General features: G+C 39.7%; 3 protein-coding genes across 21 annotated transcripts in view; 2 read left to right on the top strand and 1 right to left on the bottom strand.

The window, feature by feature from the left end:
* Nucleotides 1-1153, top strand: part of LOC105481639 (SEL1L2 adaptor subunit of SYVN1 ubiquitin ligase) — a 137690-nt gene extending 136537 nt beyond the window's left edge. For 6 of the 8 annotated variants that reach the window (XM_071079691.1, XM_071079693.1, XM_071079689.1 and 3 more), the window contains 2 exons: nt 217-345; nt 947-1153. In XM_071079691.1, coding sequence (XP_070935792.1) covers nt 217-345; nt 947-1069 — 252 coding nt within the window. In that variant the 3' untranslated portion in view covers nt 1070-1153. Of the gene's footprint in view, nt 1-216; nt 346-946 lie in introns of those variants that run through there. The other 2 variants (XM_071079690.1, XR_011613536.1) reach the window with 2 other exon arrangements.
* A 32942-nt stretch (nt 1154-34095) lies between these two features.
* On the bottom strand, nt 34096-69710 carry LOC105481497 (NADH:ubiquinone oxidoreductase complex assembly factor 5). Of its 9 annotated transcripts, none has more exons than XM_011741113.3 (11): nt 69435-69704; nt 67095-67135; nt 65819-65882; nt 61555-61602; nt 59860-59963; nt 55989-56028; nt 52817-53014; nt 42409-42469; nt 34773-34856; nt 34363-34445; nt 34096-34206 (listed from the first exon to the last, which is right to left on the bottom strand). In XM_011741113.3, the coding sequence occupies exons 1-11, from the start codon at nt 69654-69656 to the stop codon at nt 34114-34116; spliced, it is 1038 nt and encodes a 345-aa protein (XP_011739415.2). In that variant the 5' UTR covers nt 69657-69704; the 3' UTR covers nt 34096-34113. The 9 variants fall into 9 exon arrangements, 6 of the variants coding, with proteins under 6 accessions (XP_011739415.2, XP_024648589.1, XP_070935789.1 ...); XR_986970.3 differs by lacking the exon at nt 34096-34206 and adding an exon at nt 36793-36890 and having other exon boundaries at nt 34393-34445; nt 69435-69705; XR_003017999.2 differs by lacking the exon at nt 34096-34206 and having other exon boundaries at nt 34381-34445; nt 34773-34867; nt 69435-69706.
* A 10-nt stretch (nt 69711-69720) lies between these two features.
* On the top strand, nt 69721-139211 carry LOC105481496 (ESF1 nucleolar pre-rRNA processing protein homolog). 4 transcript variants are annotated; one of them, XM_011741111.3, is made up of 14 exons: nt 69721-69848; nt 71491-72173; nt 78276-78664; nt 79262-79375; nt 81566-81666; nt 82676-82828; nt 84120-84234; nt 87141-87288; nt 93174-93335; nt 120487-120608; nt 125573-125660; nt 134493-134569; nt 136032-136178; nt 138362-139211. In XM_011741111.3, the coding sequence occupies exons 2-14, from the start codon at nt 71534-71536 to the stop codon at nt 138653-138655; spliced, it is 2550 nt and encodes an 849-aa protein (XP_011739413.2). In that variant the 5' UTR covers nt 69721-69848; nt 71491-71533; the 3' UTR covers nt 138656-139211. The 4 variants fall into 4 exon arrangements, with proteins under 4 accessions (XP_011739413.2, XP_070935786.1, XP_011739414.2 ...); XM_071079685.1 differs by lacking the exon at nt 69721-69848 and adding an exon at nt 69877-69892; XM_011741112.3 differs by lacking the exon at nt 69721-69848 and adding an exon at nt 69950-70037.
* Nucleotides 139212-144179: the final 4968 nt, after the last annotated feature.

Genomic DNA, 144179 nt, shown 5'->3' with positions numbered 1-144179 from the left:
GTCGCCCTCCACCACATCTGTCTTGCTTCCACCCCCAGCCCAGAGATAACTCTGTTTAAATGTTCACTTGATTATCTGAGGTCCACCTGGATAATCCATGATAATCTCCCTATCTTAAGTCCTGTACCCTTAATTACATTTGATATTTTGAACAGTGGTGTCTGTTTACTTACTCCTAGAGAATCTGACGGGTATGGGCTATTCTTCTCCTTCTAGGACATTCACTTGGCCAGAAGATTATACGACATGGCTGCTCAAACGAGTCCAGATGCCTACATACCTGTGTTCTTTGCCCTCATGAAACTGGAAACTATGCATTTGCTCCGGGATATTCTGTTTTTTAATGTAAGTTTGTCTTGAACAAGTCCTGAATTTCTGAAAGTCTCCAATGCTCTGAAAGTCTCCAATGAGCAACTCCTAGGGATAACGTGACAAGGCCCATCGGGGAGCTTCTTGTGGACTGGCTTTCCTTTGAGAAGTCAAATCCAAAGTCTTACACTTGCCATGCAGAGTAATTTTATGTGTTCTACTGAGTATGTGTTGACACTTCACAGTATAAGCAATTAATTCATTCAGCAGATGTTCTTTTCCAGCACACATTACATTCAAAGCCTTAAGCACAGTGGCATGTGCTATATATACTTCTTCAAAACAGTTCTTACCATCAATAGCCGAGACTGGTAGGCAGATGGCAGGTGGCAAGGGGTACCACAAAGAGCTACCGTTTGAAAAAACGTAAAGTGTCTAAATCTTTGGGGTTATTCTAAAGGTGCTATTTACACCCCTTGTGGAAGTTGTAAGCAAGCAAAGATTGTGTTTTCCAAGACTGAAGGAAGCAAAGGGAATGGGTGGGAGGAGGGTTGGTGGCAGTGGGTTTGGGAAGAGTAGGTGGCTCTGAGTGGAGGTGGGAAGCTTGGATTGTTTTTGACAGAATGTCTCTTGCCAGCAGTTCACAATGAGATGGAACTGGCTGAAACCGGACAACACCGTTGGACCACACTGGGACTTATTTGTGATTGGCCTCATTGTTGCTGGGCTGATTTTGTTGCTTAGAAATCACCGTGGGTAGGATGAGGATCATGGGAAAACCTGCTAACGGGAACCAGTTCACTCCAAGGTATCCCCGCTAAATAAAGTTTCCCATCCAAATCAAGAGTCCGCTACAGTTTTCCGTTCAGGGCTGTGATGGAAAATGGACAAGACTTGGGGACTATCCTGGAGAAACAACTTCAGACTTCCTGCTTAGTTGAGAAAACCCTTTGGGGGATGCTGGGAACTGGTCACCTAAGATGTTGTTACCAATCTGTCATCTTGGTGACCTGGTCCTACGTTACAAATAAAGACCACCCCTTTTCATGTTGTTAGAACAACCTCTTCTCTGTCAAGAGGACACATTGGGTTTCCTGACTCCTACGGACAAACTAAGGTGAAGAGAAGGCGGAGTTTGGGGAAGGCAGAAATCCAGATCCCTCAGAATATGATAAAGATACAAACGTACAAATAGACCTTGTACAATTTTGAGGCACAGTTTCCCTCTGTCCCCCAGGTTGGAGTGCAGTGGCAAGATCTCAGCTCACTGGAACCTCTGCCTCCCAGATTCAAGTGATTCTCCTGCCTAAGTCTCCCGAATAGCTGGGATTATAGGCGCCCACCACCACACCTGGCTAATTTTTGTATTTTCAGTAGAGATGGGGTTTCGCCATGTTGGCCAGGCTGGTCTCGAACTCCTGACCTCAAGTGATCCTCCAAAAGTTCTGGGATTATAGGCATGAGCCACCACACCCAGCCAATATTTGACTTCTTGAGCCTTAGTTTCCCGGTGTGCAAAAAGGGAAGGATAATGCCTATGTTAGACAACTGATATGAAGATGAAGTGGGATAATGGATGTAATGAGAGTGGCACAGGGCCTGGCACCTAGAATGAGTTCCATAATTGGGAACTTTTAATATCCTTTAAAAAACTCATGGCAAATCCATTGGAATGGATGGGGAGACAGCTGAGTTGGTAACAATCTGTGTGGCTTCAGCACTTTGCAGTTAGTTCTCCAGCTAATGTGCTAGGTGCTTAGGTAGGAAGAGATCTTGCTTGCTTACTTAAAAATCCAATTTAGGGACATGAAAATTTAATTTCTAATGTCAATCATAATCAAAAGGTAGGATGAAATGGTGGGCATGCACTGAGTTTGGGATCAAACAACTTGGATTTGAAGTCCAACTCTGTCCCTTAGTAGCTGTGTAACTTTGGGCATAACTTTTCCAAACCTCAGCTTTTCCTCCATAAAATGGGATTATTTCTTACCTCACTGAAGAATCGTGAAGCTTAAATAAACCTAACATCAAAAGTGCTTTCTAAACATGGCATACACACACATACTGGCCACAGTCATTTATTTGACCAGGAACGAATCCAGGCCTGTCTGAGGTCCAAGTGTTTTAGAGTTTGGGGGTCATGTCCCTGCCTTATTAGGGAGTTCCAGTTCCCAGGGATGCAGCCTAATTTATACAAATGTGCAGGAAGGGGCAGCATCTAAACCGCAGGTCAGGGCGTAATGGAGAGGGCAGCCGTGCTATGACATCTCACAGGTGTCAGGAATGTGAGCACATTAAGGACCCGGATGAGAACAGACAGGGGAGTGCAGAAGGCAGCATTGGTGAGCCCTGCCTCAAAGTCTGGATGAAAATGAGCTCCTTAGAGGTAAACTTGTGGGAATGACTGCAGGCAGGAAAGAAAGGGAGACCTGTTCGGGAATTTGCTGTGTAGAGTAGAGCACTGCCTGAAATATAGGAGGGAAGGCAGCCTGAGTTGATGTTTCCCATTTCAGCTCATTGTTCCATGTCAATGTGAGACATGGAGCAAGCTTTGAAAGCAGGAGTGGTTTAGGGGGTTTCAATCATTCAAATGTCCATTTCTGGGCCTCTTCTCCTGGAGCCGCCACGGTAGCAGTTCTCATCACCTCTGTGCATGGTTGGGCACCTTGCAGCCTCTGGGCGCCTCTGAGATGACTGACAGAGGGAGGGAGAGAGCCTCCTGCCTGAAAACCACTGATGCTTCTTGGTTATAGCAAAATCCCACCCGCTCTATGGGCACACAGAGCCCTTCTTCATTTTCTTGCTTCTGATACCTTAAATAAAAATGGATAGCCTATGGACCACAAGGTATCTAGTTTTTTTGTTTGTTTTGTTTTTGTTTTTTTGAGATGGGGTCTTTCTCTTTCACCCAGGCTGGAGTACAGTGTCACGATCTTGGCTCACTACAACCCCTGCCTCCCAGGTTTAAGTGATTCTGCTGCTTCAGCCTCCCAAGTGTATACCATCACACCCAGCTAATTTTTGTATTTTATTTTTATTTATTTATTTATTTTGAGATGGAGTCTCACCTGTCACCAGGCTGGAGTGCAGCAGGCCTGGTCTTGGCTCACTGCAACCTCCACCTCCCAAGTTCAAGTGATTCTCCTGCCTCAGCCTCCCAAGTAACTGGGACTATAGGTGTGCACCACCACATCCAGCTTTTTTTTTTTTTTTTTTTTTGTATTTTTAGTAAAGACAGGGTTTCACCATGTTGCCCAGGGTGGTCTCGAACTCCTGACCTCCAATGATCTGCCCGCCTTGGCCTCCCAAAGTGCTGGGATTACAGACATGAGCCACTGCGCTTGGTCCAAGGTATCTGTTTTTTAAAAATCTAATTGTTGGCCGGATGTGGTGGCTCACACCTGTAATCTCAGCACTTTGGGAGGCTGAGGTGGGTGGATCACGAGGTCAAGAGATTGAGACCATCCTGGCCAACATAGTGAAACTCGTATCTACTAAAAATACAAAAATTAACTGGGCATGGTGGCAGGCACCTATAATCCCAGCTACTCTGGAGGCTGAGGCAGGAGAATCACTTGAACCCAGGAGGCGGAGGTTGCAGTGAGCTGAGATTGCACCACTGCACTCTAGCCTGGTGACAGAGCCAGACTTGGTCTCAAAAAAAAAAAGAAAAAAAAAATCTAATTCTCTTTTGTAACTGCCTTAATTTCCTCCCCTAATTATTCATTAAATTGGAGTAGCTCTTCAAGTAAATCCATTTTTTAAAAGTCAAGTCAGGAAAATAATTTTGTCTTTCTGGAGCAGGGGGGTTCAGAGTCATTTTCTCAGTAACATTCCCTTGGAATTCTTTTCTCCAAAATCTTGAGTGGTGGGGGTGCTGTAGTTTGCTGCATTCCCCTCACTGGGCATCCCAGAAAACCCTAGAGAAGAGGGCGTGGTGAGGCTGAGAGGAGAGGAAAGAAACATTTTGAAGCAGCTGCTATGAGCCAGGCTCTGTTTTCCATCTGTTTTCTCATTTCATCTTCATGATGAGGCTAGGAGGTAGCTAGAATGACCTCTATTTAACACAGGAGGAAACTGAGGCCAGAAGAAGCTAGAAAAGATCACACAGTTGATAAATAATGGAGCTGGGATTTGAGTCCAGATCTAACACCACAGATGTTCTTTCCTGTATGTTACGGTTCCAGTTATTGCCTGCTTCTTAACAAACTTCTCCAAAATTAGTGCCTTAAAACAACAATCATTTCATTTTATCTCACGATTTTGTGGGTCAGGAATTTGGGCAGGGTGTGGTCAGGTGATTCTTCTGGTCACTTAGTGGATGGGCTGTTCTAGAATCCAAGACAGGTTTACTCACATCCCTGGCACTTTTGCTGATCTCAGCTGTTACTGTTGACCAGTATACCCACATGCCAGATGTGGCCTCTTGGCATGGTGGACAGAGCATTTGGGCCTTTTACACTGTAGCTCACCATTCCCACAGAGAATGTTCACAGAGACACAGGCAAAAGCCACAGGTTTGCTAAGACTAAGCCTCAGAAGTTCTAGAACATCTCTTCCACCACGTTCCATCAGTCAAGTGTTACACTCCGTCTTTCAGTGGGAGTAGCAAAGAGTTTGCAGCCGTATTTAACCTACTATAAAGATACTGTTTAAAAATCTACCAATGGTCACATAAATTCCAGTACAAAAATTGGCAGAAGAAAAATGCAGCCCAAGCCTGAGCTGCCTATCTTGGAAAACAAGGATTAGACAGCCCAGTCAGACGCGTGCCTGGCCCTCTTCATCTTCCCACCTTTCAGACTGAAGAAATACAGATGTGTGATGGTAAGTGAAGGGTGGAAGAGATATCCTCCTCTGTTACTTAGCTAAACACACACACCCCATCACATTGGCCACTACACACACACACACTTAAATAATGCTCAGCTCTTTGCTTTGGCTCAAGTGACACGAGCCAAGAGATGCAGAGTCCCAGGATGGTTGGGACTCTCTGCCTGGGGCACCCTAGATGCAGGCTCCACTCCTGTGTCTCAAGACTCATTCCTGACGTGCAGTGGATGGGAGACACACCCCAGACCCCCTCCACCACCTCCCATCCTCATTCAGTTTCCCTTCCTGAATCCACAGTCCCCATAAGCCCAGCTCCTCTGCCTCAACTCCTGGCTAAGGTCCTCCTGCGGGGATATGACCTTCAGCATGGGCTGCTATCAGCCATCCTCTGCCCTAGGGTTCTGCTGCTGGATAGAGGGACACAGGAAATTGTACATCCTTGGACTGGAGAGAGAAAGCAGCAGCCCTCACTACGGACCAGCCTCTAGATGGGAATGTATCAAATAAATAAATTGAACTTCTCTTGCACTATGATAGTCGATCGTATGCTCATGTATTCCCTAAGCCTTATTATGCACAAAGAGCATCTACTTCTTGCCAGTTTTTTGTTTTTTTTTTTTTTTTCTTTAGAGATGGGGTCTCACTATGTGGCCCAGGCTGGACTGGAATTCCTGTGTTCAAGTGACTCTCCTGCCTCAGCCTCCTGAGTAGCTGGAACTACAGGCACACACCAGTGTGTCCAGCTCTCTGCTTTGGGTTTTAATATCAAAGCTGCCCTCTTAACAGTTTAGCATTGGGTGGCACTGGGCTCGGTATTAAAGTGTGGGAAAAACCCTTCCAAACCATCCTGCTAGTCAGGTAGTTACTGACTGGAGACTCATGGTCTAGAAAATTCATAGTTTTTAATTTTCAAATTTTAATTTTACATTGCATTTTATCCTCTCTTAGAATAAATGATTAGAAAACCCAGAACTCCCACTGTTAAAAATAAACCTTCACAAATTGTCTGACCATGAATGCCATTTTGACATTGTTTAATTTTCAGCAACTTCAATGAGCTTTACCTGAAAATTTCTCCAAGTTCTTCCAGGCTCTCCCACCATCTTGTACTGTTCCCCACATCATTTATCAACAAGAACACATTGACCCGTGGCTGGGGACGGTGGCTCACACCTGTAATTCTAGCACTTGGGAGGCCGAGGCGGGTGGATCACCTGAGGTCAGGAGTTCGAGACCAGCCTGGCCAACACGGTGAAAACCCCATCTCTACTAAAACTACAAAAATTAGCTGGGCATGGTGGCAGATGCCTGAAATCCCAGCTACTTGGGAGGCTGAGGCAGGAGAATTGCTTGAACCAGGGAGGTGGAGGTTGCAGTGAGCCAAGATCATGCCATTGCAGTCCAGCCTGGGTGACGAGAGAAACTCTGTCTCAAAAGAAAACACACACACACACACACACACACACACACACACACACACACACACACACACACTGACCCACAGCAGATGCACTGGGAGGGAGTCTCCAAAAAGATTCACTCCTATTAAGAGAACCAAGGAGAAAGGTAACAATACTCAGCCACTGTCTTCACAATAGCAGGCAAATCAGATCAGGACAAGGACTCCTCAGCAACATGAAGACTTGTATCCCTACAACAGCTGTGAGGCCACCTTGGGGCCTGGCCCCAGCAAACTGGGGAAGTAGATATCTGCCCCAGCCAGGACAGAGCAGCTGCAAACTGGCATGTGTACAGGCCTGGAATGAATCTGAAGTAGTCCAAGTATTTACACTGAAGGAAACCAAAATATTTCTCCCTAAAATATTGAGGATTGGTGAGCTAACGACAACTGAGATGTACAGAGACTCTCTGCCTCTCCTTTGTTTGCCTAAAGGCAGAACATAAATCCTGTCTTACTGGAGACAGCCACTTATCAGCCTAGAGACGGCACTAGCAGACACCAGAGAAACCTGTGAGCAGACCTTACTTCATTAGTATCTTCCCACAGCTTTCCCCCTTTGAGAGACTGGAACTGTTCTCTCCTTTGTCTTGTCACTGCACTAAAATTCATTGCTTTTTGTTAAAATGCTATTTAAGCAAAGCTCAAAGCCTCATGTTTCCAGCCAGTGCTTTGAGAGTTACTTTGCAGAGAGAGTTACTTTTCTCCCCCATGAGGAACATGACATAGGTTATTAAGCTTACTTGTTTTTCCCTTATTGATTTGTCTTTTGTTTCAGGAGGGTGCCTTAGTTATGAACTTATGAGAGTTGCAAAAAGATTGTATCATTTTCTCCCCTTCCACACATTATACAGAAATCGGAAACCAAGCAGGAAGAAGAATCAATGCTATAGAAAGAAAAGGGCTTCCCTTAAGAAAGCCTCATAAACATTTCAAATTTCAGCCTTGTGGTTGTCTTCATTTAGGTTCCCCCAGAAGCTGACCATGAGACAAGGATTTTTGCATGCAAATAGTTTATTTGGTATGTTATATTGAAGAAATATAAATCAGGAAGGAAGCCAGTACAGAGAGTTACCAAAAAAATTGCCAGTCTGGGCGCGGTGGCTCACACCTGTAATCTCAGCAATTTGGGAAGCTGAGGCAGGAGGATCACTTGAGCTCAGGAGTTTGAGACCCACCTGGGCAACATAGAAAGACCTTGTCTCTAAAAAAATAAAAATAAAAAACTAGCCAAGCGTGGTGTTGCAGGCCTGTAGTCCCAGCTACTTGGGAGGCTGAGGTGGGAGGATCACTTGAGTTAAGGAAGTTGAGGCTACAGTGAGATGAGATCACGTCACTGCACTCCAGCCTGGGTGACAGAGTGAGACCCTAGTGTCACAAAAAAAGGTACCACTGTGAGTCACCAGAGCTCAGTCCCACTGGGGAACTCTGGTATAGAGCACGCACCTCATGGTTATCCCACCCAAGGGACATGAGGACAGGCTATTTATTCACAACTGCTCACAGTCATTGGTTGAGGGGTGCTTTAAGTGGAACACTAATTTTCCGTAGTTCCAATCCCCCATGTAGGAAGGTGGAGCCAACCGGGAAAACCCCTGGGCAAATGGATGCAGGTGCTTGCAGTTAGCGGCTTTGCCTGCCAGCAATGAGGAGCCCCGAGGGGACGGGGCCAGGACATTGGCAGCATCTGGGGCAATGATTAAGAGCTGCTTTCCTGACCCTCACACCCTTTCCTTCAATAAACAATTCCCTGAGCACTTATAGTGTCCCAAGCACTCTGCCAAAGACCCGGGAACTAAGAGCTGCCCACAGGAAGCTTGCAGTGTGTGCTATAGAAGAGAGAAGACCCCATTATTAGGGCATCCACTCTGTGCCAGGCACTTTCCTGGAGCTAGCTCACTGCATCCACCCATTCTGTGAGGTAAGATTCCTCTTCTCGTTTTATAGACATGCCATAAAATGATTACTTCTTCAGAACAGTGTAACCGTCAGCAGAGGGTATTTAAAAGCAGGATCGTAGTATTGATGCTAGCTGATGAACAGTTTCCGCCTCTAGAAGAAACGCAGATGCGAGCAGAGTAAACGGGCTGACGAATGCATGCCGTGTGTTGAAAGAACTGAATGCAGTAAGTAGGCTGCATCCGGGGCCTGCTTCAGCCTGGAACCCTGAGTGATGGGGGACAGGAGTGTGGGACATGGTCAGTTCTGCCCTGTTTCCTCCCCTCTTCCCACCCTACCTGCCTCTGCCTCCTCCATGGTTGAAGGGAGTGGGGGTTGAAGGGAGAGGGTGGTTTAAGGAATAGGAAAGATTTCACTAAGCCAGCACAAAAGTTATCCAACCAAGGTGCCCGCTGAGCATGGAAGTTCACCGTGTTGACTCCCATGAAGCATTTTTGCCGCGTTCTTGGGGATTCCCTGCTGGGAAGCTTATATCCTTGTTTGGGATCTACGAAAAGCACAGCCTGAAACAAGAATTTGGGTATAGGTAGCTCATTTGGGAAGTGATCGCAGGACTCAGAATTGAGGGAGAGAGAAGGATGAAAATCCATTTAAAAAAAAAAAAAAAAGCATGCGTTTTTAAAGTTACCGCTGTAGGCAGTGAGGGTCCTATTCTACCAGGATCTGGAAGGTTTGCGGAATACCTCCCAGAATTGTCTGCCTCAAAGACAGGAGGCTGGGTCCCTTACCCACCGGCTCCCTTCCCTGTTATTTAAGGATTGCTCCCAGGGTGCATTAACTGCCCCCTCATCCTTTCTCAGCTACTTCTCAGAGGCTTTGGGGATGTCTCTGAGGCAGAACCCGCGCCTTCCCTTAGTGTTAGGCACAGTTAGCAGGAGTCTGGGCTTGCACAGAAAGGTCCTCTGCAGCTACAGCGAAAATCACTGGGCAGTCAAAGCATCTGCTTCGTGAGTGAGGTGTCCTGAGCCTTGAGGTCACCCACTGGTCCATGAACAGACTCTCTTGGATGGGACTCTACCTGCAGTAGGCTGAATAATGGCCTCAAAAGACATCCACGTCCTAATCCCTGAAACTATGAATGTTCCATGTCAGAAAGGGACTCTGCAGAAGTGATTAAGGATCTTGAGAGGGGAGATTATCCTGGATTATCCAGGCTAGCTTTAAATGCAAATCACAGGTGTCCTCATGAGAGGGAGGCAGAGAGAGATTTGACACACACAGAAGGGGGGAGATTATCCTGGATTATCCAGGCAGGCTTTAAATGCAATCACAGGTGTCCTTATAAGAGGGAGGCAGAGAGATTTGACACAGACAGAAGAGGAGGAAGCAATGTCACTATGGAGGCAGAGAGAGAAGTGATGTGGCCACAGCCCAGGAATGCCAGCAGCACCAGAAGAGGCAAGGGATGGATTCCACCCTAGAGCCCCTGGAGGGAGCATCTCAGGCCTTCTGGCCTCCAGAACTATGAGGCAATAAATGCCTGTGGTTTTAAGCCACAAATTTTGTGGCAATTGTTTTTATAGCGGCCATAGGAAATGAATACACCACACGCCGGCTCCTCTATGTTCCTTTTCTGGTTCCTGAGGAACACACACTCTTGCCGCTGCTGGTGGCGGAGGGCAGTTAGCTCCAAGGGCAACTGGGTTTGTCTTGCTGGCTTACTTCTAGTCTCACTCTCTCCTCAGGCAAGGAGCCTCAGCCCCTCCCCATTTGGCATGTGTCACACCCCGTTCCACTCCGTCCCCCACATTCTAGGACCACAGAGGAGGCTCTCCCAGTGGCTCTCTTATAGCCCCTCTCCTTTGACCAAAGTTAGGGGCAGAGCTCTCTCTCCCCCTCCCCAATGGGAAATGCAACAGCAATCAGAAAACTCCAGGAAAATTTGGCCTCTGCCCTCCTACTTCCACCTTCAAATGTCCTGCCCCTCACTTCCACCCATTTGCAAGTTCCAGCTCGGAACATCCAGCACCTCAGTTTATAAAATTGGGGCCGCTTGGCTCTTTCTTAACTCTCAGCCTTTGGACTTCAACCCAAACCAAGCCTCAAAGGGTCCCATTTGATCACCCAGAAAGCCCGAACAATTTCACAGTTGAGACCTATGCCCTGGGCCGGGACGCAGCAAATGGCTTAGCCCCAGATGCTCCAGGAATAATGCTGTGGCCCTGGTCACATTACCTCTCCAGCTTCTGGTCGAGTCTACAATTCCAAAGCCACAAAACTGTCAACAGTGTGCACACCTACAGCTTCTGAACTAAGACAGGCCTCCCTGCCTGTGGGAGGTTAGACAGAAAAGTCTCCCAAAGCCCAAAGAAATGATGTTTGTGGCCAGGCTAAAGTCCTGTACTGTAAGTTTGTAATGGCTTCCTAAAAATAGTGTTTGCTCACTCTATTCCACAGCCACAAACCACCTGAGACATCAGATAGGGAATTTAATTGTTTTTTAATTTAGAAGAAATCATTACCAACAAACGAAAGAAAGAAAAGAAAAGGAAGGTGGAGAAGGGTGAAGAGACAAGCCTTGGATTCCACATGAGATTCTGTTCCATGTGGGGCTATAAGTTTTCCCATATCTGTCTTCCCATCATTCCTCACTCTGCCAGAATGAATTCTGTCTCCCAGAGGCTTTTTTTGTTTTTGTTTTTGTTTTGTTTTTTTTTTTTGAGACGGAGTCTTGCTCTGTCACCCAGGCTGGAGTGCAGTGGCGCAATCTCAGCTCACTGCAACCTCCGCCTCCTGGGTTCAAGTTATTCTCCTGCCTCAGTCTCCCAAATAACTGGGATTACAGGTGTGTGCCACCACGTCTGGCTAATTTTTGCATTTTTAGTAGAGACAGGATTTCGCCATGTTGGCCAGGCTGGTCTCAAACTCCTGACCTCAAGTGATCTGCCAGCCTCACCCTCCCAAAGTGCTGGGATTACAGGTATGAGCCACCATGCCTGGCCAAGAGTATTTTGTTTGTATATAATTAATATGGAAAAACTACTCACCTCCTTTAAGATACATTCTTTTTATAAGAAAAAGTAGCAACCCATAGCAACAATAAATATGCCATTCTAACAATAGCTTGTTATTAATAAGAAAAATCATAAAACTAAAAATAGTGATTTCACTAGAGGGAACTTGAGTGAGGGATAGTCCTGGGCTGATAACACATTTCCAGAGGCAATCCTTTAAAGTTTTCAAACTCCTGGGCGTTGAACAGCCTCTCTTTTCAGGGTCAGCTTCTGGGGAATGAGAACTAAAACAACCTGATGAAGAGAGCATTGTTACACTTTCCAGATAAGAACACCCTGGCTCAAATCAGTAACTTGCCTCAGGTCACGCTGCTAGTTACTGGAGAAACTGGGGATTCAAACTCAGGATCCACCCCAAAGCCAGTGCGCCTTCTTCCATGCTACCTCCCCGCCATATTGTCTGATTATCTTATTGTCAAACATAGCTTTCACTGTAATATCTATCATTTTTCACTTTTCCCATTAAAAATATCAAAGTGGACAAAAAAAATCTACAACCTTATTTTGAAAAATCTTTTTTTTTCTTTTTCTTTTTTTCTGTGAGATGGAGTCTCACTCTGTTGCCCAGGCTGGAGTGCAGTGGCGTGATCTGGGCTCACTGCAATCTCCATGTCCCAGGTTCAAGCGATTCTCCTGCCTTAGCCTCCTGAGTTGCTGGGATTACAGGTGCCCGCCACCACGCCCGGCTAATTTTTGTACTTCTTAGCTGAGACACTGTTTCACCATATCAGCCAGGTTGGTCTCGAACTCCTGACCTTGTGATCCACCTGCCTCGGCCTCCCAAAGTGCTGGGATTACAGGCATGAGCCACCGAGCCCGGCTGAAAAATCTTTTTTTAAAAATTCATGTTTCAGGCTGGGCACAGTGGCTCACACCTGTAATTCCAGCACTTTGGGAGGCCAAGGCAGGCGGATCATGAGGTCAGGAGATCAAGACCATCCTGGCTAACACAGTGAAACCCTGTCTCTACTAAAAATACAAAAAAAATTAGCCGGGCGTGGTGGTGGGCGCCTGTAGTCCCAGCTACTCAGGAGGCTGAGGCAGGAGAATGGTGTGAACCTGGGAGGCAGAGCTTGCAGTGAAGCCCAGAAAGACATCATCAATTTTGCTACGTGATTTATTAACAACTCAGAATGGAATGTTGATTGTGATCAATCAATACTATTGACCAATTGATTGTGATTGTTTTCTGAGCTACACTAATTTTCCAGTCTGATTTCCTCTCCCATTACGGTCCCTTCCCACTCTATGTAAATATGCTTTCCAAAGATAACTCCCTTTCCTCTGGAGTAGATACCCTAGTGCCCTACCCATGTTCCCTCAGCCCAGTTCTGAGACCACTGGCATCTTCCATGGGCAGGCCCCTTGCCATCTTTGTTTTTCTACCTCAGACATTTGCCCCCGAGGAGGTTCTCTGGCTGCAGGAGCACTGTTGGCCAAGGAAAGGTAAACCAGAAGTGCCCGGGAGTTAATGCTCCCAGCATCCCTCCACCAATGACAGGCAGGAACAGTTTCCCTGACCCTTGGTGGACTGATGCGCAGAGTACATTCTGTAAAGTTTCTCAGAAGGTGTCCAGCAGGATTGAGCCCCAGTTGTTCACCGCAGAAATCTGCTCATTAACGCATTGTTATTGGTTTTCTTCCCTCCCACTTTTCCACTCCCTCGTCTTCCCACTCCTTGCCAAATAAACTACTGTACTCAAGTCCTTGTCTCAGAGTATGGTTTTTAGGGAACCTATAGCAAAAAGAAAAACTCTAAGGAAAGATCATGTTAAGCATTCCAGAAGACACAGAGATAAATACCGGGTTGGGAATAAAATCAGTATTTGTTAATATAGCCAGTACATTGTACACTCTGTGGAAGCAGGGGCCGCTGTAAAATCTGCTCGCCATTGTGTTTTCAGCACCTCGCATTGTGCCTACACAATAAATGAATAATGAATGAATGAATACGTTAGTGAACAAATAGATGAGGATTCCTAGCTCTCTCCTAAGGTTAAAGTGACAAGTTATTCTAATTCATGCCAAAGAAAGGACTGGGGTTATAAAAAAGAAATATGAAATAAATAAAACAGACTTTGTTTTCCTCTATTCTCATGGAACACTTCTGACATCAAATATGTGGGAGGTTTTCCAGCAACTAATTCTCTAACTCTCTGGACACCAACTGAGTGTCTTACATTTCAATTCAATTCTGACACTACTTGGATTTAGCTTTAGATCCCACAAATCAGAGGGCTCAGTCCCACAAGACTGACTGCCCGTTCAGATGCCAATCACTACTAGTGGATTTCCAGGCTACCCACACTTCTGTCTGCCCTGGCTACACATTGGAGGTTGCCACAAGCCCCTCCTCAGGTTTGATAATTTGCTATAATGGTTCACAAAACTCAGGGAAACATTTACTTACATTTACCGATTTATTAAAGAATATTGTAAAGGAGAGAAATAATTAGCCAGATGAAGAGGACATAGAGTGAGTTCTGGAAGGGCCCTGAGGAGTGAAGGAGTTTCTCCCTCTATGGAGTTGGGGTGTGCTGTCGTCCCCCAGCACATGGATGTGTTCACCAACCCGGAAGATCTCTGACGCTGCCTTTGGTGGATTTTTATGGAGATTTCATCACATAAGTACGATCAATTATTAACTCAATCTCCAGCCCCTCTCCCCTTCCTGAAAGATGTACAGTGGGGCGAAAAGTTCCAAGGTTCCAAGCTCCTGATCAGGCCTTGGTCTTTCTGAAGCTAGCCAGGAGCCCATCAAGAGTCACCTGATTAGAACAAAAGATGCACCCATCACCCAGGAAATTCCAAGGGATTTAGGAGCTCTTTGTCAGGAACCAGAACGGGGGTCAATGACCAAATATTGGAGTAAAAGACACCCAGCACCCCAATCACTTAGAAAAGTACAAGAATTTTAGAAGCTCTGTGCCAGGAACCAGGGATAAAAACCAAATATATGCCTTTTATTGTATAATACCACATGAAATGATGTAATAATTTAAACAATCATCTATAAAATTTGAATAAATGGAAACATACTATTGTGTTCAAACAGGACAGTGCCAAAATATAGAGGTTAATTTTCCCAAAATGAATCTTTAAATATAATATTCTTGACCGGGCATGGTGGCTCACGCCTGTAATCCCAGCACTTTGGGAGGCTGAGGTGGGTGAATCACCTGAGGTCAGGAGTTCAAGACCAGCCTGGCTAACATGGTGAAACCTCATTTCTACTAAAAATACAAAAAATTAGCTGGGTGTGGTGGTGCGCACCTGTAATCCCAGCTACTCAGGAGGCTGAGACAGAAGAATCGCTTGAACCCGGGAGGTGGAGGTTGCAGTGGGTCAAGATTGCGCCGTTGCACTCCAGCATTGGCAAGAAAAGTGAAACTCCGTCTCAAAAATAATAATGATAATACATTCTTAATAAAAATACCAACAAAGTGCTTTTTAAACTAGGTCAGTTGCTTCCAAAGTTTATAAGGAAAAATAAACGTAAATGAATGGCAAGGACAATTCTGGAAAAGGAGAGTAATGAGAAAGAAATAGCTAAACAAGCCAATAAAATATAAAGCTATGATAATTAATCCATTTGAATAAGACAGCATAGAGCATCCAGAAATGACCCAAATACATAAAGTGGCATTTCAAATCGATGGAGAAGGGAGGGTGTGGTAGCTCGTGCCTGTAATCCCAACACTGAGGCAGAGGTGGGAAAATTGCTTGAGGTCAGGAGTTTGAAACCTGTCTCTCCAAAAATTTAAAAAATTAGCTAGGCATGATGTCACATGCCTGCAGTCCTACCTATTAATACTTGGGAGGCTGAGGTGGGAGAATTACTTGAGCCCAGGAGCTTGAGGGTATAGTGAGCTATGATCACACCACTGCACTCCAGCCTGGGTGATAGAGTGAGATCCTGACTCTAAAAAATAAAAAGGAGCAATGGTAGGTTATCCAGAAATGTACTGTAGTATAGGGTAACCCACTGGAAAAAATAAATTCAAATCCCTATCTCACAAGTTTTATTGAAAGAAATTTCACACAAGCAAAGATTTAAATCTAATAAATAAATGAACCTATAAAACTATTACAAGAAAAGTGGACTTCATTTGATTTTACAATCTAGAATGGGGAAGTCCTATTTTGACCTGGGTTTAGACAAATACAACTGATCTAGGCACAAATTTTGTAGTTTTAAGAGCAGCCTGTGGCCAAGCCATCTTTCCAATATGTTCTATATCAGGACACATCAAGGAAACAGAGTGCTGAGAACTTCAGCACTCGTTAGGGAACTAGAGTCCTTGAAAAATGAAAGAAGCAAATGCAAAAGCTTTCTGCACTTAGGCCTATAATAATTAGCCCAGGGCTGATGTTTCCTGGGACAGTTATTAACATAAGGTCTTCTGAAGTTCCTCAAAAGAGCACTGACAACCTTCTGGTTCTGTTTTTAGTTTCTCCCTGTACTGGCCTGTTCATAATTTTAGTCCATAATAGGATGCCATTAAATTAAAACTTCATCAAGTTGACTAAGAAAGCAGGAGACTACATTATTGAGCTACTGGGAACTAACCATTGAGGCAAATATTCCCCCTAAGTCCAGACTGCATTTTACATCTGTGTTATTTTTAAGTGATCTGATTAAAAAAAAAAAAAAAGACTGAAGTGTGGGAAAACTGACACTCTGGCATGCCGAGTCTAGAGTGGGTGGTTTGGGAGTTTATATCAATTCCACCTCTTGACATTTATAGTAAATCATAACCAAATACATGCATAAAATTAACTATGACATGCTGTTTCCCTGGTGTTACTTATAATGACAAAAAATTGGAAATCACCTAAATAATACACTAGATAAATAAATTGTCATACATCTAGTCAAGACAACATAGAGCAATTTAAAATGATGCCATTTATTAATATTTACTGACTTGGAAATACCATGTTTTATTGTGATGTGGAAAAAAACATAAAAACATATCTCAAAACAGTTTATAAAATTTGGTCACAGTTTGTAAAAAAAAAGAAAGAGTTGTACCTACGTATGTAATATATTAGAAAACTCTGCAAAGGCACACATGAAAATGGATGTTTCATCACAGTGATTATCTCTGCTGGAATTGGCAGAATTAATTTTCTAGAAAGCATGATCTAACCATCTGCCATCTACAAGAAACATACTCTAGATTCAAAGACATGAATAGGTTTAAAGTAAAAGATTGAAAGAAGGTATACCATGCAAACTGTGACCAAAAGAGCAAAAGTGGCTATGCTAGTATTAAACAAAATAAATTTGAAGACCAAAAAAAATGGTATTAGAGGGAAAAGGGACATTTTATAATGAAAAACGGGAGATTCATTAGAAGATATAACAATTATAAATATATATGCATATAATAATAGAACTCCAAAATCATGAAGCAAAAACTGACAGAATTAAAGAAGTAAAAAATTCAACATTTGTTTAATATCCCATGTTTAATAATGGATAGGCTAACTAGGCAGAAGATCATAAAGAACTAGAACACCTGAACAACACTACAAACCAACTAGACCTAATAGTTACCTATAGAACAACAGCAGAATGCATTATGCAGAAGGCAGTCTGGCAGTTTCTCAGAAAATTAAGCATAGAGTTACTATATAAGCCAGCAATTCTGCTGCTTAGTATACACCTAAGAGAACTGAAAACATGTTTACGTAAAAACTGGTACACAAATATTCATAGCCGCATTATCCACAATAGTCAAAAAGTGGAAACAACCTAAATATCCATCAACAGATGGACACACACAATGGAATATTATTCAGCAATAAAAAGTAATGAAGTATTGATGCATGTAACAACATGGATGAACCTTAAAAATATTATGCTAGGTGAAAGGAGCCAGGCCACATATTGTATGATTCCATTTATATGAAATATCCAGAACGGGAACATTCCCAGAGACGGAAGATATTTCGATTAGTCTTAGCCAGGGCCCAGGGGTTGGTGCAGAGTGGAAAATGACTGCTAATGGGCATGACGTTTCTTGTGGAGGTGATGAAAAATGTCTTAATATTAAATATTGGTAATGGTTGGACAACTCTGTGAATATACTAAAAACCACTGAATTGTTCACTGTAAAAGGGCAAATTTTGTGGTATACAAATAACGTCTCAAAGCTGTGATAAAAAATAAATGGTGACAAATATAACAAAATCTTGACAGTTGTTAAGTTAGGGTTTGGGGGGATATGAATGCTATTTTATTCCTTAAACTTCACTGTAACTTTTAACAATCTCTAACTTAGAAGAAAAGGGATCCTGGGATAATTTTGGGAAAAAATAGATTATTCCCTCACCCCCTCTTACAGAGACAGTGGGCGCCCATTAATCAACATTCCACATGCTCCCCGAAATTCCCCAGCCTCCTGGTGACTATGTTGGGCCCAGGTCACTAGTTCTGATCAATGAACTGTGAGTACAAGTGGAATTTGTCACTTCTAGAAAGCCAAAGCAATTGAAAGCTGCTGTGCTTCCTCCACCCTTCTTTTTTCCTGCTAAGAACTTAGAAACCACCGGATGAGAGGGCGCTAGCAGCAGATGGAGGGCGTGTGGATCTCCCAGTCACTACATGGTGATCCCCTCCCCAACTTACATAGACTAGGCCTGGATGAGAAATCAACTTTTGTTGTGTGACGCCATTTCAGAGTTTATTTGTAGCTGCTGCCTAATCTAGGCTAGTCTAATTAATATATGCCCCACCATAGACAAAAATAAACAATAGATTAAACCATTTTGTGCAGGACCGTTTAAAAAAGGCTAGAAAAAATTTAAACCAACCTAAAAAAATAATGTTTAAGATCTTAGTGTGGGGAAATAATTTTTAAGCACCAAAGCAATGAAAGTCACCACAAAGGAAAAACTGCACAGATTAGGGTAGAAATAAAATATAATTTTGGAACATTAAGAAAACCACCATATACAAAATGACAGAAATGAGGGTAAATGTCGTAATAAATGTGTCAGTGAGTTAAGGACTGTAATACTTAAACTATGAACTAGAAAAAAAAATGGGCAAAGGATGTGACAATATAAAAAATCAATTTAACACATACCCAACATTTATTTGTGCCACTATTTACAGACACTGTGAGTAGTCTACGCATATATCATTCTTCACCACAGTGATTCTGTAAGGGATATACTACTATCATGTCCATTTAAAAAAGAGTAGCGAAGCAAGACTCAAAATCACACAGCTAATAAGTGTATTTGAACTTGGTTCTCATCAAATTCCAAAGTTAGCCACTGTCCTTCCACAGGAAAGCATGTGAGCTGATACTTAATAATCCTAGCAATGAAAACAGTAATATAATGTTAAAGATCTAATACATAATTATAACCAGTGTAGTGAGGGTATGGTGAGATATTCATTCACTTGCTCTCTGTTCATTCATAATTTTTGAGCATTCAGTAGTTATCGAAAATCTATTAGGGTCCAGGAACTTTCTAGGTCCTGGGGATATCAATACAGACCCAAACCCCTGCCCTCCTGGAGCTGACCTACCCAGTTAGTACGAGATGTACAGAGGCATAATTATTCTGGGATAATAAATATATCAAGAGCCCTAAATATGTTCACGTACTTTAGTTCAGCAATTCTAGTCCTAGTAATTTATTCTACTCATCAAGTAGCTATCTATAATGGAAAAAAAGGTTGGAAAAAACATAGTCCTAAAAATAGAGATCATCAAATAATGTGTGGTACATTCACACAATGAAATTCGTAGCCATTAAAAGTCATACTTTTTAAAAAAGAAAGACAGAAAAATGCCCACCGCATAGTATTATGTGAAGAAGGCAGGACACAATACAGTATACAGGATGGTTTGATTTTGATTTTTATTATCTAGGTAGCTAGCTGTTAGTAAAATCTGGAGAGAGATACACTGAGATTTTAACAGTGATTGATGGTACTACAGGTTTAAAAATTTCCCAAAGTTTTCACAATGAACATGTATAACTTTTATAACGATGGTGGGGGTAATTAGAAAAAGATGCTTTCTACCTACCTGTTTTCTTTGTTTGTCTGTTTGCTTTTGTTTTTAAAGAAGCAGAGTCTTGCTGTCACCCAGGCTGGAGTGCAGTGGTGTGATCATATCCCATTGCAGCCTTAAACTCCTGGGCTCAAATAATCCTCCCATCTCAGCCTCCCAATTAGCTGGGATTATAAGAGGATGCTGCTGCGCCCAGCTAAGAAAAAAACGTTTTCTAAAAAGTCTTCACCATCTTTCAAGAGCCAGCTCAAATGGGAAGAAAGAACCCTCCTTGTGTGCTGTTTTCTCCTCAGTCTGTACATTCTCCCAGGGCAGTTTCATCCAGCACTCCCCATCCTTCCCCCACCTCCAAGCAATCAATCAATCATGAAGTCCTATTGATTTCCCTCCTCCCTTTCAATCCTCATCCATAGTCTTCACTCCTGCACAGTCTGCCTCCACCTCTCCCCCTGGGCTCTTGTTACTCTAAATGTTCTATCTCCTTGATTCCATTCTCCATCCTGTATCCAGAGAGATCAGAGAGATCAGAGAGATCATATATATATATATATATATATATATTTTTTTTTTTTTTTTTTTTTTTTTTTTTTGAGACGGAGTCTCACTCTGTCACCCAGGCTGGAGTGCAGTGGCCGGATCTCAGCTCACTGCAAGCTCCGCCTCCCGGGTTCACGCCATTCTCCTGCCTCAGCCTCCTGAGTAGCTGGGACTACAGGCGCCTGCCACCTCGCCCGGCTAAGTTTTTGTATTTTTAGTAGAGACGGGGTTTCACTGTGTTACCCAGGATGGTCTCGATCTCCTGACCTCGTGATCCGCCCGTCTCAGCCTCCCAAAGTGCTGGGATTACAGGCTTGAGCCACCGCGCCCGGCCTTTTTTTTTTTTTTTTTTTGAGATGGAGTCTCACCCTGTCTCCCAAGCTGGAGGATAGTGATATAATCTCTGCTCACTGCAAACTCTGCCTCCTGGGTTCAAGTGATTCTCCTGCCTCAACCTCCCAAGTGCCTGGGATTACAGGCACCTGCCACCACTCCTGGCTAATTTTTGTATTTTTAGTAAATACAGGGTTTTGCCATGTTGGCCAGGCTGGTCTCGAACTCCTGACCTCAGGTGATCTGCCCACCTCGGCCTCCCAAAGTGCTGACATTACAGGTGTGAGCCACTGTGCCCAGCCCAGAAAGATCTTTTTAAAAAAGAAATTGCTTGCCACTCCCTCAATTAAAACTCTTCAGTATTAGCCAGGTAGGGTGACTTGCACCTGCAGTCTCTCTCAGGCACTCAGGAGGCCGAGGCAGGGGAATCCCTTTTGAGCTGAGGAGTACCAGGCTGCAGTGAGCTATGATTGTGCTCCTGCACTCCAGCCTGGGCTGCAGAGAAAGGCCCCATCTCTAGAACAAAAAGCCAAAAAGTCTTCAGTGATTGTACATTGCCTTCAGGATAAGGTCAAACTCCCTGTACTAGTTCCAGTTCTCCCAGAAGCCGACCCCAGAATAAGAACTTGGGTGCTAGTGATTTACTTGGCTGGGAAGTACAGTGAGGGAGGGATGGGAGAAAGACAAAGCAGTTTGAGTAGGTTTTGCATCCTCAAACCCCAGTCCCTATTTAGGTCTCATTAGTATGTGTGGCAAATATGCCTCCTTATTTCAGAGGCCGAGACAAAACTAATGATTCTTAAAATCTAGTGTACATAAGAATCATCCAGAGAGCTGTTTTTAAAGTAGGATTTTTGGGTCCCTTGACAAGAATTCCAATTATTTGCAGACCTTCTCACCAAACTTTAAATGCAATTAATGGATCCTGTTTTCCTCAGGAACTCACTATTTGCAGTGGCAACCTCCTTTAAAATGAAGTTAGCCCTCTGTGTAATGATTTAAGAGTAATAGTTGTTTTCTTTTTCTTTTTTTTTTTTTTTTTGAGATAGATTCTTGCTTTGTCACCAGGCTGGAGTGCAGTGGCATGATCTCACCTCTGCCTCCCGGGTTCAAGCGATTCTCCTGCCTCCACCTTCCGAGTAGTCGGGACTACAGGCGTAAGCCAACACACCCAGCTAATTTTTGTATTTTTAGTAGAGGTGGGGTTTCACTGTGTTGGACAGGATGGTCTCGATCTCTTGACCTCATCATCTGCCCGCTTTGGCCTCCCAAAGTGTTGAGATTACAGGTGCGAGCCACGGCGCCCGGACTGTTTTCGCTCTCTCACCCAGGCTGGAGTGCAGTGGCATGATCTCTGCTCACTGCAACCACCACCTCCCCCGCCTCCTGGGTTCAAACAATTCTCCTACCTCAGCCTCCCGAGTAGCTGGGATTACAGGTGACTGCCACCACACCCAGCTAATTTTTGTATTTTAGTAGAGACAGTGTTTCACCATGTTGGCCAGGCTGGTCTCAAAGTTCTGACCTCAGGTGATCTGCCTACCTGGGTCTCCCAAAGTGCTGGGATTACAGGTGTAAGCCACTGTGCCTTGCCTGTGAGTAACAGTTTTTTAATTCTTTGTATCTCCCTTCTCCCTCAGAACACACACACACACACACACACGCACCCCACTGCTTCGTTTTTTTTTTTTTTTTTGAGACGGAGTCTCGCTCTGTCGCCCAGGCTGGAGTGCAGTGGCCGGATCTCAGCTCACTGCAAGCTCCGCCTCCCGGGTTTACGCCATTCTCCTGCCTCAGCCTCCCGAGTAACTGGGACTACAGGCGCCCGCCACATCACCCGGCTAGTTTTTTTGTATTTTTTTAGTAGAGACGGGGTTTCACCGTGTTAGACAGGATGGTCTCGATCTCCTGACCTCGTGATCCACCCGTCTCGGCCTCCCAAAGTGCTGGGATTACAGGCTTGAGCCACCGCGCCTGGCCAACCCACTGCTTCTTTGGACTTGTTAGAAATAAGGAATGGGATCATTACCGAGCTATCTATATCTATCTCTTAGTGGTTTCCTTGACAACACTAAAGTTTGGAAATTACCATTTGTAAGGATCTAAATTCTTAGACCAGGAACTGCCTTCTCCAGATGGTCTAAGGATGGAAGACAAAGGGTTTATTCAGGGTTTATTCTTCTAGTGTTTATTCATTCACTTCTTCATTTATTCACTGTGTTTCCCAAAAGCCACTTGTCACTGCATGTAATTGCCTTTTATTAGATAAGTAAAAAGTGATACATATAAGCACTTATCACTGCATGTAATTGCCTTTTATTAGATAAGTAAAAAGTGATACATATAAGCACTTAGGACAGTGCCTGGTCAATAGTAAGCATCTGAGTTATCTATTACTCCTTTATTCCATTAATTCTAAAATACATCTTTTTCCAAATTTTAACATCTCCAAAATCAGGATGCAATTTGCAGTCGAAGGCACTTAGAATTGAAGAGATACTGTATTGTTTATTGTTGTTTTCCTCCACTTGGCTGGAGGCCTCCTAATGGCTGGGATTTCTTCTCCTTATACCCCAGCTCCCGGCATGGTGTGGTTTGGGTGGAATGAACGAAAACATGGATGAAGGCTTTCCTGACACCACCCGCTCCACCACACAAACAGCACTCACTTTCCTTGGAACTGGTAAGGCTCATGGTTAGACATCTTTTCTGGCACTTCTTATATTCTACCTTGAACTATGGTTGAGTGCCCATGTCACCTTATACCAGTGTAACGAAGGCAGGGACCCTGTTCTATTTATCCAGGTATGAGCATTGCACAGTGCCTTCCACATCGGTGCCTCAATCAAAGTACTTTTGGTCCCAAGAAAAGGCACAATGTCAGCCTCCCCGTGGTCTCTAGTCGGCTGGGCTGTGAGCTCTGGGAGGGCAGTGATCAGGTTCCTCTCATCTCTTGGTGTCCAGAGCTTTGTGTATAGTAGGTGCTCAGTAAGTACTGAATGAAGAACTTGTCCACACCCACCCTGCTTCACTCCCAGCCCAGTCTGACACAACTTCCCTCTCTAATGTAAGTCCATCATGAAGTGTGCAATGACACACGTGTTTCCAGAACCAACACAACAGCAGCAGCACTTCTTCAAAATTCCTGACTGCAACAGAGTGGTGGGGAGGTAAAAAGGGGTCTGTGATTCATGGAGAAGTTTTCTCTGCTCAGAAAACTCTTGCTCTGGAGCAGGGACTATAGCTCTTAAAACTCCCAATGCCAAATTTAATCAGAATCCCTGGCAGTGAGACCCAGGGAACAGTATTTTTTGTTTTTATTCTCAACACACAGCCCATGTTGAGGTCTATTGTAACCCGCAACACAGAAATTTGCTCTAAACAAATTCAATGTGGAGTGACTCTGGATTTTGTGAAGGACTCCTCACTGGAGGTCCTTGGAATGCAGAGCTCCCCAAGGGACCATGAGAACGTTCACACCTTTCTCTACACCTCCTGAGGAGGGCAGGTGCACTGTCTGGGACTGGGACTGAGCTGGGGTTGCGTAACTGTCAAGCCTGCCATGGATTTCTGGGCAAGACACTGGAACACCTATGTCCTCTCTCTCCACTCCTAGCTATGACCTCAAGCAAGTCAGTCCCTCTCTGTGGGACTCAATTTCCTTATTTGCACAAAAAGATTGCTCTAATGTCCTACAGCTCAAAAGTTTTATAATTCACTCTAGCCTCTCAGGTGTTAAGAGGTGTTGTTATAGTTGTCTATACCAAAATTTTTTAAAAATCTTTTCATGTATGGCAAGAATAAAATTATTTTTTAGGCTGCGAGATTTGAATTCTTAGCTGTTTTTTGGCCACCTAATTAATTTCATCCAGCATTTGTACCTGTATCAATACAGAAACATTTACTTCCTGTTTTTTGAGGTGTGTGCTGGTGTGAAATGAATTATCCTAACTCGCATTTTCATTAATCAGAAAATAATTCCAGGTAAAGAGGAAGTGCCTCTAAAAGAAAATATGTTCGACCTTCACCTAATAAAGCATTAAAATGAATTTCTTATATTTGAATTCTATTTAGATTTTGCCATAGAAGCAAAATAGCTGTCTGAGTCAAGTGGTTTATTCTTTTTTAAAAAGGGACAGTGACTTTAAGCAGTACCTGTTTATTAATGTCTTCCAAGTGAGCAAGAGGCAATTGAATGTAGAACAAATGGTAAGCTAGCACTACAACAGCAGTCAATAATTTATCCTTAAAAGCTTCCCTGAAATTCATTCTGTCTAGAATAATAATAGGTAACATATCATGCTTATTATGTGCCAGGCACTGTTCTAACTGAATGTATTATTAGCTCATTTGATCTTCACAACTGCCTTCCTGGGAGAATACTGTATCATCATCCCTCCTTTTTTTTTTTTTTTTTTTGAGACAGAGTCTCGCTCTGTTGCCCAGGCTAGAGTGCAGTGGCGTGATTTCAGCTCACTGCAACCTCCGCCTCCTGGGTTCAAGAGATTCTCCTGCTTTAGCCTCCTGAGTAGCTGCAATTACAGGTGTGTGCCACCATCTCAGACTTCCAGAGTCCTGGGATTACAAGCATGAGCCACTGCGCCAGGCCCATCATCCCTCTGTTACAGAAGAGGAAGCTGAGGTAAAGTAACTTGTCCAAGACCATACAGCCAGTACTTAACCATTGCACTGACTGCCTTGAGAAAGTTTATAAACAATTTTGTAGGTGAACAGATTCTGATAACTGAATGTAGATTTTTCGAGAATTATTCAAATTATTTAACAAGCCTGTACAATGCCTAGCATTGTGCTGGGACTGAGTAATCCCAGCACTCTGAGGGGCTGAGGTGGGCGGATCACGAGGTCAGTGTCAGGCCTCTGAGCCCAAGCTAACATCCCCTGTGACTTGCACGTATACGCCCAGATGGCCTGAAGTAACTGAAGAATCACAAAAGAAGTGAAAATGCCCTGTCCCGCCTTAACCGATGACATTCCACCATAAAAGAAGTGAAAATGGCCGGTCCTTGCCTTAAGTGATGACATTACCTTGTGAAAGTTCTTTTCCTGGCTCAAAGAGCTCTCCCACTGAGCACCTTGTGACCCCCACTCCTGCCCACCAGAGAACAACCCCCCTTTGACTGTAATTTTCCTTTACCTACTCAAATCCTATAAAATGGCCCCACCCTTATCTCCCTTCGCTGACTCTCTTTTCGGACTCAGCCCGCCTGCCCCCAGGTGATTAAAAAGCTTTATTGCTCGCACAAAGCCTGTTTGGTGGGCTCTTCACATGGACGCGCATGACAGTCAGGAGATCGAGACCACGGTGAAACCCCACCTCTACTAAAAATGCAAAAAATTGAGGGGGATGCGGTGGTGGGCGCCTGTGGTCCCAGCTACTCAGGAGGCTGAGGCAGGAGAATGGCTTGAACCCAGGAGGTGGAGCTTGCAGTGAGCCAAGATCACACCACTGCACTCCAGCCCGGGCGACAGAGCGAGAATGTCTCAAAAAAAAAAAAAAAAAAAAAGGTCCTGCATGATCCTCCTTGATCAAAGGGTTACTGGACCATTAAGTCTGGACGATGTCCTAAAGTTTACCCTGCTTTGGGAGATTCAGAATTACTTTAAAGGTTCCGAGAAGCCTTACAGGAAAGACATCCACGTGCTTACCTCAGCCTCACTAACCACATTTACCTCTGGAAATTCTCCTCTCCATCTCCTCTGCTCCACCTCTACTTCCTTTTGTAACACCTATAAATATAAGAGTTATTGTACCAAGCACTTAAGGCATCTAATGAGCTTGGCTTCCTAAGCCGAAGAAGTGTGATTCTTATTATCTGCTAAGTGTTATACTGATGCTTTGAAGAACGGTTCTCATCTCACAGCAGCTGAGTAACTTAACAAAGGTATGTTAGTTACTGCTAGAAAGGGGATCCATTGAAGGGTGTGACTTCAGAACTCATGCTAATCCTAGCCACTACTCCACTGGGCCACCCTATATCTAACAACAGCTGAACATCTTGCCTGGATGGGAATCTACCCTGCCCCATAACATAATGCCGTCAGCTGTGCTGCAGGCCCTGCTTTGGCCTCACATCATGGTTCTAGTCTTGCTCTCTAAAGCCACGCCCTTCCCTGTCTCCCAGTCCCAGCAATTGTATTTCTGCCCCATCATTCACATGCATGTCTCTTTTTCCTTGGTACCCAGATCCCTGAGATAGGAGTCTAGCTTTGAATCTCAGTTGAGTGGTTGATCCTTAGAAGCTGCAGCTGAATGTGCCTGATGCTAACTGCCTGTCCTTCCCGTCTCCTGCTGTGCCGTGCTCACAGGGGTCATAGTGACTCTATCTGGGCTTTCCCTATGGCTGTTGGAACCCTGGTTATTGTAGTGTCAATGCTCGAGGAAGCTAAACAGTTAGCTGAAGAGGCAGAATTCATGAACAGGAAACAATGTACAAAGTGCTAAAGGAAATGGAACTAACAAAAGTTCAAGATGGCCTGGGACAAAAAAGGAAAAATAAACTTGAGCTGGATATGAAGGATGACTGATCTTCCAGTAGAAGGGACCCAGAAGAGTTTGGAGTGCAGGCAGTTCTGCGGGGACAAGGATTCAAGAAAAGGGCTGAGCATGTGTTGGAGACAGTGGGTGGAATCACCAGACTGGTTCTAATATGCTGGCTGGAGTGTACAAGGGTATGGTGGAACGGAGGATATGAAGAAAGGCTGGGAGCCCACAGAAGGTTTCTACTTCCAAAGAAGGCAGCATACTACATTAATTAATTGTACTGTTTCCTTCATATACAAGACTGAAGTCAAAACTGGCTCTGTCACTTATGTGACCTTGGAGAAGTCACAACCTAAGCGTGTTTCCTCAAGTGACAAATGGGGACAATAGTACTAATATCTATCTCTTAGGGAACTGAGGATGCAATGTGAATTGAGAATGGATATCTAAGGCTTAGCACATTGCCTGGTGAGAGCATAGTACAGGGAGCCTTCGAGAGGGCTTTACCAATCCGTAACAACTGCGTGCAGGTTAAAAGAAGCTTCCTTTGTGGAGAACCATGAGTGTCCAGTTGGCTCCTCAGGAAATTACACGGACAACCTGACTTGGTTAGACTGCAGTACTTTCGTACCTGTTTCTTTACTTGGTCCTCCAGAGTGCTGCCACCTGAAGCCTGAGCATTTCCTGTTCTGCAGCCAGGACTTGTCACCTAGACAAGTAACTGGGAACTTTGTGCAAAACGAAGGGACACTTCCCAAATGCTGAATGCTTGGTGCCTGTGAGAAAATGTCATCTTCTATGGAAAATATAGAAGGCTATCCATGCTGGATATATAAGGGTCTGGGGCCCTCCTTTGTGACCCAGAAACTTAAAATGAAAATGCATTCTTTGGCAGGGCACAGTGGCTCACGCCTGTAATCCCAGCACTTTGGGAGGCCGAGGCCTGCAGATCACCTGAGGTCAGGAATTCGAAACCAGCCTGGCCAACGTGGTGAAACGCTGTATCTACTAAAAATACAAAAATTAGCTGGGTGTGGTGGTGCAGGCCTGTAATTCCAGCTACTTGGGAGGCTGAGGCGGGAGAATCACTTGAACCCAGGAGGCGGAGGTTGCAGTGAGCCGAGATGGCACCACTGCACTCCAGCCTGGGCGAGAGAGCCAGACTCCATCTCAAACAACAACAAAATGCATTATTGAGCTGGGCATCGTGGCACATGCCTGTAAGCCTAGCTCCTTGGGAGGCTGAGGCAGAATTGCTTAAGCCCAGGAGTAAAAACAAAAAAACCCCAGCATTCTCACTCACTTTTTAAAGATTAGGGGACCCAAGGTAAACCATACTGTGCTTCCTGCTTAAGTCTTATCCTCAGGTGAAGTCAAAGTTTACTTTGAAGGGAAAAGAAGTTCCCAAAGGTCAACAGAGAGTCTGAGAAACTGTAAAGATGGGAGGGCTTCCTGTCCACTTTGCCTTGGGACCCAGGTTCTGGGGTCAAGCTGAAAAGCTCCTCTGAGATCATCCTGTCCAATGGCTCACAACTGTTTCCCACCTCTGACATGAGCTCCCTGTGGCTGTGACTCAACTACGGAGAGAAAGGTGGAAGTGTTGTTTGAAAAAGCCCTTCAGGAACGTGAAAGGCAGGCTTGTATCCTCCTTTGAGACTCACCAATTAGCAAACCTGTAATTTTACAGCTGAAGATGTTGAGGTCCGAGAGATGGAGTCTGCCCCAGCATTAGGAACAAACAGGGCCAGCACTAAACTCAGACCACCTGACTCCCAGCCCCTGACCTTTCTTCGACTTTCATAGTCTTTTAAGGCAAAGACTGGCAATTCTTCCTTTGGAATTCTCTCCCCAATCTCCCACTCACAATATGAGCACAAACACTCCTAATAGTACACCTGGTAAGTGCTCCTGATATTCTACCACCAGACCTGTTCTCACAGAACTAGCAACGGGCATCCTGGCTGCACACATGAGATTCCTGAATGAAGAGTCTAGACACTGGCTGGGTTACAATGGCCACTTTCAAAGTGCAAGCAATTTACTTTTGCCTGGTTTTAGCAGTGGCTAACAATGCAGGATCAAGTCTGGCTTTAGAGAGCCCTTGCTATTTCCACATCCTTGTACTCATTTGTGAGCCTGATAACAAGTATGCAGTGTCAACAGTCCATCCTAATGAGCTGTTGCAACTCAACAGCTAGGGCAGAAGAGGACTGGCTGAGGAATCTGTGTGCAGTTGTGTAGCTCACTGAATTCTCATGGTCTTCCCAAATTCTCAGGTTTCATTTGAAAATTAACCCATTGAGGCTTCCAAAAATTTATCCTAATATTCCCAGGAAATAAAATTTGAGGCCTACTAAACTTAACTTGGGAAGTTAGTTCAATATATCATGGAATCAAATCTCCAGGCAAGAGCATTTCAGGTCTGGTGTTCTCTGAGAACAAAAGTAATAGTTTACATTAACTTTACTTAATTGTAAATAAGCGGCCCATGTTTTATACTTAACAGTAACAACCCAGAATACCTTGCCCACCCTAATACACCTCCTGAAGAGAGTATATAGCATATCAGTTATCTATTGCTGTGTAACAAATTACTCATAAACACAGTTGCTTAAACCACAAACATTGATCATCTCAGTTTCTGTAGGTAAGATATCTGAGTGGGTTAGCTAGGTGGTTCTGGATCAGGGCCTCTCATGAGGTTGTGCTCAAAGCATTGGCTGGGACCACAGTCATCTTAAGTTTGACTGGGCCTGGAGAATTGCTTCCAGATGGCTCCTTCACATGGCTTTTGGCTGGAGGCCTCTGCTTCTCACTTCTAGGTCTTCTCCATGGAGTTGAGTGGCCTTACAATACGGCTGCTGGCTTTCCCCAGAGTGAATGATCCAGCAGAGTAAGGAGGATGCAATGCCTTTTATTATCTAGTCTCAGAAGCGACATACCATCCATTTGTTGGAAGGGAATCACTAAACTCAGCCTGTACTTAGAGGGATTGAAGTGTCCTGTCTTAAAGAGAAGCATGTCAAAAATTTGTGGATAGGTTTTAAAACCACCACAGATGGCAAAGCATTATTTCCTTATTTGTTAACAATAACTTACCTGTGCTCACTCTACCTTCTAATATTTTCAGATTAATGCTTTTTAAACCAGCATGGTAAAGTATCTGTCATGTATTCAGATAGAGAATTAAAATATACCAATATCTGAAAAGGCAAGTCTGCTCATGATAAATTTCCTGAAGATTAATTTCACATCATTAACCACAACCCCTCCCCCAAAAAGCTCAAAATATTTCTTAAGCAAGAGAGGCCAATGGTAACTTACAAAGGAACAGAATAATCATAACTGTATTAACTTTCTTTCTTTTTGCCAAATATCTACTAATATTCACTTCTTTCCTTCACAGAAGCCAATCCATGGTAAAATACTTTTATTCCATTCCTACTTAAGGAATACATAATCAATATAAAAATTGTACTTTTTTTTTTTTTTTTTTTTTTGAGACGAGGGTCTTGCTGTTGCCCAGGCTAGAGTGCAGTGGTGCGACAGCTTGTTGCAGCCTTGACCTCCTGGGCTCAAGCAATACTCCCACCTCAGCCTTCTGAGTAGCTGGGACCACAGTCATGTGCCACCATGCCTGGCTAATTTTTTTTTTATTTGTAGAGACAGGGTTTCATCACGTTGCCCAAGCTGGTCTCAAACTCCTGGGCTCACGCAATCCTCCCGCTTCAGTTTTCCAAAGTGCTGAGATCACAGGCGTGAGCCACTGTGCCTGGCCAAAAAACTGTACATGTCTTTAATGTGGGTCATACTGTACTGTAATTGTTTCCACCTAGTGGATGAAAATGGTACTAAAAGAGTTTGAAAAATATATAAAACTTCCCTCACAGGTACTTCATGACTTACTTCTGTAATTTCTTACAATCACATCACATACTTGATGTATATAGGTAGCTTATCTCAATAAATCCTACAAATTCTTCCTGTAAAGCAAAAACTCTTTGTTTTATAGATGTAAGTTTTCATATTTACTGCCACCTTTGGAATTCTCCAGGCCAACAACCTGGAATATTGCTAAAAACCAGGAAATAAGCCAGTCTCCTGGCAGCCAACAGGTGTCACAGTGTGCACACACTCGAGCCCTGTCAGACTGACAACTATAAAAGCAGAGAATAGTTGGATGCCTGGCACATGAAACTCAATGAAGATCTGTTAAAGGAACCAATAAAGCTCATGCATTTTATTCCAAAGGAGTCCTTCTCTCAGAACCTAGTTCCTCTTCCCTACCTTAATACACAAGTCCTAGAAATCTTTCAGTATGAATTCTAATCTTATAGTAAAACAGAAGAAATGACTCAAGAAAGTTCATTTTGGTCAAGGTGTTGAAATTGACAACTGACAGCAAATAAGAAAAGTGCTGGAAAATACACAAAACCAACCACAGCATTCTTGGGGCTAGTCTGGGAACAAGCAATACAGTACAATTTGAGTTTATGATAATAACTGTGGGGTTATCAAGAAATGATTATTGGTCGGGCATGGTGGCTCACGCCCGTAATCCCAGCACTTTGGGAGGCCGAGGTGGGTGGATCACAAGGTCAAGAGATCGAGACCATGCTGGCCAACATGGTGAAACCCCGTCTCTACTAAAAATACAAAAATTAGCTGGCGTGGTGGCGCGCACCTGTAATCCCAGCTACTTGGGAAGCTGAGGCAGCAGAATCACTTGAACCCGGCAGACATAGAGGTTGTAGTGAGCCAAGATTGTGCCACTGTACTCCAGTCTGGAAACAGAGTGAGACTCCATCTCAAAAAAAAAAGAAATGATTATCATATACCATTTAAGAATGTAACATATTTTTGAAAAAATTTTAATAAAGACTTTTTAAGTTTCATTGCTTAAAAGGATGGGCTCTTAATCATTTGGAAAATGTGGTTATTCAGAACAATCAGTTTCCTGACGGCTCGGAACAATAAAAGCTTAATAGCATACTTTGAGCAGATTTCAACTAAAAAAATAATTTCACTAGTGTTATACACACTAAAATAAATGTTTTCAGTACAGTCACTCACATTAAACAATAAGGGTCCTCAATTAGCTGTGTTTTCTTTCCTTAATTTTTTTAAACAAATGAAGTTTTTTATGGGATAGCCAGGGTAGAGTAATCCTTAGCTCCACCCCACCATCCACATATAACACCGTTGACATTAAATAAGCAAAAGTAGTATTCTTGCTTGGAAAATTCAAAATTTACAGGAAGTTTAAAAAGTGAAATGTACAAGTCTCCCTCCTAGTTTCTATACCCCCGACAGACATTCAAACAGAACGACACAGACACACCCGGTCCCTCAGTCTCCTTCCTCAGCAACAGCCACTTAACGCTTTGAGATGTGTTCTTCAAAAACAAGTATTAATGCACATAAACACATGTCCTTTTGGAAATACAGAGTCCCGGAATTTACCCATTCCTCCATCATCAGTTTGCACTTTAAAACAGGGTTTTTGGTGGATTTTTCTTAAGATGAGGTCTCCTCTTTTGCACAGGCTGGAGTGCCATGGCACAGATAGCTCACTGCAGCCTTGAACTCCTAGGCTCAAGTGATCCTCCTGCTTCAGTTTCCCAAGCAGTTGGGACTACAGGCATGCACCATTGCACCTGGCTAGCACAGAGTGTTTTGTTTTTTTTTGTTGTTCTCTGTCTTCAAATTCTGAAAATTAAGCTAAAAAAAAAAAAAACCAAAAAACAAAACACCAAATTCTACTTCACAGGTTTACTTTGTGTTAAAATAAAACAAAAAAGCTACCAAGCGTATCCCAGTTTCAAATATCGATGATTTTTCCAACTGAAGAGAATAATTTCTTTTTCTCCTACAAATCTTGGTTTTTAACTATAACTTAATCTTTCAAAGGGCAAGTCTGTCATATAATATTAGTTCAAAATTTAACTGAATATCTACTATGAACAAAGCACCATGTGCTATGTACAGGCTAAGACACAGCCCCGACACATGGAGAGCTTGCTGCTAATACCATAAAGGAGGGAAGGAAGGCAGAAGAGAGAGAGACTGAGAGGAGACAGAAGGAAATGCTATCATAGATCACTGAAGGCTGAAGATGAGGCTGGGGCAGCACCCAGGTTAAATGGAAAAGACAGCAAACAGCTAATTGGAAACAACACACCTAGCGCTCACTCCTGCTTGCTTCTCAGCCTTCTCCCTGCTTCCTGTACATTCTTCCCACCTATCTTAAGCTGTCTGAGCTTGATTATCTCCACATGATTTTGAACCCTCCTCGACAACAACAGGACTGTGAACTTAGATTAAGACAATAGTGCTTAAGCCCAGAAAATACAAAGGAAAGCCTAACAATAAACTGATGACTGTGCAGAGACTTTTACATGTGATTCTGCTTCTGTAATTCTTTAAAATGTTTTCTTCTTCCCTAAGGTAGGGTGGGGTGTAAAACCATGGTGGTCCCACCCACACCATGGAGGTAAAAAAGAAATAAGGTTAAATTCAGATGCTTTAAAAAGAGTTGAGGAGGGATTTAATAAAGATACATGCTCTTCTAAATTCTAAAACCACATAACTCTGGAGAAGGTGCATATTCATCTGTTCCTCTTCAAGGCAAAGAAAACAGTATGACAAATACAACTTTGGCTTAAGTACCCTACAATAGTGATTATAAAAAGTCTATGTTTTTCAATCTAAATGAGCCAGAACTCTAAAGAACCGACCAACTTGTTCCTCCTCTCATCTCCATGGCTGTGGTCCTTTCGCAGAAGTAACAAAAGATCAAAGCAGGAGAAAAAGGTACAAAAGGTCAGCATGAGTAATATTTTCCCAGGCATTTACATATGTGAACATTATTTGCAAATATTTTAGGGAAATATTTTCTTTGCTTTTAGGCTCAATCTGCAAAGACACTCAGCAGTATCCTTATGGAAACAGAAACAATATGAAACTGAAAAGGTTACTATAGATGTGATATCAGGTTTTCCTAATTATATGAAAAGTCTATTAGTAAATAGCTTAGAGTGCTTCTTGCTTCAAAATGTAATAATTTTAGATGTGAAAACTATCCATTTCTGATGAAAATTCTGGACAACATTAACATTGAATAAATATTTATTGTGATTTTTTCCCCTGTGGCATAAGGTTGTTTATTTTTCCTAGTTCTCCAAATGACACAGTTGCAGAACCTCTTTCAGCTGGTCTTGCCTGAAAATAATAAAGATTAAAGACATCAGAAATAGATAATACACAGTCCCAATTAAAGCCATTAATGCTGTCTTATATTACCCCTTCCCCCCAGTTAGTAAACAATAATCTGAACATGAACCCACTAAGAAAAGTGATCCACCTTAATAATGTTACCTGTGACTCATGATATTTCCATCCTATCATGTAATAGATCTGATACGTGGCAGGTACTGAACCATCCTCATTTCTGTACATTTCTAAAAAGACAATAATGGTTAAAGTCTGAAAAAATGCAAGTAGGAAAAAATTTCTCCTCAATAAAGGTCATGTTCTTCAAAAAGAAATGGGTATAGGATATTCGTAAGATTCTGAGAACAACTTACATGAAAAATTATTAATACTGAGGGTAAGGAAATCGTAAAGGCTGTCTGGAAAAAGCCACAGGATCTGTGTTTTGAGAGGAAGGACATGAAGTCTGAGGGAGCCTTAATGGGAATGGAAAATACATTGGCAATGTGAAAGGAATCAACATGATACAGCACAAGTGCCATGGTGAGGCAGGTGAAAGAGTGGTCATCCCTTACCTCTGTACACGGCTGCAGCTGCCAGCATTGTGTCTCGATGCAGCAGGGCTTTTCTATTCCAAGAACAGTTACTCTCACCCATACCTAAAAATACACTACAGGTAGTTTGAGATAATACAGCAAATGCCCTGAACAGCTCAACACCACAGACTTAATCCCATCTCATCTACCTGTCCTCATTCTCTAAGGGTCATGTAAACCTAAATCTCATTTCACTTTCAGATTATAGCTAGGCTTCTTAGTGACTCCAAAGCGAAACTACTTGAAACTTTTTGAATATTAAGACAGGCAAGTGACATTTCAGGAGGCAGCCCCACAATGCTTCACTTGCCAGCAATGGTGTAAAGTAAGCCCGCTGGGCAAAACCCAGGTGACTGCCACCCCAGGTGAGTTGTCAGTAGTTGGTGAGAACTTTACCAAGCATGTCATATCTCATGCTCCTTTCAGCCGCTCTTTGGAGGAAGACAGGTCAGTGCCACAATGCCTCACTCCTAAGCCATAATGTAAGTATGATTGTGAAACTTGGAAGATGGCTTTGAAACTCATTAGATAGTTACCAAAGCTACTATGTGTTCTCAGATTTACAGTATTTTACTAATTTTTACTAATCTCACATTAGGAAATAATTATGTGCATTCTTTTAGAGGCACTTCTCTTAATGTTTTAAAATTTTTAGACTTCTTTCCTTCAAGTTGATGGTGAAAAACTAGGTTAAGCATTATTCTATTGTTCATTTAAGATTAATGTTGTATATTTGATTTTTCTTTATACAAATACTTAAATTTACTCTGAGCACATTTTAAGCCATTCTACAAAATTAAAAGAATTTCAGAAATAAAAATCCTTCAAGTGTTCTCTATATTAAACTTTACTACATGATCAAATGTTATCTTAGTTTTGTTTTTCTACTTTCACTAATCATGAAATGAATAAACTTACCAATATCAGTATTCTTTCAGTTTAAAAATAGTAATCTACCACATTTTCAATAGTCTTATTAAAAACAATCAACAAATTAGCTGCACCTAAACCTTTTTCTTCTCTTCAATCTCAAACGATTTCTACTATTTCCTAAAATAATGAATCCCTGCTACTAAAATCCTCTAAGTGCAATAGCCCCAATTCATGAAGAACGACAGACACAAACTAGTAGGTTAATTATCATAAAAAAAAAAGGTGGACCATATTCTTGGTGTCATGAAGCAGCTGGATGAGCTCGTGACAATCATCTGTGGTCTTCAAAGCCATCAGACTAGATGCTCCTTAAAGGCTTCTAGTGCTCGAATTTTAACCATATCAAGTGACCAGAGGTAAACTGGGTCTCACATTGGAAGAGTCTGTTGCTCAGGTATGGTGCTTTCATTTTTGCTCAACTTCTTGCTGCTATGGCTTAATTATGCATTAGTTACGGACAATACCAGTAGAAAAGATAAACATGTGATGCACTATAAATTCGAAAATGCCTTCTAAACAATCAGTATTAGGATATACTAATTAAGATTAGTAGTTATAACACTCTCTGAAGGTCTGACCTACATCAGCCATACAGAAATTCAAGAGCACTACTGCAGAGCACAGGGTGTAACTGTGCAGCACTCCAACCTTCCCTCACGAGCCACTCACACTGCCACACTGAACCTCCCTTCTTGCAGAAGCAGTGTGAGGTGGTGGAAAGAGTGGACTTTGGGATCACACTCCCAGTTTTAACTCTTACATAACCGGGGGCAAAGTCATTCAACCTCTATCGAATTCCAGTTTTGCCATCTATAAAAGAATAACACCTCCTAATGCATCATGGGGGACCTCTACTGAAGACCACCCAGGGAAAAACTGAAACTTTGGGACTTCCAACTCACCCTGGGCTTTGAGATAACAGAAAAATCTGGCTAGCAGGTTAACTGTTTAAGACTCTCACAGTGTTTTTAAGGTGAAGTTCAACTGCTTATTAAAAATAAACCTAATTTATTATGGTTTACTAAAAACAATACTGAGTATTGTTTAAAAAAATAACTGAACTTACCTTAAGACCACTGTGAAAGCCTTGAAAATTTCTCATGCATTCATCAGCTGATATGCAGCTTGTTTTGTAAAATTAGGTCAACATTCTGGACTTTTCTTCTGTGAATTAATAATAGCAGCTTCAATGAGACACACCACAACCATTAAGAAAAAATGTATACCATAAATGTAAAATACCAGAAACAAATTTGGAAGTAACATGATCTTCCAGTCAGCAGAAGAGCACACCTGAAAGTCTCCCATGGTCTCCCTGCCTCCATCACCCCCTGACTATGCTTCTTCCCATCTCTTCTGCCTCTGACTTTTTCCATGGGAGAATGGCTAAGATTTCAGCATACAAATCAGGCTGCTCAACTAGGTTTAAATCATGGCTCTACCACTCACTAATTATTATCATCTGGAACAAGTTACTTAACTTCTGTCTGTGCCTGGGTTTCCTTATACATTTAACAAAAAAACAAACAGATTAACCATGTTAGCTCTAGTCTTTCCTTCCTCATAAACTATGCCTCATAAACAATGCTGGAAGGTGAGCTTTCTAACACACACAAATCTGTCTCATTTTCTCTACTCTATGCAAAATTCTTCCAAGACATTACAATGCTAATCTGAAAAAAAATGTAGAAACCTCTGATCCTGTATCATTTCCCATCATCTCCCCGTTCTACATACTCAAGGAATACTGGATTATGGTACCATTCCTTAATCAGGAGAGTGAAGGATGTGCATATCCCATTCTACCTCCATGTGGATGCAATGTTAGCTCTCTTAAACCTCAACCCACCTTTCATTCTCCAGGAAAACTCATTTTTGCTTAGGTGCTGCCTCTTTTGCAAAAGCATTCCTGACTCCCTAAGCAGATTTAGGGCCTTTTCCTCCTGTGTTTCTCCTTGTACTTTATTATAAATGATTTCATTTTCAGTTGAATGTATGAGTCTGTCTCTATCTTTGTGTGTTTCTTCTTCCCTACTACAATATAAGCTCCCTGAGATCAGGAACTATGTATTTCCACTGTTGGCTCAGCGGTTGGCACATGGGTAGATGCTCAATAAACGGTAAGCGAAGATATATAAAACCAACCTGTTAATGATTGTATCCATTTTATTAAATATCATTTTATAAGTTTAAATAATTCCTCTTAATATTCCTATGGATAAGATGTATCAAAAACTAAGAAATCTGATTTCTGTAACAGATGTTACAGTTAAAAAAAAAGAGAAGCACTAGGAAAGCATCTGAAAGTATTAGGCCATAGTTCCTGAAAATATATGGTCTATTTAAAACCTTTAGGAGACTCACACCTGTAGTCCCAGCACTTTGGGAGGCCAAAATGGGTGGATCACCTGAGGTCAGGTGTTTGAGACCAGCCTGGCCAACATGGTGAAACCCAGTCTCTACTAAAAATACAAAAATTAGCCAGGCATGGTGGCACATGCCTGTAATACCAGCTACTTGGGAGGCTGAAGCAGGAGAATTACTTGAACCCAGGAGGCAGAGGTTGCAGTGAGCCAAGATCGTGCCGCTGTACTCTAGCCTAGGTGACAGAGTGAGACTCCATCTGAAAAACAAATGAAACCTTTAGGAAAAGAGGGGGTTATCAATTTGGAAGGAGCACAAGGCGACCTTCTGAGAGACTGAAAATGTTCAATATTTTGGTCAGGATGGTGGTTAAAACACAAGCAGCTGTACCTTTAAGATTAATACATTTCGCTGAATATACATGTTAATCTGAATTTAAAGAACCACATACATATCAAATATGCAGTATAGGACTCTGAATTCAAATTGTAACTACAGATTCAGTGTGACCATGGACAAGATACTGAACTTCTTGATGCCTCAATTTTCTCACAGGTAAAATTAGGGTATTAGAAAAACCTCAGAGAATTGCACTGAGCACAGAGTTAAGTGCTGTATATATGTTGAAATCAGTGGGAAGTAACCTTTTCCAACGGATAGGTCTAATTTCTAGTATTTTTCTCTTTTCTTTCTTGAAATGAACACAGATTCTATAGCAGAACAAAAATAAATGCTGTATTTGAATAATATTTTTATCATTAGAGCCCAAGTGATAAATCATCAGCCCACCATCATCTCTCAAGCCTTTGGATAAAGTGGCTCCTTGATTACATCAGGTAAGTCCTTGGGGTAGTGCTGGGGAAGGGGTGTGTGTGGCTTATTACTGATCCTCTGTCATCTTGGCCACGCATGCTATTGGCTGCCAATCTCTCTATTAATGAATGAAAACTGATGACAATGGTAAGATTTCAGTTACACATCTTTCTGTTTGCAGAGTGACAGAAGCTCCACACTCAGAGGAGGCTGCATGATAGGTAAAATGAACCTTGTTACGGAAGGGCAACCACAAGAAGGAACAGGGTCAGTTCAGACAGTGCCAGGGCAGAGTCAAAAAGCATGAGTTTGGCAGCTAATTCTGCCACTTGACAGGCAACTGTTCTCTTTGGCCCTAATTCTTCTCACTCGTAACTTAAGGAAGCAAGTACAACAAAGCTCACAAAAGACTATAAATCTGTAAGTAAAGACTAGATACTTATTTGTATAATCCTCTTTCTTTAAATCATCTTACAATTTTTCAGGATCCAGATAAAGTCTCCCCTAGGTAAGTATAGTTCTGGATTCACAGAATATACCTTTAACCTCTCTAGCTTCCCCCATTCATCGAAACTATTTTTGATGTTAGTCTGTATATATAAAATAACCACCTCACAAATTCCCACAAAGGAGGCAAGTTGAAGCTCTCTTTTGAGGAAACTGCTTCTCTAGCATCCCTTTCAAGTAATTGAGTTTATTTTTGCATATCTAACCTCTTTCAGAGTTTGGTCTGTGTCCTTCTTACTCCTTGAAGCCTCTTCCAGGCCATTACTTCTCTACCCCATTAAACACATTCATCCTGCTGAGGCCCCACACCATAAGGCTGTAATCTTCTCTTGACTCCTGCTTGCTGTCTGACATCAGGTTAGTCACTCACCTCATTCATTGAAAGGTTTGGCACTTGGCTCAGTTTTCCTCTACACTCCCAGTACTGCCACCATCCTGGGTGACTTCATGTTAATAATCAACAAGTTAAGATTTTAAAATCTCATCTCTAATCAACCACTCCATTACGCCACCTCTGCCTTGATACCTGAGACATGTCCCAAACCAAGTTATCACTTGTAACTGCTTTACTTCCAAAATCATCAAACATCTCATTTTCTGACCATATCCTCCTGTCCCTCCAGTGTGTTCAGGAGCTCCAACCATGACCATTCCCTGACCGCCTTGGAATCACCTGTGCACAGTTCTTCTTCTTCCTCCCAATTTATCAGCTCACTCTTTTTTGTTCCCACTTCCCTTTTCTTCCAGCTAAGATTCTTTAACCTATTATTTCAATTATATTCCTAGAATTATCTTTTACTTTTGTCTCTTTGTCATTTTTAACTAGCAAACCCCCAACCCAAACTAATTCAACTACCTGATTTTTGTGCCTCGTCCTGAGCTACCACCTACTGTTGATGGTCAGTTCACCTTCTCATTCCCTATAATGACTATTTCAAATGGTTCCGTTCACTTCTCAAAACTCTCTTTCATTCTTAGCATATATTACTTCCTGTTTGACCAAAAAAAAAAAAAAAAAGAAAGAAAGATCCACAAGATGGGAACTTCTTGCTTTCAAACATAAACACCTACACGTCCTTTGGTGCTATCTGTTCTCCCTTCCTGCTATAACTCTGCCTCTCCCCTTAGCAAGGTCAACCCCTCCAGTGGCCTTTGTATTGCACCCTTCCCACCTTCTCAGACACCTGTCATCATCAATTATCTTTTCCCTCTCTTCTAGAGTCACCTCTTCTACGAAAGCACTTAGATTCTTCTAGTCAGCAGTTAAATTCAAGTTTTAGAAAAAAAAAAAAAAAAACAAAACTCATCCCAACTCCTATTCCTCTCCTCTCTTCTGACACCTGTAACCTTTCCATCCTTCACCTCTTCTTCACCACTAGACTTCTTGAAAGAACAGCACACATTTGCTGTCTCCAGTTCCTCATTTTCCACTTATTCCTCAACCTACTCCCCTTCTACTCTCCTCGCTCCAACAAAAGAGCTCTCACCAGGGACACCAATAACCTTCGTTTCTAAATCTAGTGAACTTCCTTTTCAGTTCATAGTTTGCTTTTAATGCTACTAAGTGCTCCCTTTGTTTTGAAACACTCTTTCTTTCCTTTGGTTCAGGCAATTCTACACTTTTCTGGTGTTTTCCCGGAACACCTTGCTGGCTACTCCTTCTCAAGTCTCCTTGTAGGCTCAGACGTAGTCTACCCACCTGCTACAGGCTCAGTATCAAGCCACTTTCTCTGCTCACTCCATGTTCTTATCCTAGGCAAATGCTTTGAATGTCACCTATTCACAACTGACTCCCAACTTTTTAACCAAGCCAGTAGCTTCCTCTGAGCTACCTACCCACATACTCAACTGCCTACTTGACATAACCTCTTAGGTATTTCAAAAGCACTTCGAACCCAATGTATCCAAATGTAAACTCAAGGGCTGTACCTGCCCATACCTGCTATTCTATTGTTTCCTCTATCAGTAAAGAATACCATCTTTCTCTGTGAGCTAAAACTCACCAATTATGCTTCAAATGTCTTTCTCCTTCATCTGCCCACATCCAATCCACCAGCAGGAACTGCAAAATTTACCTACTAAACATCTCTGGGATGCATCTGCTTCTCTTCATCTCCATTGCCACCACCTTAGTACAAACCACCATCATCACACAAGCTTTACTGATACTAATCTCACTACTAGTTTATCTACCAATCTACTCCTTTCAAAATCCAAGTCTGATACTGTTATCTCTCTAAGATGCCTCAAGGGGCGTTTTAAGATAAGGGCAAACAATTTTAACAAGGCCTATAAAGTACTTCTGCATTTGATCTGTGACTCCTGTAGACTCACCAAGGTCATCACTTAACTCTCTCCTTCTTACTCCCTGTACACCAGCCAAAATGCCCTTCTTTCAGTTCTTGCTATGTTCATTTTCACAGGAGGGCCTTTGCATATGCTGTTCTCCTTGCCTCGGACTCACTTGCTTACTCTGTCTACCCAGTTAATTCATCTCCATTTTTTTTTAGAGCACAGTCAATTGCTACTTCCTCAGATAGGACTTCTTTGTCTCCCAGATTGGGACATTTCCCCCCGACAAAACCCTACTTCTAAACCAACCCAACTACCTTCCTTCTTGAGCCTGTATCTCAGCTGCCAACTGTGGCTGAAGGAAGTCACCAATGTGTTCTATCATCCTCAAGTGCACTTCAAAAAAAAGTCCTGCCATCTTTTGACAAACAGCCGTGGCACTATATGCCTCTACTTCATAGCACTGACCACAATTCTAATTTAACACTTATCTTTTTGACAGCTGCCTGGTGCCTGCCTCCTCCATTTTATATCAGAAGTTCCATGAAGACAGTCTGCTTTCTCCTCAACAATGGATCCCTAGTGCATTGTCCAGTGCCTGCCAAAGGGCTGGCTCTCAAAATGTCTCTCTCAAATGGAGTCTAAAAATTCTTTTTTTTGGCCTACCTTTCCCCATGGAGTCTAAACATTCTTTCAAGTGCCTTACCTTGTAAATCTTCCATCAATTCAAACATTCCAGGATAGTTAACTTGAATTTCATCAGTGTCCTATTTAAAAAGAAAAAGAAATATTCATTTGACATTCATGATACAAAATTCCAGGTTTAAAAAGAGGCCACAGAGATTACCCAGACCAATCTCCCATGCTAAGTAAAAAATCTTTACAATATTCTTCATAGATGTCATCTGGCTTATGCTTGATTTATGAAGGTCTCTAATTGCTGATTAAATATCCTCCATTGTGAGAGAAATCATTCTAACACTCCATCATTGGTTCTAGTTCTCTCCTTGGGAACCACACAGAATAAAAGTATTCTGTACCCTACAAACCATCACCCTCTTCTCCAAGTCTTTGAAAACCTTCAGGACACAAAAATCTGTAGCCTCTCGAGTAGCTGGGACTACAGATCTGTAGATCCTTACATGTTCTGACTACATGTCCCTGGACAGTGTCAACATCAATCTTTCTTAAAATGGGGCATCTAGAATCAAAATATTTCATTCTACATCTAGTAATGCAGCCAACAGGCTTGTTTAGGAAATGAGCACATTGCTGATACATGTGGAGTTTGTTTCTCAAATGAACAATTGGGTAATGACTTCCTCTTCTTTTTGAAGCCTGATACAGGACTTTACTGTTCGTACAGTGGCAGAGACCACTGATGCTCTCCAAATACCCAGGTGCTCCGTGACACTTCCTAATCTCAAACACATATTTCTTTTGGCCAAAGAAAGGAGAGGCAAGACAGTTAAGAGCTAGAGCCTTTTCCAGGCCATCTCTTTTGCTGTGGCCTTATAGAACACAGGGCCAGATGGCACAGCTACAAGACAGAGATGGGCTGCCCCACCGGCACGCAGTTGTGATGTGATAAAATTTTACTGTGTTAGGCACTAAAAGTAGGAGTTCGTTCTTATTGGAAAGTAGCCTAAAATAAATCTTTTTTTTTTTTTTTTTTTTTTTAAGACAGATTCTTGCTGTGTTGCCCAGGCTGGAGTGCAGTGGCACGATCTCCGCTCACTGTAGCCTCTGCCTCCTGGGCCCACGCGACTCTTGTGCCTCAGCCTCCCCAGTAGCTGGGATTACAGACACACCCCATCACATCTGGCTAATTTTTGTATTTTTTTTTGGACGGAGTCTCGCTCTGCCGCCCAGGCTGGAATGCAGTGGTGCAATCTCCACTCACTGCAAGCTCCGCCTCCTGGGTTCACGCCATTCTCCTGCCGCAGCCTCCCAAGTAGCTGGGACTACAGGCGCCCGCCACCATACCTGGCTAATAATTTTTTTGTATTTTTAGCAGAGATGGGCTTTCACTGTCTTAGCCAGGCTGGTCTCGATCTCCTAAGCGCGTGATCCACCCGCCTTGGCCTCCCGAAGTGCTGGGACTCCAAGCCTGGGCTACGGCACCTGGCCGGAAACTAGCCTAAAATAAATCATTAATAGAGGACTGGTTAAACAAATTCAAGAACATGTATTCTATAAAATACTGTACAGTTCTCAAAAAATAAGGTAGACACATGTCTGTAGGAAAAAATCTCCGAGATATGTTATTGACCGGAAAAAAAAAAAAAAGCAAAAGAGGGCATGTAGTATTATATAAGTGGATTTAAATGATGTAAGTGTACTCTATGGGTCTATGAAAAAAAAATTGATCTGAAAGGATGTCTAAGACACAGCTAACAAATCTTTGGGGAAAGGGACCAGGGTTTGAGAAGTCAGGAGGAGGGCCAGGCACGATGGCTTATGACTGTAATCCCAGCACTTTGGGAGGCTGAAGTAGGAAGATGACAAGGTCAGGAGATCAAGACCATCCCGGCTAACATGGTGAAACCCCATTTCTACTAAAAATACAAAAAATTAGCCAGGCGTGGTGGCATGCACCTGTAGTTCCAGCTACTCGTGAGGCTGAGGCAGGAGAATCACTTGAACCCGGGAGGCAGAGGTTGCAGTGAGCCAAGATCACACCACTGCACTCCAGTCTGGATGAAAGAGTGAGACTGTCTCCAAAAAAAAAAAAAAAAATTAGCTGGGTGTGATGGCACACACCTCTGGTCCCAGCTGTTTGGGAGGCAGAGGCATGAGAATCCCTTGAACCTGGGAGGTGGAGGCTACAGTAAGCAGAGACCTCACTACTGCACTCTAGCCTGGGCAACACAGGGAGAAGTGAGGAGAAGACGACTTCATTTCACTTTACACCTTATTGTGTATCATTCTCTCCATATATTCATTTTTATTCTTCTTTTAAAAAAACATATACACATATCAGGTTGTGTATGCTTTTTAATGAGACCTCTGGGTAGTGAGACCATGAACATTCATCATCCATATACTTTTCTATATTAACAAGCTATTTTTAAGAGGAGATCCTAAGATTAAAAACAAAATTCCTTCCAGGCTGTTATGTGGCCATTAAGCAATATCCTTTGAAAAGAATTCTTCAATGAAACCAACTAAAAGCACTATCTCCACCTCAATCAAAAGAATGCCACAACAGCTTTGTTGAAGGCCTTATTTAAATTAAAGGCGACCATATCTGCACCATTCTTTTTTTCTTTTTGAGACGGAGTCTCACTTTGTTGCCCAGTGCCCAGGCTGGAGTGTAGTGGTGCGATCTTGGCTCACCGCAACCTCCGCCTCCCAGGTTCAAGCGATTCTCCTGCCTCAGTCTCCCAAGTAGCTGGGACTACAGGGACGTGCCACCACGCAAGGCTAATTTTTTTGTATTTTTAGTAGAGACGGGGTTTCACTGTGTTAGCCAAGATGGTCTCAAATCTCCTGACCTCCTGATCTGCCTGCCTCGGCCTCCCAAAGTGTTAGGATTACAGGCGTGAGCCATGGTGCCAGGCCTTGCACCATTCTCTTAAAGTATTACCCTGGTAGTTCAATTCTAAAAAGGAAATCAGCTTTACTTAGAATGCCGATTCTCTGAAAATAATTCATTAAGATGAAAACACAATATTAAGATGTAAATACAACTATGATACTAATTTGACTCGATTTCACTTTAAAAATAAAAATCCATTGTAGCATGAAAGTAATATATCTAATATATGCAACATAAACCTGTATAGCTGATTATACAAAAGCTTTTTTGGATGGGAATTTTTAGAAAATGAATTAGAACACATATTATTATTATTTTTTTTTGGAGACAGAATCTTGCTCTGTCACCCAGGCTAGAGTACAGTGATGAGATCATGGCTCACTGCAGCCTCAATATCCCAGGCTCAATCCTTCCACCTCAGCCTTCCAAGTAGCTGGGACTAGACAGGCCCAGCTAATTTATAAATTTTTTTTTGTAGAGATGGGGTCTCCCTATGTTGCCCAGGCTGGTCTTGAAATCCTAGGCTGAAGTGATTCTCCCACCTAGGCCTCCCAAAGTGCTGGGATTACAGGAGCGAACAACGGTGCCTGGCCAGGACACAATATTAATACAGCACTTCAGAAACAAAACCATATACATGCCTCAAAGGATAAATGTAATGATTCAAGAACACATTCTTATAACTTTCTTATTAAATCAGCAACTCTCTAATTGTATAAAGAAGATTGTACACCAATATTTTTATATTAAAGTATGAGTCATTAGGCTCATTTTTAGAGAATATGGATAGTATTTTGAATTAGATTTCCCAATTAATAGAAATGTAGGCTTTTAAACATTTTAATATCAGGTTAAACATTTTTAGTAGGAATCTTTCTAAAACTCATTCTTATAACCATAGAAAACCAAGTGTAGTTCACATAATTTAACTTTCTTCTGGTGATCAGCAGAAATCCCATTTTTTCCTAATGGGCAATAATTTTTGAGTCCTGTAATATTGCTGACTAACCTGTATGACCTCATATAAATTTTTTAACATCACCTCATAACAATGTGCACCACACCCCTCCACACCATCCCAGCCCTACACCCCTCTATACTTTTTAGAGGCTTTACATTCCCAGAGATTCTTTTTTCATCTCAATAACAGGTTGGAGACACAGCAATACAGAAGACGATTCTCAAGAGGACAGACTGTAAAGGAAATTTTTCCCATATTATAAGTAAAATAAATGTTATCGAAAAGGTTTTAAATCACTGGTTCCTAATCTATTTTTAGTTATATGAGGTCTCTCAAGATCTGATGAAAACAATGGGTACTTTCCTCCATTTATGAACACCACCACCACAAATTTTGTGTACAACATCCCAGTGTTATTGAACCGTCTAAAGTTTACCAACAGCCCTGCTATAAACCCAAAAACACCAGGCAGGGATTTCTGTTTTGTTCACTGCTGTATTTGAAGTACCTAGGATAGTGCCTGACACATAGAAGGTACTCAGTAAATGTTTGCTGCAAGACTGAATACATAAATGAATTTGTATAGAAGGATATTCACTGCAGCACTGCTACTACTGGCAAAAAACTCAGAACAAACCTAAAGGTCATTCACAGGGAAATAGTTAAGTAAAACTGTGGTACATTCATACTAGGAAATAATATGTGGAAATTAAGAAGTGCAAATATATCCACACCAATTTAGAAAACTCTTATAATAACAATATATTAAAAATACATATACTGTTAAGAATTTAAAGTTTCAGAAATGTATGAATACATATGAGTCTATATATAGCAAAGTAGTTCTTGTTTAAAAACAAAAAAAAGTCTGGAAGGTTACACACTAAACTGATAATAGTAGCTACATCTAGGACAGCAGTTCTCCAGGTGTGGTTTGGAGAGTCCCGGGGTCCCTAGGACTTTTTTTGGGGTCCACGAAGTCAAAATTATTTTCATAATAATACTTAGATATTTGGCTTTTTACCTCTTATTCTACAATGGGTTATTGTAGAGGCGACATGACATGACACGTGGTATATCAAGAGACTTGAATGCGGAAGCAGACGTGAGAATCTAGCTCTCTTACTAAGGTACACATTAACTGGCAAAAATGTGAAGCAATGCCATTCTTCTCTTTCAATTATTTTTGTTTTAGAAAAGGCCGGGCACAGTGGCTCACGCCTCTAATCCCAGCACTTTGGGATTTGAGGTGGGCGGATCACTTGAGGTCAGGAGTTCAAGACCAGACTGGCCAACATGGTGAAACCCCATCTCTACTAAAAATACAAAAATTAACGGGGCGTGGTGGCACGTGCCTGTAATCCCAGCTGCTCGGGAAGCTGAGGCAGTGCAATCACTTGAACCTGGGAGGCAGAGGTTGTGGTGAGCCGAGATCCCGCCACTGCACTCCAGCCTGGGTGGCAGAGTGAAACTGTCTCCAAAAAAAAAAGAAAAGAAAGAAAATATAGTTATTTTTTATTAAAAAGGGTCATTTATGTTAACAAGTAATAGGTATATTATTGTTGGCTTTAAATGAATACTAAAACAAATTCAGTTTTAATGTCTAATATATTTAATACTGACAGATGTTAACTCACTATACAAAAGCCCTTTAAGTTTCTTAGTAATTTTTCAGTGTGTAGTGGGGTCCTGAGACCAAAATTTTGAGAACTCTCTCAAGAGAGAGCTGAGCACTTTTAGGATTAAGGGGGAATGATAAGACTTTCACTTTATCTGTATAGCTTAATAGTTACAACCAAAATATATTTGTTACTTATACAATTACAAATATAAATACAATGATCCTTCAACGTACAATTGCCTGTATTAACAGTGTTTATTTTCATTACAAAGTAGAGCACTCATATGAAGCAGTTTTCCGATTTCTAGCCACGCAACCTCTCAGAATGCAGTTTCTATGGACTCAGGCAGCTTAAAAGTTAACAAAAGGTCAATCCTAGACACAGGTGTGAAGCCTTTGGGGTTCTCTTCGGTTCCCAGCCTAGTCCTCCAGCCTGTTAATTCTTCCCGTCCCTGGAGGCTCCTTTCCAACATCAGGGGCCCTACTTGTCCATGCCCCTTGCTTTCTATCGAAACAAGCAAGGATATGACACAATCTATTTTTGGTTGGTTGATTTCATGAATATACCCACACAAAATCATGCCAAACAGCTATTTTAGTGTTTGAGCTTATCATCTCTAATTATGTAGCGAGATGCTTTCTTCATCAATAAGTTCCTATTTCCACTAATCAGGTTTAGGGATGTTTCTAGGCCTGAGGGGTTTGGAAATTCATAGTAAGTCCATTGGACTGATCGCTGAAGAGTAATGATATCCTTTAGAAAGACTGTTAGTGAACAAAAAACCCTTAAAAAAAATCAATGAATACAGGAGCTGATTTTTTGAAAAGATCAACAAAATTGATAAACTGCTAGCGAGACTAATAAAGAAGAAAAGAGAGAAGAATCAAATAGATGCAATAAAAAATGACAAAAGGGATATCACCACCGACCCCACAGAAATACAAATGACCATCAGAGAATACTATAAACACTTCTACGCAAATAAACTAGAAAATCTAGAAGAAATGGATAAATTCCTGGACACATACTCTCTCCCAAGACTAAACCAGGAAGAAGTTGAATCCCTGAACAGACCAATAACAGACTCTGAAATTGAGGCAATAATTAATAGCCCACCAATCAAAAAAGTCGAGGACCAGATGGGTTCACAGCTGAATTCTACCACATGTACAAGGAGGAGCTGGTACCATTCCTTCTGAAACTATTCCAATCATAGAAAAAGAAGGAATCCTCCCTAACTCATTTTATGAGGCCAACATCATCCTGATACCAAAGCTGGCAGAGACACAACAAAAAAAGAGAATTTTAGACCAACATCCCTGATGAACATCAATGCAAAAATCCTCAATAAAATACTGGCAAACCGAATCCAGCAGCACATCAAAAAGCTTATCCACCATGATCAAGTGGGCTTCATCCCTGGGATGCAAGGCTGGTTCAACACACACAAATCAATAAACGTAATCCGGCATATAAACAGAACCAAAGACAAAAACCACACGAGTATCTCAACAGATGCAGAAGGGCCTTTGACAAAATTCAACAGCCCTTCATGCTAAAAACTCTCAATAAATTTGGTATTGATGGAACGTATCTCAAAATAATAAGAGCTATTTATGACAAACCCACAGCCAATATCATACTGAATGGGTAAAAACTGGAAACATTCCCTTTGAAAACTGGCACAAGACAGGGATGCCCTCTCTCACCACTCCTATTCAACATAGTGTTGGAAGTTCTGGCTAGGACAATCAGGCAGGTGAAAGAAATAAAGGGTATTCAATGAGGAAAAGAGGAAGTCAAACTGTCCCTGTTTGCAGATGACATGATTGTACATTTAGAAAATCTCATTGTCTCAGCCCCAAATCTCCTTAAGCTGATAATCAACTTCAGCAAAGTCTCAGGATACAAAATCAATGTGCAAAAATCACAAGTATTCTTATATACCAGTAACAGACAGAGAGTCAAATCATAAATTAACTCCCATTCACAATTGCTTCAAATAGAATAAAATACCTAGGAATCCAACTTACAAGGGATGTGAAGGACCTCTTCAAGGAGAACTACAAACCACTGCTCAATGAAATAAAAGAGGACACAAACAAATGGAAGAACATTTCATGCTCATAGATAGGAAGAATCAATATCGTGAAAATGGCCATACTGCCCAAGGTAATTTATAGATTCAATGCCATCTCCATCAAGCTACCAATGACTTGCTTCAGATAACTGGAAAAAACTACTTTAAAATTCATACTGAACCAAAAAAGAGCTCGCATTGCTAAGACAATCCTAAGCCAAAAGAACAAAGCTGGAGGCATCACACTACCTGACTTCAAACTCTACTACAAGGCTACAGTAACCAAAACAGCATAGTACTGGTACCAAAACAGAGATATAGACCAATGGAACAGAACCCTCAGAAATAAAACCACACATCTACAATCATCTGATCTTTGACAAACCTGACAAAAACAAGAATGGGGAAAGGATTCCCTATTTAATAAATGGTGCTGGGAAAACTGGTTAGCCATATGTAGAAAGTTGAAACTGGATCCCTTCCTTACTCCTTATACAAAAATTAATTCAAGATGGATTAGAGACTTAAATGTTAGACCCAAAACCATAAAAACCCTAGAAGAAAATCTAGGCAATATCATTCAGGACATAGGCATGGGCAAGGACTTCATGACTAAAACACCAAAAGCAATGGCAACAAAAGCCAAAATTAACAAATGGGATCTAATTAAACTAAAGAGTTTCTGCACAGCAAAAGAAACTACCATCAGAGTGAACAGGCAACCTACAGAATGGGAGAAAATTTCTGTTATCTACTCATCTGACAAAGGGCTAATATCCAGAACCTACAAAGAACTCAAACAAATTTACAAGAGAAAAACCCCATCAAAAAGTGGGCGAAGGATATGAACAGACACTCCTCAAAAGAAGACATTTATGCAGCCAACAGACACATGAAAAAAAATGTTCATCATCACTCACCATCAGAGAAATGCAAATCAAAACCACAATTAGATACCATCTCACACCAGTTAGAATGGAGATCATTAAAAGGTCAGGAAACAACAGGTGCTGGAGAGGATGTGGAGAAATAGGAACACTTTTACACTGTTGGTGGGACTGTAAACTAGTTCAACCATTGTGGAAGATAGTGTGGCGATTCGTCAAGGATCTACTAGAAATACTATTTGACCCAGCCATGCTATTACGGGGTATATACCCAAACGATTATAAATCATGCTGCTATAAAGACACATGCACACGTATGTTTATTGCGGCACTATTCACAATAGCAAAGACTTGGAACCAACCCAAATGTCCATCAATGACAGACTGGATTAAGAAAATGTGGCACATATACACCGTGGAATACCATGCAGCCATAAAAAAGGATGAGTTCATGTCCTTTGTAGGGACATGGATGCAGCTGGAAACCATCATTCTCAGCAAACTATTGCAAGAACAGAAAACCAAACACCGTATGTTCTCACTCATAGGTGGGAATTGAACAATGAGAACACTTGGACACAGGAAGGGGAACATCACACACTGGGGCCTGTCATGCGGTGGTGGGGAAGGATAGCATTAGGAGATATAACTAATGTAAATGATGAGTTACTGGGTATAGCACACCAACATGGCACATGTATACATATGCAACACATATACATATGTAACAAACCTGCACGTTGTGCACATGTACCCTAGAACTTACAGTATAATAATTAAAAAAAAAAAAAAAAAAAGACTGTTAGTGGAGGGAGGAGGAAGAGGGCAAACATTCTCTCCAGATGGCTGTCTCTTGGAAGCCTAGTTCTAGAAAATGCTAGGAGTAGAGTGATGGGGAAAGAGGAAGGCAGGAGCTAATGTAAGCTGGTCCTGGTACTTCACACCCTTTATCTCTTTAAATACTAATAGCCACCTGAGGTGAGTAGCATTTGCTTTTTTTTTTTTTTTTTTTTTTTTTTTTTTTTTTTTTTCAGACAGGAATTTTACTCTTGTTGCCCAGGCTGGAGTGCAATGGCGCAATATCAGCTCACTGCAACCTCTGCCTCTCAGGTTCAAGCAATTCTCCTGCCTCAGCCTCCCGAGTAGCTAGGATTACAGGCATGCGACACCATGACCAGCTAATTTTTTGTATTTTTAGTAGAGATGGAGTCTCACTACATAGGCTAAGTTGGTTTCAAACTCCTCATCTCAGGAGATCCACTTGCCTTGGCCTCCCAAAGTGCTGGGATTACAGGTGTGAGCCACTGCACCCAGCCACACATTTGCATTTTAAAAAGAAATAAATGCTCAAAAAAGTAAGTTACTCAAATGTCCCTATCTAGCAAAGAAATAGTGTAAGGATCCAAGTTACTCCTGTTGGACACCAAAGTCCCACTGTCCTACTCCATCACTTTACCATGCTGACTTTATGGTTATTACTCACTGACTGCCTGTGGGTCTTCTTTCGATATTTCTCTAGCCCTAATGGAGTACAGCACCCTGTCCTACCTTCTCTAGCCTTGATCTCACCGTAGGCCTTGAGAACACACATTCTCTCATTTCTGCTTCATATGGCACTGTTTGGGGGTAGCTGGTGGTGGTAATACTACAGGTTCCCCTACTTATGCCCTTTTCTTCCTATCATCTGGAATACTCTAAGCCCCTTTTTACACCTAATTCTGGATTTGAAGATTCTGACGGAGTTGTATGTTTAGAAATTTGTCTTGTTATCTGTGATACATTTTTTGAGCTACTTTTTAAGGTAACAGACAGTAAAAAATTATACATTCCTACCTCGTGTCAATTAAGATGTGTTATACAAACTAAGCATTGTCAATCAGGGCTTTTCCCTTAAAAAAAGAAAAAAAAGGGGGAAAGAAAGAGTGCCATAAAACCATGAACACATACAGTTTTCTATCTTTAAAATGAAAATAAGTTACTTCTGAACTGTGTAAGTAATGGGTTAATCAAACTTGATAGTTACCACAGTCAGAGTATTAAAGCCAGCTCTCCCAAGCAGATGTCCCAGGTCATTGACAGCAGTGAAAGGAGAAATGTGTGGAGAAAATCCTCCTTCCCTTTCTGTTTCCGCTAACTGTAAGGAACACCGAAGTTCATAGAGTGTGTCGCCTCCAAACATTGCACCGATAAACACTCCATCTGGTTTTAAAATATAATGAATCTGTAATAAATACAAGACAACAAAATGATTCAAATTTTTACATATATAAATGTTAAAAAATATATAGTGTCTAAATCAACATTTTATGACAACCATTCCTATTATGCCAAATTAATAATCACATAATTTAACAAATAACATTCTAATGCAACCAACTGTCAGAAAATCATGATGCATAATATACTTGGAAAGACAACTATACATTCACTAATATTAATGCCTATAAAAATATGTTGTACGTTTTCAAGTTTTCTAATAGGTACAACTTAGTTTTATAATCAGAAAAATGCTGAAAGAGAAAAAAATCTTTAATTGGGGTAGGCTGCAAAAATCACAAACCTCCCTGTAGCTATGGCCTCTGAACTGTCATTTTCTAACAACTTTCATCAAGATAGGGAGTCTATTTTCCCTCCCCTTGAATCTTGGCTGGACTTGTGACTTGCTTTGGCCAAAAGAATGCAGTGGAAGTGACAGTGTGCCAGTTCCAAGTCTAGGTCTCAAATGTGTTGCATGTTTCCACCTGCTCTCTTGGAGCCCAGCCCAGCCATAATGTGTGAACAAGCCTGAGCTAGCCTAGCGGAGGAGGAGGATGTGGAGCTGAGATCAGCCAGCTGTGCACACCGAGGCCCTCCAAACCAGCTAGCTCCCAGACAATCTGGCAGCTGATCACAGACACATGGACGAGCTAAGCCAGACCCAGATTTCCTAACCAAATCCAGCCCCAACTGCCAACCCACAAAATCGTGGGCTACACAGTTGTTGTTTTAAGCCATCAAGTTGGGGTGCCTTATTATGCAGAATAAGCTACAGAGAACTCATTATGATTCACAGCATTAACCTAGAAACGTATTAGTTTTCTTTAAAGAGAAGTAATTAATTTATTTTCCAGCTTTAAAACAAAACCAAGTTCTAATTGGTAGCTTAAGGAAAATAATGGCCAGAGTGAATTCCAGTACCACAGATTTTGCTCACTCTCAGACTACAAGCTGTAACTAGTTTGAATGACTATTCTCAGCAATGAGGACCCTTACAGGAAAAGGTAGATTCTGAAGTAAACCAGAATCCAAATCACAGTAGGCTCTTCTAATAAAAGCACTGTCTTAAATGTATATTTAATATATCATGAAGCTATTAAAAGCAGTATTAATAATTTGTAAAGGCTATGGTTCCTTCCCTTCTTCACCTTTAGTGTTGCTTCCTCTTCTTGTCATCAAACTCTACTAAACCAAACACCTAAGACTTAGTCCTCAGAAGTCTGTAGCCCCCACTCTCCGTCAAACGGCTTATCAACTTCCATGATTTCACAATGACCACTTTCCAATCTCTAACTTCAGCTTGGCCATCTTCTTAAAGTCTAAAATCATCTTCAACTGCCTATTCCCTGGACATTTGTCTCTCAGCATACTTATCGGCCCTGCTCCCTCCAACCACCACAAGGAAAACACCTATTTATCAAATCAATTCCCCTGTCCAACTGCCATATTTCTATTGCCATCTTCTATTCCCTTTATCTGACCATCAACATTCTTTCTCCTACTTTTACTAATCCAGACTCAAAACCTGAAAGTGAGCTTTGCCTCCCCCGTTTGATCTTCAGATCTAATCAGCCACTAAACTTGATTCTTTCTTTGTAGAGTCCTAAATACTCTTCCTTTTAACTCCTACCATTACCACCTGATTTAGTTTATCTCCTCCTTGGACCACTGAAATAGTCTCCCTTCAATTTAACCAACTGCTCCAGGCATCAGTTTTTCGTTTGTTTGTTTGTTTTTGAGACAGAGTCTCACTCTGTCGCCTAAGCTGGAGTGCAATGGTGTGATCTTAGCTCACTGCAACCTCTGCCTCCCGGGTTCAAGAGAATCTCCTGCCTCAGCCTCCCAAGTAGCTAGGATTACAAGCACCTGCCACCACGCCTGGCTAATTTTTGTATTTTTAGTACAGGTGGAGTTTCACCATGTTGGCCAGTCTGGTCTCGAATTCCTAACCTCAGGTGATCCACCAGCCTCGGCCTCCCAAAGTGCTGGGATTACAGGCATGAGCCACCGCATCCGGCACAGGCATCACTTTCTAATCAGCAAAACAAATATATCTTGCAGAGCTATTTAACACAAATATAAAACAGAGCACAGCAAATGGAAACTGGAAAATTATACGCATTCAGATATGGCCATTATTATTTTGCCCACCAGCTTTGTCATGATGTCATTTTCCTCTTCAAAGTGCTCCAGTGGCTCTGAATTGCATAAACTCCAAATTCCTCAACCTGACACTCAAGTCCTCCTAAATACTGTCCCAATATATCACATTTCATTTCCCAGAACCATACTAGTCCCCCAAACAGGTTTCCTTTTGGTTCCTTAATGCTGATGAGGCTCTTGTGCCTCTCCACCTATCCTGCGATTCTCCCTTCTTAGAATGCCTTCCCAATCCAAATTTCACCCACTCTCTAAGGCCCTGCTCAAGTACTTTCCTCTTGAAGCTTTTCTAGGCCACGTCAAGCCACAGTGATCTTGTTCTCTCCTTTGAACACATACTTTTTACCTGCCTCTCACCTGTCTATTGATACGTGTGAATTAATAAAAATTTACCTAGTACTCTCTGAGTATAAGGCATTGGGAAAATACAAATATAAATAAGTAGGTTCCTACTCACAAAAAGTTTATAGGCAATTAAACTATAAGAAACAAGAAGGAATCCACACAGAGAATGTCTTATGATATCAATATTATTTTGCACAGTTTCTAGCCTGTTCATATTTAAAACTTATCTCTACAATTAGATTTCTTAAATTCTCAGGGAAAGGAGAGTTGCCCAATGTACTACTAATACACCAAATGGCACCAGGTGATTTCACTGATTCCTTTCCCAACTGTCAGACCTACAAGTAAATAGTTTGTGAAAATGGAAACATCTGTAGGTTTCCAACAATAAAGAAAATAACACAAGATAGTTGAATGAACGTAAGTTTTCTTACCTGCTCAAGTGCTCTAGGAAGGTCATTCACCCAGTGCAAACTAAAATATGAGAATACAGATTTGTTTTAGCTTAATTGGCACAATTAATAAAATTATCACCAGGTTAATGATAACCCATAAAAAGGTGTTAATTTTGAAGTTTAAAACTGCATATCAAAATCCACTGATTGTTTTCATACAAGTTTTAAAATTACAAATATTCCTAGGGGAAACCTTCTTTGTGTCACACCAGAAAATTCCCCATGTCAATATATCACTTTGCTTAACTGAAAGAATCTGATATGATTATTTTCTAATTATTCATCACTGAATTATGTAAAAATCATTCCTACTATGGCATTTTATCTAAACAGTGCTATTCTGAGACCTTATTTGCAAAAACTAGTAAAAATGCTCAAAGAAGCTCATCAGTTAAATCAATTAAGCTACAGAAATATAATATTCTTCTAAGTCAGACTTTCTCAGAAAATAAAATTATCTGCAGACCTAAATTTTTTCAAGGCAAATAGTATAACTCATCAAAAGTTTGATTCTGTGAGTTTTCCAATAATATACCATTTTTTTTAAAATCAATTTTTAAGACTTTATTTTTAATTATTTTTTGGAGCGTTTTAGGTTTACAGCAAAATTAAGAGGAAAACCCAGAGATTTTTTTTACATACTTCTATTCCCACACATGCACAGCCTCCCCTATTATCAACATCTCCAGAGTGTGCATTTGTTACAACTGATGAACCTATACTGACATGTGATTATCCCCCCAAGTCCGTAGTTTCCATTAAGGTTCACTCTTGGTGTTGTATATTCTAAGGGTTTGGACAAATGTATAATGTCATATATCCAACATTATCAAGTATCATAGAGTAGCTTTACTGCCCTAAAAATCCTCTGTGCTCCACCTATTCATCCTTCCCCAACACAACCCCTGGCAATCACCAATTTTTTTCACTGTCTCCAGAGTTTGCTTATTCCATATTGTCATAGTTGGAATTATACACCATGTAGCCTTTCCAGGCTAGCTTCTGTCATTCAGTAATACGCATTTAAGTTTCCTCCACATATTTTAACGGCCTGACAGTTTCTTTTTAGTGCTGAATAATATTCTGTTGTTTGGATATAACAAAGTTTATCCATTTATCTACTGAAGAACATCTTGGCTGCTTCCAAGTTTTGGCAATTATGAATAAAGCTACTATAAACATTTGTGTGCAGGTTTTTGCAGGGATATAAGTTTTTATCTCTTTTGGGTAAACACCAAGGAGCATGCAATCGCTGGATTGTATGGTAAGAATATGTTTAGTTTTGTAGGAAACAACCAAACTGTCTTGTGCCTGTACCATTTTACATTCCCACCAATAATGAACTCTACATCCTTGCTGGCATTTAGTGTTGTCAGAGTCCTGGATTTGGGCCATTCTAGTAGGTGTGTGGTACATACATCTTTTAAGGTGATAAAAACAAACAAAACCAGAGCTATAAACACTGAAACTTAATCTCTTGCATTTTCTTTTCTTTTTTTTTTTTTTGAGACGGAGTCTTGCTGCTGCCCAGGCTGAAGTGCAGTGGCACAATCTTGGCTCACTGCAACCTCCACCTCCCAGGTTCAAGCAACTCTCATGCCTCAGCCTCTTGAGAAGCTGGAATTACAGGCATGCAACCATGATGCCCAGCTAATTTTTGTATTTTAGTAAAGACGGGGTTTTACCATGTTACCCAGGTTGGTCTTGAACCCCTGGCCTCAAGTGATCCGCCTGCCTCGGCCTCCCAAAGTGCTGGGATTACAGGCGTGAGCCACCATGCCCGGCCCTTGAATTTTCTTTTGACTCTACTCTCACCTACAGTGTAGTCATGTGTGACAGCAAAAGTCATATTCTCAGTCTCCTCAAAGTACGGTCACACTTTCCTGGTAGAACCGCCTCCCCTATGCTGAGTTTCAGAACAGAATTGAATGCCCATTTCAAACCATACTGTGTTAAGCTCATATTTATCTTTCCTAAAGCTTTTTGACTTTAAAAACTAAGGGGCTCATATTACATACTCTGTCATACTTATGGGAAAACAGAAAGCAACAGAATTAGTCACCTGCAAATAGCAAGCAGATGAGCTAACGCAAAAACTCAGGTTCTGACTCCCTGCCCAGGGTTCTTTATAGACCAAGGTTCTGCATATTTTTCATTTCATAACAGAATGTGAGTTTTCTAACTTTGTTCAGCACATCTAAAAAACCAGGGAAGGAATTACACACTCACTAAAGAAAACATCAAGGGTGACCGGCTTTCCCAGAACGTAAGACTTTCAGGCCAAAAGTGGCAAAGTCCTGGGCAGACCTTGATGATTGGTCACCCTAAAAACAGTTATCAAAAGAGTTGAACTGGACATGGAGAGCCTGTTGAACTTTTGAAAGAAAACCTATTTGACTATAAGAAGACAGAAGAAATAAGATACCACAAAGATATTTTTTCTCTGTTAGACTCTGAGTTATTTCAGGACAGGATCCCTGTCTAATTCATTTTTGCATTCACCCAAAACATCTGACTCAACGCCTTGTATCCTATAACCTATTTGATACACACTGGCAATACATGTTTGTGTAACATATGTGGAGGAAGACAGAAAACATAAAGAGAAAAGAGTAATCTTGAGAACCACATTCTGGTGCAGAATTATTATTATTATTATTATTACTATTATTTTGAGACAGGGTCTTGCTCTGTCACCCAGGCTGGAGTGCAGTGGCATGATCATGGCTCACTGCAGCCTCAACTTCCCAGGCTCAAGCGATCTTCCTGCTTAGCCTCCCAAGTAGCTGGGACTACAGGCGTGTGCCACCTTGCCCAGTTAATTTTTTAATTTTTTGTAGAGGTGGCGTTTCACTGCTGCCCAGGCTACAGTGAACTCCTGGCTTCAAGCAATCCTCCTACTGCAGGCTCCCAAAGTGTTGGGATTACTGGCGTAAGCCACTGTACCCGGCCAGAAGAATTAAGGCTAAAGGAAAACTAGCTGTCCTACATTTGCCAGAATGAGTTTATGATTGCTGAGAGCAGGAGTTTGAAAGACTATATTCTATGCTCTCTGGTGGAGATAATATAATATAGAGCCTCAATTTCTTTTTTTCCCCCCAACTTTCCACAGCTTGCTCAACTCATCTGTGATAGAAGGGTTTTCTTCCCAACGCAACTTATTATTTTGGAATTGCGCTAACATTGGAACACAGGAGCCAATATGTTCTTTCAAACTCCTGCTCCCAACAAGACCAATTCCAAAATATTAAGATGCATTGGGGAGAAAAACTTATCACAGATGAACTTTAGGAAGTTGTGGAAAGTTGAAAGAAAAAAAAAAAAGTTGAAGCACTATATCATATTATCTCTACCAGAGAGCAGAGAATATTTCCTTACTAGAGAAATCTCATAGTTTATAAACCAAGATAACTGGTTTGTAGTTTTTTAAAAAGTTATTAAGAATGTATTCCATTATCTATTTGCTTTACCTTGTCATAGCAAAACTTTTTTTTTTTCTTTTTTGAGACAGAATCTTGCTCAGTCACCCAGGCTGGAGTGAGGTGGCACAACCTTGGCTCACCTCCGCCTCCCAGGGTCAAGCAATTCTCCTGCCTCAGCCTCCCAAGTAGCTGGCATTACAGGAACATGCCACCACGCCCGGCCACCTTTTTTGTATTTTTAGTAGAGACGGGGTTTCAACATGTTGGCGAGGTTGGTTTCAAACTCCTGACCTCAAGTGATTCGCCGTCCTTGGCCTCCCAAAGTGCTAGGATTACAGGTGTGAGTCACCGCACCTTGCCTCATAGAAAACTTTATGGCATGAATGATCTATTTATAACATACAGTTTTTAAAAAGTGGATTACCAACCTTAAACTGCTAACCACCAGGTCAAATGTATTTTCTCTGAAGGGAAGGAATTCTTCATCAGCTAAAATGCTGACAGTAGGAATTTCTGTTTCTAAGGAATTTTTCTAATGGTAAGAAAATAAAAGATTAAAAACACATTTATGTAGAATCTCAATTACTAACACAATCACTGTTTGTTAAATTGAAGTCAATGTTATATTTACTCGGCAGTTTCTACCCCCTTTCCCAAAGATAGCACAGAGAAGGCACCCAAAAAGCATTTCTTAAATGACTTAACATCAGCCAGAAAAAATGGCTAATTATTTGAAACAACATAAACAGGATACCCACCTCACACCAAAACAAATCTCAGAAAGCTGAAAGTTTGGCTGGGTGTGGTGGCTCACACCTATAATCCCAGCACTTTGGGAGGCCAAGGCAGGCAGGTCACTGAAAGTCAGGAATTCAAGACCAGCCTGGCCAAAATGGTGACACTCCGTCTCTACTAAAAATACAAAAATTAGCTGGACGTGGTGGCACGCACCTGTAATCTCAGCTAGTCAGGAGGCTGAGGCAGGAGAATCGCTTGAACCCAGGAGGCAGAGGTTGCACTGAACTGAGATTGCACCACTGCACTCCAGCCTGGGCAACAGTGCAAGACTATCTCGGGGGGGAAAAAAAAAGAAGGCTGAAAGTTTTAGTGAAACAACCAAAGTCCTAGAAGAAAATATGGGTGGACTGGACCTTTTACCCTTAGATGAAAAAGCCTAGGTAAACATAACTCAAAAGCCAGAAACTGTAAAGGAAAAGATTGATATATTTGATGATAAACTAATTAAAACTTTCTATTAATACAAATCGATAAACAATGTAAATAACTGAGGAAAACATTTACAACATATATAATGAAGGATTAATATCCCTAAAAACCAAGCTCTTACAAATTACCTAGAACACATGACAGCTAAAGTAGATGAAGGACAAGGTGCAGGCATGTCACAAAATTATTTACAAAATTCACAAGAAATACCAATAGTCAAAAGACATCAGCAGCTGTTAGACTGATGAAGACAAAAAGGCTGGCCCAGTGTTGCCAAAGCAAACTAGTAAAAAGTAACTTTGTCATTTTTCAGTCTTTCTAATGGCACTCTGAAGATGCATGTCAAAAAATTTTTAAATGAACATTACAATGAATCCATGAATTCTGCTATCAGGAATTTACACCCAGGGTAAAAATAAATCAAACATACAATATGGCTTCACACAAGGATTTTCACTGCAGTGCTGGTTATTGAGAAACTAGAAATGTAACTGCCCTTCAATAGAAAGTTTAGCTAAACAAACTATGGAGTATTCATATATTAGAATACCATGTAGCCATTTAAAAAAATGATATATGACACACATATATATGAATTCACTGACAAAAAAATGATGTGCTGTAAATAACATGGAATATTAGCATAGTAATGTTCATACACAATTGTGTGTTGTGGGGGCGGGGACAGTTATATATCTGCAAATGTGGAGACCAAGTGTCACCAATGGTTGCCTCTGAATGGTAGGACTAGGGGTGATTTTTCCTTTGTCCTTGATATTTCCTGTATTAGTTCCTTTTCATGTGTCAGAAAAGATAGTTTGAAGGAAATAAAAATAAAGAAATCAAATATGAAAAATCACGAGATTAGAAACCAACAGTATTAAAAAACTACCTACCAAAGCATTTTCTGCAATGTCGACTTGGAATAACTTTCCAATAGTTTCCTGCAATGGAATAACTAAAGCTGAAACAAACAAATCCAGTCACAAACAACTGCTGACATTTCTAAAGGTAGAAGTATTAATTATATTTTAATTTTCAGCTTTATAAGGGTATTTTTCTGCATAAAACCAGTATGGTACACAAATACTTTTAACAACACGTATCCTTTGTTACATTTAACTATATGTAATAAAATAGAGAACATGAGTATGCGTATTCAACATCCTGAGTTTACTACACTGGGTGAGGACTTCCATGTTAAGTTTTCCATGGCATAACATGCTAAGAACTAGTTTCCCCGCTCTTGTGCCACAAAGGACCTGCAAAGGGTTTCCCACCTTTTAGTTGTTCATTCAGAGTTTACAGAGTAAAGAAAGACTTAACAGATACAGAGGCGTAGGGGTGAGGCTTAAGTGCTTCCATTTTCCGTGTTTCACCTACCCTCTCTCCTTTCCAAAAGGAGACTATGCTATTTCTGCACCAGAAAAACACTCTTTCCCCTTAACCCTCTTTTCTCCAGGATCCTGCTCCCTCCACCTCCATCTCTATCACTCTTTAGTCTCTGTCTTCTGTGTCTCCTTCCTTCACCTTACAACAGGTACAAGCTTTCCAATTACGAAAAAACTCCTCCCTCTATGCACCTTCTGGTTGTTTGGTTTATAATCCACAACTCCTTCCTAGATTCTTTCTCCCCATTCTGGGTATCTCTTTGCTTTTACAGCTCTCCTAATACTATCTGCAGTCTGCGCTCACTGTTCTCAGTCCTGCTTCACCTGACCTCTTTGAAGCACAGCATTGTCAACAGCCTCCTAAAAGCTTCTTCAGAACCTTCTACTCTGGTTGCCCTCTTCTATTAGAGAAGCCAATCGTTTTTTACTTTACCCACACCCACTTCTCTGCCTGAAACTTGGAAAGATTTCATGCTACCAACATGATGTTGCTAAATATGGAGCTGGGAAGAGATGTGCTCAATGGTTCTCATGAGCCAGCTCCAGCACACTCCCGTGAGGGGTGAAAAATTAGATCAACAGGATTATCTATCCCTGTCTCTCACTTGAAAATTTGAACTAGGAGACTTCGAGATAATAGCAGAGGTCCCTGGAGTTGGAAGAACATTTAGACTTCAGGGTGTGCGCAGTGGTGCGCTGGCTCTTGGTTGGGGACTGCTTTGTATCATTTGCCAACTTCCACGGTATAAATATTCCCACCAGGGCTGATGTCAAGCTATCAATATGATGTCACAGAACAGAAATTGGGAAGAGATGCTAACAATTGGCTCTCACAGGTTGGCCTAAGCTAGCTTCAGCTCACCATTGGGTGTAGCATATTCATATGGGGCCACACACTGATGAACACTACTACGGATAGACCACAGGGAGTAAAAAGAATGAAGGCAACCAGACAGCATTCATGTAATACCAGAGTGCATGTGAACAGGAAGAACGTTGTTCTGGTGTTTCAATATTCCCACCTCTTGTGAGGCCTGGCTCTGTTTCTGGATCCCTGAGTTACACAGGAGCCTCTCTGTAACAAATGTTTCTGCGTTTAAACTGGCCTCAGTGCATTTTTGCTTTCAACAATCAAAAGATACCTTACTAAGACACTTTCCAGCTTACTATTCCTGGCATGTTTATTGGCTCTTCCTCTTTCTGCCAACCCTAAGTACAATTGCAGAAGGTTCTTTTCTATATTCTTGCCCTAGAGAGTTACCTATTTCTACGGTTTCAGCTGTCACTTCTGAAAGGGACTTCCAATTAAGAACCATAGCCTCCCCTTTGACAGGTTTACATTGCCTCACTTAATCCTCTTACCAACCTTTTGAGATGGGTATTATTGATCATATTTTATAAAAACTGAGGTCTAGAGCAATTGATTGGCCCACGTCCAACTATACACAGACAGTGGCAGAGTTGAATTTTGAAGCCCTATCTGACTTCAAGTCAACGGTCTTAACCTCAATACCCCAGTTCCAGTTCCACATTTCCAACTACCTGCCAGCTATTTATACTAACATATTCCACTGCCATCGCAAACTCGACATATCTAAAACAGGAATGATCCCGTGCTCCTTGCCACATCACATCCCTTGAATTTTCCAGTCACAAAAAGCATAACTTTAACTCTAAAGTTATTTTGCAATAGTCATTTAATAAATCTTCATTGTGATTTAGGTACTAGGATTTAGTAGTGATAAAAAATAAGCAAATCCAGTAAGAGAGAACACCAAATAAACATATATCAGGAGCTTGTAAGTGCTATGGAAACAAATAAAGCAATTAGTCAGCAGACAGCAGGGGCACTATTTTCTAAAGTAGTCACAGGAGGAATCTTTGATGAGGTCAGCTGAGTAAAGATCTGACAGGCGAGGAAGTAAGACACATAGTTACCTTGGGGAAGAGCATAGAGCAAAGCCCTGGCCCGTTTGAAAGACTGCAAGGAGGCCAGAGTTGCTGAAAAGTTGGGAGTGAAAGGAAGATGGGATCAGAGACATGATAAAAAACCAGAATCCTAAGGGTCTTATGGATTAGGACTCTGGATTACTACTAAATTAAAAGAGAAACTAACAGTTCCAAGCAGAGGACTGACAATGATTTCTGTTTTAAGAGAATTACTTTGCCATGATAACAGACTATCAGGGACAAAGGTAGAAGCATGGAGACCAATAGGAGGCTACTGCAATAATCTAGGCAAGAGGTGATGGTAACTGGACAACATGGTGATGGTAAAGGTGGCAAGAAGAGGTAGAGTTTGGTTATATTTTGAAATGTAAATAAAAGCTGCTGATAAATTAGATGTGGGAGAGAAGGATATAAGAGGAATCAATAAAAATGTTTTTTGGCCTGAGTAACTAAAAGAATAGATTTGCTCTGCCTACCATATCCGATCACTCATCAAGTTCTGTTGATGCTTCTAGGTCTCTCTCATACATCTCGTTATTTGTATGTGTTGGCTCTCCATGGGTGGCAGGCCTTTATTTCTCATGCCTGCAATGCCTTTAACACAGCCTTCTAATGGGTTTCTCTATCCTTTCTCTTCCTCTTTCTCAAATGCCATCCCCAAATTAATCTTCCTTAAACATCACTATATCACACCCTACAGCATTCTACTTCTGTGCCTTTCCTCCTGCCATGCTCTGATTTCCAATGCTAGGAGCCACCAACTCAAATTCTTTCAAATCCCAGGTCGGATTCTGTGTCCTCTAAGAAGCCTTGACCACATGAACCCCTAATGATTTTTCTTTTCCCTTAATTCCTGTTGCACTTTAATGACTGCACCATTTCTATGGCATTTACTATTACCAATAATAGTGTTTTAGGAGCCTCACCACCCTCTTCCTCACCCTGGCCCAAGTGTATGTTTTTATCTAAGCAGGTTTTATGTAGAAATTTTACTTTATGGCCAGGCACAGCAGCTCACGCCTGTCATCCCAGCACGTTGGGAGGCCAAGGCAGGCAGATCACCTGAGGTCAGGAGCTCAAGACCAGCCTTGCTAACATGGTGAAACCCCGTCTCTACCAAAACTACAAAAATTAGCCAGGCGTGGTGGTGCACCCCTGTAATCCCAGCTACTCAGGAGGCTGTGGCAGGAGAATCATTTGAACCCGGGAGGCAGAGGTTGCAGTGAGCCGAGATCGCGCCACTGCACTCCAGCCTGGGCAACAGAGACTCCATCTCGGAAAAAAAACAATTCCACTTTCATCTTTGTGTCTAGCACAATATCGTATACATAGAAGCCAAAAGAATAAATTAATATCTTTATGGTCTGAATTATAAAGTGCAAAATAAAATGTTATAAGCATTAATAAAGCTACTTATATTTAATCATACAGAAAGATTTCTAGTCAACTGATAAAATTAATATTTTTCTAGCTAAAAGTTAGTCACATTTTCTGTATGGATGCCAATCTGATTTTTGTGGTAATTATAAAAAATGTGAACAAAGTGGGAACAAAGAGAAATATCTTATACAGATTCAAATAAATTCTCAGTAGAAACACAATATACAATGGATTCAGAGAAAAACCCTTTAAGAAAAAAATACTAAAGAGGGGAGAAAACCACCATTGTTTCTACCACTTAAAAAAAAAAAAACAAATTAACAATTCTGATACAATTAAAATCTAAATATGTTGCAAGCTAAACTGATTCCTAGGAAAGTCTTTCTTTAAAATTAGCCAGTTACTTTTCAAAGTAAATTAAGTCACTGAATACATATACCTTATTCAAATATTGTGCAATGTAACCTCTTCCACAACCAAGATCCAAAGCAAGGGGGAAAGCTCTAAAAAAAAAAAAAAGACACAAAGGTTATGCTCTGTCCATAATACAGTCTATACATTAAGAATTATTTTTTCTTAAGTAAAATCATTTCAGTAAACACAACTTCCAGAAGGTTACATCATCTGTCTTTTCGGCCTCACCTTACAAGCTATATATACCAGAGCCTACAATACAAGGCAAGTCTGTCTGCTAGCTATTCACAGGACCTCGTGATGAGCCAGCTTTCCACTAGCTGTCTCCATGATGTGGACTCGAAGAACAGATCTAATGAGGATATTTTAACTCAATAATACATCCAGATAAAGAATGCAAAGAAGCTAATGTAAATCAACCTGAAAATAACTGACATACTCATCAATAATTATCTCTATTTCTCAGACTTGTTGAAGCAGTGGAACACTTAGAAATCATAATGTGAAATACCATTAAGTATTAATGTTAAACTAAAAAGAACTTGAATAATAAACTTTTACTGAAAACGTACCAGGTTCAAAGTACTGTACTAAGTGTCTCAAGCTAAGTAAGCCAAACCAAGTACCTCAACTAATAAGCAGCAGTCAACAATTCAGTGAGTCTGAATCCTGGGCTGGAACTATTATCCTCCATGCCATGCTGTCTTCTCTAAATATACTATGTTATGCTACATTGGTACAGACATCTAATTGTAGCCATAGGTTAAAAAAACAAACAAACAAACCTATAACGAGAAAACTTATCTACTAAGAACATTCTTCCTGAAAAACTTGAACAAGAAGAGCCCTTTGCAATTTGTTTTTAAAAAGCTTTGTCAAAATTATAGTACACGGCTGGAGAATCCCTGGTGGTAGATAACCTTATTTACCTAATGCCCTATAACTTGATGATGAACACAGGCAATATGGCACAGTTAGGTAGAGAGACTTTGGAACTAGTAAGTAAATCTTCCATTTTTGGAGCAATCTTTCTATTACTCGCTTTTGGCCAAATGAAGTGGATTCAGGCTTGGAGATAGATACAAGTTGTACTTCCACACATTCTTTTCTTTCTTCAGGCAACAATGAAGAAAACATTTGCTCTCCAGACAAGAAAAAGGAGACTTACAGAGTGATTTAAATCACCAGTCCGAGTAAATTCTTCCAAGTTCTGCCATTTCAGATATCAACTTCTCAGCATTTAACCTCCTGAATTTCCACTCAAAAGCTGACGGTATTGTATTATGATCACCACCACTTACCTGGGTATGTCATATACACGGTCTGCGATCCGACTTCCAACCTGAAGGATGACGAGAGGCGTAGGTTAACAAGGAAGTAACACTCTTTCTCCAGTATTCAACAATCCACGGGTTACCTGTGTTTTAAAATAAGTACTTCTCTTTTTCCCCTTTTCAGTGTCACCACAGGAACTTTCTTTTCAAATCACCAGGAAACAAAACTGAGGCAAATTACTCCAGAAGTCAATTTTATGAAATCAAGACAAATATTCTTAAAAATACACAACACACACACATATATATATGTGGTCTTACATTTCGTGTGACATAAGATCACAAAGATGAAAAGCAAAAGGAATACAACGGGCACATTATTGTCCACGGATATTAGCATGAGGTACATAAAGTGAAAAATTAGTTGGGGTTTATTGTATATGAGTACGTAAGTGGTCACTTAAGAAAAGCTGTATTATCTGATGACTAACAAATTTTGTGGAACTCATAAATGAACAACTTTTCTGAGTGACACTCGCAAGTTACAAAAAGCCAAATCTGAGGAAAGTGCACCTCCCCTGCCCCAATCCCATCCCAAGTTAAGAGTCATAAGATAAACACCACCTTTTGCTGGCCTAGCTTCATCTGGCAGCAATATAGATGTGGGAGTCCAGTATTCCCCACATTCCACTCATTTCCTCATAAAGACCCCAGAGTTGCTACTAGGACTTAAAAGTTCCAAACACAGATGTACTTGCTTTTTGAGAGAAGGGCAAGGGAGAAGGGAGTATAGATGTTTTTTCCCAGGAGTCCACTTTGTACATCATTCTTTTTTTTTTTTTTTTTTTTTTTTTGAGACGGAGTCTCGTTCTGTTACCCAGGCTGGAGCGCAGTGGCCGGATCTCAGCTCACTGCAAGCTCCGCCTCCTGGGTTCATGCCATTCTCCTGCCTCAGCCTCCCGAGTAGCTGGGACTACAGGCGCCCGCCACCTCGCCCGGCTAGTTTTTTGTATTTTTTTAGTAGAGACGGGGGTTTCACCGGGTTAGCCAAGATGGTCTCGATCTCCTGACCTCGTGATCTGCCCGTCTCGGCCTCCCAAAGTGCTGGGATTACAGGCTTGAGCCACCACACCCGGCCTGTATATCATTCTTAATATGAACACCCTATGTTTATTATAAAAAGAACTCTTCATATACTTTATTTGTTCTAGTCCCACAAATTGGCAAGGCCTCAATCAAGTTGGAATCCAGGTACTTTTTTTGGAGGAGAAAGGGCTACGAGCTCACATCTTCCAAGTACACGACATCAGCAGTGTAGTCCGTGCACCCTGCCTTACAAATAGGATCCAGAAAATTTATTGGTAGTAAACTTCCTACGTCTATACTAGACATTATCAGCCTAAGACTTCCTGAGAAACAGACACCCTGTCAATCATCTGATCAGACGTGTGCTTGCACAGAGCTCTGCTCAAGCTAGGCGTTCAGTAACCGTTACATTATACTTGACTCCAATTTTGTTCCACTCCTGAATAAAAATTTACTGAGGACTGAACTTGGGAATGCGTGTCCTCAAAGTAGAAACCCTCAGTCTTTGGCCCATCTGGGCAGGGAGAAAGAGGTTTCTCAAACGGGCCAAGACAAATTAGAGATCTTAATTTGATCTTCCTAAAACATAAATCAGATCACTGATTAAAGAGAACTTCACATTCCCCTACAGCAGTGCTAACAAAAAATGAGAGCCACATATGTAATTTCAAATTTTCCAGAAGCCACATAAGTAAAAACGAGAGAAATTTAATTTCAAATTTTAATTGAAATTTAATTTTAAATTTATATTTAATATATTTCATGGAATCGAATATATCAGAAATACCACTGCCAACATGTAATCAATATAAAAGCTATTAATGAGCTATTTTACATCCTTTTTTCATGCTAAGTCACTATACTCGTGTGTATTTTACACTTACGACATCTCAATTGGACTAGTCAACTTTCAAGTGTTCAACAGCCACATGTGTGGCCGGCAGTTACCACACTGGCTGGACAGCGCAGATACAGAAGAAAACCCCAAGTCCCTATCCTTCAAGGCCCTGATGATTTGGACCCTCCTGACCTCCTCTCCCACTCTCCCTCTCTGGAGCTTCACTGGAGGCCTCTATCGGCCTCAGGGACGTTGCCGAAATGAATGAAAGCACGTTACAAATATCCGAAGCTAGGCCTTGCGAGATTACAGTACAGGCCGAGAGAGGCAGGGCTGCCAGTCAAGGTCAGACGGCGAGGTGGGGTGAGGTCGGGGCCTAGCCGTAGCTCGCGGAGAGGAAAACAAGCCTCCGCGTCGTCCGCCCCACCGCCCAGCCGGCTCACCTCCTCCTTCAGGTAGTCAAACTTCGTAGGCTCCGGCTGCCGGGCCGCCCAGTTCTTCTGTTTCCTTTTCAAATCCCGGTCGAAGATATTTAGCGCTCTGAGCGAGGTGCTCCCGCGGGGAGAGACACCAGAGGTGATTTCCCTACGGCCAGGGTTCTCCGCTGAGACCCTTCCCGCCCAAGGTCGCCGACATAAGCGCCACAGCCCTGCCGGCCGCAGCATCTCCAGCTGCTACACCAATTGCCGGCACTTTTTGTCGTGCGCATGCGCCAGAGCGGCTTTTGTGCCTACTCCGAAGATCACAGAGGGATCGTGCAAGTAGTTTGGCCTACTTCGCTTGCCGTTACGGCAGAGCGCCACGCGGAGGATTGTGGGTGTGAGCCCCCATGTGAGGCTCGGGAAGGACTCCCGACGGTAAGTGGGCATGAGCTCGAGTTGAAGAGCTTGAGGGGTCGTAGGTGTGGCGCAGGGGAAGAACTAGTCTCTAACAGGATCTCCTTCGGATCTGCGAGGGGTTTTGCCCCTCCTCCTGAGCCTTTTCGGCCTCCTTTTCAGGGTCGCTTCTCAAATCAGTCTGTTAGCTGTCCCCCTGCGGTACGGAAGGTGGGAAGGAGACCCTCGTTCAGGGGCCAGCCTTGTGTTCGCATTAGAGAGCGGGCAGAAGGGGAGGGTGGGCTGCGGGGATGTGGGCGCATGTCGGAAGTGAGGTCTGGTCGCCTTCCCCTCTCTCGAATTATCTGACAACGAGTGCTTTCGTTGTAAACATTTACAATACATACATTACTTCTGCTTGTTGGGGTGGTACCTACCTCGTAAGATTGCTCGGAGTGTTAAGTGCTGTAATAAATCGAAAGATGTATAAATGCACCAGCGATAGCTTCAGTTTTTCCTGATTAGTGTAATTAAAAGGACTTGATTTTTGAATAAGGAATGCTGGCCTTTAAATTTTTTTTTTTTTTTTTTTTTTTTTTTTGGCTGTCAATAACGACTTTTGGCTCTTTGCAAAATTCCCATGCAGAGATGCTAAACAATTAGGGACTATTCACAAGGGAGCAATATTGCAATATTAATTTATACATACATATATATATGTTCTAGTGTGTTTTGGGGGGATCAACTCATTTGGGCCTTCATCACTTGTAGGATAAGATATTATAGAAATAAGTGATATTTATTAACTGGAGTGAGACTTTACGTGGAGATTCAAGTTTACTGTTTTATTTATTTTTAAACTTTTTATTACTTTTGAAGGATGATTGGATTTAAAGAGGGAACTTTGTGAGCTAAACCTGAGTTGATTTTGGTCGGTTTAGTTAGGATGCTAGCCTTATAGAACTAAAGGCTGTTGGCAGTAGCAGGAGATAAGGAGTAGCAGAATGAGACCAGAATGTGAAGAAACAAATGAGGCCAACTGAGGCTAGGGAATCTTACTTTTTTTTTTTGGTAGACAGGGTCTTGCTCTGTTGCCCCAGCTGGTGTGCTGTAGTGCCCTTAGGCTCACTCTAGTCAAGACCTCCCGGGTGGAAGTGATCCTCTTGCCTCAGCCTCCAGAGTAGCTGGGACTACAGGCGCCCACCATGCTGGGCTCATTTTTCTATTTCTTATGGGGTTTTACCATGTCACCCAGGCTGGTCCTGAACTCCTGGGCTCAACTGATCCACCCACCGTGGCCTCCCAAAGTGCTGGTGAGCCACCTCGCCCAGTCTAGGGAATCTTAATTACATTTGCTTTCAATTAGTAACACATACAGGTATACAGATAGAAATTCTAAGTGAGAACAATGGACATATATTTGTTCCCCTCCATAAAGCCCTGGGATTCTGCTTTGTCTGCTTTAAGTTTATTTCTCTAAATGATCTGTAATGGAAAGACGATATTTTGGTATGTTTCTGCTTTCTTGCATGTGACCCAGAATAAGTTGGAGAGATGAAATTAGACTTGTTACTTTTATTTTACATACATTAAACTGAGAATATATTGTGAATTTATGTGTTTTAAAACATTTAATTATGGTACTAACCATTATTACCATTAAAACATTTGTTTTATTTTTTAGTATTTGGTTTCTTCAAGCATTTGGTCAAGATTAAAAATTTAAAATGTCATCCAAACAAGAAATAATGAATGACCAGCGGTTTAGACGGGTCGCAAAGGACCCGAGATTTTGGGAAATGCCAGAAAAGGATCGAAAAGTCAAAATTGACAAGAGATTTCGAGCCATGTTTCATGACAAGAAGTTCAAGTTAAACTATGCTGTGGATAAAAGAGGACGCCCCATTAACCATAGCACTACAGAGGATTTGAAACGTTTTTATGACCTTTCAGATTCTGATTCCGATCTCTCTGATGAAGACAGCAAAGCATCAAATCAAAAGAAAATAAAGAAGAAAAAAACCCAGACTAAAAAAGAAATAGATTCAAAAAATCTAGTTGAGGAGAAAAAGAAAGAAACCAAGAAAGCTAATCAAAAGGGTTCCAAAAATAAAACTGATTTAGATAATTCTGAAGGAATTAAAAAAATGAAAACCTCATGTAAATTTAAGATAGATTCAAACATAAGTCCGAAGAAGGATAGCAAGGAATTTACACAAAAAAGTGCGAAAGAGAAAAAAAACATTGTTCAACGTACTACAGACTCTTCTCTCAAAGAAAAACGAAGGACATTAGACTCGGGCACCTCTGAAATTGTGAAATCTTCCAGGACCAAGCGTTCTAAGACAAGAGGAGAAATGCAATCAGGTAGATTGGAAAAACTTAGAGATTCTTGGGTGTTGCATTATTTATTTTTATACTGATCTTTCAAAAATGTAAACACATTAATAAGTATTTTCATAGTATTATGGAATGGTCAAATGCTTATCTGGAAATACAAAGCTATAAAAGAAATATGCAGTGATTATTAATTTTTGATGTGGTGCTAGAAGACAGACATGAGAATTTGAATCTTGAAGTTAAACAGTGATTTTGATTAGTAGTGAGCCCTAGTGAGAACTATATTCTCTAAACAGATGTTGTATGTCATTACATGATAAGAAGAGATGTGTTTAAAGAGGGTAAGTAGGCCGGGCACGGTGGCTCATGCCTGTAATCCCAGCACTTTGGGAGGCCAAGGAGGGCAGATCACTTGAGATCAGGAGTTCAAGACCAGTCTGGCCAACATGGTGAAACCCCATCTCTACCCAAAACACAAAAAATAGCCAGACATGGTGGCACACACCTGTAGTCCCAGCTGTTCGGGAGACCGAGGCAGGAGAATCGCTTGAACCTAGGAGGTGGAGGTTGCGGTAAGCTGAGATTGTACCACTGCACTCCAGACTGGCTAACAGAGTGAAACTCTGTCTCAAAAGTAAAATAAAATAAATAGTGTAAGTAGAACTCCATCTCAAAAATAAAATAAGAGGGTAAGTAGAGTTGAGTACTCATTCATTAATTTGTTCAACTGCTCATTAACTAGTGTGTGGCAGACAGAATGTGAGTAAAGCATTGTCACCCATCTCAGGGCTGTCGCTAGCTTATATGATATCTTTATGCAAATTAGAAAAAGATATGCTCTCTGGACACACCGAGCTCCCAGGAGTCACACTTTGGTCAAGAGATGGCACCTTTGAAGCAACAGATTTTTTTTGCCCCTGAGCAGACACAGCCCCGTCTGGAGTGCATGGCTTGGTGAGTGTAGGATGGCCTTGATTTTAGCCCTTCTTGTCCTTTAATAAACGCCCTTGTGCATGCTTAACTTTGTGCAGTGGCCCCTGTCTAAAGCAACATTGTCCAGCAGAAATACATAATTTTGGATTTTTTAGTAACCACATTAAAAAGTAAGATGAAACAGGTAAAATTCTTTTAAATAATATATTTTATGTAACCCAAAATATCAAAATTATTTCAATATGTAATCAATATAAAAGTCAATGTGTATTTTACTTTCTATTTTCTACTCATTTCAAACTAACATCATACTATTTTCATATTAATGTCAAGTTAGACAAAACACGTTTCAAGAGCTCAGTTACCACATGTGACTACTGGCTACCATATTGGACAATTTAGGTCTAAAGTAGAAGAAAGTCAGAACCATAATACAAAGTGCAATAGTAGTAAGTGCCATAAAAGATGTTTAGCAGAAAGCCTTGGAAATCTGGAGGAAGAAGTCACTCAAGATGTGGTAATCAGAAAAATTCACAGGGAGCACACTACTTTGGGGTGTGGAAAAATTTAAGTTTGAGGACCGCAGTGTTCTACATGGAAAGAACTTTTTGAGCAAAGATGTGATTGGGCATGTTCAGAAGAGATCAGTAGTCCCATTTGATTGAAGGGCCAAAATGAGTAGCAGCTAGAAATGATTGTTTGGAACTAGGTGAGAGACAGCTGGCTCTGTTTTGTGTTACGTGTTTACTAAACTTATTAAAATTTTATGTCACCTTCAGCAGCAAGCAATTTTGAGTGTTGATGTTGCTGATAGTTGATGATGTTCAAATGAGCCAGACCTGTCATTACAGGATCTAAGGAGGGGTCTCGATAGATCAAGAGGTTTTGATAGGCCTAGAGGTCTCGATAGGCAGATATCACACTGGGAAGGTAGAAAGTATCAGGCAGTGGAGTGAATTCTGAATAGCAGGGACTAGGGAGTCAGTGGTGGTATGCCATTTTACATAAGTGAGCAGCAGACCTCATGAGCCGTGGGAAGAAGGGATAGGAATCTGGTTACTGAAACTGAAGAATAGGATTGGAATGGGACCAGCAGCAAAGTTGATTTGGTGTTGAGTTAGTGAGGTAAGTTAGTCTAGGATCCACTTCATTTGGGGCACTGAATTAATATAACATAGCTGTATAATCCTTTAGATTGATTTTACAGACTCTTTTTACATATCTTTTCTCATTTAATTTTCTCAGTTACCTTGAGCAATGAGACTGTATCAGCGAACAAGGTTAAAGTGACTTATGTAAGGACATGGAGACCTGGAACTGCAACTCAAGTCTTCTGATTCCTTCTACCCCATTATGTTGTTTGCAGTAATTTTGTTGGTTCCACAGTTTAGGAAAGGCATTACTCATAAATAAGGATTACGCAGCTCTGTATATAGTTTTCTGTTCATTATCCATTCATCAGTTATCATTACAGCAATTACTGTGTGCAAGGGACTGTTTAAGTGCTATAAAGTAAAGGTGATGTGAGGACTTGGCAGTGTGATATTTGTCATTATAGAATGTTCATGCCCAGCACTTGCACTCCTGAATATGTTTTACATAAATAATTGGGTGTGTGCAAAGAATGTGCATTGCAGCATTATTTTTGAAATAAAATGGTAACTGGCTGGGCACTGTGGCTCACTTCACATCTATAATCCCAGCACTTTGGGAGTGCGAGGTGGGTGGATTGCTTGAGGTCAGGAGTTTGAGACCAGCCTGGCCAACATGGCAAAATTTTTACAAAAATTTTGTAAAAATACAAAAATTAGCTGGGCATGGTGGTGCACAGCTGTAATCCCAGCTACCTGGGAGGCTGAGGCACGAGAATCACTTGAACCCAGGAGGTGGAGCTTGCAGTGAGCCAATATTGCACCACTGCACTCCAGCCTGGGCAACAGAGCAAGACACTATCTCAAAAAATGAAAATAAAAATAAAATGGTAACAGATCATTAAGAGATTGATTAAATGTTATATGCAAACATCTATGATCTATGAAGTTTTAAAAATAGGTTACAAAATAACAAATGATATGACCAGTTACTTAAAAAAAATTAGTATTTAAATCAGAGAAAGCAAATTTAGAGATATGGTTATATACTAAAATCACCAGTTATCTTTGAATGAAAAATTAGTAGTCACCTTTGTTTAATTTATTAACCATATTTTCCTAATTGTTTTTGGTTTCTAATGATCATTTATTATGTTTATAATTGGAGGAAAATGGTAAATGGTTTTTTTTTTTTTGAAGTTGCTGGATAAGTAGTAATATTTACTGTCACTACTAGAGTAATACCGTCTAGGAGTAGAGACAGTTGTTTATATTTGTGTAACCCCACATTGTCTTCACAAGGCTGTGTACATTGTGGGCTCTAAGCAGATACTTTTTGGGTTTTATTTTTTGTTTTTTTGTTTTTTGGAGACAGGGTCTCACTCTACTGCCCAGGCTGGAGTGCAGTGATACAATCACAGCTCACTGCAGCCTCAACTTCCTGGGCTCGGGTGATTCTCCCACCTCAGCCTTCCGAGTCACTGGGACCACAGGTGCACCCCACCATGCCCAGCTAATTTTTGTATTTTTATACAGACGGAGTTTTGCCATGTCGCCCAGGCTTGTTTCAAACTTCTGGGCTCAAGATCCTCCCATTTTGGCCTCCTAATGTGATGGGATTACAGGCATGAGCCACTGCACTCAGCTGCAGATACTTATTGAATGAACAGATATTCTGAATGTAGTTGATATTGTTAAAAACATTAAAATAGAAGACCTCTTTAAGTCTCTTACGCAACACTTTATTATTATACAACCCAAAGCGTGGTGTGTATACCATTGTCATAAGTGAGAAGATTTTTGATGATACTCAAACTTTTAAAATATTAATAGTTATGTACTATGTCAATATCTTAGAAAACAATGTAATTACCCCATCACTTCTGTGACTTCAGGAATATTGTTTAGAACAAAGCTAATTTTCAGAAAATTCTATTAAAAAATATATAAATGATATTTAACAATCATGAAAATGATATAATGATTGACAATTGAGAAATATTGCAATACTATATAGACTGGGTCTGTAAAATGTTATTTCTAAGCTTGTTGCTTAAAAGTGAATTCTGCTTACCTTGTAACTTTCAGTGTTGTGTTTTTCTGATCTCATACACAATCTGTGACAATGCCTTCATTTTGGCGTTTTTCACTTCTATTGGCTAGTTATTTTTTTATTAACCCCTGCTTCCTTGTGGTGGTAACATAAAAGCCCATTTCCTGCTTTTCCTTCTAACAGAATACCTTTTCATTCAGTTAGTCTCAGGTCAAATTGTATCTTTGTGAAGCCTTTCTATAAATACTTCTTTGCAGGCAAATTTAGATGTTTCTCACTGTATGGTGATTGAGAAGATAGGTTTATAAATCAGTAAACTGTTACCTTTTATTTATGAATCCATCAAGAGCATGAGATCATGTTACAAATCTTCTCTCTTTTACCTTATCCTAGCTCAATTCTTTGTATGTAGTAGATAATAAATACTTGTTCAATGAATGGTTATTGTAAGATTATAGGACCAAGAGAAACTTAGTTCCAATTTCATTCTTAATTCTACAAACTTAGAGCTTGTAAGCAGAAACATAAGCTCCAATTTAAAGATGAATAAAACGTATAAGATATATCTACACACCCAGTAGACAGAAGTTTGTGATTGCTTTAGAAGTAGGAAATGAGCCCTTTCCGAGTTGTGAGGACTAAAATTTCCAACTTGAGCAAAAACAGTCTTTTAATCCTGGTGTATTGCTAATCATTACAGTTGATTACAAAGTTCAAGACCTGGCAGAAAAGTTGTAAATATTATTTCTCTGACTTTATAGGTGATCTCATCCACATCACAGCTTCTGTTGTCAACTACATATGAATGAGTCACTGATCTCCAACCCAGACTTCTCTAAGCTGTATACTCTTATTATTGATCCTTTTAGATGACTGAGTGGCACTTCATATTCAACATATTCAAAACTGAGCTCATGATTTCCCTCCACCAAACAAACTAGTTAAAATCCAGTGTTCCCTTTTCATCTATCCATTTTCTTAGCTAGCTGGCTCTGAAAGCTAAGAAGCTATGACTCATCTTTGACACTTCCAAAATTCTCGTTCCCCATATCAAATCTCCAGTCGGTAATTATTATTGGTTTTACTTCCTAACTGACTCTGAGATCCATGTACTTCTCTGTGTATATACTGCCACCCAACTTAGTGCTACCTTCGTTTCTTGCCTTGTGTACTGTACTACCTTTGCTATATTCACATCTGTTCTTCACTTTCCCCAGTCAAGGTGATCTCCTCAATATGCAAGTCTGAGGATGACAGTATCCAAAATAAGATGACATCCTGTTTTTTGAAAACAGCAGTGTCTTCCCAGTGCTTTTAGGAAAAACTCCAAGCTCTCTATATGGTTTTTAGATAGCTTAGCCTCTACTTAACTCTTCATTTCCATTTGTTACTTGATTCTGTGCTATCTGTGATCTGGATATGATTGTTGGCTTTTTCCTATTGGCAGATTTTTACAGGTACCTTCCTTGCTGTTTTAAACAAATTTCCATCTATTAGTCTAACTTTTGACTGTTTAATCCTCTTCATCCTTCAAGTAACAGCTCAGTTATCACTCACTTGGGGACCCTGTTATATCCCCTTAGAAAACATTCTTTCTTGAATATCTTAGTTGTGATTTTAACTTTTTCTGTGTATTGATTTTGACATCTATTCATGTATTCTTTTCACTCAGCTAGAAGTTTCACTGAGAGCACTGTTTGCCTCTCTTTTGCCAACTATCGTATATTGAGCACTTAGCACATAGGAGGCACACTGTTAAGTATTGGATGAATGTCTGGATCTACTTGCATGATGTGAGCATGTGTTAGGATTTCTGTTAAATAACTTGGTTAAGTGTCTACTGAATTTGTATTTTCCTTTACTCTGTTTCATGGAAGTTATGGTTAGGATTTCTATCATAAAAATTGACTAAGCATTTACTGAATTTATATTTGCCTTTACTGTGTTTCATAGAAATCATATTTTTATTGGATTTGATATCAAAATAATTTGGATTCATTTTAATTCAGTGTATATCTTTTCTTAATGTCTTTCCCCTTTAATATTTTGCAGTGGTTCCACCTATAATGACAAGAGACAGTGATGGTTATAAAAACTTGACAGATGTTGAAATGTTTGACAAAGATGCTCTGGAGGAAGATTCAGAAAGTGTTAGTGGAAGTGATGAAGAATCTGAAAGTGAAATTACAGGTGTTGGTAGAGCTTCAGGTGATGATGATGATGGAAGTGAAGATGAAGAGGATGAAGATGAAGAGGAGGATGAAGATGAGGATAGTGAGGATGATGATGAAAGTGACAGTGGCCCTGATCTAGCAAGGGGTAAAGGAAATATAGAAACTAGTTCTGAAGATGAAGATGATACGGCAGATTTGTTTCCAGAAGAATCTGGTTTTGAGCATGCTTGGAGAGAATTAGATAAAGATGCTCCTCGTGCTGATGAGGTAACCGTTTGAATAAACGAGATTATTTGTATAAAACACAGTACAGGGAGCTTTTATGGGTGGTTAGAATTGGTGTCATTAAGTGGGAAAAGCTTATTGGTAATAGTATTCTTGATGATTCTGATTAAAATTTGATATGGAATATAATTATGTGAACTAGAAGATGTCCAAGCAGATAAGGAAGAAGCTCTACATAAATAATTAAAAGTTGCATGAAATTTTTAATACTTGTTTTGGCTAGTAGTTTATATTTCTGTTTGTACGGCACCTAATAGAAATGTTGCAGGGTAACATACTCAACTTCCTTACTCATGCATGCATGGCAAAATAGCTTAACAAGCTTGGTACTTAAAAAATCAGCTCATGATCATGTTCTGATTTAACAAGAAGCAGGTAAGAGAAAGTGCTTATCTGTTACGGTTTTACTATTGTTTGGCTCATTTGAAGTTCTCTTTTATATACTGAATTACACTTAGATAACTACTGTACTGTTAATTTCAGAGCATAGGGGACAGAATTTATTACGTTTTTAGAATCTTTATCTTTCAAGTATTGATAATGATATGGATTATGTACTATTTAATTCTCATTTCTCAGATTACACGTCGGTTAGCAGTTTGTAACATGGACTGGGATAGATTAAAGGCAAAAGATTTGCTGGCTCTGTTCAATTCATTTAAACCTAAAGGAGGTGTTATATTTTCCATCAAGGTGAGAATTCATTTCATTTGGAAGTAAATGTTTCTAGGCATTTTAAGTTAAATCTGATTTTTTTTTTTTTTTTGCCATAGTTTTCATTTTTAGGAAAATAATGTGGAAGTTGTCTAATACAATTGAGTGTGAAACTTATGTAACAGGTGTAACTGTTAGAAAGGAAGAGGTGAAATTATTATTATTGATAGGTTATATGCTTGTTTACACATTAAAAACCCAAAGAAATAAAAGCTTAGTAAAGGGACAGGGTATAAGAACTGTTTTTAAAAATAAATTGCATTCCTTATTGCTAACACTGGCCAATTAAGGAAAAAAAAAATCTATACTAGAAACAAAACCATATAAAGTACTTGGGAATTACCTTAATAAACACAAATGACCTATGTGAAGTAAACTGTAACACTTGATAAATTTGAAAAACTTACATAGATTTGGAGACACCTTGTTTCAAGCCTACCTAATGATTGAGAATCCAGACTTTGCATTATGAGAGACCGGGGTTCAAATCTTGATTCTCGTAAGTGCTATGTGATCCTGGACATTTAATTAATCTCTCAAATATGTTTACATCTTTCCAATATATCCAAGTGGATATATAACAATAGTATTGGTGGCTGTAAGGATTACGTATAAAGGAGCTCACACTAAGTATTTAGTGCAGTGCCTGAAACAGTCCTGCCCTCAATCGTTGTTAGAGATTGAGTCTTCCTTATCCAAAATGCTTGGGATCAGAAGTGTTTTGAACTTCAGATTTTGAAATAAAATTGCATTATGTATACTTACTGGTTGAGCGTCCCAGTTCCGAAATCTGAAATGCTCCAGTGAGCATTTCCTTTAAACCTCATGTTGACAGTCAAAAAGTTTGGAATTTGGGATTTGGGATTTGGGATGCGCAACCTGTATTACTGTTTAAATATTTAAAGATGTTATGTCTACAGTTCTAATGTAATTTTGATCAAAATCCCAGTTCAAGTCAAAGTTAAGAAAAAGGATACCAATAATCATCTAAAAGAATAAACAAATTAAGAGTAGCTAATAAAGTTTTGAGAAATCATGTTAATATAAAAACTTACCCTGTCACTTCTCAGCCTTTTGGCTAAGATCAAGTATAAAAACTGATCGTACAAGTTACAATATCTAAACATTCTATGATGCTATGGGGGTTGACAGGTTTGAGTAAAAATGGGACAAATTGGTAGAACAGAATAGAGTTTATATGATAACTTAGATCAAAATAGGCTGCTTGAATATTTGGACAAATGAACAAGTCATTGGATAGAGAACTTGATTCAGATCTTTACCTCCTGATAGCCCGAACGAAACTCTAGATGAAGCAAAGGAAAAAAAATTAAAAGTCAAGCCAAAGAAACAATTTTAAAAACCTGTGTTTTAGGCGATAGTAAGAATTTCTAGACTTAGAAAAGAAGAAAAAAAGAATCAAAAGATGCGACTATATATATATTATAAACTTATGTATTAAATCTATTGTGTATATATATATATACACAATTAAAGTTAGTAAGAAAAACTTGGATCATCTTGTTGATAAATTGCGTATTTCAGACAGTTCAAAAAAGCATGTATTCATTAACAAATGTGTATTAAGCCCAGTAGTATCAAAGCGATGTCATTACTACAATTATTTCTTGACTCTCAAAGTAGGCAGGATTTTAGAAAATACCACACCTGGTGAGAGTGAATCCTTTTTCTCATATCGAGACTATACCTAATCTGTATAATGTTGTCATCAGTTCTGTTCTGTTTCTTTAAAAGAAAGCACTGGGTAAATGGTATGACAGAGATAAGTTGGTTATTACAAAATTGATTTTCATTATATTTTTATTTTTCTGTATTTCATGTAAACTATTTAATTTGCTCACTTTTCGTGTGTGTGTTTATATTCAGATTTCCTTGAGCTTAGCGTCTTGTTTTGCTTTTAATTTTTCCTTTGGGTCTCAGAACCATTTGTTTTTCAAGCCTCGTATCTGTTAGTCTCCAGCCAAAGTGATCTATTTTTAAAGAAAATTTCTCAGAATGCTCTAGCTTCCTATAGTGGATTTGGAAGTGAGTCGCCCTTGCTGTTTTCATTGAGTCAAGTTGTGACTTTTAGAGTTCCTGACCTCAACAGGTCTAGATATTTGTGTAAAGGAATGTACAAATTACATTGATCCTATTTTTTCTGTTTAGATATATCCTTCAGAGTTTGGAAAGGAGAGGATGAAGGAAGAGCAAGTTCAAGGACCAGTAGAGCTATTAAGTATTCCTGAAGATGCCCCAGAAAAGGACTGGTATTAAATCACTCTAGAAAATAAAACTAAACCTCATAAATTCATGTTATTAGTTCAGAATTCTGGTCATCTTGATAGTTAAAACTGAAGTTTATACTTGTGCCATTCATGGTTAAAACAGGTTGCAAAACAGATTTAAAGTCTGTTAAAAATGGTACATTATTCCAAGAAGATTTTTGTTTATGTATATTTATATTTCTGTATTCATGAAAATAATTATTGCAGTTTTTGGAAAACATTTCATGATTAAACTGATTTGGAATTCTTTTGAATTCTTTCAGCCTCGTTGCTCTGAATTAGTACGTTTTGCTTTTTTTTTTGAGACATCATTGAAGCTCTGTTTGCTTTCAAATTATATGATTTTTCTTATTTGAGAATCGAATAGAAAAGTGAAAGAATGATAAAACATTTTTTTATCATCATGGTGCAATATAGAAAATAATTTCAGATAGTTTTTAAGCCACTAGGTGGAGCTATATTTACACATAATAAAAATGAGGGTTAACTAGATAAGAGCAGATGAAGATCTTCAAAGAATGTGTTGTATCAATGCTTTGTGTGGAACTTAAAAAAAAAAAAAGGAATGTGTTGCAGTTAAGCAAAATTAAACTTATAGACTTAAATATTTTGCAAGATCAGGAATGTCTTTGTAGCTAATGCCTTTCTAACATTTTATAATAGAATTATCTTCATTGGCTTTACTTGAGAAGGTGGTATGTGGTAGCAAAATGAAATAACTATTCTGTGAGTTAAATTCTAGATAAGCACATATAATTCCCACATGCTCCTTTCCTAGATACCATATTCCAATCCAAATACTTGTACCTTGTGAGAATAATAAGTTGAGCTTAAGTATTTAATGTTTATAAAGACAAAGTCATGAAAGAAAGATGGCTTGGTATGAAGGCCAGCTTATAATATGTTTTTCTTGAAAGAATTACATTTATTTTTTAAAGGGAAATGTTTGTGTTTCTGTATAAGTATGTTTAATTAGTTTTTCCCACTTTAGGACCTCTAGAGAAAAATTGAGAGATTATCAATTCAAACGACTGAAGTACTATTATGCAGTCGTAGACTGTGATTCTCCGGAAACAGCTAGTAAAATTTATGAGGATTGTGATGGCCTGGAATTTGAAAGTAGTTGTTCTTTCATAGATCTAAGGTAATCCAGTGTATGTATTACCAATTTAGTCTTTTAGTACAACATGATTATAAGAAGTAAAATATTTGAATTGATAGTGATCTCTGTTTTATATTCTAAAATGATTTTTTTTGCTTTTGGGTTAACTCTATTGCATGGAACATCACTCCTAAGAAAGAAAACAAGAAAATGCTAAAGTATTATGTATGAATCATCCCCACATCTTTTTCCTTTCAGACATATTGGCTCTGTTTTTAAGATGGTGTACCCTACACAATGATACTTCCTTGCAACTGCTTTTTAGAGCTAGGAACCAAATGAAGTTACCTTTTAAAAATGCATGGAGGAAAGGGCAGAGGAATTTGCTAACAGACTGTTATCTCTAGATCCATGCTATCCAGTATAGTAGCCACTAGTCATATTTGGTTATTTTAGTTAAATAAAATTTAAAATTCAGTTGCATAGTCATATTTCAAATAATTAATGGTTACATTTTGGACAGAGCAGGTACAGAACTTTGCCCTTGTCACAGAAAGTTCTGTTGGACAACACTGCTCTAAATGTAAATGACTAAATGTACAATTAGGAAATTGTAAGAATCAACCTTAAGCTTTCACTTGTTTTCAGTGACACCTCATGTATATGATACTTTGTATTCACAATGCTTACCCTTTAATAATTATATTTGATCTTTAAAATACAATACAGCCAACTGGGCATAGTAGCTCATGCCTGTAATCCCAGCACTTTGGGAGGCCTAAGCAGGAAGATCGCTTGAGCCCAGGAGTTCAAGACCAGCCTGGGCAACATAGTGAGACCCTGTCTCTACAAAAAATTTTAAAAGTAAAAATTAGCCAGGTATGTTAGCACACGCCTGTAGAGGATTGCTTGAGCCTAGGCCGTTGAGACTTCAGTGAGCCATGATTATGCCATGGCCCTCCAACCTGGGTGATGGAGCAAGACCCTCTCTCTAAAAACAACAACAAAAACATGTAGTCAGTGACTGCACTATCAAGTCTGGATCTTTTTGAAACGTGAGGGACCCACATGTGCTTCCACCTGACTCATTAATTGACTCCTAATGCAGGGTTTCTATCTATACATTATTCTTTTAAATTTAGAGGAATTATAGCTTATGAATTTCAGAAATTTATACAAAGATGAATTCATTAAGAAATACACATATAATCTAGATAAGCACATAAGAGGTTATGTCTAACATTGTCTCTTAAACGTGTGTCTTTTAGAAAGTTATATGTATGGTTATCACTGCAGTGTATGTTTAAATAAATTTTTTTTCTTTACTTCTTAGGTTTATACCAGATGATATTACTTTTGATGATGAGCCTAAGGATGTAGCCTCAGAAGTGGATTTAACAGCATATAAACCAAAATATTTCACATCTGCTGCAATGGGAACATCAACGGTATTTCTTAACTTTAAAAAATATGTAGCCGGACTCTATTGCTTTATGAAGAGAGTTTGTATATTATAGCATCTTTAAAAATGGAAAGTATTAATTTTTTGTTATTTTTTTTCTTGAGACAGAGTCTCGCTCTCTCACCCAGGCTGGAGTACAGTGGTATGATTACTGTAACCTCTGCTTCACAGGATGAAGCGATTCTCGTGCCTCAGCTGCCCAAGTAGCTGGGTTTACAGGTGTGCACCACTACACCTGGCTAATTTTTGTATTTTTACTAGGGACAGGGTTTCGTCATATTGACCAGGCTGATGTCAAACTCCTGACCTCAAGTGATCCTCCCGCCTTGGCCTCCCAAAGTGCTCGGATTACAGGCGTTATGAGCTACTGCTCCCAGCCTCAAAGTATTCAAAATTTAAATGTATGGATACAGATAGAAATGAGACACAAGTGTGTCTGCATCTACCATATCTGTGAACCTATTTTCAGATTCTTGTTATGCATTTAAGCCTGTGTCAGTTACCTGCTGATGTTTCTTTTTTCTCTTCTGTCTTTCCTATACACTCTTCTGTCTTTCCTATACACTCTAATACATCAGTTATTAATATCCTAGGGAATAAACGGAAGTGGATAATAAATTACCTTGCAGCACAGTTAAACAAAACTAGTGAAGATTTAAAATAGGAGTACCTTTTTCTGCAGATACGATTCAAAACTAAAAAGAATTGATGTGGAATAATTAAGGTATAATAGATGTCACATTAATGCTTTGTAACAAATAGCCAAAAGGTTTTTTGTCTATTGAAATAGTTTATTACTTAGGTGACTACCTTCTCCCTTTTCTTTTTTTTTTTTTAAAGACAGAGTCTTGCTCTGTTGCCCAGGCTGGAGTGCAGTGGCACGATCTCAGCTCACCACAACCTCTGCCTCTTTGGTTCAAGTGATTCTCCTGCCTCAGCCTCCCTAGTAGCTGGGATTATAGGTGTTCACCACCACACCCGGCTAATTTTTGTATTTTTAGTAGAGACTGGGTTTCACCATCTTGGCCAGGCTGATCTTGAACTCCTGAGCTCAGGTGATCCTCCCCCCTCTGCCTCCCAAAGTGCTGGGATTATAAGTGTGAGCCACTGTGCCTGGCTCCTTCTTCCTTTTCTTTTTTTTTTTTTTCTTTTTTTGGAGACTGAGTCTCACTCTGTCACCCAGGCTGGAGTACAGTGGCACAATCCTGGCTCACTGCAACCTCCGCCTCCCAGGTTCAAGTGATTCTCCTGCCTCAGCCTCCCAAGTAGCTGGGATTACAGGGGCACACCACCACGCCCAGCTAATTTTGTATATTTAATAGAGACGGGGTTTAACCATGTTAGTCAGGCCGATCTCAAACTTCTGACCTCTGGTGATCCACCCGCCTTGGCCTCCCTTCTCCCTTTTCTTTCTTCCAATAACCCTTCTGTTCACAGCTGTACTCTGCAATAGCCCCACTAGCTTCCCTCTGCTTTTCAAAACCTGTGTGATAAATCACCAGGCTTCTCTGAGGAGGGACTGGTAGCAGAGAGAATAGCTGTATCTGTCACCTGCTGTGCTGTGGTGGGCACTCTATGGCATTGATTAGTTACTGGAGTAGTAAAACTCTACCATTACATAGTAAGCAAAGTCTAAAAAATTCAGTCACAGGAAATTAAAGTCATGTTATTTTCAGGACCAAAATAATGATCAGGGCCAGCCTGTCCAGCCAGCCAGTGTAGAGTTCCTGGGTCCTGGCTGTATCATCAACATCTGTCCTAGTGCCAGCAGTGGTTTGGTGGTTATCTGCTCAAGCTTAATTATCAGAATAGGGATCATTTCTGAATCCTGTGACTAGCTGGAATTTCTGAGACAGGTGGCAGTGATTTTAAGGATCTCGATTAATTGCTGTCTCTTTTGCTATCCTTGTCTGGGGAGATTGGCCTGAGCGGAATAAACAAAAACCAAGGATGTGGGATCTATCCTATGATGGAGATAAGATATCTAGCAGGGCCTTATATGAGAATAGGGGCCATGTAGAGGACAGGAGCCAGTCATCACCACATCAGTCATGTCCTAGATGAATTCATGTATCATGGAGGTTTAAGCTATTTCCAACTAATAGATGCTTTTCTCATCAGTGGTTCTTAATCTTTTTTTTTAAATGGACCCCACTGAGTTTGTGTTGTTTTTTCAACAGATTTCATATAGTTTGCAGATCTCCTGAAATCTTAGAACTCTGGTTGAAAAACGTGTTTTCACTAATTCATAATGTTAACTTTTTTTTTTTTTGAGATGGAGTTTTGCTCTTATTGCCCAGGCTGGAGTGCAATGGCGTGATCTCAGCTCACTGCAACCTCTACCTCCTGAGTAGCTGGGATTACAGGCCTCCTGATTCTCCTGCCTCAGCTTTCCTAAGTAGCTGGGATTACAGGCACCCATCACCACGCCCGGCTAATTTGTTGTGTTTTTAGTAGAGATGGGGTTTCACCATGTTGGCCAGGCTGGTCTCGAACTCCTAACCTCAGGTGATCCACCCGCCTTGGCCTCCCAAAGTGGTGGGATTACAAGTGTGAGCCATCATGCCTGGCCCATAATGTTAACTTTTTTACCAGTACATTTTCTTAGTTTTTTTTTGCCGTAATTAATTTATACACTGGTTAATTTTTACTGCCAATAATGGAGTATCCTGTAGATAGCAGAGAATTGGGAGAAGGTACAAATTAATAGAAATGGTTCCCTTTTCACAAATAGAATACTATTTATTAATCATATCATTCATGTATTTGTTTTAATGTGTCTTAACTTCTAACTTACTGTTAAACATCCAGGTTAATACTATATATTCTTTAACAAGTTTGAGTTGACATTTCCATTTTCGTGTGTTATTTTTTCTTATTTGTTGGTGAAAGGTGGAAATCACTTGGGATGAGACTGATCATGAAAGAATTACAGTGCTCAATAGGAAGTTTAAAAAGGAAGAGCTTTTGGACATGGATTTTCAAGCCTACTTAGCTTCCTCTAGTGAAGACGAAGAGGAGAAACAAGAGGAGCTAGAAGGTATTGTTAATCTTTTAGTGACCATTAATGGGCATAGGTCTTTGGCAGTAGCTTTACAGGGAAGGCCAAATTCTGTCTGCAAATATGCTCACATGCACAGTATTATATATACCTGTAGATAGTGATTGATTTAAAAACAATATCTTTTCTTTGCCCGAATTTAACTATGAACATTTTGTTTAAAATCCCAACCTAACCAAGCATGGCCTTCTAGACTTGTCCTAATGCATGTGGTTGCACAGTTTCCTAATAAACCAGTAAAACAATCTTTTAGGCACGCCCCCCGCCACCCATTTGCCTTTTTAAAAATAAGAGCATCATTTAGATTGATTAAATATTTTTACAGTCCATGTTTTCAACTAGTTAAAAAGTAGACTCTCTGTTTCTATAATTATTCCTTTGACTGCTTTTAAAGTTTTCTCTTTTTGTCTTTCTGCAATTTTACTATGGTAAGTATAAGAGTAGATTTCTTTTTGTTTATAGAGTTTGAGGTTTGTTGTTGGGTTTCATTTATTTGTGGATTGGTATCTTTCTTCAGTTTCGGAATATTCTCAGCCATTATGTTTTCAGATGTTGTTTCTTTATCCTTTTAGGACATCAACTAAATACATGTTAGAGCTCATCATTATATCTTGCCTGTCTCTACTTTTATGTTTTTAATCTGTTGTCTCTGTACTGCATTCTGGATATTTTCCTCTGACCTATCTTCCAGATCACCAGTTGTCTTTTCAACAGTGTTAAATCTGCTGATAGACCTCTCCATTGAGTTCTTAATCTTGGTTGTTACATTTTTTACTTATGGAGGTTGTATTTGGCTATATTTCAAGTCAGAAACACCACCTTTTATATTTTTTAGTCATAGTCTCTGATAGTTTTAATATTTCATGTATTTTCAGGTTGGTGTCTTATTTTACAAGGTATTTCTCTCTTGTTTACTTGTGTGCCTAGTGAACTTTGTGTGTTACTTTGATATTTGAAGTTAGGGTATCTTTGATCAGAGAATAATTTACTTTGGTTGGTTTAGAACCACATTTCTCCAAATGTTAAGACTTAGGTTCTCTGGCTTCTGCAGGTGGTTAAAGTCTGTATGAGGGCTGGTTTACTTCAGATTGACCATATCCCTGGGAGTATATCCCTCTGGGTGGCTGCTTAATATCAAGGTACCAATTGAAATTCCCTCTTTTGTTTGGCCTTTAACTTTTGTCTTCTTGGTTCTGAAAGCCTGCTAAAACCACAGTTGAGTTTCATGGCTCTTTGTTCTGTGGATCAGGAAACAGGAAATGATCTCAGACCAAACAGGTCTTTAACCCTGGAGTCATCCCTCTAATATTCCCTTCTTGTTTTTGACATAGTAAGTCTTCTCTAACTTGACAGTTCTTTGAAACTTTTCTTTCTTTTTTTAACCTCTTTGAAGCTTTATAAAATATTTAATCCAACTTAATTCCAACTTAATGTCTTCAGTGAAAGAGTTAGTCTGAAGTACTTAGCTTGCTGTTAAGAAGTTCTCAAATTATCTTTATCTTTATTCAAGTTGTTTTTGTTTTTTGAGTACTGCTGTGTCACCCAGGCTGGAGTGCAGCGGTACGATCTGGGCTCACTGTAACCTCTTCCTCCTGGGTTCAAGTGATTCTCCTGGCTCAGCCTCCTGAGTAGCTGGGACTGCGGGTGCTTTCCACCATGCCTGGGTAATTTTTGTATTTTTGGTAGAGATGGGGTTTCACCGTGTTGGCCAGGCTGGTCTCGAACTCCTGACCTCAAGCCATCAACCTGCCTCAGCTTCCCAAAGTGCTGGGATTATAGGCATGAGCCTCTGGTCCTGGCCTTTTTTTTTTTTTCTTTTAAATGCTTGAAACGATTAATGGTGTACAATTGACTCTTGAACAACATGGGTTTGAACTGTGTGGGTTCACTTATACATGGGTTTTCTTCTGCGATTGGCACCCGTGAAACTATAAGGCCAGCCCCTCTTCCTGCTCCTCCTTAGCCTACCCAGTGATGACAATGAGGGTGAAGACCTTTACAATGATCCACTTCCATGTAATGCGTAGGAAATATATTTCTCTTCCTTACGATTTTCTTAGTACCATTTTATTTTCTCTAGTTTATTATAAGAATACAATGTATAATACATATACAAAATACGTGTTAACTGACTGTATTATTTGTAAGGCTTCTACTGCATGGTAGACTATTAGTTAAGTTTTGGGAGAATCAAAAGATACATGTGGATTTTTTTTTTTTTTTTTTTTTTTTTTTGAGATGGCTGGAGTGCAGTGGCCGGATCTCAGCTCACTGCAAGCTCCGCCTCCCGGGTTTACGCCATTCTCCTGCCTCAGCCTCCCGAGCAGCTAGGACTACAGGCGCCCGCCACCTCGCCCGGCTATTTTTTTGTATTTTTTAGTAGAGATGGGATTTCACTGTGTTAGCCAGGATGGTCTCGATCTCCTGACCTCGTGATCTGCCCGTCTCGGCCTCCCAAAGTGCTGGGATTACAGGCTTGAGCCACCGCGCCCGGCCACATGTGGATTTTCTACTGTGCCTGGGGTTGGCACCTCTAACCTCCATGTTGTTCAAGAATCAGCTGTACTTTTAAATGTATATGCTCTTTGCTTAAAATAGCTCACTTTGTGGAAATAAAGCCACAAAACCCTTTTTCCCTGTATTTGATCTGTCTCTGTTTGGAAATTGGTTGCCTGGTTGTAATTTCATGTCAACTTTTGGTTGATACTATTTGCCTAATACCTTCACATTTTCATTCTTCTTATCTAATAGAAGAATTCCCATTCATGAAAAATTATAAGTAAGAGATTTAATGCTGACAGAAAGTGAAGAACCCATAAATGTTAAACGTAGATATAAGTATTTTAAATTAGCAAGAATGAATATTCTCTAATTTGTGGCTTAACATTTTTCATAGCTTTTTTGTTTTCTTTTTGTATATGTATTATTTTTATAGCGTAAATGTCAAATTAAATAAATCCTGAAATGTTTCTTTAGTATGACCATAGTGCAGTTAAACTTTGAGTTTCCGAGATCCCATGATTTGTCTATCACTGTTTCTTTTAGACTCCTGAAGACAGTGCTTCATTTTTCTAAGCTTTTCATAAAATACTATTCTTTAACAGTATGGAAAATCATGTTTAATCATTCTGGTTTCTTTGTTCAGATACCTCATATTAATACAACCACATAATTGCTTAAGTATTTAATACTCTTTGAAAATGTGTATTTGCAATGGGAGTTAAGTTGGGCGCAAAGGGCCTCACATTTTTTTTAAGGCCTTAGTGGCAGATGCTTGTTAATTTTCTTTGGTGTTCCAAATAACTGGATGACCATTTTATTTTTTTATTGTTCACAGAACAGCTGAGTCATTTCTTCAATTATCCTCTGTCTGTGTCTTTTCTCCTCATAGATATGGAGAAAGACATAATGATTTATCAGTATTTCTTTTTTATTTGTATGCCTATATGGGCATTTAGAACTTTTCTGAAAATTCTGAAAAGTTTTTCTTCACATCAGCTGTAAAATAAAGGAAAAAAAGATAACTTTATGTACACTTGTGAAGATTGGATACAAGTTGTTCAAGTAGATTTCTGTTTTGGGAGAACCGAACTAAATTTTAAAATGACATTTTTGACATGAGTGCAGCTAATATTGTGAATAATAAGCAATAATTTGTTAATACATTCTTGTTAAGAGCTTGGGCTCTGCTGGTTTCAATTCCTAACTTCACTGTACATAGGTTAGGTTTACTAAAGCCCCTATATCTTTCTTCCATAGCTGTGAAATGAGGCTCTAATAGTACCAGGCTTATGGTTGGAAAGACTGAAATTATGTACCTTCTATCTTGTATTTTTATTTCTGAAATCTTTAATAAATAGGCCGGGCACGGCGGCTCACGCCTGTAATCCCAGCACTTTGGGAGGCTGAGGCGGGCGGATCATGAGGTCAGGAGATGGAGACCGTGCTGGCTAACACGGTGAAACCCCACGGTACTAAAAATACAAAAAAATTAACCCGGCGTGGTGACGGATGCCTGTAGTCCCACCTACTCGGGAGGCTGAGGCAGGAGAATGGCATGAACCTGGGAGGTGGAGCTTGCAGTGAGCTGAGATTGCGCCACTGCACTCCAGCCTGGGCGACAGAACGAGACTCCATCTCAAAAAAAAAAAAAGAAATTTAATAAATAATGGCTTTTTGTTTGAGATACACCAAGTTTTTTTAAAGCATATATTTTTCTTCTGTATTTTAATTGATTACAAATTTACTATAATCTGTAATTTTGTACCTCTCATAGATACATCAGCATATTTGAATGCCTTAAAGCTACTGAATATTTCTGATTATTGTTTATAAGAGAGCATAGCAGGGTGGCTTACTGTTAGAATTATTATTTTTTCACTCCTGATATAGTATTAAGGCTTTCACAAACTAGTGTCCTTGAATTGGGAAAAAACAGAGCTACATGACTTACCCCACATTTTAGAGCTTCAGAATGTAAAATTTCAGTACTGGAAAAAAATCAGTTTAAAGTAAGCCATCAGAGACTTACCACTAAAATTTCAACCTGGAAGGAGCTTGCTTCTAATTATGTTTTCAGAAGTAAGCTTTTAATAGAAAGAAATACTTTGCCATTTGTTAATGTGTTCCTGATGTTTTATCCGTTGAATTACGGGATACATGACAGAATTCCATCCAACATTATTATTGTGGCACAAAGCACAAACAGGAAAAAAATGAATTTCAGCTGTTTGAATGAAAATAAAAGTGTGACAGGATGGAAAGAATGTCCTGGACCATTTTTTATTTATTTTAAGAAAAAAAATATATACATATAGAAATATTTACGTAACCAGTTTTTTTCCATATCACCTTTTTAAGATGTAAGGACATTGATTGTATGAACTTGCTGAAAAAAGAAAAAATAAATGAATTTTAAAAATTAAAAAAGATAAAAGGACAATCTGTTGACACTGATGTTTCCCAGCTAAATGCTTAATAATGTCAGACATTTTTGGTGAGCAGTTAGCCATAGGTTATAGAGGAGAGGGACTTCATTATTCTGCTAGTAGAGTTTCCTTTACTTGAGACAGTCAGTTCAGTAAGTCTGTATGTTTTGCATTAAAACCCAGGTTTCTGATTTGTTTTTGATTTGGAGACTTGCAGTGGAAATGTAGAACGAACTTTTTGGTGTATTTTTTTCTTGGGTATTTGTTGCCTGTGAATTTTATACTGTTTCTTTGTATTTTAATTATTTTTGTAGACTAGGAAGTGCAAATGTGAATATTTTTCCACACAGTGAAATTAATTGAAGTAACTCCTAATTCATATTTATTCTTAATATATTAATGAGATCGTTGGAGTAAGCGTGCTTACTCAAAAATGGAAAGGTTCCAATATTCTCGGGTTTGGATTATAAACAACTGCCTTTATCTCTTCTCTTCAGTCTGAATAGCTGAATCTGCAAACCAAATTCATCCCAACAGTATTCAACCTACATTTATTCAGCATAACATTTTAAAGCCACTGTGCTGGATAGTGGAGGACATAAAGAGGGATAAAATGCCATCTTCATTATCTTGCAACTTACAGGAAAGAGAAGCCCAAAGATGTTATGTGACTGCAGAGTTATTATCCAATATAAATTTTAATAAAAAGAGGGAATTCCCAAGCGTACTACTGTGACAGTGCAAATTTACATTGCAACTGATTTTTATTCTACATGAGACCCTAAGGTCTTTCATTTAATTTTCAGAAATTTAAGTCTGATTTTGATATCCTATGGTCTTAGCAGCATCTCTTAGAAGAGAGTGACCATAAGATCTGAAGACTAGAGTTAGAAGTGAATTGTTTCTGTGTATTAAGTGAAGTTTTCTTTTCATTAGGTGATGATGGAGTCAATGTAGAAGAAGATGGGAAAACAAAGAAAAGTCAGAAGGATGATGAAGAACAAATTGCTAAATACAGGCAGCTCTTGCAGGTTATTCAAGAGAAAGAAAAGAAAGGCAAAGAAAATGACATGGAAATGGAAATTAAATGGGTTCCAGGTAAGAATTAGTTACTAAATGTTTTCTCTTTTTCCAATTTCAGTATGTTGAGTACATTTTAAATATGAAGGAGCTGGAAATGTTTTGGTGAGGACCTTAACATCGTATTTGCATACACCATATAACTAACTTAATGACTAGCATTTTAGACTGTTACCAGCTTATTCTTAATTGGTTTCTTTGATTTACTAACTATAAATTATTCCTGTCCATTTATCAGAGTAGCCTTTTCTAGGTTTGAGCCTGTATTCTCAAGATCTGGAAACTTGAATCCAGGCACCATGTATTCTAAAGTTATTACACTTCTTTTGAATATGTTTAATTCTTAAGTGACCTTTTCTTCCATAACCCCCACTAGTCCTTAATTCATGCGGTTTCCCTAACACAAAATATGTATTACATAGTCTTCCATCTTCAGTCTTGCTGCAAATAGTCAAAGAAATACAGCATAGTAGAGTAAAATAATACTAATACAAAATTAATTACAACCATGTCAAAGCTAAACAAAGATAAAAGCTGGGATAAATGGGATCATTCTCTAGTAAACAGCAGTTGCCCCTCTTTCATGGTTTCACTTTCTGCAGTTTGTTACCCAGTATAGTGCAATAAGATACTTTGAAAGAGAAAGAGGAAGAGAGATTATATTCACATAACTTTTATTACAGTATAATTGTTCTATTTTATTGTTGGTATTGTTTATCTCTTACTATCCCTAATTTATAAGTTAAACTTTATCATAGCTATAGATGTACAGGAAAAAACATACTATCTATAGGGTTCAATACTATCCACGGTTTCAGACATTCACTATGGGTCATGAAATGTATCCTCCTCAGATAGTTGGGGACTACTGTACACATTTTTTTCAACAGTGCTGGGCAAATCAGCATGGACTTTTGCAGCCAATACTGTTTTTGTAGGTTACTGCTGTTTATATTATATATATGTATAACTTTTAAAACCAGATATATTTTTGGATAAGGATTCAGTTCTTTAGCCTGTATTAGTCTCTAGGAGAAAGAGTACTAACTAGTTGTAGGAATACTATTGCTTAAAACTTAAAAGTATTCTGTTATCAATTCCATTTTTACAAGTAGCATGCTTTTGTAGTGGGAATAAAACATTTGTTTACATGGGTTTTTATTTGGGAAAAAATTAGTGTATTTTGATATTTGAGGATTGACTGGCTGTTGTAGTAAATTTGCTAGGATGGACACTGGCTATTGTAGTAAATTTGCTAGGATGATCTGCTGCATATTCCTACAGGAATGAAGCGCTGTGTTGCAACCCATTTGTTTTAAATGTTTGGCTTTTGCAGGAAGTGGTGGTGAGAACAAATGAAGTTTACTGTTGTATCATATGACAAGTGGTTGGGAGAACTCAATTGATTTGGCTTGGAGAGGAAAAGTCTAAAAAGTGATATTAACAGCTATTTTTAAATACTTGCAGAATATGTAAATGGAGACTTAATCTCTTTTATTACCTCACAGGTTAGCACTACTGCCACTGGATAAAAGTTGAAGGAAGGTAGATTTTAATGTAATAATATAAAGAGGAATTCTCTATGTTATTAGAATTATCTCACAAAAGAACTGAAGGCTGCTTTAAGGGGTTGAGCTCTCTGTGTCAGTAAATCTCCACAATAAGGCTACATAATCATGCCACTCAGAGATGTCTGTGAAGAAATATTTTACTTGAGTCCCTTGACTTTACGATTCCAAGAAATGTTGAATTCTGTCTTTTAAGTTGAATACATTGTAGTTTAATTCTAATCTTAGAATGAGCTTATTGAATATATTTTAATATGAACATTTTAAAATTGAAGTGTTCAGTTGTCTGTTTGAGAAAGCAGATCTAAAATAAACTGGATTGAGGTGTTCTATAGCAAATTTTTCAGAAATATATAATGCCAGTTATAAGGTACAGATATATGATATAGGTTCCCACACTAAGTGGACCACATCTAGATTGCATCTTTATTAACATAATTTTGAGACTGGGCACAGTGGCTCACGCCTGTAATCCCAGCACTTTTGGAGGCCAAGGTGAGTGGATTACTTGAGCCTCAGATGTTCGAGACCAGCCTGAGTAGCATGGCAAAACCATTCCATCTGTACAAAAAAATACAAAAATTAGCCAGGTGTGGTGGCGCACGCCTGTAGTCTCAGCTACTGGGGAGGCTGAGGTGGGAGGATCACCTGAGCTCACGGAGGTTGAGGCTGCAGTTAGCTGTGATCATGCTACTGCACTCCAACCTAGGCAACAGAATGAGACCCTGTCTCAAACAAACAAACAAACAAAACGTAGTTATGTAGGGCAAATACCTAAAAGTGGTATTTATACCTGTTATCTGTAACTGGAAAGTTTAAGCAATTCTTACGTTTCCTGGGATAAACCCCAACTTGGTTATGATACCTTATCTTTTTGTATATTCCTAGCTTAATTTAGTAATATTTTATTTAAAATATTTGTACTTGTGGCAAAGAGGAATATGATCTGTAGTTTTTCATTCTTGTATTGGTTTTTGGTATTAGGGTAATGTTGACCTTATGAAGTGAAAATGTAAAATGAAAGAGTATCATCTGTAATTCCACTATCCTAATTCAACCACTGGTTAAGAAGATTACAGTTTAATTTACCATTTCTCTGTCGTTGAATATTTGATTAAGTTTCTAATCTTTCACTACAGTGGACCTACAACATTGAAAAAAAAAAAAAAAAAACAGGACAGATCTCAAACCCTAAAATATCAAGCTTTTCTTAAATCTCTTCATTTTCATCAGCAGCCAAGTAACTGCTGGCTTTTTCAGGGCCTTTTAATTTTAAAAACTTTTAAAACAAAGGTGTGTTGTTCGTCTCTTCCAGCCTAGAAATGTTTCCAAGCATGCCAGGACTAGTAGAGAACAACCAGGCCACAATGAGAAGCTGATACTAACATTCAGGCTTAACTCACCAGTTAGTTACGTGACTTCCTTGCTCACACAGCAACTTTACACGTGCTGTAGATCAACCTGTGGTTCTCTCACAAGCTGTTAAAACTACCAGTGTCAAAACCTCAAATGTTAAATCTCAGATGCCAAGTATCTGGGATGTTATAAATAACCTATAACTTTTTCCATATTTTGAATTATTTTCTTAGGATAGTTTCCCAGAAATAGAATTACTAAGAAAGGGCAGAATACTTTTTGTGTCTTTAAGTTATTGCCAAATTGCTTTCTGAAAGTGTTGTACCAGCTTATAATACCTTCAACAATCAGTAAGAGTGTCAGTTTCACGGAATTATTGTCAACATTGGGTATGTATTTTTTACTTTTAATTGAATAGGGGAAAATTGATATTTTAATGTATGATGAGTTTTCAAAAGTCTTAAACTGTAATATTTTGAAGGCCCCTAATGGGGTATTGGTACATGCACGCATGCATATACAAGTGTAAAGGGCTTTTCTGTGTGATATATATATATATATATATATGTATATATATACACACACACACACACACACATATATACACACACACGCACACACGATCATTGAACAGTCTTTCTGTACCTCAGTTTATTCGTATGGAATTTGGAACTAATAATACCTTTTTTGCTTAGAGATACTTATAAACGTTATAAACTACAAAGTACTTTCATGACGTGTGTATTTCAGTGAATTTATGTCTTAAGAAATGTGTGTTTTTGGTAACAGTTACCCTGAACCTCAGGACTTTTTTGATGTTATACTTCAGTAAACCACAGAGGGTCAGTGTGAGATTATACCATATCATTCATTGATTCTGTAGCTCGAATCTCCAAAATATTAATCTCTTCAGGAAAATAAGTACTCTTAATCACTAACATTTGTTATGGTTTTGTTTGATTTTTCCAAAGAAATTCTAGTTTATTTAAACTTTCTACCTTTTTACATTGGGTTATACAGTATAGTACATGAGGAGTTTAATTTCTTTTAAGGGTAAGTGTTAAGGGAACTGATAACAGGTTCGTGGGTATAACAACTGGAATGAGCTACTCTTTCTATCAATATTTTAGTTCCTATGGAAATGTGATAATACGATTTTATTAATTAGGATTATAAATAAGTAAAAATGTTGAATTATAAAATTTTTAAAGAAAGTTATTCTTAATTATTTTGATGTATGTGGAGCTATATTTCCTATCTCAATGCATTGCTAAAGGTATCCTGCCAACTTAACTAATGGGTAGATAAGGTGATGCATATAATTAGCCAGTTGGGCCTTCATCAAGAAATGTACCTTGTTGGGGAATTTGTAATACATGTATAAATGAAGTGTAATCAGTTTTCTCTCTTTATATAACTTCCCCTGTATTAATAGTCCAGTTAATCTACATATTATTTTTTGTAGATAATGCAAGCTGAATATAAACTATATATGAAATTCCATCCAGAAATAAATAATGTCATGTTTCTTTGTTTATAATCTTAAAATATTAAATATGATGAAAGTCCTGTTTTTCTTAGCTATCTCTGGCTTCATAGATACTAGTGAAATGGATAGCTGGTCTTTTTTCTACTCAACATTCTCCAGAACCCCAACTTCCCTTCGTTATTCCATCAAATACTTACTGAACACCTACTCCGTGCCAGGAATTATTCTATACACTGTGTGAACAAAACATAAAAATCCCTGTACTCACAGATCTTATAATCTGGTGAAGGAGAGACCAAACAGGTGACAGATACATAAGAAACATATTTGACCAGGATCTAAAGGAATTAGAGGTCAGGGAGTGATCCTGGCCCAGGAAGACTGTGTGAGCAGAGGAAGTAGCAAAGGAGTATCCTTGAAGCTATACTTTGTCTCTTGTGTTTGAGGAATCCAAGGAGAACAGTGTGACTAGAGTAGAGGAGAGAAGTAACTGAGATCAGAGAGGTAGTTTGGAGCCAGACATGAAGACCTTGTAGGCCATTATAAAGACATGAATTTCTGTGACTGAGATGAGAAACCACTGGAGAGTTTTGAGCTCAGGATCAGTGAAATCTGACTTTTATGTTTAACAGGATCACTCTTGCTGCTATAGATAAGTAAATTAAAGTGGGGAGCAAGGACCAAATTGGGGAGATCAATCAAATGGCTATTGGAGTAATTTTCAGATAATGAAGCTTGTGGATGGAACATGTTTGCAAGGGAGCATCAAGAATTCTTTTTTTTTTTTCATACACTGAGCTCAAGATGCCCATTGATACCTAAACAGACATGTCAAGGAATCAGTTGGGTATACAGTTAAGAGTACAGGGCTAGTGGAGATATAAATTACAGAATCTTCATTGTATAAATCTCTGAAAGTGAATAAGAACAACCAGGTAGTGAGTATAGGTTAAAAAAAAAAAGGGGGAAGGTTCAAAAGCTGATCCTTGGAGCACTCTGGCATCTAGAGGTAGAGGACTTGAGCCTGGACCATTCCAAGCAGCTGGAGAGGCTATCAGAGAAGCAGGAGGAAATTCAGAATTGTGGGGCATTCAGCCTGCCAATAAAGTAGGCATTTCAGTGAGAATATGGGTCAATAAAATGCAGACTGAGAATGACCATTGGATTTAGCAGTGTGAAGCTCACTGGTGATATTGAATGGTTTTTGTGGGATGATGGGGGATGAAAGTGAGTAGTGTGGTTTGAAGGAAGAATGGGAAGAGAGGTATTGGAGACAATAAGTACAGGCAACTTTTTTACTAAAATATTTGATAGAAAGTTGCAGGCACCATGACACTTTAAAAAAAAGTACTTCAAAATGTAACTTCCAAAAACTAAGACATGCTTCCATTATAAGCATGATGCCACTTTCACACCAAGGGAATTGTTAGTCTCAGATTACTAGAGAGATTAACTTATGCCTAGTGGTCCATTATTGGAATGCTAAGCATGTGGCAGTTACTTATATTCTACTGCTCAAAGTTTGATTGCAAAAATTCAAAAAATTGCAACCTCAGGCATAAGTGGGTTAAAATGAAAAGATTGGAGCTAGTGGTAGAAGAGTAAGATGCTTGGAGTAAGGTTGTGGTGAGACTGCAACTTTGGGTAATCAATCACATGGTCTGTTTACAATCCTGGCAGTGAATTTCTAAGATGGGGTAGAGTGTAGAACCATAGGAGAGGAGATCAATGAACTGTGAGGCCAAAGGATCATCCGTGTAGATACTGAAGTCACCGAGAATTATGACAGGAGTATTGGAAAGAGTGGCAGTGAGCTAAAATTAAAATGAGGAGAGCAACTGCAGTCGTTAGATATCTACATCAGCTTCTGGAAGAATTTGCTTACAAAGAAGATATCTACAATAAGGAAGAGTGTAGTCTATCTAGTACAGCCTGAAAACATGATACTCAGAGTGGAGGCATTGGGGAGGAGGGCCAGTCAGTGGATGGGAATTGGCAGTGAGTCGCAGGGACAGTGGGAAAGAAAAATTCATCTCCTAAAAGAGAGAGGGGAAGCAGTGTCCTCAGAAGAGAGCTAAGTTTTAGTGAAACTCCAGTGAGCAGATAAATGGGTAAGGGGGCTTTTGTTAATAACTAATGACTGACTGACTAACTGATTAGTGAGTAGAATGGCTTTAGTCATTGAGGATGTTCAGCATTGTTTTGGGAGAAGGAATGATTTGGAAATTGTAAATTTCATGTGGTGGCAGATTTAAATATGAATAAAGGGATTTTGAGATTAGTTTTGATGGTCTTAAAGCTTTAATAGTGGTAGGGATGTGAATGCCATTGGGATATCTTGTCAGGAGCACACAGAGTTCTAGAATACTTACTTTTGGGAAGGAGGCATGGACGCCAGAAAACTAGAGGTGCCCCTTACTGTCTCACGCTGGCAAGGACTTTTCTTACTGTCTCACACAGCAAGAGGAGTCCCTTTTTGACTCCTATTCCTTGGGCATGGAGTAGGGCTGTAGCTCTTCCTTTGTTCTGCTTTTTCCTCCTCCACTCTTCACAGTTGTAATTTCATTTTTATTCTGGTATCTGCTTTTTATTGTTTGTCCTGCTCGCCACATTTATCTCCATTTCTCTGTTCAGTTGTTCCACTGAGTAGCTTAAACAGAGACATCAATGACATGCATATGTGGCCATTGTATTATTCATTCTTTTTATTTAGAAGTAAAAATGTTTTTGAATTAGTTGGGCATTCATTTTGTTAGGCAGCCCAGTTTCAATCATTTTAATTTTTAGACGTCTCAAAACGTGTTCACTGTTTAGTTTTGGCTCCTTTTCATTTATTGCCAATGTACTCATTATTTGAAATATATTCACAATTTTTTTTTTGGTCAGAACTTTTAAAATAACCAGATGTTTAAAATTTTGAATTGAGTATAGGAGAGGGCATTAAATGGAAAACCTGAACTTAAAATAAATAAGCTAAAAGAATTTGTAGTTTGCCTCAGATTTTGGTGGTGGGGAGGAAACCAGGTCACAGTGCACTCTTGTAACTTGTAAGAAGTCACAGAGCTAGTAAGTGGCTAGAATTTTAAAACCTAAGCGTGAGCTCCTTCCTTGAATCATCCAGTTAACAGATTGACTCTGAAGAGTTTGTAAGGCAATAAGCTATAACTTCATACTGTGCAAAAAAGATTGGAGTCATGTTTGAAATGTGTAATAAAAATGAGAAGCAGTTAGAGTTATCTAAAAATGATGCTAATACATTTCCTACATATGATTGCTGCTTATTTTCTCAGTGCTTCTTGAATTATTTGATAGACTGTTTTGTCTCTTAATAATATTGATTTATTTTTATTTTTTTATTTTATTTATTTATTTTTCGAGACCTTCCTCTGTCGCCCGGGCAGGAGTGCAGTGGCGCTATTTCGGCTCACTGCAACCTCCGCCCTCCGGGTTCAAGTGGTTCTCCTGCCTCAGCCTCTGGAGTAGTTGGGACTACAGGTGTGGGCCACTATGCCCAGCTAATTTCTGTATTTTTTGTATAGATGGGGTTTCACCATGTTTATTGGCCGGGATGGTCTCGATCTCTTGACCTTGTAATCCACCCACCTCGGCCTCGCAAAGTGCTGGGATTACAGGCGTGAGCCACCACGCCCAGCCTTATTTTATTTTGTTTTATTTTTTGAGACAGAGTCTTGCTCTGTCGCCCAGGCTGGAGTGCAGTGGTGCGATCTTGGCTCACTGCGAGCTCCGCCTCCCGGGTGCACGCCATTCTCCTGCCTCAGCCTCCCGAGTAGCTGGGACTACAGGCGTGCGCCACTACACCCAGCTAATTTTTGTATTTTTTTGTAGAGAGGAGATTTCACCATGTTGGTTGGCCAGGATGGTCTTGATCTCTTGGCCTTGTGATCTGCCTGCCTCGGCTTCCCAAAGTGCTGGGATTACAGGCAAGAGCCACCACACCCGGCCGATTTGATTTTTAAAAAGAGACTTTCCAAGAAGCTTTTTAAAAAGATTTAATGCAAAAAGCAAGGATATTTTTATACTAGTAGTTTCAGAAAGTGCTATAATTGCAATGCCTTATGAAGTTTCAGGTTAATTGATCTGGTTCCCTCCCACATCCCCCCACAGGAATCCAGTTAAAATGTGTAAATCAGCAAGATCCTCTGGTTGCAAAGATCTAGGATGATTCTGTTAATATAGTCCTTCCCGCTGTTTGCATATGTAGCCACTGTTTCTAGACCATACTGTTAATACCTTTTTTTTTTAATAACTATGCCTTAAACTTGCAGTGTGCCCCAAGTGAGCTCAAGAAAAGAAAACTTGTCACATGTATTGTTTTCCCATACCCCACAGCTATGCTGATTTGTTTGAAGTTGTGAATTCTTTGGTCTGGAAAGCAAAACTTTTGCTATTCTATTTGTGGTGGTCCTTCGTCATTCTATCTGTATTCTAACTGCCTGGCTAGTAAGCTGTCACTTTTCATTGCACGTGTTCCGTGTGTTATTTTGACAGAACTCAGTCATACTACTTGCTTTAACAGTTTCATTATTGCAAAATTGAAAAGTTGGGCCCTGATGTTATGCTATAGATTCTTCATAAAGTTTTGCTAGATGGATAACATAGTAACCTTTTATTACATTTTCTCACAGATACGTTTTTTAGTATAGCATCTTCGTATCTCTTCTCAAGTGTTATTTATTTATTTATCTTTTTAAGAGACAAGGTCTTGTTCTATTGCCCAGGCTGAAATGCAGTGGTTCAGTCATGACTCATTGTTACCCGGAACACATGGGCTCAAGCGATCCTCCTACCTCAGCCTCCTAGGCATCTAGGGCCACAAGTGTGTGCCACCATGTCTACCTAGTTCATTTTTTATTTTTTGTAGAGCTGGGCTCTTACTACGTTGCTCAGGCTAGCCCCAAAATCCTGGCCTCAAGCTGTTCTCCCTCCTTGGCCTCCCAAAGCGCTGGAATTACAGGCATGAGCCACCATGCCCTGCTTTTTGAAAGTATTGTATTAATTTGTTATGCCAACTGGAGAACTTTCTGTCATTTAACTTTTGAAAGCTCAGAAATACCGATAAAATTATACACAAAATAAAATCTAATTTCTACCATAGTTTCAGGTTTTGGAGCCAAGAAAAGGATAGGGCATAAGTACTTTACTTGTTTGTTTGTTTGTTTCGAGAGGGAGTCTTGCTCTGTCGCCCAGGCTGGAGTGTAGTGGGGCTGTCTTGCCTCACTGCAACCTCTCCCTCCCGCATTTGAGTGATTCTCCTGCCTCAGCCTCCCGAGTAGCTAGTACTACAGGCACACGCCACCACACCCAGCTAATTTTTATTTATTTATTTATTTTTGTAGAGATGGGATTTTACCAAGTTAGCCAGGCTGGTCTCGAACTCCTGAACTCAGGTGATCCACCCACCTCGGCCTTCCAAAGTGCTGGGATTACAGGCGTGAGCCACAGGGCCCAGCCTAGATAGGGCATAAGTAACTTTTCTGTAGATACTTGGTTTGATACAAAATTTAATCTCACTCTGGGACCATATTGCCATTTTGTGTCCTCTGAAAGATTTGCAACCTTTCTCAGTGTCTTTTCAGTTAGACTGTTGTAGACAGTTACTCACTGTATTCAATATGCAATGGTAATTTTTGGCATTGAGGTCTGTGGTGAAGCCAGTAAAACCTCCTGTGGCTTGAACTGGTGGCTGGGCAAACTGAATCTGCTGGTTTTATGTGGGAGTGAGAGGGTACTTTCCTTCCTCAATTTAATCTTCACTGAGGGTGGGTGGTGGGATAGCTGTCATCAAATAGCTATCAAAAGATACACCTGGCTGGGCATGGTGTCTCTGCCTGTAATCCCAGCACTTTGGGAGGACAAGGTGGGCCGATCACCTGAGGTCAGAAGTTAGAGACCAGACTGGCCAACATGGTGAAACCCCGTCTCTACTAAAAACACCAAAAATTAGCCAGGCATGGTGGCTCGTGCCTATAGTCCGAGCTACTTGGGAGGCTGAGGCAGGAGAATCTCTTGAACCCCGGCAAGTGGAGGTTGCAGTGAGCCGAGATCATGCCACTATACTCCAGCCTGGGTGACAGAGCAAGACCCATCTCAAAAAAAATTAAAAAATAAAAAACATAAAAAAGATATATCCTTAGCTCAGTCTACTCATTCAGTGATGTGGAAAACTTTTATCTGTAAAATTCTTTAGCATGACCTTGAAAACCTGATCCTGTGTGTGCCCAAAGATGAGTAACCACTGAGTTCCCATTGGTGTTTGGAATGATGTGCTTTCTTAGTAAATTGAAGCATACACTTTGGAGATATATGCTTTCCTAATAATTTGAAGTCTGGGCTGGATGCGGTGGCTCACACCTGTAATCCCAGCACTTTGGGAGGCCAAGGCGGGTGGATCACAACATGGTGAAACCCTGTCGCTACAGAAATACAAAAAAAAAAAAAAAAAAAAAATTAACCTGGCATGATGGCAGGTGCCTGTAATCTAAGCTACTTGGGAGGCTCAGGCGGGAGAATCGGTTGAACCCAGGAGGTGTAGGTTGCAGCGAGCCGAGATCATGCCGTTGCACTCCAACCTGGGCAACAGAGCAAGACTCCATCTCAAAAAAATAATAATCGCAAGTCTGTCTCTGTAGGACTTAACCACACTTTTCCTAAGCATTGTCAGCTTAGAGCGTCATAAAACATGTTTTATTGGCCGGGCGCGGTGGCTCAAGCCTGTAATCCCAGCACTTTGGGAGGCCGAGGTGGGTGGATCACGAGGTCAGGAGATCGAGACCATCCTGGCTAACATGGTGAAACCCCGTCTCTACTAAAAAAAATACAAAAAACTAGCCGGGCGTGGTGGCGGGCGCCTGTAGTCCCAGCTACTCGGAGGCTGAGGCGGGAGAATGGTGAACCCGGGAGGTGGAGCTTGCAGTGAGCCGAGATCGGGCCACTGCACTCTAGCCTGGGCCACACAGCGAGACTCCGTCTCAAAAAAAAAAAACAAAAACAAAAACAAAACATGTTTTATTTTAGGATCCCATTGCTGTAAACAGGGGAATTTTAAAAATTTAATTCTTAGATGCATAATTTTGATCCAGAAGCATTACATTTTAAAATATCCTTTGAGGGGCCGGACGCGGTGGCTTACGCCTGTAATCCCAGCACTTTGGGAGGCGAGGTGGGCGGATCATGAGGTCAGGAGATCAAGACCATTGTGGCTAACATGGTGAAACCCCGTCTCTACTAAAAATACAAAAAAAATTAGCCGGGCGTGGTGGCGGGCGCCGTAGTCCCAGCTACTTGCGAGGCTGAGGCAGGAGAATGGCGTGAACCCGGGAGTGGAGGTTTCAGTGAGCCGAGATCACGCCACTGCACTCCAGCCTGGGGGACATAGCAAGACTCCGTCTCAAAAAAAAAAAAAAAAAAAAAAAAAAGATCCTTTGAGGGAGGAAGGGGAAGTTTGCACTTACTGGTTGCCTGTGCTGCATCAGGAACTATTCTGGATGCTTCACACACAATATTACATTGTTATTCAAGGTGGTTAGTACCCCATTTGCAGAAGAGAAAACTGAGGTATAGACTTGCTTAAGATCATAAAACTAGGAGACAGAAGAACTGTCACAGATTTTTAGTAGATTCTGTCATCAGAGAATTGATAAGAATAGAAATAGAGCTTTATAAGACAAGCTGTGGAAAATGCAGTCATACCCTGTATAACAACATTTCAGTCAACAGTGGACTGCATATACAACAGTGGTCCCATAAGAGTTATAGTGCAGCTGAAAAGTTCCTATCAACTAGTGCTGTCATAATGTTTTTGCACAGCACATTGCCTTTTTTATGTTTAGGTACACAAATACTACTGTTGTGTTCCAGTTGCCTACAGCATTCAGTACAGTAACATGTTGTACAGGTTTGTAGCCTAGGAGCAATAGGTCATACCGTATAACCTAGATGTGTAATAAGCTATAACATCTAGGTTTGTGTAAGTATACTCTATTATGATGTTCACACAATGATAGAAAGGTCTTAACATTAGCCTGGATGTGTAGTAAGCTATACACCATCTAGGTTTGTGTAAGTATACTCAGTTTTAATGTTTGTACAACAATAAAAATGCCTAACACATTTCTCAGAAAATGTTCCATCATTAACTGACATGTGACTGTATTGAAGTTCTAAATTTTAATATTATTTTGATTCTCTATTACCCTCATTCTGTATTTTCTCTCTCTCTCTCTTTTTTTTTTTTTTTTTTTTTGAGACAGAGTCTCGCTCTGTCGTCAGGCTGCAGTGCAGTGGCACCATCTCGGTTCACTACAACCTCCACCTCCCAGGTTCAAGCGATTCTCCTGCCTCTGCCTCAGCATCACGGGTAGCTGGGACTACAGGTGCCACGCCCATCTAATTTTTGTACTTTTAGTAGAGATGAGGTTTCACCATGTTGGCCAGGATGGTCTGTCTCTGTCTCTTGACCTCGTGATCCGCCTGCCTCGGCCTCCCAAAATGCTGGGATTACGGGCATGAGGCACTGCGCCCTGCCCTTTTTTTTTTTTTTTTTTAAATATACAACTCATTTTTCTCTGGTATACTCTTTCAAATACTGTGTAAAGGACACTGCCAGTGAAGTAGGCAGTTAATTACAAATACAAAAGTTGAAAGAGTAGGCCGGGCGTGGTGGCTCAAGCCTGTAATCCCAGCACTTTGGGAGGCCGAGACGGGTGGATCACGAGGTCAGGTGATCGAGACCATCCTGGCTAACACTGAAACCCCGTCTCTACTAAAAAGTACAAAAAACTAGCCGGGCGAGGTGGCGGGCGCCTGTAGTCCCAGCTACTTGGGAGGCTGAGGCAGGAGAATGATGTAAACCCAGGAGGCGGAGCTTGCAGTGAGCCGAGATTGCGCCACTGCACTCCAGCCTGGTGACAGAGTGAGACTCCGTCTCAAAAAAAAAAAAAGTTGAAAGAGTAAACCTTAAAGGATTACTCTATTTCAAGGATTCCCAACCAGCCTACCACCAGTGGATGACAAATTAGCCACAATCTTGATCCCTTTCATCCTTAGGCCCACCAGAGCCCCTAGGCTGTTTTCTTCTCTGGTTGTTTCCTCTGTTTTCTCTATCATGGTGTACAGACATTGTCATTGTGTCTACCATGTAGGAAAATGTTTGGGAAGGTACTGCTTTCTTAGTAGTTATTTGGAAAGTCTTTTTAAAAGTAGAGGAATTATGGTTAACTTACATAAACTCACTCAAATATGGAAGAAAATATTTAGATTGCAACAAGAAAAATCAAGTTTGAATTTAGTTGTGACTGTTATAATTGTTCTTAAATATTTGAATGCTAGGGAAATTGAAGTGTTTATCATTTCCCTTTGTTTTTTATAACAAAGAAGTTTTTGAAATTGACTTAGAAATGCTGTTTTGGTTGTACCCCAGCCTCAGTATATCCTTCTATATTCATAGCTTCTGTGGACAGGAAACTTCCAAGGAGGAAAATGATTAGGCACCCGAGTTTACAGGTGGATTTTTCAAATGCAATCTGTAGGACCTGCTTATAATGAAATTTGGGATAGCATTAACAGTTTATTGTTATTACGGAGAGCATAGAGGCCTCGAAGTCAGAAAATTTAGGTTTAAGTTATCATTTTTGATGGGAATTAACTGACAAAGAGGCGGGTGAAAGCTGTTTAGCACACAGTTGTCAAAGGGTAAACATTCTTTTACTGTCTTTTTAAAAATGTTTATACTTCATTGTGAGGAAAAAGTCATAAAGAAATGCATATATATGTATATATTTATATATTAAAATGTGTATTTACAGTTTAAAGAAAAATAAAATGGACTGGGCATGGTATCTCACATCTGTAATCCCAACACTTTGGGAGGCCAAGGCAGGTAGATCACTTGAGGCCAAGAGTTCAAGACCAGCCTGGCCAACATGATGAAACCCTCATCTCTAATAAAAATGCAGAAGTTAGCCAGGCATGGTGATGTACACCTATAATCCCAGCTACTCAGGTGGCTGAGGCACAAGAATCTCTTGAGCCTAGGAGGCGGAGGTTGCAGTAATCTGAGATCATGCTACTACATTCCAGTCTGGGTGACAGAGTGAGACTCTGTCTCAAATAATAGTAATAAAAATAAAATGAACACATATAGCCACAGACATTACCAGTGTCTGTAGTCCTCTGTGTGACTTCCCAGTTATGTGTTAATCATTCTTTTTCTTTTCTATGTAGTTTTACCACAGATACATCTATCCCTAAATAGTCTATATGTAGTTTTGTTAATTTTGAACTTTATGAAAGCATCGTCTGTGTATTCTTGTCATTTGCCTTTTTAAAATGTAAACATTCTGGGCCAGGTGTGGTGGCTCACGCTTATAATCTGAGCACTTTGGGAGGCTGAGGTGGGCAGATCACCTGAGGTCAGGAGTTCGAGACCATCCTGGCCAGCATGGTGAAACTCCGTCTTTACTAAAAAAATACAAAAGTTAGCTGGGTTTGGTGGCAGATGCCAGTAATTCCAGCCACTTGGGAGGCTGGGGCAGGAGACCCGCTTGAAACTGGGAAGGGGAGGTTGCAGTGAGCCAAAATCGCACCATTACACTCCAGCCTGGGCCACAGAGCAAGACTCCATCTCTAAAAAATAAAAAATAAACATTCTGTTTTTGAGAGTTAGCCATATCCATATATGTGTGTATGGTTCATTCATTTTCATGGCTACAGAGAATTCCATTGTATAACTATGTCACAATGTATCTGTTCTATTGCTAGTTATTATACTTTATTTTGGTTATGAAACCGTGCCTTTGTGAATATTCTTGGACTTATCACGAAGATATGCATGGAATTTCTTGGATATATGTAGAATTTCTTGGTTGTAACATGCTCATAATTACCTCCGCTAGGTCATGCCAAAGTGTTTTCCCAAATGCTTGTGCCATCTTATACTCTCACCAGTAGCATGAGTTCCCATAGTTCTTTATCCTTACCTTTAACTGATACTATCAGGCTTTTTCTTTTTTGCCGTTTGAGTACGTAAGTAATGATGTCTCATGGTTTTAGTATGTGTATTCCCAGATATTGAGAGTTCCTACTATGTACCAGACTCTGTTCTTGTCATGGAGTATTGAACAGAATAGACAAAGGTCCAGGCCTTCAATGGGCTCTGCATTCTATTGTGTGTGGCCTGGGGAGGAAGAGAAGTTAGTAAGAAAATAAGCAAAATATATGCTATCTCAGGTGGTGATTAAAGCTGGTGGAAACAAAAGCCTAAAGCCTACATGGGGAATAAGAAGTTTATGGTTGGGAATGAGTAGCAATTTAAATTGGACAGTCAGGGAAGGCTTCACCGAGACAGTGACACTTTAACAAAGACCTAATAGAAATGACAGTAGTCACCATGTGTTATCCTAGGAAAGAGCATTTCAGGGAGAGGAAGCAACAAATGCAAACGCCCTGAGGGGGAACATGACTGATGTATCCAAGAATAATGAGGCAGCCAGTGTGACTGGAACACAGTTAGCCAGGGTATGGAAAGCAGAAGATGAGGTCAGAGAGGCAGCCAAATCACAAAGGGTTTTCTACACCCCTGGATGGACTTTAGCTTTCACCCTGTGTGAGACGGGAAATGGAGATGACGTAACCTGACTTCAGTTTTTAAAGTAATACTTAGGCATTTACCTGGTTACTAATTGTTTTTCCTCATATGTGAAATGTCTATTCATGTATTCTTTATTGATTCTGATTCCTAGGAGTTCTTCATATATTCTGGGCTGGTCTTTTATCAGTAATGTGTTTTGCAGATGTTTCTTCCTGGTTTGTGATTTTACTTTATAGTGTCTTTTGAAGAACAGAAGTGTGATATGGTCAAATTCATTAAACTTAATCTCTTTAAGTATCTCTGGTGTACATAATTGAAGTAATCATAATCTATAGATTAAGACAGTCTCTCATCAGTAGTCCAGCATGGGCCTCTTTTTATTGATTGGTTTGTTTGTTATAATGAATAAGTGAACCCACCACCCACTACGAAAGCTAGAACCTTGCAATAACTTATATTTACCTGTTTGATCCTCTCCTGCCACTCTATACTTGAGGAAACCATTATCCAGATTTCAGTATTTATTCATTTACTTTCCATTGTATTTAGGTTTTTAAAAATAACTGACAAAGATTGAATATATTTAAGCTATACAGTGTGATGATTTAATATACATATACATTGTGTAATGATTACTACGTGATATTAACACATCCATCACCACCCATTCTGTACACTAGATCCCAGAACTTATTCATCTTGTAACTGAACATTCCTATTTTTTGACCAACATCTCCCCATTTTCCCCACCCTCAAGCAAGCCCTTGGCAACCACTGTTTTACTCTCTGCTTCTGAGTTTGACTTTTTTATATTCCACATGAACTCTACTAGGTATTTATCTTTCTGTGTCTGGCTTCACCGAACATAATATGTTCTCTAGGATCGTCTGTGTTGTCACAAATGGCAGGATTTTCTTTTTTGTAGCTAAATAATATTCCGTTGTATATATTTACCACTATTTATTAATTCATCTGTTGATGGACATTTAGATTGTTTCCCTATCTTGGTTATTGCGAATAATGCTGCAATGAACATCGGGGTTCAGATGTCTCTTCAAGATACTGATTTCATTTCCTTTGGATATACACCCAGAAGTGGGATTGCTGGATCTTATGGTAGTTCTGTTTTTTGAGGAACCTCCATGCTGTTTTCCATATTAGCTGTACCAATTTATAATCCCACCAACAGTGTACACACCCTCACCAGCACTTGTTATCTCTTGTCTTTTTTATAATACCCATCTTAGCAACTGTGAAGTAATACCTCATCATGGTTTTGATTTGTATTTCTCTGATGATTAGTGATGTTGAGCACTTTTTCATATACCTGTTGGCCATTTGTATGTCTTCTTTGGAACATTGTGTATAGTTTTATATCCTTGATAAATATTCTTAAGAGATATGGGTACATAAAAAGGAATGAAATGCTGATGCATGCTACAACATAGATGAACCTTGAAAATACTATGCTAAGTGAAAGAAGACAGTCAAAAAGACCACATACTTTATCAAAAGTATCCAGAACAAGGAAATCTATAGAGACAGAAAGTAGGCTAGTGTTTGCCACAGGAGGGAGGGTCGGGGACAGGGTTTCTTTTTGAGGAGATGAAAATGTTCTAAAATTGTGGTGATATTTGTACATATCTGTGATATTAAATTTAACTTTGTTAATGTGGGAGGAAGTGTGGGTGTGTTTGGGATACGTTTAAATCATTTTGGGACTGATTTTTTTTTTCACTTTATATTGCTAAGATTTATTTTGTGTAGCTGTAGGTCATCCATTTCTTTTGTTGTTTGTTTGTTTTTGTTTTTTATTTTTGTTTGTTTGTTTTGAGACGAGTCTTGCTTTGTCACCCAGGCTGGAGTGCAGTGGCGTGATCTCAGCTCACTGCAAGCTCTGCCTTCCGGGTTCACACCATTCTCCTGCCTCAGCCTCCCCAGTAGCTGGAACTATAGGCGCCCGCTACCATGCCTGGTTAATTTTTTGTATTTTTAGTAGAGACAGGGTTTCACCGTGTTAGCCAGGATGGTCTTGATCTCCTGACCTCGTGATCCGCCCGTCTCGGCCTCCCAAAGTGCTGGGATTACAGGTGTGAGCCACCACACCCGGCCCATCCACTTAACTTCTATACTATAGTTTATATGTTCATTCTCCTGTCACATTTCAGTTGTTCTTAGGTATTACTATGATGAATCATGCTGTTGGGAACATTTCTGTGCATGTCCCCTAGTACAGGTTTAAGTTTTTCTGGGTATTTGTGTAGGAGTATAATTGCTGAGTCATAAGGTATATGAATGTTGAATTTTTTTTTTTTTTTGAGACAGAGTCTCACTCTGTCGCCCAGGCTGGAGTGCAATGGCACGATCTTGGCTCACTGCAACCTCCGCCTCCTGGATTCAAGCAATTCTTTTGTCTCAGCCTCCCAAATAGCTGGGATTACGGGTGTCCGCCACCACACCCAGCTAATTTTTTGTATTTTTAGTAGAGACAGGGTTTTGCCACATTGGCCAGGCTGGTCTTGAACTCTTGACCTTAGGTAATCCACCCGCCTTGGCCTCCCAAAGTGCTGGGATTATAGGTGTGAGCCACCATGCCCAACCATGAATGTTGAACTTTATGAGGGTGGTGATATTACTTGACATTTCCACCAGCAGCATTTGATTTGCATTTCTCTTGTCACCAATGAGACTGAACATACATGTTTCCTTCTCTGTGAAATACTAGTAGATGTTTTTTGACCATTTTTCTGTTATACTGTTTGTGCTTTTCCTGTTGGCTTTTAGCAACTCTTTATTCACTTCTGATACTGATCCTTTGTCTTATATAAGACAGCAAATATCTTCTAATTTGTAATTTCTCTCTTCTCCCACTTTCTTCTGTCATCTAATGAACAAGAATACTTGATTTTAATATTGTCAGATTTATCTTTTATAGTTAATATTTTCTGTTTTATCTGAGAAACCCTTTTTTGTCCAGATGAGAAGAATGTTCCCTTTGATTTTTTACTAAAAGATGCAAGGTTTGGGACATTTAAGTCCTTGATCCATCTGGAGTCGTTTTTTTTTAATATGAGGTAGGGACCTGATTTTATCTTGTGCCATATAGAAAACCTTTTTTATCTTGTTCCATTTGTGGTATAATCTCTCCTTTCCTCTAGTAATCTGACATGTTACCTCTCATGTACCAGAGTTTTAGAACTATAGGTTTGTTGCTTGGCTCTGTGTTTTACTGGTCAGTTGGTCTGCCTATCCCTAGACCAGTACCACACTTCAGAAAACTGGATGAAGAACATTGATGACCACCACAGCTAGCCCACCTCTAGGCCAGTGGGTATGGGGGTTCTGTGAAGAAAACAAGCTAAAATACAACCCAACAGCAACAATTGAAAGGACTGTAGTATGCAGTATCCTTGGTAGAGAGCCAAGTTTCAATTAGAACAAGATAAAGAAAATGTTCAGAGATATAATGAGATTCTGCTGATGGTGTACTGTGAATTCCACAGAATTTAGTGGTAGAGAGTTGGCAGAGAATGGGGCAGAAGAAAGGATGTATCGTTACCTTCTAGGGATGAGAACATGGGATATTAAGGGGAACATGATGATTAGGGGCTTTTTGCAGTGACCAAAATGAATAGGGAGAAAAGGCATAAAGAGATTATTCCTAGTGGGATGATTTCTGGGGGCAGATTGTGATAGTGGGGCTGTGAATATTGAGGATTAGGGAGGGAAGGGTATTATCTTGGATGCACCAAGCCAATCCCCCTCTTAGCCTCTTTCTGGGAAGGGTCAATTTTACTGTGAGCTCACAAGACTTGTTGACTCCTGTTCAAGTCAGGAAGCCAGTGTGACTAAAAAACAAGTATTTTAATCCCTCAGGGCCCACTTTTGAATCCTGTCGGGAGAGATGTGGTCTTGCCCTACAGTGCTGTCTTGGGTACCTGGCTTTGAAGATATTTTCATTGTCTTAGGTGTTCTAGAGTTGCACTCTGATGTAGGTCATTTTTTGCTTGTTAGCTTTAATCTTGCTTAAAATTAAATACCCAGAATTCTGAAGATTATCATCTTTCATTAGTTCTGAAAACTTTTCCACCATTTTCTCTTGAAGTATTACATTTTCCCAATCTTCTCTGTTTTCTCCTTCTAGAAATCCTGTTTGATACCTGTGGTACATTCTAACTCTGAATCTGGTAACTCATATTTTCCATCCCTTTGAATCTCTACAACATGCTGGGTAATTTCTTCACTTTTGTTTTTCAGTTCATTAATTCTTTCTTTACCTCTGTCTGGTGTGCTGTTTATTTTTTTTTTCTAGTCTTATCCTTTTGTTAGTCTGTCTTTTAATTTCCTCTTTTGTTTTTTAAAAGTGCTGATTTATATCCTGTATCTGATAATTCCAGTATTCATAGTCTTTATGGTTCTTATCCTTTGTTTCTGTGAAGTTTGATTGTGATCTCATTGTTCTTGAATCTTTACCTAAGGGAATTGCAGAAGCCTGGGTCAAAGTACTTCTTTTAAAAAATATTTGCCAGATGCCTAAGAGCACTTCCAATCCAACACCAATTGAAGCTAAGTTTTTGGATTGGATTATTTTGGGCCACACAAGTAGTGTGAATTCCAGCCACAAACCCAGGGGTTTGTGGTTATAAATTCTATGGGGAAAAATGTATTTTTACTTCCCTCTTTCTCCCCATAACCAAAGCCCAAACAGGCATGTGTTCTCTCTGATTTGTGGGGGGAGGAACATCACCCACTGAGAGCACCCTTAAGCATCTTGGCTTAATGTAGTGGTCTCTGCTGGGACCTCCCACTGTGATCAGGCTTCAAACTCTGTGTCTTGGCTTCTTGGCCAGCAATCCATTACAACCAAAGATCCCTATAAGACCATAGCAGATTAGTGTTTGTCCCCAAGGAAAACTCCTTGCGTCTAATCTAGTTTAATATTTCTGTTTGAAATATTCTGTTTGAGCTTTCTTACTGTGACTGGATTCCAAGAAATTCCTTTTGTTTCCTTACATTTAAAAGTTTTCATTTATTTTCTACCTTGTCTGTAAACATGTATAAAAATAACAATAGAACAAGTAGTTCTTCAGTCTTCTTTGCCATAAACTAATTAGCAGAATGGCTTCGCCAGACTTGGCCAGAATTTTAGTTTGTCAGTACTAGGATAGCTTGATATTGTGTACATTGTGATTACAAACTACTCGAAAGGCAAAGAAAACATACAAATAAAGTACAGGCAAATACAGGAAACAATAGCTCCCTAATGAGGCCCAAATGTTGTTTTGTATTTGAAGTTAGTTTTTAAGAATATTTGATTCTAAGAAGGGGCAGCTTGATTTACAGTAAACTGAATATGATTGTAAATGGAAGATATCATTTCAAGGGAAAGTAAAAGGCGATTTGGAAGAAGAATATGATAAGCCCAAATTCAAGACAAATGTAAAACAATTTCTACCCAGTTAAATAGCTTTTAGACAATCAGCAACAAAAAAAAGTATTAACATGTGTTCATTCATTGCATACCTTGGGCATATTTTTTATGGATACTTCATTGAATGTTTTGGAAGATACAGAATTGAGGGTTATATGAGAAGCAATCACCTATTCTAAGCAGCTTCCTGTACCCTTATCCTTATTATCCTATGACTGTGTGTGGTGTTTCCATATAACACTATTCTCATAGTGTTAAGTGCACCCAAAGAGTATTTGTTGGCTCTGGCTGATTGGTCATTTACGCTATTTACTATTGTTCACAAGGCTAGTTGTTATTTTACTTTTTAATTTTATGCATTGTTGTTCCTAGACTGTAAGGTTGGGAACAAATTTGACTCATTTTTTTATTTTTATTTGCTCTTTTATTCAGCAGACATTTATAAGGTGTGTGCTGTATGTCACACCTTTCACTGGCCACTAGAGTCAACCGTCAAGAGAAGAACAGGCTATGACCTTTGCCCTCATGGAGCTTGCAACCTATTAATAATAATTTTTAAAATTCCACAAATAAATATATAATTGCAACTGTGACAAGTGCTAGAGAATAGAAGACCATGGTACTGTAAGAGTTTAGGAGAGCCTGGGCATGGTGGCTTGTGCCTGTAATCCCAACACTTTCAGAGGCTGAGGCAGGAGGATAATTTGAGCCCAGGAGTTCAAGACTAGCCTGAGCAACATAGTGAGACTTACATCTCTACGAAAAGTAAAATAAATTAGCTGGGTATGGTGATGTACACTTGTGGTCCTGCTACTGAGGAGGCTGAGGTGGGAGGATTGCCTGTGCCTGGGAGGTCAAGGCTGCAGTGAGCTGTGATTGCACTACGGCACTCCAGCCTAGGCAACAGAGCAAGACCCTGTCTCAAAAAAAAAAAAAAAAAAAAAAAAGGTTTAGGAGAGAGGGATTTACAGAAGTTCATACAAGAAATTGTGAGATCCTAAACCAAGTTCAAAACACTTCAGATCTTCACATTTCTTATTTGAAAGATTGATCACTTGGTTTATCCAATATGCTTTAAGGATATCCTATGCACATAGTCACCCTACTTTACCAGGGAGGAAAAAATGGCCCTGGCAAAGATCCCGTTAACTTTTCTGGACCAAATATCCTGTGACCCCTGTTATGAGAGTGAATGTGTCGTTCCTTCTCCCCAAACCATTGTAGTGGAGAGTTTGAAGGAGTGCCTTTGATGACACGTTCCTCAGGGCATGGCCAGTGGTTTACCTCTAAGAAGCCTTATACTCGGCCAAGCGTGGTGGCTCATGCTTGTAATCCCAGCACTTTGGGAGGCCGAGGTGGGTGGATCACCTGAGGTCAGGAGTTCAAGACCAGCCTGGCCAACATGGTGAACACCATCTCTTCTAAAAATACAAAAAGAAATTAGCCAGGTGTGGTGGCGTGCACCTATAATCCCAGCTACTAGGGAGGCTGAGACAGGAAAATCACTTGAACCTGGGAGGTGGAGGTTACAGTGAGCCAAGGCTGTGCCATTGCACTCCAGCCTGGGTGACAGAGCAAGACTATGTCTCAAAAAAAAGCCTTATAATCAAAGTGGATTCCAAATTTGGAGTTTTGGTGGCAGCGGTTATGGCTGGTTAGATTTCAAAAGCTACTTTTGGAATTGAGTGTTACACAGTCAGATTTAAATAAAGAGCGCTAGTTTCAGCCTATATCAGAAATGTTTAAATGTACATTTTGTTTTTATGACCAAAACCAATTATAGTACCTAGTGGAGTTATTTTAAGTTACTCATCTCCTGCCCTTTGAAGACTTTTCAGATATTTTAAATGAATAAGGTAGGAGGAATTTGTACTGTTATTTTTGTGGGTTTTGCAAGGATATTTAATATTTTTATGTGTATGCAAACTGCCAGAATAATTCTCAATGGATTGTGCTTAAATTGTTATTGTCATAATTGAGTCATCTATGTTTGTGGTTGACTTTGAGAGAGATTTTTGCCCCTTACTTGTAGAATTATTGATGTTATTTTTAACTAATTCAAAAGTCCTTGGATATGCACTTAAAATTTTTTGACAAATTTGTGCAAAACTAAAAACAGTTACAATGAAGTTGTTTTTCAGTCACATAGTGGCTGCTCTCAGAGGCTAAAACTATCTCTGAAGAATGTTCTTGTACTTATGCCAAGAGGCTTCTGGGATGGGCATATTTTTAAGAACTTAGAACATAAACAACTGTGATCTGTGGTAAGAGATTTAAATGACCTCATGATGACAACAAGAACAAAGCATTTTTTAAGTTATCATGGTGGTGTGTGCATTTATTTCCATGTGTTTCTTATGCTACTATTTGGGTGTATTAAGTGAGAGCCAGGCAAAAAAATTACAGACTGTATTGAACTGAAGATACTGTTTCTTTATTGTTATAAACAAAGTACCAGAAAAACATTATTTCCTAAGAGTAAACATTTCATGAATTATTTTAGATCTATAGGTCCTTTTCTTTTTTTGTTTTTAACCACATGAGCCACTTGGGGATGAAGGCCATTATTTCGATCCTAAAGTTTTGATTCATTTTCTGTTAGAGAGAATATATTCCAAACATGAAAGATCAAACAGTTGGCTTGAAATAAGAGTCCCTCCTTTAAGACAGATCAATTAAGTGTTTATTAAGTATTTACTATGTGTCTGGCACTATGCTAAATATTATGGAATACTGAAGAAGGTGACTTTAAGCTGCTTTTGGTCTAGTTAGAAGAAAGGACTGCTCAGATGAAACTTATAAATTAAGAAGACATTGGCCGGGCGCGGTGGCTCACGCCTGTAATCCCAGCACTTTGGGAGGCCGAGGCGGGCGGATCACAAGGTCAGGAGATCGAGACCACGGTGAAACCCCGTCTCTACTAAAAATACAAAAAATTAGCCGGGCGCGGTTGTGGGCGCCTGTAGTCCCAGCTACTCGGGAGGCTGAGGCAGGAGAATGGCGGGAACCCGGGAGGCGGAGCTTGCAGTGAGCCGAGATCGCGCCACTGCACTCCAGCCTGGGCGACAGAGCGAGACTCCGTCTCAAAAAAAAAAAAAAAAAAAAAAAAAAGAAGACATTATGTAATCAAGCACCAAATAAGATACCATCACTTATGTGGTTCAAATATTGACATAGCCCTTTTTTTTAGAAATGATTTTTAATCATTGTCTAGAACAGTGATTCTTAACTACAGGTAATTTTGCCCCCCAAGAGGATATTTGGCAATGTCTGGAGACATTTTTGATTGTTAACACCTGGGGCTACTAGCATCTAGTGGATAACCAGAGATACTGCTAAATAACTTCCAATGTACAGGATAGCCCGTCACAACAAAGAATTATCTGGTCCAAAATAACAATAATGCTGAAATTGAGAAAATTTCTGATGTAGAACCTACAAATGTCAATGCTGGTAATCTTCAAAGTTATGGTAATGGACTTTCATCTTCCCCCAGGCTAGACCTGTTCAGCTCCTATAAATGTTCTTTACCTTAAGCTCTTGGATCATTACACAGAGATGATCTTTGGATATCATAAACCTCCTGAACTTTGTATGCAAGTTTTTCCAGTACAGTGCTAGAGAGAGAGTCCATAACTTTTATCAAAATCTCATGCTATCCATGCCTCCAAAAAAGGTTGAGACACATCAACCCAGTCCTCTAGTCACCTGAGAGACAACACCACAAAACCCTCCTTAGCATCATGGTGATTTAGAAGAAGAGCTTGGATCAAAATCAGAAAATAACTTTTTTGGTGAAAAAATTTCTATATTTAGTATTTTGAAGTAATAAAATCTTAATGCATGAGGAAATTATAGTAGGATACTTTCAAAGATTATTAAACATCATATGTAATGATATATTACTGTACATTTAAAATTTGAGACTGAACTGATTGTGTGCTCACCTACAGGTAGAATACATAAATTATTTTGTTATTCGAAATCAACTTGTTTTATCAGAATTTGCTGCTTTCTCTCAAATGAAGATCCCAGTTTACTTTTCTTAGATGCTGTTTATCTGTTGAATCAGAGATCTAAACATGGTTTTATATTATACATTTCTCCTGAAAACTATTTACTAAAGTGAATTATGTTTTTCTCATAAGAAACATTTTTAAATTGAGAATTACGTTCTGATTTTGCATCCTGTAAGTTAGAGATCCTAACAGCAGTATGTCATAAAAACAAATCTATGTTACCTTGGGTGTGTAGGTTAACATTAATACTTTTCTAAGCTATAGAAATTTGGAGATTAAGTGTTGGGTTAAAAACCAAGGAAGGTCTTAGAGATCTATTTCAGCTGTTTGAAACTCTTTGAAGCTCAAGGCCCAAAAGCACTACTTTTAGTTGTTTTATATATTTTTACTTCTACCAAATGTTTTGAGGGGGAAAAATCAGTGCACGTGGGAGGAAAGGGTTGCATACTTCTGATCTAAACCATTCATTTTGCAGATAAGGAACCAGAGGCCCAGAGTTTTAGATTTTATTATTGGGCTATATATTTCTTCATTCTGTAAGTCAAACTAGCATTTTAGGTGTATCTGATAATAGTTGAGAGGATGACCAGGAATTCAAAATTTAGCTGTGCAGCTTCCTACCTCCATGTTCTTAGACAAATTGCTACATGTTCTCAGTCTCTATATACTCATTAGCAAAAGAGAATTATATTTAGTATAGTTTCTACTTTCTTAGAATTTAGAATGTGTCTGAGAAGATGATCCGGATTGATCACGTCTCATTTTTTTTAATGAATTTTGTGTCATCTAAATATTTGAAGATCCACCCAAGTATGTCCTCTAAACACTACTACAAAATAAAAAACATCTTTATTATCAAAGGGGACAGCACAGTATTTACATTTCCTTTACTTTGGCAATAATGAGGGTCTTTGTAAACTGACAGATCAGCCTTAGGGCTTTTTCTCCCACCTTCTTACCCCCTCTCATTATTGCATAAGATACCTAGAAACGTGAATCAGGAACAGCAGATCATAGGAAGAAAGACTTTTTGAGATGAAATATAAGAGCAAGTAGCAGCATTGAAAGAACTAAACCATGTGAAATAGAATGTGAACTTGGTGATCCTTTTGATCTTTTCTATGTGGCCTCACAAGAGTGCTTGAGAAAAGATTGAGAATCCTTTGCTCATGGGATAGTTCAACAGGGATTCCTTACTAAACAATTTTTGTTCAAAACCAGTAGTTTGCAGAGAACACAGGCTTTCACTTGGATGACAGAAGCACGTGGGGTAATTAAAGACAAGAGAAGCCACTTGTCTTTTGCTACAAAAATTAATTAGTATCCTGAGAAGAATTAGTTCAGAAGTTTTCTTAGCATCTCAAAATAAAAAAGTTTAGAGAAATGAAGCCTGAGCCTAAATACAGTGTTTTTCTTTAGTGGCTTGACCATGTATCAAGTTGCTAGGTTTGTTTGGTGGTTTGTTTTGATTTTGTTTGGTTAGGTTTATTGTTGTTTGTTATTAGGAAATAACTTTTGTACAAGTTGGTCCTATGTCACTGTATGATATTGGGGTATTACAGATATTTACCATTGCATGTTATCTTTGTTACTCTACTAAATATGCATAAATTATATTTTTCTTTATAAATTATATGTTTAAGTGATTGCCAGACAATAAGACATTTTAAGCTAAACTATTTGGATTTTTTCCCTCAGGTCTTAAAGAAAGTGCAGAAGAGATGGTCAAGAACAAATTGGAAGGAAAAGATAAACTGACCCCTTGGGAACAATTTTTAGAGAAAAAGAAAGAGAAGAAAAGGCTGAAAAGGAAACAGAAGGTATCAGCGATAATTATGACCAAATGTTTGTTGAATACCAACCATGTATCAGATGGTACCAGGTGCTTGGGATCCATTATCTCAAAATGTAACCACTCACTGAAGTAGGCCTTGTCATCATCCCAATTTTAAGAAAGAGGAAAGTGAGAATGCAGTAAGTTAAGTATTTTCAGCATGGCCACCTAATGGCATGCAAAGCCTGGTCACAGTCCAGAGCCACTTCAACTGCTGCATTCTGACATTTTACATTTACATGCCACCTACATAAAACACATAGTTCAGTTAATATCTAGATACAAGCAGTATGATTCTGTTCGGTGTTTCTGAGCAAAAGTACATACAGACTTTTTTTCCTTGAGGATATGTGCACATAGAGGTTTTTAACATGAGTGAAATTATGCCATACTTTCCATCTCTCAACCTGCATTTTTGCCTGGCAATATTATCTTATGGCTCATCCATCACCTTATTGTCATTAAATTCCTTTATCAAGAGTATTTCCTGGGCGGGTGTGGTGGCTCATGCTTGTAATCCCTACACTTTGGGAAGCCAAGTCAGGTGGATCACCTAAGGTCAGGAGTTCGAGACCAGCATGGCCAATATGGCAAAACCCCGTCTCTACTAAAAATACAAAAATTAGCTGGGCGTGGTATCACGCATCTGTAATCCCAGCTACTTGGGAGGCTGAAGCAGGCGAATCACTTGAACCCCAGGAGGTGGAGGTTACAGTGAGCCAAGATTGCGCCACTGCTCCCCAACCTGGGCGACAGGGCAAGACTCTGTCTCAAAAAAAAAAAAAAAAGAGTATTTCCTCTGTGTTAACATGGTGTCTGTGGACAATATGATTTGACTCACGTTGTTCAGGGAATAACATCTTTTCCAGAGTTTTCCAGAGTTCTCAGTAATAGCACAGATCACTTAGGTTTTTGCCACTAAAAATGCTCTTGTCACTGAAATGCAGCATTCTGGCGGTGGTGTGCCTTAGAGCATTATCACTGATAATGACAAAATTTTGCAACTTGGGGAATCTTAAAATTATTAATTCTAGTCCAACCCTGTTTTACAATTGAAAAAAATTAGCTGATTAATCTGAGGTTACACAGCATACCAGTGGCCAAGCTGAGACCAGAATCCACAATTACTCAGACCAGTGTTCTTTCTTCTGTTCTCTACTATACTGTTTCTATACTGTGTCTTTGTATAATGTTTTCGGTACAGCTTTGACTTTTAGTGCTGTAAAAGTAGAGAGATGCAAAGCTGAGTGTTGCAGTGGAGTAATTTTTATACTTCTATTGTAGTCAGTGTTTGTGGAAATGGATAGTAAAATGGAGAAATTGGGTGTTTTGGGAAAAATTCTTTCAGACTGTGTTTTTCTTCTGCTCTCACATTACAGCTGTCAACACAGAAGAAGACTTCTGTGACCAAATGGGTAGGGAGATTTCTCCACACACTAATCAGTGGACACCAACTGGGTGTCCTCCAATTCCAACACTACCTGGAGATAGTTTCAGATCCCATAGGTTGGAGGCTCAGTCCCCAAGACTGTGTCCACCCTTTCAGCCACCAGTCCGACGTCTGAACATCCAGAATTTCTGACTGACTGGCTTTAAGTTGGGGTTCCCATGACCCCCTCTTTAGGTTCAGTTAATTTGCTGGAGTGGCCACAGACCTCAGGGAAACATACACATTTGCTGGTTTATCATAAAGGATATTACAAAGGATACAGAGGAAATAGGGTAAGGTATGGGGAAGGGGTGTGGAGCTTCCATGCCTCTGTGGGCACTCCACCCTCCAGGAACCTCCATGTGTCCTGCTACCCAGAAGCTCTGTGAACTCGTTTCTGTTGGTTTTTTATGGAAGCTTCGTGATGCCAGCATTCCTTTTCCACAGAGTACAGGGCAGGAGGACTCTGTCTGGGGAAAGTCTTAAGACACACAGTCAGAAAGGTGAGGGAAGAGTACAGTCCTGCCCTTAAGACCGAACACAAAGGACTATAGCAAGGGCTAAGGAACTTACGAGCCAGAACCCATGTATGAAAACAATATACATGTAACACCACATGGGGTAAGAGTCCTGCTCCCATTGATGTGCTGACTCTCTTCTTCCCTAGAACTCCTTTTCAAACTCAGTAGGCTGCAAAATATCTTTTAAATGAAATAACTCCACAAATGTTAAGCTATCTGTTTACTGGAAATGTCTCAAGTGGGCCCTTATGGGGTCAATAAAGTAGTCACTCTGAGAATTGTAGCAGCTATTCTGTTTGATTTTCATTTGCAGGGAGCTTCGAGCTTATGCTTTTACTTTTTCCGTTCATTTGGGCTGAGTCTGGACTCGTTTGTCAGCAGCATTCAAAATATGTTGTTGAATGTCCAGGGTGTTCTATACCCTACAATACTCAGTACTGGACTTGACTCCAACAGATCCTTTCCGACTCCGCGGGTTCTTTGTATATAGAAGAGTTTCAAGAATTTTCTTCAAGTTAAAAATATTTTTGCCCCTTTGTTCCTCAGTGGTTTCAATTTTGATACTGAAAAATTATGACTGAAGAAATGAATACATGTTATATGCCATGTTATCTAGTATTTTGATCTAGCGGTTGTTTAGATCTATAAAGCAGTTAAAGAAATGTGTGAGTAGATACATAGCAAATATTCTTCATTGAAAGTATGGTACTGCTGAATCCATATAATAGTTTGGTAAAAAAAAAAAAAAAAAAAAAATTCTTAGAAGCACTTGTTCTGGCTGGGCGCGGTGGCTCATGCCTGTAAACCCGGCAGTTTGGGAGGCCAAGGTGGGCTGATCACAAGGTCAGGAGATCGAGACCATCCTGGCTAACACAGTGAAACCCTGTCTCTACTAAAAATACAAAAAAATTAGCTGGGCATGGTGGCGGGCGCCTGTGGTCCCAGCTACTCAGGAGGCTGAGGCAGGAGAATGGCATGAACCCAGGAAGTGGAGCTTGCAGTGAGCCGAGATTGTGCCACTGCACTCCAGCCTGGGCAACAGAGCAAGACTCCATCTCAAAAAAAAAAAAAAAAGAAGCACTTGTTCTTGGCTGGGCGTGGTGGCTCACGCCTGTAATCCCGGCACTTTGGGAGACTGAGGCAGGTGGATCACCTAAGGTCAGGAGTTCAAGACCAGCCTGCCCAACATGGTGAAACCCGTCTCTACTAAAAATACAAAAAATTAGCCGGGTGTGGTGGCAGACGCCTGTAATCCCAGCTACATGGGAGGCTGAGGCAGGAGAATCACTTGAACCTGGGAGTCAGAGGTTGCAGTGATCTGAGATCACGCCACTACACTCCAGCCTGGGCGACATGAGTGAAACTCTGTCTCAAAAAAAAAAAAAACCAGAAGCACTTGTTCTTAAAAGGACATTAATGTCAAAATAAATACTCTTTAGGGCTTGAGTGGTTCTTTTTGCATGCAGGATGTTTAGCAATAATGGCATTCTAAATATTTTTGTTTAAATGGCTAGAGATGTTTTAGATGCCTAGAGATAAATTCAGTCTGGTTAGCCTGATCTTAGTTCACATATGTTCTATTTATTTATAGATTTGATTGCTGTATTTAAATTTGCTAATTTAGTAAAGAGTCTATTCAAATTAGATTAGGAAAAATTTAACCAGCAAACTTACTTAAAAATAGCCTGACAGTTTTTAGGGGTAGCTTATAGATAAAACAAGATAATTGTTAAAGTTGGGAGATGAGAACAGAGGGTTCATTACATTGTCCTAAACAACTTTTATGTCTGTTTTAAATTTTCATAATAAAAATTATTTTCTTTAATTAACCAACAAATAAATTGTTGTAACTAGTAATTTAAGAGATAATTCACAATGCACTATTTCGAGTTATGCAGTCACTGTCATTTTTCAGTTTTATGAGAGAAAAGGCCACCTCTCATTACTGATCACCCATCTAATAGTATTCTTCTTCAGATCTTCTCCTTCAAATGTCTGCATCACTTTGTCTCTCCTAACCCTTCCTATCTTGAATTATTTTTATTTATGTATTTGTCTATGTGTTTATGTGTCTGATTTCCTTTAATAGATGGTAAAATTTTTGAGGGCAGAAACCATGTATCTGATAACTTCCATTTCTCCCAAAAGGCTTACATGGTTTCCTGCATTTATTAAGTATTCTATATTCTTTTGTTTGTTTGTTTATTTGTTTTGAGACGGAGTCTCGCCCTGTTGCGAGGCTGGAGCGTGGTTGCACCATCTTGGCTCACTGCAACCTCCGCCTCCTGGGTTCAAGCGATTCACCTGCCTCGCCTGCCAAGTAGCTGGGATTAGAGGTGCCCGCCACCATGCCTGGCTAACTTTTGTATTTTTAGTAGAGACAGGGTTTCGCCTTGTTGTCCAGGCTGGTCTCGAACTCCTGACCTCAAGTGATCTGCTCACCTCAGCTTCTCAAAGTGCTGGGATTACAGACGTGAGCCACTGCATCCAACCTCTGTAATTATTTGTTGAACAAACAGAATAATTTAGGTGGGAGTTGCTTATAAACTGGTCCATTTAAAAACTGGTTTACTTTTTTATTATTATTATTTTTTTTTTTTGAGACGGAGTCTCGCTCTGTTGCTTAGGCTAGAGTGCAGTGGCATGATCTTGGCTCACCACAACCTCCGCCTCCTGGGTTCAAGTGATTCTCCTGCCTCAGCCTCCTGAGTAGCTGGGACTACAAGTGTGCACCACCATGCCTGGCTAATTTTTTTGTAGTTTTAGTAGAGATGGGGTTTCACTGTGTTGGCCAGGCTGGTCTCAAACTCCTTACCTCGTGATCCACCCGCTTTGGCCTCCCGAAGTGCTGAGATTACAGGCATGAGCCACCACGCTTGGCCACTGGTTTACTTTTAGATTGAACTACTTGGTTTAAAAAAAATGCATAGTTTTTCTTGGTATACATTTATTATAATTCTTATAATAATGAAATTTTGTATTTTTATATTCAACTTTAAGGCTCTTGCTGAAGAGGCCAGTGAGGAGGAACTTCCCTCTGATGTTGATTTGAATGACCCATACTTTGCTGAAGAAGTTAAAAAAATAGGTAAGCCAGCTCATATCTGTAGTTTTCAATTAGAATCTAAACAAAAAGATGAGGTGCATGGAAGCAATATAAACTAATCATTCTTTTAAAATTGCTAGTATTTGTGCAATTTAGTGACTTACAAGCAAGTCTGTCCTGTGGCATACAATCATTGATCTGATTGGGAAGGGCCAGCTCGTCCCTTCTACATACAAGGGGTAATTTTAATATAGGAGGCTTTTGATAATGTGGGTAATAATTTACTAGGGATTCCTTTCCGGGAAATATCCTTATTGCCAGTCAGATCAACTCTATAAAAGAATGAGAGGAAATAGAAAGAGGAATAATTATTTACTTGTGTGCTTTCTCTGATTTGTAATAGCATTTCCGTTCTGGGTCCCTCTCAGCAAAGTCTATCAAGAATTAAAAGTATGAAACGAATTTGTTTATATGTGCATGTTGATATGTGTATAATTTTTAAATTTATGCATATATTTAAATTTCATATGAAAGCTTTTTCTGCTGAAATATACAAAAGCATCTATGTTTCATTTTCTCCCTTTTGTACTCATTATGCTTAATTATAGTTAAAAAGCCAGCTTTCCTTACTCTTTTTCCTTGAATCCCTAAATTATCTGGTATCTGATTTCCTATATCCAGGGAGCCTTGTTTGCACCTCATATGCACTACTCATTCTTTCTTTCCTCCATTATGTGGAGGAAATGTGTATGTGTAAATGTGTTTGGTAAGGTTCAGGTCATACTTGGTAAGTCAGTACAGAAATCACTGTAAGCACTTACCATTTGTTCTCATGCATTTTGCCTTCCCCTGATCATTATACCACACACTAGAACCCCAAAAGGCTTGCTCCTGGAGCAACTCCAAGCTGGCATTGTAAAGAGAAGGATTTTATGAAATTTCCCTGTTTCTTTTACCCTTGTGACTAGTGGGCCAGAATAGTTCTCCACAGGAAAGTCAGAACTGCTCAAAATTATTTCCTGATTGTTACAGCTTTTTAGTACTGACATTTTATTGATGAGAAGGAGATTAAGATAAATAAAGTCTATTATAGAATATGAGATTCTTGGGAATTGGACAGAGAAGTGGAAACTTAGCATATTCTGCTTTTTATCATACCTGAGTGGTCATTTCTAGAAGATGATGGATTTTAGCCTTATCCTCTGGTTTCAGGAAACCAGCTTTATAATGGAGAAATGCTAAGCATTATAGTTTCCTTGTTCTCTATCCAAAATGTTTCTTTTGGCATGTGAAGTCTGGTCAAATTGCAGAACTCAGAATAGAATTCAAAGAGTAAGTTAAATGATTTGATGGCTTGGGGTAGCCAGTTTCTTGGAATCAACTCATTTACATTGAGAGTAAACTTTCTCTAAAGTTATTATCAGAAGTTCCAAAGAAAAAAGGTATAGATAAAATTTGCTTGCTTTTAATTTACTTTTGATTTCAGAATGTTCCCAGAGGGTAATTGTTTCTATTTGGGCTTTTCTGTTTTTTTGTGTGTGTTTTGTAGTAGGTTTTGTTTTGTTTGGAAAAAGAAAAACAGCAAGGCCAGAATTTTTTACATAAAATTTAGGACAAAAAGCTAGTGTCTTGCCATGTTTGTTTATTCATTCTATAATAACTGTTTTGATTGCCTGCCAAGTGCCAGGCTCTCTGCTAGGCTAGAGATACAGTAGTAATAATACAAACAGGATTGCATCCCTCATGGAGTCTGGTTTGAAGGAAGATGTGTTAGACAGATAAATAGTATGAGGGTATGGTAAATGTTTTAAAGGAAAGAAATAGAAGATATAACTGGGTAGAAGTAGGAGATATGGAAGTTTACATTGGGTAGGCAAAGAAGGCTTCTCTGAGATGATGACATTAGAGCTGAGACCTGTGGAATGAGGAGTCAGGCATGAAGAGCTGGGAGAAGAGCATTGCAAATGAGGGGAGAGTGGTTAGAAAGACTCCAAGGTGAGAAACAGTGCACTGTGTGGTGTTAAGAATTGAAAGACATCAGTGTGGCTGGAGCATTGTCGGAGAGGGAATTGGTGTGAGGACAGGCTGAAACTACCCCTGTAGGGCTTTGTTGTCCTGACAACAAATTGAGATTTTACTTTACTGATAGTGGAAAGCCCGAACAGTCTTTAAGCAAAGATGAGACATGATCTGGTATAGATTAACATATTACTCTGGTGCCTGTAAAGAGAACAGTTTGAGGACTGGTGAGAGCTGGAAGTCCAGACTTTTGCCGAGCTCTAGACAAAAGATGATGGTTGTTTAGCTGGCATGCCGCTCGTGGAATTGGATGGAGAACAGAACTCTAGATATATTTTGAAAGTGTACGTGCTAAATCAGGAAGAAATTTAGCATAACTCCTGTTTTTGGTTTGAGTCTGTGGAAGAATGTTCTTCCATTTACTGAGTTAGGAAGAAATGTGGGAACAGTAAGTTTAAGTGGGAAGAAAAGTAAATAGGTCCATTTGTGGCATAATCACTTTGAGATGTCAATTAGATATACAAATGGAGGTGTTTGGTTGATATTGAGATATAAGTCTGAGAGATGAGCAGAGAAATCAGAGTACAAATATACACTTAAGGATCAGGAGCATATAAATAGTACTTCAAACCATGGCAGTGGGAGTAGAGAGCAGTGATAAGAGAAGAGGATGCAGGATGGGCCCTGAGGTCAGGTGAAGTCTACATGAGGCACTGTTAATCTGACATACTAGAGGAAGTGCTACTTGAAAGGATGGAAAAAGCTTAAGAAGCCGAGAAGGAGCGGCTGGGAAGTAGGAAGAACAGTATTAATGTAGTGGCTCACAGACACTTGGTGAGGCGATAGACGTTTCAGTAGATTAGTGTGGGTTAAAGTTTGAGGTGAAAGGTGAGCATTCTTTTTTCAGAAGTTGCACTGTGAAGGGGAGCAAAGACATGGAGCCATACCTGAATGTACGTAAGGAGAAAGTATTTTTTTAAAGATATGAACTTTTAGGGCATGTTTTCTTTCCCTTGGGATTGCTCCAACAGAAAAGAAGTTACTAAGATACAGAAAATGGGGCAAATAAAAGTAAATACAAATGCAGGTAAATTTGTATATTTGGTGTCAGGAAGATGAGGGATTTACCTGATTGGTTTATGGATTTATACTGTTTGTTCATTCACTTGCAGAAGCACAGATAATCCGCATGAGCAGATAAGGTAGGGACCTAGAAACAGATCGCTGGAGGGGCAGGGTGCGGGAGGTTACTGCCTCAGGCAGTTGATTAAATGAATTGTCAAATTTAAGGAGACTTTTCGGTCTGGATAGCCGAAAATGGAGAGAGATGGGGCATATAAATCTGAAGGCCAGGCCAGATACAAAACCATAGAACATGCAGCAAGAGCAGCGGTATGGGAGGCCTAGGCAGAGAAAGAGAGAACTAGCTGAGCCACAAAAGCAGCATGTCCCTTTTGAATCATGCTGGACATGGCTTTTCAAAGGCACATTACAAAGCTGTGTGCCCCCATTCATGTATGTGGTTATTCAGTCAACAATTATTGAGTGTCAGAATCACCCGGTCCTCCCATATGACTTTCAGCATGTTACAAAATATTTAAATAAATGAGATTGATACAGTTTTCCCATACTTTACATTTTAATCTGACTACCTATGGTACAACTGGACTTTTTAAATATGTGTTAGATATATATCATGTATATGCTCGAATAGATGGATTTAATGAGTTTTTACTCAATTCTGAACCTTTTCCTCCCCAGCAAAAACTAAATTTGTGCTTAACAGTATCCAGAAGATATAAAGAAGAATATACTGAATGTTAACATTTTGTACTCACGATCCAGGCAGATGGTTTTAAGGATAGGTGGAAGCATGCTTATAACCTTAGGGAAATGGATTCCCACAGGGAGTCAGAGAGAAATTGGAAGTTTTTTGTGTGCCCTTCAGATATAAGGATCTATAGTAGGTATTCTTAAAGAGAGTTGGACTTTGGTTTAAAATTTACCAGTTTGTAATTTTTATTTTTTTTTTTTTTAATTTTATTTATTTATTTATTTATTTTTGAGACGGAGTCTCACTGTGTTGCCCAGGCTGGAGTGCGGTGGCGTGATCTCTGCTCACCAAAACCTCTGCCTCCTGGGTTCAAGTGATTCTTCTGCCTCAGCCTCCCGAGTAGCTGGGACTACAGGCGTGTGTCACTGTGCCTGGCTAATTTCTGTATTTTTAGTGGAGACAGGGTTTCACCATGTTAGCCAAGCTGGTCTTGAACTTCTGACCTCAGGTGATCCGCACGCCTCGGCCTCCCAAAAGTGCTGGGATTACAGGCATGAGCCACCGTGCCCAAGCAGTTTGTAATTTTTAAAATGTAGAAATAAAGTAACTCAGATGACCTACATTGGTATATTAATTCATTGCTACAGTATTTACTTCATTATTAGTTTGTCAAAATGGTTTTGGATTTTAGTACCTCGGAAGTGAAATATAGTCATTATCTAAGGATATAGACCTTGCTTTTCTTTTCAAAAATACTTAAGATATAATGAATTTCACACACTAGTGTTTGAGTATATAGTTCAAGTTCTGTAGTTAAACAGGACAAAAACATTGTAAACCAGATGACTTGGGTACATTTATAGCATTTTTGCTCTAGGCAATCCCATAGAGCTAAACTTATGTGCCTTCAAAATGTGGAGGAAATGAGTTCACTGATGCCAGACCTGGTGTTTGGCTCAGATTAGGTGCCAGGGTGAATGTTAGAGATCTTTTATAATTTTTTCTTCTATCTTTTATAATTTTTTCTTTGATTTCCTTCTAAATTGCAAACTTGGTGTCAAATAAGAGTTTTTAAATATACATCTAGGATGAGTACATTAATGAGATGAAAATGAAATGAAATATTAGAAAAATCTGCTAGTTTTCCAGTGGTAGTTGGTAGAGTCTGAGTCCTAGTGGACTTCCTTTATTTTTTGTAATTCTACAAGTAACATTGTAAAGCAGTGTCAGAATATATATGCATACAAAATATTATTAACCCTAGAGGGAGATTATCCTTAACAGACTGCATCTGATTATGGGCAGGTGATGCAGAAACTTGCTACAAAAGAGTAAATCACTAGGGTGCTTACCACTCTTCATCTGGTCGGTACTGAGACCACATCCATCTGCCCTCCAGTGAACTTTCTTAGCTTCTCTCTCACATGAATTGCTCAACTAAATCCTCTGGAAGAAGTTTATTATGGGAACAATTCTCTGACATTATAAGTAACGGGAAATGAAATGTCCTTTACAGATGAATTTTTTTTTTACACGCTATCTTTTTCCATGGATGTATTCTGTTACATTTTTTGCCTAAAAGGATTCTAGCCTCAGTAAGGATTGGTTAGATTTATTTAACTGTAAAACTCTGTTCTCTGACTTGGAGTCTTTGTTAGTATTGACTTAATAGAATCAATCCATATGTATTTTTTGCAGCAGTCTCAGAAGATGTAGTTTTTTTGTTGTTTCTGTTTTTGTTTTTTTGACAGCGTTTTGCTCTGTCACCCAGGGTGGAGTGCACAGTGGTACTGTTATGGCTCACTGCAGCCTCGAACCCTCCTGGATTCAAGTGATCCTCTTGCCTCAGCCTCCCAAGTAGCTGGGACTACAGGCACACACCACCATGCCTGGCTAATTTAAAAAAGAAAAAAAAATTGTGGAGCCCGAGTCTTGCTTTGCTACCCAGGCTGGTCTCAAACTCCTGGCTTCAAGCAATCTTCCTTGCTTCAGCCTTCCAAAGTGCTGGGATTATAGGTGTGAGCCACCATACCCAGCTAGAGATGTGGTTCTTTACTTGACAAAAGATTCACTGAAAAATAAAGATAATATTTTGGAACGCAAACTTTCATTTCCCTAGTACTGTTCATCTAACTTAAGTCTGAAAATTTTCCAGGGAGGAAAAAAATGTTTTTTCAAAAAATAAAGATGTGACCTCTTAATATTTGATCTTATTAACAGTGCAGAAATGATCTGTATGCCTTATGTATCTTTTGACTAAACAATTCAGTCTAACATCTTAGTAAATTCTTTGTTAGCAAAGAAATTTTCATCATGCTAAAACTGGATATCATGTTTAGCCCTATCTTGGGGATTTTTTTTTTTCTCCCTTATTACAGTCCTCCTTTGAAGTTTATTTTTAAGACTCTTCACCAGGTTGTTATAAAATCTGAAATAGTTTATTGTGGGCTCTTTGAAATTATTTTCCACAGCTGTATGTGAAGATCTTTGTCTGCTTTAAGTATTAATTATATACAGTCTAATTTTCTCCCTGCTACAGAATAATATTTTGCATATGTCATTTGTCCATTCATTTCAAAAGGAGCTCTTGGCTTGAGAGCATAGGAGCAGTGGTAAACTTAGGGAATGGGGGTTCATATCCTAAGCAAGTGGAACCTTGATGATATTTATATGCATAAGGACATACACATACATTAAGACAGAGAAAGATTATACTCTTTTTTTTTTTTTTTTGAGACGGAGTCTCGCTCTGTCGCCCAGGCTGGAGTGCAGTGGCCGGATCTCAGCTCACTGCAAGCTCTGCCTCCCGGGTTTACGCCATTCTCCTGCCTCAGCCTCCCGAGTAGCAGGGACTACAGGCGCCCGCCACCTCGCCCGGCTAATTTTTTGTATTTTTTAGTAGAGACGGGGTTTCACCGTGTTAGCCACGATCGATGGTCTCGATCTCCTGACCTCGTGATCCGCCCGTCTCGGCCTCCCAAAGTGCTGGGATTACAGGCTTGAGCCACCGCGCCCGGCCGAAAGATTATACTCTTAAGGTTAATATATTATTCCCTGAAAAAAATTTCAGATAGGACCAGTGATGAGGAACATTTTTCTCTAGGGAGAAGGGCTGCATACAATAAATATTTCTTCTTAGAAGTGCAAAACAAATGGCTTGGTAGCACCGATAGGTGAGCCTGGCAGCACTTCTATGCTGACATGTTCTCTTGGCTGGGCATGTCTACTGGACAGGTGTGCAAGAGTATTAGCAGGGACTTAATACACACAGAGGAGTTTCTAAAGCCTCTTTTGACTTTAGGTTTTGCTTATCCTGTTATCCCATTAGCTGCAATTCTTCAACCATCTTGACCATTCCCTTCTCCTGCCACACCCTTCTTCAGGTGTTCTCACATATCACCTTCTCACTTCATCCAGGTCATTATTTGTGTGTCACCTTCTTGAAGAGGCCTTCCTTAACTACCCTAACAAAACCAGCCTCCCCATTCAGTCTCCAACCCTTTTGTCTTGCTTTGCCTCTGTCTTTCCCAACTTGAAGGTATACTGCATGAGAGATTTTAACCTATTGTTCACGGCTTGTATCACCAGCACCTGGAGCTGTGCTCGCAACATAATAAGTGCTCAGTTAACAATTGTGAGATAGGTGAAATAATTTCCTTCTGTTTATTGACCATTTGTTTTTGTCTGTGAATTATCTTTGCTCTGTGTTAATATTTTCATTTACGTGAAATCTCTGTAAGTGAAAGATAGGATATCTTTCAATAGATATAATAGAAGCAACCATTTCTTTTTTTTTTTTATTGAGACAGAGTCTCGCTCTGTTGCCCAGGCTGGAGTTGGGTGGCACGATCTCTGCTGACTGCAACCTCTGTCTCCCAGATTCAAGCGATTCTCCTGCCTCAGCCTTCTTAGTAGCTGAGACTGTAGGCGCTGGCCACCATGCCCGGCTAATTTTTTTGTATTATTAGTAGAGACAGAATTTCACCATGTTGGCCATGCTGGTCTCAAACTCCTGACCTCAGGTGATCTGCCTGCCTCAGCCTTCCAAAGTGCTGGGATTACAGGAGTGAGTCACTGCGCCCGGCCATTTCTTGTTTTTAATTATGAAAATTTATACATTGAGAAAAATTGAGAGAACAATACAGTGAACAGCCCCTGTGTTTTGCAGTTGTTAACATTTTGCCATTTTGTTTTTGTATGCATATACTTTTATGGCATATCATAAAAATATATTTATACAAGATATTACTATATAATAGTCATATTTAGTAGTAGTCTTTTAGTTCAACTAGAAGATACCATATACACTTCCCCTTCCCATAACATTTGCCTTTCGAGAACCCAGGCTAGTGATCTTTTGGAATGTCTTATATTCTAGATTTATCTGTTCCTTGCCACTCAGTCCCCTGTAGTTTCCATAAACTGGAAGTTAGACGAGTGGTTCCATTAGACTCATGTTGAACAGTTTTGGCAAGCATACTTCATAGGCAATGCTATATCTTTCATATTATGTCACATCTAGGGGCATAAGATGTCATACTGTTCCAAAGGTCACTTGCTGAGGGCGGCACAGTGCCCAGCGGGGGATTTTTGTAGGCTCTCTAGGTGGTCAAACTCAAAAGGCTTGAGTGGGTCACACTTGGCCGTCATAGGTAGTCAGGCCAGGAAACACAGCAGGGCAGTGTTGGGTGTTTCTCTTCATCGCGTCTTCATGGCAGTTCACTCAGCGGTATAGCTTGGGTACCAGGAAAGGAGGCACAGTGTGCAGTAGTCACCCTGGGCTAGAAGTCTCATGTTCCACATAGGAACTGTATTACTTTGGATGTGTATTACAAAGAAATACATTACTTTGAAAGAAATTCTTCCTTTATAACATGCAGTCACTCCATGCAGAAGCATTGTATTTATTCCATTCATATACCCACAGTCTTCTTTCAGTAACATGTTTTTTCTCCCTTTAGTTTCGACACATTTATTGTTAAGATTATTCCTAGATATCTTGTGTTTTTGTTCCTAGTATAAACAGAATGTTGCTGATAGTCCTGTAATTTTTCCCCTCTTATGTTGGTTTATTGTGCCAGGTATAAAGAAAAAATCGGTAAAATCTGCAAAAGATGGCACATCTCCAGAAGAAGAAACTGAAGTAGAAAGACAAAAGGTAAAAGGCGGTTATTGTTACATGCTCGGGGGATAATTCATAGGCGCAATTTAAATGAAGTTGTACATGTCGCTAATTTTCAAAAACAACTTATTTTAGCAGTGACATTTATAACTAAATTGTGAGAGACTTAATTAAATATTTTAGCAGCATGGTTTCTAAATACAGTGTTTTTTTAATCAAACATAATTTCTCCAACTCGTACAAAGTTAAAATTTACCTCAGACTCAAGGGTATTTATTTTCCTTTATAAATTAAGAGGAAATTATCTCACTTTTAAAAACGTTTACTATACCTGAGACAGAAAATACCCTTAAAACCTCAAAGTAATATTGCCATAAGTTTTAATTCAAACTGAGTCTGTCCTGTAATAGAGTTTGTGGTTATGGTTTGCCAAATGCAAATTTCTGATTTTTGTATTGTGAATACATATATTGAACGTACAAAATTACATTCTTTCTTGGAAATGCAGTGAACCTATGCTTCAGTGACCCGCTATGTCCAGAGTTACATGTAATTTTGGCACAGAGTCATATGTGCTTTTGCTGAGGCAGGAATTGAAGGCAGCAGTGCTCCTAGGGCTGATGTTCACATGTCACTGCCAGAAGTGTGCCTGACTGGCCACCTAAACTCTGCATCTTACTGTGTCTTCTATTCTCTATTCATTGCATATACAGCAGTACTCATAAAGTTATCTAAACAGCAACAAAGAAAATCAATTTTTGTGGAAAATGTCTCTGAAAAGCCAGCTACAAGTGCCAGTGATGAAAGGAAATTAAGGTAGTCTAAAGTGGTAACATAGGAAGATCCACAAAGGTTGAGAGCATACTCTGTATTTTTACTAGTGTATATGGTTATTTACTTGATTTTTGAGGGTTCCTGTTTAATCCCATGGTTGGTAGAAAATATCCATTTCGTGTAAAAAGACATTTACTAGATTTCAGAAGCAGATACTAAGCTCCTACCTTCATAGAACTATATCAGTATTGAAATAGTAAAGGCCAAAAAAAGCAAACAGCAACAACAAAAAAAAACCCTACTTGTTATAAAGTTACACATTTAGAAAGTATGATTTGCATCACAAAATAACCTTTGCTAGATTTAGTGTCATTGCACAAGAAGAACAAAGTGAAAATGAGAACTTTTTATTTGAGGGTACTTGGGGACTCTTGTTCCTGCAGCCTACTAATGAGTCACACTAAGTGAAATGGGGCCTGGTTTTTAACTACAAGGTTTTATCTCTCCTGCTGTCAGTAATGTTGCTTCCAGAGATTCTGCCTTATTGCTATATAAAGATCTCTTTGTTTTGGTAATCCACAGTCAGTTTACAGATGACAGGTGGTACCCCAGAGTTTTAGTGATTGAGCCATCCATTCTAGAAGGGATATCTTGTGCCCTATACTCCTTTTAGGGGATAAAAAAAGCACTGTTGTACATTTGAACTTTTTTTTGCTCTTCACAGGCTGAAATGGCTTTGCTTATGATGGATGAGGATGAGGACAGTAAGAAACACTTCAATTACAACAAGATTGTGGAGCACCAGAATCTGAGCAAAAAGAAGAAGAAGCAGCTCATGAAAAAGAAGGAATTAATAGAGGATGACTTTGAGGTAACCATGGACACCAGGCACTATTCTCTTAAAGCTGGAATTGAATCTAAAGTCAGCTCTGCAGATAGAAATTGAGCATAGTCAAAGTTACCCTTGAAAATGTCTTAGGGGCCAGGTGCAGTGTCTCAACGCCTATAATCCCAACACTTTTGGAGGCTGAGGCATGAGGATCACTTGAGTCCAGGAGTTCGAGACTAGCCTGGGCAACATAGTGGGTCTCTATGAAAAATTTTAAAAATTAGCTGGCCAGGCATGGTGGCTCACTCCTGTAATCCCAGCACTTTGGAAGGCCAAGGTGGGCGCATCACAAGGTCAGGAGATCAAGACCATCCTGGCTAAAACGGTAAAACCCTGTCTCTACTAAAAATACAAAAAATTAGCCAGGCATGGTGGCGGGCACCTGTAGACCCAGCTACTTGGGAGGCTGAGGCAGGAGAATGGTGTGAACCCAGGAGGCGGAGCTTGTAGTGAGCAGAGATCGCGCCACTGCACTCCAGCCCAGGCGACAGAGCGAGACTCTGTCTCAAAAAAAAATAATAAATTAGCCAGGTATAGTGGTGCACACCTATAGTCAGTCCCAGCTACTAAGAAGGCTGAGGTGGGAGGATTGCTTGAGCCCAGGAGGTCAAGCCTGCAGTGAGTCATGATCGTGCCACTGCACTCCAGCCTGGGCGACAGAACAAGACCCTGTCTCAAAAAAAAAGAAAATGTCTTCAGAAAGACTGATGGTAGAGCCAAAGCTACTGTCTTTTAGACCAGCACAGCCAGTTCATCCCAGTATAGATGAAATCATTGTTTCTTTGGTTGAGCACCAGGTGCAATAGTTGACTTGTATTTGGGTAGCCATGTTGTACCAAAAATGTGTAGTTTTTAATGTTAGAATCACATGTAGTGAACCTCAGACCAGCAAAGGTATGCTTGAATAACAGGTTCATATCATAACGGGTCCCACTCTCACTGTATGCAGTGGCCAGCGCAGTAAGCCATGTTGTCTCCGTTGCTGTGTTTTTTGTTTCCATTACTCCTGCCTCTTTTTGTTGAGTACATATTCCTAATGGCTGCAGAGTCCCCTAAGCATGAGTTTGAGCCCTCTACCGAAAATCTACAAATAGCTATTAGAAACTGCTTAATGACTTCCAACCATTAATGTGGAAGAACTGGCCCTGAATAAGATGGGGGAAATTTGGGAAATTTTGAATTTGTTCAAACAATGGAGGGTAGAATACAGATGGCTTCTAAGTCCTTACAGAAGGATTTGGGGGCTACTCTGTAGCTTCTGTTATTTGAGTCAGTTTCACATGTGCTCCCATTCCAGTGAGGTTTTTATTGAGTTAGTTTCCTTATGAAAAGCAAAGAATGATTTGTAGTCATTCTGTCTTCATATATTAATAATCATACATATAAATATTTGTGTGGGTTTTTTCCTTGTTCTGGGTATTGAATCTCTTGTCGTCATGATAACTAAGTAGAGCTACAATCCATCTCCAAGTGGACTTGTGTTTCCTGTGTTTCCCTTTCTTGCTGGTTACCCATCTGCCTGGCAACCCTCAAAGGCTGGCTGGAGTTAAGGGTATACTCTTAAACGTGGAACCACAAATTTTTATAGAAAGAAGATAAATTTGGGGATTGTGTCTGACCAGACCTTGATCTCGGATGGATTCTTTGCCATAGTGGTCTTTAAATCTTTTGATCTATGGATCACCTTCAATAGTTCCTTATTTTTGGCACCAAGATTAAAATTTTTAAAAATGTACTAAGAGTTCAGGGCCTCCAGCAAATGTTCTGCTTGGCTTATTTATGCTGGTGAGAAATTGATTTTGTGCTGTAAGCATGGGAAAGCCCTGCCTCACAAACCACTCCTCCAGTCATTTTGTCTAAGTGATCATTGTAGTTACCAGCCATCATATATATATATATATATATATATATATGGCCCACTGTAATTCCCTTTGAAATACATTGTCCTTGCATGATAAGAACAGGGTGCCCTACAAGTTGTGGTCCACAGGTAGGCCATAAAGATCTATGGAAAAACAGTTTGCTAATGAATCAGTACAAACGCTCAGGTTTGTGTTTTATATAATCAACTCACCAGCTTTCTAAATTTGGCCCCATTTCTGGCCTTTTGCTTTAGTAATTTTGTTTAATTAATTTATTAATTATTTATTTTTTTGGATTTGCAGGTAAATGTTAGCGATGCACGGTTTCAGGCAATGTACACTTCCCACTTGTTCAATTTGGACCCCTCAGATCCCAATTTCAAGAAAACGAAAGCTATGGAAAAAATCCTTGAGGAGAAAGCCCGGCAAAGAGAACAGAAAGAACAAGAACTTACACAGGCAATAAAGAAAAAAGAGAGTGAGATTGAAAAAGAATCACAAAGGAAGTCCATTGATCCTGCTTTGTCAATGTTGATTAAATCTATAAAAACCAAAACAGAGCAGTTTCAAGCAAGAAAAAAGCAAAAAGTCAAATAACTGGATGTTACTTATTTTTGAATTGAATACATCTTTTCCTAAAATATACAGAAATAGTAGGAGGAATATTTATTGGGAACAAAGCTATCTTTCAAGAATATGAATAAAATCTTTTTCTGAACATGATAAAATTTTTCTCCATAAATAATTATACTTAATTGTGGATGACTGACAAATTTGTATTGTATATTCCTACAGATTAGTCATAATTAAATTACCTGAATTACAGGGTTTATAAAATTTTTATATTTTATGATGTTCAATTCTAACTAGTGGAAAGTTACTCTAGCTTTTTAAAAGGCTGTTTACAATTCTCTGTAAAAATAGAGCAATATCTACTCTTAAGTTTATGTAAACGTTAGGGATAATTTGAAAAAACATATATTTAATACATTAATTTCTCTGGAAGCAGGAGGCATGTTTAAATAACTATTAAAATAATTTATTTTTCTAGCCATAAAGGATGGAAGTCAAGAACTTTTTGTTGTTTAGTCATGTTAAGTATAGTCTGTTTATGAAATTAACTTGTAAATAAAAGTGTAAAATATTTTCATTATTTTGTATTGCACTGATTTATTCCATTTTATGCCTCTCAAAGTACTCTCTGGAAAAAATATCTGAAAACTGATTTTAACTTTTAAGAGGACAACTCCATTTAAAGGCAGTTCTAGGGTTGCATTGCCCATAATTGCATTTGAAATATTCATGAGCTCTCCAGTGGTTTTTTCTTTTGGTAGCAACAGAAAATTCTTCTGTCTGTCCTTCAGATTTTTGGAATACTTCAGAAGGGTGGATATGCTGCTGTAACGTTTAAGGATATCTTAATTCTTCTTAAAACATATCTAGGGCCTTAACACTGTTGGATCTCATCTGGTCTAAATATTATAAACAACTGACCACCTGTGACAGTCAAATTAGATATGCTGTATAAATAAATGTAAATAAAACCAACATTGTAACTTGGAGCAAATTATAAAATGGTAACTTCTGAAAGACAACAGGAATTTGACAAGGTTTGTGGTTAATAGTAAACTTGACATTTGGGGTATTAAAAATCAAAGCTACTGACTAGGCAAGGTGGCTCACACCTGTAATCCCAGCACTTCGGGAGGCTGAGGCAGGAGAATTGCTTGAGGCCAGGAGTTTGAGACCAACCTGGGTAATATAATAAGACTATAGGCTGGGCATGGTAGCCTATGCCTGTAATCCCCTTTGGGAGGCCAAGGCAGGCACGTCACTTGAGGTCAGGAGTTCAAGACCAGCCTGGCCAACATGGTGAGACCCCGTCTCTACTGAAAGTACAAAAAATTAGCCAGGCATGGTGGCCCATGCCTGTAGTCCCAGGTACTCAGGAGGCTGAAGCAGGAGGATCGCTTGAACTTGGGAGGCAGAGGTTGCAGTGAGGTGAAATTGCGCCTCTGCACTCCAGCCTGGGCTGATCCAGGCTCAAAATATATGGACCCTGTCTCAAAATACATGTGTGCGCGTATAAAAAGGCAAGTGTGGTGGTGCATACTTGTGGTCCTTGCTACTCAGGAGGCTGAGATGGGAAGATCATTTGAGCCAAGGATTTGAGTTTACAGTAAGCTGTGATTGCACCACTGCATTCCAGCCTAGGTGACAGAGCAAGCAAGACCCTGTCTCTATTTAAAAACAAAAAGTCACCAATGTAGCGTATATTTTAAAGACTAAAATGATGGAAAACTCAGAGTGATATCAAAATAATAAGGGAGTATAGTCTCTATAAAGGGAAGAAAAAAGGGACATTTAAATTATTTATTATAACAGAAAAATGCACAGTATCCAAACGGAACTGATTTTAACATAAAGCACTGACATTGTTGGATTATTCAGCCAAATAAAACATGATTTCTTTAGATACATCTTTGAACTCCCCACATTATCACTGAAAAGTCATAAATCTTAATATGTTTATGAGTATGGTCTATAAAATTTATGTTTCATATTTCATTCTCTGCAGGGGAAAAGTTTTGTTCTCTTTAAACTGTTTAATTATAATGTAGTAATTGCACAAAAATCAAAATCAGAGTCTGATTTTAAGGTTTCTGTGAACCTGAGCCATTGGGTTTGGTTTTTCTGTTTTTGAGCCCGTAAGTCACTGCATTTAATTGTAAAATCTCATTTTACTAGTCAAGCACATAATTATAACAAAAAAATTGTTATTAAATTGTTATGACTTAACTTACATAAGTCATACAAAGCCCTGGCTCCTTTTCTCAAAGAGTTGATATTTTTTAGGTAGGAAAAAAAATGAGAACAGCATTATCAGGTGTTAAATATTCTACACCAATAACTTTAGGGTTCTCAAATTATTGCCGGTAGTGAAATTTAGGATTAAAAAGTGGCCACCGTCATAATTCAGCAAATAAGTGAGGGTAGTTTTGATGGGTCTTAAGGTCACATTTAGACATTTAGTTGGAGTTTTTATTGCCGTTGAGACCATGGAGAGTAGGTCAACTCTGTAGCGTCCAGAAAAAGTCGTAACTTAATACTGGTGAAGCTCTGATTTGCTTCACCAGCAGCAAATCTTGGAGATCAGTTTAATACACAATATTGTCACTACATATTCTCTGAGAGAGGTACACTAGAGACACGAGCAGGAGAGTGGAAACTGCACTCGTTCCATGTTCGTTACCGAGCAGGCCAATATACTAGATAGGTAACATCTTTGCCTTTTCTGTTTTAGAATCACTTGGTATGTCAAAAACCCCTAGTGGCCAGGCTGCACCTCATACCTATTCAATCTTATATATACCAGTAGTATCCAGATTTTTTTTTTTTTTTTTTTTTTTTTTTTTTTTTGGCGACGGAGTTTTACTCTGTTGCCCAGGCTGGAATGCAGAGTGCAATGGTGCGGTCTCGACTCACTGCAACCTCCGCCTCCCAGGTTCAAGGAATTCTGCCTTAGTCCCCTGCCCAGTAGCTGGGATTATAGGCAAGCGCCACCATACCCAGCTAATTTTCATATTTTTAGTGGAGACAGGGTTTCACCATGTTGGCCAGGCTGGTCTCAAACTCCGGACCTCAAGTGATCCACCCACCTTGGCCTCCCAAAGTGCTGGAATTACAGGCGTGAACCACTGCACCCGGCCCAGATGTCATTATTTTTTAAAGCTACCTGGATAATTCCAGTGTTCAGCAAAGATGGAGAACCACTTTTTTACTTTGCTTAGAGGCAAAGAAGGCAGGCCCAAAGAATTTACTTTTGGGTCCACCAGATTGGAGACAAATTAACTTAATATCAGCTATATCTGTTAGCTCTTACTGCTTAACAAACCACCCAAAATCTAGTGGCCTAAAATGGCATTTATTCCTTCTTATGAATCTATAGTTTGGCTGGGCAGTTAAGATCCAGCTCAGCTGGGGCTTGATGACTCTGCATGAGGACTCCGATGGTTCTAGGGTGGCTAGAGGATCTCTCATCTAGTAGGCTAGTCCAGGCCTTACATGTGACAGAGGGTTCCCAGCTATAAGAGAGAGTAAGTCCCAATGCACAAACATTTTCAAGCCTTCAACAGTGTCACATTTGCTATTGTCCCACTGGCAAAGAAAATCACATGGCCAAACCCCAAACCAACAAGTGGCAAAGTTACAATGCAGAAGGGTATACATACAAGGAGGCATGAACAAATTGTTGGTTATTGTTAAAACCATCAACACATTACTTAGGTTTCCTCTTCTGTAGAAAAAGTATTTACCATCTATTGGTCTAAATAACACAAAGTTGTTTGCAGTTTTTGGCAATTACAAAGCTGTAATTAATGTATAGGTTGTTGTGTAAAACATAGGTTTTCCACCTAGGTCATATGGTAAGTTTATATTTAGCTTTGTAGTAAACTGCAAATTTACTTACCAAAGTGGTTGAACCATTTTACATTCCTATATATGAGTTCCAGTTGCTTCACATCTTCACCAGCACTTGATATTGTCAGTTTTTGTTGATGCTCATTTTGGGCTAGTGTGTTTTTGTTTTATTTGCCATTCTAATAAGTGTTTACCTGTATCTCATTGTGGTTTTAATTTGCATTTTGCTAATGACTAATGATGTTGAGCATCTTTTCATGTGCATATTTACCAACCGTATATCATCTTTGGTAAAGTGTCTGTTCATGTCTTCTGCTCCCTTATTTTAAAATTGAGTTGTTATTGTTTTCAGAATTGTTTATATATATTATATACAAGTCCTTTGTCATGTATGTGATTCGCTAATATTTTATCCTTTTCTATGGCCTGTGTCTTTTCATTCTTTTAACAGTGTCATTCACAGAGCAAAAATGTTTTATTTTTATGAAGTCCAATTTGTCAGTTTTTTCTTTTATGGACTGCCTTGGTGTCATATCTAAGAACTTTCTTACAAAACCAAGGTTACAAAGACTTTTTCCTATATTTTCTTCTAAAAATTTTAGAATTTTATGTTTTACATTTAGATCCATTTTACATTTTAAAGTAATTTCTGTATAAGGTGTTAGGGTTTGGTTGACACTCTTTTTTTGCATATAACTGTTAATTTATTTCAGCATTGCTTATTGAAAACTTTGTTCTTTCTCCACTGAATTGCCTGAGTACTTTTATCAAAAATGAATTGGTCAATCACCAAAAGTCAACCACATAAAATCCATAACCCAAATAGTCCTATAGTCATTAAATTAATTTAGTTAATTAAACTCCCAAAAAAGATATTAATTAAATTAATTAAACTCCCAAAAAAGAGATTACCAAGTCCAAATGACTTCACTGGGGAATTTTAACCACTATTTGAGAGTAATTAACGCAAATTTCATGCAGTCTCTTCGAGAAAATGAAGAATCAACACCTCTCAACTTACTTTATGAGACCAGTATATCCTTGACAGCAAAACAAGACAGTATAAATACAGAAAACTACAGGATGATGTTCACTGTTAGTATATGTGATTGATTCCAGAGAGTCAATCTGTCTCATGAACTTAGACATACAAATTCTCAAAAAAGTATTAGCAAATCAAATACAACAATGTATGCAAAGAAATATACACCAGGACAAAGCAAGATTTATTCCAGGTATGCAAAGCTGGCTCAGCATTCAAAATCAATCAATGTATGCCATATCAACAGACTTAAGTGAAAAACATATGATCATATCAATTGATGAGAAAGGTATTTGACAAAATCTAACGTCTGTTAATGATGAAAACTTCTCAGGCTGGACACAGTGGCTGAGGTGGGTGGATCACCTGAGGTCAGGAGTTCAAGACCAGCCTGGCCAAAATAGTGAACCCTGTGAGACCAGCCTGGCCAATATGGTGAAACCTTGTCTCTACTAAAATACAAAAATTAGCCAGGCATGGTTGCATGTGCCTGTAATCACAGCTACTCAGGAAGCTGAGGCAGAAGAATCACTTGAACCTGGGAAGTGGAGGTTGCAGTGAGCTGCGGTCATGCCACTGCACTCCAACCTGGGTGACAGAGTGCAACTTCATCTCTAAATCGATCAATCAATCAATCTCTTCAGCAAGTTAGGAATA

Source organism: Macaca nemestrina, chromosome 15 (genome assembly GCF_043159975.1).
Source record: "Macaca nemestrina isolate mMacNem1 chromosome 15, mMacNem.hap1, whole genome shotgun sequence".
NCBI lineage: Eukaryota > Metazoa > Chordata > Mammalia > Primates > Cercopithecidae > Macaca > Macaca nemestrina.
Note: the sequence above shows the minus strand (reverse complement) of the source record. Positions and strands in the feature narration are given on the sequence as shown.

Coding starts and splice junctions, on each gene's coding strand:
- LOC105481497 (XM_011741113.3), bottom strand. CDS start 69,656: ATGCTGCGGCCGGCAGGGCTGTGGCGCTTATGTCGGCGACCTTGGGCG. Junction 56,029..59,859: donor CTGGTGGTTAGCAGTTTAAG/GTTGGTAATCCA, acceptor CTCATATTTTAG/TTTGCACTGGGTGAATGACC. Junction 34,446..34,772: donor AGCTGCAGCCGTGTACAGAG/GTAAGGGATGAC, acceptor TTGTCTTTTTAG/AAATGTACAGAAATGAGGAT.
- LOC105481496 (XM_011741111.3), top strand. CDS start 71,534: ATGTCATCCAAACAAGAAATAATGAATGACCAGCGGTTTAGACGGGTC. Junction 81,667..82,675: donor GATGCCCCAGAAAAGGACTG/GTATTAAATCAC, acceptor TTCCCACTTTAG/GACCTCTAGAGAAAAATTGA. Junction 136,179..138,361: donor TAATAGAGGATGACTTTGAG/GTAACCATGGAC, acceptor TTGGATTTGCAG/GTAAATGTTAGCGATGCACG.